Source organism: Mya arenaria, chromosome 10, assembly GCF_026914265.1.
Source record: "Mya arenaria isolate MELC-2E11 chromosome 10, ASM2691426v1".
Taxonomy (NCBI): Eukaryota; Metazoa; Mollusca; class Bivalvia; order Myida; family Myidae; genus Mya; species Mya arenaria.
The window spans coordinates 2,903,790-3,047,968 of NC_069131.1; the positions used below are offsets into that span (position 1 = coordinate 2,903,790).

General features: G+C 35.7%; 4 protein-coding genes and 3 long non-coding RNA genes across 9 annotated transcripts; 5 read left to right on the top strand and 2 right to left on the bottom strand.

Moving 5' to 3' along the window:
- The first annotated feature begins 2,191 nt into the window (after positions 1-2,191).
- On the top strand, positions 2,192-4,299 carry LOC128204207 (uncharacterized). Its single transcript, XR_008256121.1, has 3 exons — positions 2,192-2,740; positions 3,083-3,469; positions 3,714-4,299. It is a non-coding gene; the product is annotated as an uncharacterized LOC128204207 (long non-coding RNA).
- A 15,793-nt stretch (positions 4,300-20,092) lies between these two features.
- On the top strand, positions 20,093-25,010 carry LOC128204208 (uncharacterized). The gene is made up of 5 exons (XR_008256122.1): positions 20,093-20,174; positions 20,421-20,524; positions 21,574-21,651; positions 22,551-22,621; positions 23,927-25,010. It is a non-coding gene; the product is annotated as an uncharacterized LOC128204208 (long non-coding RNA).
- Positions 25,011-28,038: 3,028 nt separating this feature from the next.
- LOC128204209 (uncharacterized) lies at positions 28,039-40,542 on the bottom strand. The gene is made up of 3 exons (XR_008256123.1): positions 40,434-40,542; positions 35,437-35,557; positions 28,039-28,668 (listed from the first exon to the last, which is right to left on the bottom strand). It is a non-coding gene; the product is annotated as an uncharacterized LOC128204209 (long non-coding RNA).
- A 3,641-nt stretch (positions 40,543-44,183) lies between these two features.
- LOC128204210 (arfGAP with SH3 domain, ANK repeat and PH domain-containing protein-like) lies at positions 44,184-92,877 on the top strand. Of its 3 annotated transcripts, XM_052905594.1 has the most exons (28): positions 44,184-44,376; positions 46,549-46,621; positions 47,017-47,097; positions 48,334-48,395; positions 49,560-49,684; positions 50,063-50,192; positions 51,133-51,218; positions 54,021-54,180; positions 54,517-54,546; positions 56,575-56,754; positions 57,645-57,744; positions 58,603-58,651; positions 59,177-59,346; positions 60,504-60,637; positions 61,167-61,252; positions 61,408-61,588; positions 63,585-63,676; positions 63,933-64,119; positions 68,533-68,601; positions 75,998-76,033; positions 76,158-76,284; positions 76,752-76,799; positions 82,412-82,564; positions 82,709-82,864; positions 83,095-83,160; positions 83,307-83,371; positions 86,667-86,792; positions 87,099-92,877. In XM_052905594.1, exons 1-28 carry the CDS (start codon positions 44,251-44,253, stop codon positions 87,171-87,173), a joined length of 2,973 nt encoding a protein of 990 aa, XP_052761554.1. In that variant the 5' UTR covers positions 44,184-44,250; the 3' UTR covers positions 87,174-92,877. The 3 variants fall into 3 exon arrangements, with proteins under 3 accessions (XP_052761554.1, XP_052761556.1, XP_052761555.1); XM_052905596.1 differs by lacking the exon at positions 76,752-76,799; XM_052905595.1 differs by lacking the exon at positions 54,517-54,546.
- A 3,164-nt stretch (positions 92,878-96,041) lies between these two features.
- LOC128205355 (uncharacterized) lies at positions 96,042-114,280 on the top strand. The gene is made up of 8 exons (XM_052906929.1): positions 96,042-96,186; positions 97,295-97,355; positions 100,084-100,137; positions 103,397-103,435; positions 106,808-106,961; positions 107,176-107,378; positions 111,497-111,655; positions 113,994-114,280. Exons 1-8 carry the CDS (start codon positions 96,160-96,162, stop codon positions 114,026-114,028), a joined length of 732 nt encoding a protein of 243 aa, XP_052762889.1. The 5' UTR covers positions 96,042-96,159; the 3' UTR covers positions 114,029-114,280.
- A 3,434-nt stretch (positions 114,281-117,714) lies between these two features.
- LOC128205185 (cholecystokinin receptor type A-like) lies at positions 117,715-120,253 on the top strand. Its single transcript, XM_052906659.1, has one exon. It carries the CDS (start codon positions 118,466-118,468, stop codon positions 119,909-119,911), a length of 1,446 nt encoding a protein of 481 aa, XP_052762619.1. The 5' UTR covers positions 117,715-118,465; the 3' UTR covers positions 119,912-120,253.
- Positions 120,254-136,286: 16,033 nt separating this feature from the next.
- Positions 136,287-140,884, bottom strand: LOC128206687 (uncharacterized). Its single transcript, XM_052909300.1, has 4 exons — positions 140,757-140,884; positions 140,262-140,402; positions 138,979-139,088; positions 136,287-138,716 (listed from the first exon to the last, which is right to left on the bottom strand). The coding sequence occupies exons 1-4, from the start codon at positions 140,836-140,838 to the stop codon at positions 137,460-137,462; spliced, it is 1,590 nt and encodes a 529-aa protein (XP_052765260.1). The 5' UTR covers positions 140,839-140,884; the 3' UTR covers positions 136,287-137,459.
- Positions 140,885-144,179: the final 3,295 nt, after the last annotated feature.

Genomic DNA, 144,179 nt, shown 5'->3' on the forward strand with positions numbered 1-144,179 from the left:
ACTGGCAGATATGCACGTATTCGAATTTCCCACGAATAACGATATTGTCAATGCTTTGATAAAAGAGATTTAAAAGATAAATACAATTACTAATTTGCCCATGTTTTAATAAATATAGAGCAAGATATCGAAAGAGGTATTATAGGGTTAGACCAAGTATGTTGATATTAATGGAACTGTTGAAGACAGAAAATAATACCGTGTTAAGGAACCTTAGTCTGTATTGTTAACGTGCAATGAATATAGAAATACTATCTTAAACAATATTGTTCATTAATATTTATGCGAAAAGCTACAGTAACAAGCTCAGTAGCAAAAATTTAAACATAAACCCGGTTTAATGGCACTGGTTAAACGCCAAAGACATAGAACATAAAATCAAAAACAAGAAACATGGAAGAACAGCACAAAACTCCACAAACAGCACAGTGAAGACATACTTTATATAAAAAAAACTAGGTATGTTTATCAAGAATTGTTAGGTACCGCCTTGGAACGGTCTGTAAAATGTAAATTTACTGGGGGTTTAAACCAGTGTATGTGCACAAACCTCACAATCCAAACAATCCTTAATAAAGATAAAACGCAAAAGGTTAAATTTATCAAAGTATGCATTAACTTGAGGAAACTTAACAATAAAACAAATATAGGTTAACCCTAAGTACTTCTATGATTAGAGATCCCAACTCTATCTGTAAAAGTGCGTAAATATGTATATTCTAAATGTATAAAGTGCGTAATGGGTGTAAACTATATGTATAATGTGCCTAATTAGGTGCGATCTAAATGTATAAATTGCGTAAATTGGTGTGGAGTAAATGTATAAAGTGCGTAATTGCTGTGATCTTAATGTATAAAGTGCATAAATAGGTGTGGTCTAAATGTATAAAGTGTGTTATGGATGTGAACTAAATGTATAGAGTTCGAAATGGGGGCAGGTTAAAACGCGTGATATGGGGATTAAACCTAATGTATTACCATAACATGCAAACTAAGTTATATATATATATATATATATATATATATATATATATATATATATATATATAACTACAGATATTAAGGTGACCATATATATATTAATCTAGGCATTATGGGGACCGTTGGATTAAGGCGACAAAAATTGGTCTCCTTAATAATTTCAGTCCAGATTTGATGTATCAAATGTCAATAAAAATGTCCATTGACAGTAAGTTGATAAGCTTGAATGTTTATTTACGAGATCATTTCATTGTTTTAAATATTATTCTCTTTTAATATTAAAAAAAATATTCTTAAACTTTTGTGTTAGTATATTTGTGTATCCATAAAAATAGCTATTAAGGCGACCAGGGAAAAAATCATAATTTTGGTCAAAAATAGCTATATACTAAGCATTTTTTATTTGTTTTACTTTATTTAAAGCTTATTGTATATTATCCCGAAGTTTCATTCCATAAAAAACAGAAATGAGGAAATTCGATATTTCGTGTACCATCAGCATCCAAATTTTCAAGTATACAGAAATTTAACTTTCCGGAATATAACGGAAATTTTCGGGTATCTCCGTGGTACCATCTCCGTGCAATTATGCAGTATGGCGTTCATCTCTTACAGAAAGAGAATGGTAACTTGGTAAGTGTTTAAAATACATATTCAACGTTTTTTCGTTTATTTTTATGACTTTTGTACAGTTGTATAAATCGTCCACCCTTTGGATGAAAAGCAAATGATTTATCCGGATTTTGTTCATCCGAAACTAAATCACTAGTATCAACATCCGGTGTAATTTTTGCTTGTATTTTGGAGAAACTAGATTGATTTCTAGCAAACTTGGTTTACCACTACTGTACATCGTCGCTTATTATTATTTGGTATGTTCCAATCTAAAAAATGATTTGCTCCCATAACATCTCAGATTTTAATAAATAAAAGACGAAAGGATACAAATGCCTTACATTTTGTTTGTCAATGTCATGTCATTAGTCAGTCTCATCACCTTTGAATAGCAGAACAGAACGAACACTATCACCAATTCGTATTGTGGCTTTTTGCATGTGTCTTAAATTCTCATATTTGATAATAAATGCAACAATAAAATATTTCCCTTATTCTGCCACAGTTATGCACCAGTCAATTGTAACAATGGCGCCCAGGTCTTGTTTATACCGGGGATAGCAAGGGAAATGGGCCATGTTTTTACCTTCCAGGTGGACCGGCAGTGCTGAGTGAATGCGGTGTTATTGTTTTTGCGCTGATAACAGGGAATGGGCCTAACCTAGGATGTCCCCAGGGGCATTTGACGGGGATCTGGTCATTTCGTAACCTTACCATTTCGTAACTGCTGATCTTGGTTATTTCGTAACCATTCTGTTAGTCAATTCGTAACCGTCAAGTAATCAATTGACCTTTCGACAGCGGCTTCTAAGCCACGCCCCCTGATATCAAGGGAGCGAACTCTGTCTATGTCCGTCAAACAAACGAGGAAGTAATGGCGTCTCGCGTCGTTTCGCTTTCCGATATTCCTGACAAATTATCATAAATGTGACATTACAATGCGAAAAAAATAGAAGTCAAAGGAATTTGTAACTGGCTGCTACATCGGAAGGCTCGATATATCTTTAGAAAATGACGATATCTAACATTTACGAGGTGAAATCTATCCAAGTCAGAGAAAATCGGATAGCCGCCAGGTTGTCAACATTGACATCGATACAAAGGAAAAGCGTGTGTGTGACGCATACTGTAAATGCAAACAAGGGTAAGTTTAACTTTTAATAACACCGGTCTTTCTTACAGTATTGTTGAAACAAAGATTAAATCATCGCACAATATGAGTAAATCATAAATGGCCCGAATGGGGAACCCGGAAGTGACATTAAATAACAGTTACTTGCCAGCTATACAGTATAACCTTGTATTCTATAGTATGAGCAGAAATGGTTTATTGGGGTTATGCATAAAAAGTTTCAGTTCTAAGCGATTGAACACTCCCCCTTATGAATAATAAGGTAATAGTTGACAAGTGACAATCGTGGGTGATACCAATCTGTAACTTTTGCATTGCTCAAACATTCATATGCTTTGATTTTTGTTCTTACAGAAATTGTGGAACATGTTCACACACTCTGGCTGAAAAGTGCCCCCGGTGTGGGGCTCGAACTCACAACCACCAGAACACTAGCCCGGCGCTCTAACCAACTAAGCTGACTGGGCAGCTGGTTCTAACCCACACACACTACCCTCCCCCCATTTACCGGTTAAGGCTGGTGGAGGGTCTCCTGCTATTTACCGTTGACACCATTAAAGTATTCTGATTGATGGAGATAAGGAAGTCCCCTTATTATTGTCTTCAACAAGCCTACCGCCACAGGGGACCTAGCATAAGACCGGAAACCGCCCCCCCCCCACACACACACATGATATTTGCCAGTCCAGGCAATGTCAACCGCAAGAGAAAACCAGTGATGACAAGTTTTACAAATAAACGGTAGGACCTATTTTAAAGCTTTTTATAACATTTAGTTTTTACTTTGCTGTACAAAAGTAATGGACTATTTGTCCAGAGAAAAACAACAACCACAAAACATTAGCTAGTATCTTGTCAATATTTCATTATGATATACATGTAGAAAGCAAACATCAAAGGCAGTAGCATTTACAGCTAGTATTAAAATATTTAACAATACATGTAACTGATTTATTTTAATATTGGCATCTTTTATTTATTTCAGGAAAGTGTGGTCTTTTGAAGAGAGTTCTTGAAGTTGTTCAGCATGTTGTTTTGATGGATTCTTGGAAGGATGTACCTCTATGATGTTAGCTTCAGTATAACACCAGTTGTTGCATATTTAATATCAGATTTATTAAATACATTGTTGTTTTGCAAACATTACTTAAACTTTGATATTTCTTTGATGTTTATGTATGATATTGTAGGTGAATATCTCTTTATTGCAATGGCAAATATATTTTAAAATATATAGCATTAGCAGAAGTTATTTTTCACTGTTAAAGCTGCACTTTCACAGATTGATCACTTTGACAACTTACACAGGATTCGATTGCATTTATCATGTTTTGGCTCGGAGAAGTTTGCTTTGTGATTTATATATTAGGTCTTAATTTAAAGAATGCCAAAATAAGCCGATTCTGAGACAAAAAGTGTCAAACTAGAATTCTGTGAGAGTGCAACTTTAAGAATACTGTTAATCGAGTGTGCATGTGATCCGGACTCTGAACATTGGATGAACTATCATTAAATATTGTAGATTTACGTAAATGGCCCAAAATATAAGAATAACAATGAAAATACATGCATGTTTGACTTGTTCTTTATTCATAATAAGTCTAAGTCTTTACAACACATGTTTGGCAGAATCAAGTTCTAATGAACATAATAATTGATTTAAATGTACAGTGAAATAAATTGTTTTATACAGAAAATAAAACCTTAACGATTCAGACCGATCTGTTCTCGTTTTGTTTTGGTGGCTCAAATATTTATCTGAGTTTTGGAGGAGGCCTAGCTGGTGTGAGCTGGTCAAATACAGTAGCTGCTTGAGGGTCAGTGTTTTCTTGATTGGATTTCCCGTCGACAAAGTGCTGATATAAAAATAAGAAATCTATGAAATGTGTCGGAATGACAGCTACAAAAGCCATTGTTTACATAGGAACCATACGAGTATATGAGATTCGGAAGCATGCGATGGTTCGGACAAAAATCTAGTTGTACGATATTTCCTGATTTACTTTGAAAGCAAAGCAGTTTATAAAAACTACATAACGGTATCAACAAAAATACCTCTATCTTGAATGAAATCAATCGTGTCCATGTTGAACCTGATATTAAATGGCCATTAATGCCGATTTGACAACACAAGCCAAAGCATAAATGTACGATGTTTATAGTTTAAAAATAGTAACACTTATTTAGGTCATGCACGGACAATTTCAGTATTAAATAAATTTTGAGCGGATTGAAATAAGTAGTTTTGTTCAAAAAATACTTTTGTACAGACGTATAGATGTTTCGCCTTTGAACGATCTTTCAAAATTTCCAAGTTCAGCTGTTGATGAGGTCTTCCACAGAGTCTGATACAGCACTTGCATTTTTCTAAATAACTCACTGGTTTCGAATACAGAACGAATTGTAAGCCATCTTTAGTCGGCCTGGCTACCTTGTATCCGAATTACAAGTGCCATGACAACACCTTTTTACCATAATACTTAAAAAGGCGAGGAATTGCCAGCGCATGTATATGACGGACTCTGGTCAGTTTGACGGACAAAATGGCGGATAGCAACACGGCTTACCAGCCCTACATTCTGATTGGCTGATAGGACCTGTCAATCAAATCCTGTCGTAAGGTCAATTGCTCATATAATAACCACCATTTAACAAGGTGATAAATAGTACACTTAGCACCTCGTTAAGTGTATTGTTCGAACCTGGATGTATATTGCACAGCAACCAAGACACCAATTGGGAGACATTACTCGAATTCTCACTAGTAACAAGCCAATAATTTATGTTACTCAATAGTTATTAGATATATATATATCATGCTAAAGTAGAAATGATTTGTTATACTACCAAAATATGTTAATTATTTTCTTACATTTTGCTTACTTATAAACAATAATTAAAGACTGATCGCGATGTATTTTTGAGTAAAATTACGTTTACATAAATGATCATTCTTGACCTATTTCATTGACTATATTTGTTTGAATTGTTTAAAACGAACAAAATTTTGTTCTGTTTTTTTCTCAATTGATTCATATTCTGCATACTTTATATCCGAAACCGACAAAAAACAACCTTAAATTATTTGTTAGGCCAAATAAAAAAATAGGTCTGTTTCAGGTTACCCGACCGACCCTATTTTTCCCGCCGACCCTAACCTATTTTTCCCTGAAAAAAATGTGATTTGGGTACGAAAAGCATTTGTTACGAAATGTATGTACGTAAAGTTGACAATATTAGAGTTGGATTTTTCGAATGTATTTACCGTACTTCACCTTAGAGTTCGGACACCTTAAAATAATTAATTTTTCGCTCTACGAATTCATAGAAAATAACCATTTTTACATTTTATTTACATGTATGGTAAACCTGCCTTTTTTCTTCATGTCTGCATTTTACCACTTATTAATTTATCCGTAGTTATCAATGGTTATTACGCCTATAAGTCACTGTAGCTCCTTCATCAAGATGGTTAAAATCCCATTCAACACCATTTTATACATGCATTGAAATGAATAAACACCTTTTATCGGCTTCAGATCAAACAGTCCCATTGTGTGACGTCACATAACTCAGTTATACCCACGAGGATCTCATGGAGAGCATGGATATTGTTATGCAGGATTAATGTGTCTGGCGTTTTTTTATTGTAACTTGAGTATTGCATTTATAACTTTAATTCATCACATTTAATAGTTACCTGTATCATTGAATGTGTTGACTTTATTGTTTTCATGCCAAGAAATCTTATCCAATTTTCAATTAAGAAGGAAACCCCTGTATGCCAGCATATACCTGGATTTTAGCAGCATATGCATTATGTTCCATTCAGTGGTTTTGTGCTAAGGGTTAAAGGACTGACTTGGTTCTCCATGAAATTTTTATCAGTTATCTGCTGTTACAGCTAATTCATTTCATTTAATGGCCATTACGACCATCATGAAATTCAGGGGAGCAATAATTTTGGTCATTTTTCGGAAAAATCTTTCTATAGTGCATGGTTCTTAGATTTAACGCTTCATCTCATTTTGTTGATTACGACACTTGTCAAAAATAAAAATAAAAATTCAATAATAGTTTATTATTAAGTATTGACATGATTTTCTTAACTATAAAAAGTATAATTATTAATTAACTAAGCTAAGCATTACATCTTTGATATTGTTTATGAACAATCTCCTTGATAACAATATTTAACTATCTAAACCACACTCTTGTTATTATGTTTAATTATGTTTAAAGATTGAAAACATCAAGTACAAATGTACTAACTATATTTCTTAGTTCCCCGACAGCTAAATATTTTCCTCACGCCGGCCAAATCCTAATAGCCTCTTATAGAACAATACCGTAATCAAGTCGTTTAATTTAACAACTTGAGTACGGTATTGTTCTATAAGAGGCTCTTAGGATTTGGCCGGCGTGAGGAAGTTTTTTGAAACAAATAGAATCACAAACCCCAGTCAAACTTATCAACTTCCGGCTCAAAATTGTATGACTCATGTATATTTAATAAAATGATACCGGGGAGTTGTTTATCTGTGGATGCCGAAAATCTGCTTAAAGGGGCTATACTCCGTATGATAAAATAGCGGAAAAAAAGAGAAAATTTTCGAAAACTGACATAAACTTGGCATCGATGTGTACACTGCATTGAAACTTACTAACTGAAGAACCCGGTCTCCGAAACAGTTTTTATTTACATTTTGGTACTTTTATTTTTACAATTATGATAAAGCGTAACACAGTCCATTAGATAATTGTCCTGAGATTCGTTACAGAAGAAAACTTTTTTGGTGCGAATCTGGTGTACAGTCCCTTTAAGGGTTCATTGTACTTTGCGCTCATTATAAATAGATAAATGAAGGGTCTTCGCATTGATACAAAAAGCTTAGTTCCTTCATTCACAGCAACATATAATTGATTAACGCAAGATTAGCAGCATCAGTAGAAGTTATATTATAGTTAGTAGAAGGAATAGTAGTAGCTGTTGTTGTAGAAGTGGCAACAACAACAACAACAACAATTCAGCAGGAGCGGCAGTAGTTTAGGGGTATCATCATCATCATTATCATCATCATTATCATCATCATCATCATCATCATCGGTGGTGGTGGTGGTGGTGGTGGTGGTTGTGGTGGTGCTGACGGTGGTGTTGTGGCGGTGGTGTTGACATTGGCAATAGCAGAAGCAGTAGTGGCAGTATCAACAACAATAGCTGCAGCATTACCACCTGTATTACTAAGACTTAAGAGCACACATATTAAATGACCAACATAGTCGGTTCTGTTCGGTGGGGTTAAATACCTATTTACAGTAACGTTCTGAGTCATGTTATTATTTGGAGTGGGGGTGGGTCAATATTTTACAGAAAAGGAGTCACTCAAGGACAGCGACCATTGTTGTGAGTTTATGTCGGTCAAAACATGTTCTTTCACAGGTCACGGTATGAAGACAATGCCAGATGAACACAAAACTAAGCAATTTTTTAGATTGAAACATTGCAAAAACAAATCCCAATCAGTTATACGAAAATGCATTTTAACCGCCTCATGTGTTCATGATAATATGAACAAAATTGAAGTAAATTTAACATTCGGAGATTCAGTTTTGCCAATGTGATATATTTTTTCAAGTTTCGTTTGTATTTCCCATTTTCCATGGTGTATACGTATACTTACGAACTCAATATTTTTTACAGTGAAATAAAAACAACAAAGCTTTAAAAATGAACAATAAGAGTGTGTGTTTTTGTTAAAAAATGTGAACCCAATAAATCTGACATTTTAAAATCAATACCCATACGCTTAGTAAAGCATACCCTTAAATATAATTCGACCTACGAGACGGCCAGATTCATATATAATGTAATATAGGTTACATTTTCATTCCAAATAAAACGGTTGGTTAAGCATACCATTTTCATTAACATCTGTCATACACATGTATGTCTAAAACGATAATGTTACTCATTAAAAACATCATATTTTTGTTTAAGAATAAGTAAATAATAAGTTTTACTAAATTAAGTACTCTGTAATTTTAATTAATTGTAGTTAACACTTGATACTTCTTCACGTCTTTCTGGGCAAAATTAAATACATTCTTCCAAATCTTGACCCAAACTACAGCAACTCCCTAGATATGAAAACATGATTAAACACATGGTCAGATTCTCGGTCAATTAGGGGTTAATGTGTAGCTGAAATTGGCTCTTGTGTAGAAATGAAAAGTGGAAAAATTGGCTGGTATTTCTTGGCATGATTGATGTTTCAATGAGTATTACTGTACGATTATTGCTTCATAAAGTCTATATTAAAAGTGTGATACAAGTTTCAAAGTTAATTGGCGGATCGTTTTACAAACATGTCATGTCTGTGTTTTAATCTCTGCATTGCCCTTGTTGTTTCTTTAATCCTCCATTGAATATATCACACATCCTTTTCACCAGGCAATAAATCGTTTAGGATGGGTAGTAACCAACTAACTTATCACAGTGATGTATACGGTTAGGTAATCTAGCCAGGCATTGTAACGATAAAGATCAATAATTTTTGTCTGTGAGACTTAGTTACTGTAAAAGTTCAGTCGATGTCCTTTGGGTGTCCGAAAATTAGGTACCTAAAATAAATTATTTTTGAAAATAATAATGGATGTCGGAATTTATAGAATGTCCGAACTCTTAAGGTGAATTACGTTTGTGCTTGTGTGGCAGGTATGTTTCAATTCTTGAACTTTATTGGTATACTTAAGATCAGAGGCAGAGCAGCAACAAGGGTGAGCACGTAGTGGATATTCTATTACCCATCATTAGATTCAAGAAAAGCATAGCCCTTTCAATATTTATTTCATTTTTATTATCTTTATCTTATGTTTGGGAAATAATGGGCAAGGCTCGGACGAAATGTCGGTAAAATATCAACGGTTCTGTCACGGTATATCTATGATCAGATCCGACCAATCTATATAAATACCACAAATTGTCCATTAAATGTTATTTGAGAGTTGCCAATCGCCGAGCAACGAATATGCTGAGAAAGCGGTATACTACTCCCTCTGAATACTTAGCTGCTAGGTATGATTGCTATTTAATCGTCAGAGCCTTACCAGTGAAAAAAAACACAACACAAACCAACATCGAAATAATGGAATGTTAAAAAAAACAAAACAAATTAACACAATAGGTTTGCAGCACATCTAGTATTGAAATCATCAGCTGGACTTCGGCGTGAGGTGGAAAGCCTAATGGTTAGCGAGATGTGCAGAACGATTGGATCGTAACCTCGAGTCAATCTCCGGATTTACTGAAAATATATATAGAAAGCAAGCAGAACACATATATCGAAACCAGTATCATTCATTAAGTATATATGCCTGTATGTAGACGAAGTTTGGGGTTTTGGGAGGGTGGGAAAATAAAACAAAAAATAATAGAGCTGCAAAAGGCTGACCTTTCTCATACGATGGTCGGAGCAAAAAGGCCTGTATAACCATGTGCTTTGTAGAGGGCGCGCACTGCGGCCAATCAGATCAGTATAATATGTTACGTCATGCAATTGCTCGCAATATGGTTATAGAGCACCATTAATTAAATGCATTACAAAGATACCAATAACGAAAGTTATCCTTAAAGGAATAACTTGAATTATTGGTATACTTAAGATCAGAGGCAGAGCAGCAACAAGGATGAGCACGTAGTGGATATTCTATTAATCATCATTAGATTCAAGAAAAGCATAGCCCTTTCAATATTTATTTCATTTATATTATCTTTATCTTATGTTTGGGAAATAATGGGCAAGGCTCGGACGAAATGTCGGTAAAATATCAACGGTTCTGTCACGGTATATCTATGATCAGATCCGACCAATCTATATAAATACCACAAATTGTCCATTAAATGTTATTTGAGAGTTGCCAATCGCCAATGAGAGGCTGAGGTAGCGGAAGCCGATCTGCCCCCAAAAAAACACGCAGAAAATAATAAACCTAAATGAGATGGTCAAATATTTTGGATTTTTTTATTTATTTTTTTTTATTTTTTTTATTTATTTTTTTTAATTTTTTTTTGGCTTGGCAACACGAAATGTTACAAAAAAAGAACTTGCAGTTATCAAATGCGCCAATCAATGTGTTATGCACATAATAAAATGACTTTATGACGGCTTTTCCAAGACGAGCATAGCAATTGGCAAACATATATGAATATATGATAGCATATATGAATCTAATTTACGTTATGAAGCATTTGTAAGATTTAAGGCTGAATTTCGCATTTCTATTATGTGCCAATCGTTATCATACATTGCAATTCGTGAGCAAGGGCCGGACCAATGTAGCCTCAGGAAAGTTTTACTAAATGTTTCACCTGCCAATAATGTGGTTGGTGTTTTCATGGTAAAGCGATATATACGCAGTAATATTATTTATAACATATACAAATGTAGCGTACAATGGGTGTTGTTGCAATACATAGCATGGCAAACTTAGATAGCGTTCTGAATTTCGCATTTCTGTTTTACACCCATCTTCATCACATATTGCAAAGAGCTAAGGCCGGGCCAAAGTAGCCTTAGAATTTTTTTAGTAAATGTGTCACCTGCCAATAATTTGGTTGGCGTTTTCATGGCGACGCGATAGATTTGCAGCAATATGATTTATTACATATACAAATATAGCGAATAGTTGTTGTTGTTGCATAGCATAGCATAGCAAACATAGCATAGCGTACTGAATTTCGCATTTCTGTTTTACACCCATCTTCATCATATATTGCAAAGAGCTAAAGCCGGGCCAAAGTAGCTTTAGAATTTATTTAGTAAATGTGTCACCTGCCAATAATTTGGTTGGCGTTTTCATGGCGACGCGATAGATTTGCAGCAATATGATTTATTACATATACAAATATAGCGAATAGTGGTTGTTGTTGCATAGCATAGCACAGCAAACATAGCATAGCGTACTGAATTTCGCATTTCTGTTTTACACCCATCTTCATCATATATTGCAACGAGCTAAAGCCGGGCCAATGTAGCTTTAGAATTTATTTAGTAAATGTGTCACCTGCCAATAATTTGGTTGGCGTTTTCATGGCGACGCGATAGATTTGCAGCAATATGATTTATTACATATACAAATATAGCGAATAGTGGTTGTTGATGCATAGCATAGCATGACAAACCTAGCATAGCATATATAATGACAATTCAAGTCTTGAAGCTTTCCGGCATGCAAACATAGCATTGCATACTGAATTTAGCATTTCTGCTTTATACCCAACTTCATCATATATTGCAAAGAGCTAAGGCACTGCTAATGTAGCGTCAGAAAAGTTATAAGTTTTAATTTGGTTGGCGTTTTCATGGCGACGCGATAGATTTGCAGCAATATGATTTATTACTTATACAAATATAGCGTACATTGGTTGTTGACATAGCATAGCACGACAAACCTTGCATGGCGTATATAGTGACAATACAAGTCTTGAAGCGTTTCGGCCTTAATAATTACCATTGTATATATGTAGTTAAAACAACTAGTATTTTATTGATTTCAAATCTGTTTTTTGCATGATTATTATTGTGTTTGTTTCTTGCACAAAAATGTTTCAATACAAGGCACTTTAAAGTAAAATAATTCAATCATGGCTATAGTATAAATATATGAAGCTGGCGTCACAGTAAGTAATTTGCAACACGCAATATAATGTACTACGTAGTTGATGATATATGTCTATAAGTTGGTACATGGTAAAATGCCCAGGAAGAAATTCCGATTGATTTTAAAAATAGGTTTGTTTCTTACTAAATGGTTACAAATATACTTGAGTACTGTCCGTTCTAAAACAGCATATTAATGATCTTGATCTGTAGTTGGATGCCGTTGATTTGTCTTGATTTCGGAGTATTTCTTAGTATAAAGTGGCTTATTTCAATCTCGTTCAGCTGCTTTTTTACATCTAGATTACTGAGTTTATCGGTTATATCTGGTTCTGTTATTTTGGAATTGCTAACAGTTTCAGCAGACCATAATTCGAACGGAGGTAACCCCACTTCATTTAATTTTGTCAATTGTTAAATTATGCCAAATATTCATTAGGGGCTTATCTTTATCGGTAAATAATAAATAATTTGAGATATTTTGTCGTAATTGTCAAAGTGATTTTATTATATCTAGTTAAGACATTTCATTCAAAGTACCGACTATTACTAATCGTGAGGAAATTTCAAGGGCTCTTTATAGGCTAGTTTCAAATATGTCCTGAAATGTTATCCCACCAGAGAAGGTGTTTTTCAGTTTAGTCTAAAACTTCATTTGAAAGCTGGGTTTCAGTAAAACATGATACATGTATATTAATCTCCTTTTTGTTCATTAATGCATTAATGTATTTTAGTTTATTTCGTATACTGCGAATATTTTGAACCACTTCCTTCTTCAGATATCGGCCAAGGATCCTGTACAACTCGTTAAAACGATAAATAATATAGTAACGAACATAAACTTATGGATACATAATATCGACAAAGTACTGTCTACCCAATAAGTTCTTCAACTAAAATACGTTTCTTTGAAGTCACTCGAGATTTGTATAAAAGAAATAATTAGAAAAAACTGTTGAAACAAGACAATTTGGTCAACAATACGCACAGCTTTTTGACAACGATTTAAGATAGATAAATTAATAAAGGAATGAATAGGTAGAAAACAAGTAATAAACTAGTCATAAATAAACTAAATATCAGATATGTAGTGTTGCATTATCATAGATGTATAACGATTTAAAGACACTCGTAATTTGATGAAGACATAATTAGTCCATCTACATAATTATTTAGATACCATGACAAGTATTTTAGGAGCAGAACATTTATCATATCGACAATTTTCAAACAGCTTACATTTGTGATTAATATGAATAGTACAACAGTGCTATTCTCTAAAAAAAAAAAAGACAAATCATGTCAATACCAACTTTTAAAGTTTTAGGAACATTAACATGTGTGGGTTTGTCTAAACCTTTGAAAAATGATGAATCCTTTTTAATGAACCACCTGTTAACACCCTCAGTTTACCCCAACTGTTCTGATTTTGAAATTTAAAAAGATCGTGCAAATCGCTTTTTTGACAAAAACAATGAGAAAGTGTATCAGATGTCAAGCTGGATTAAACTGGAATGTGCATATCGATTATAACTTTAAGTTCAATACAGACACATATATACATGAATAATAATAAATAACTGTACTTTGCGTATGTACGTTGATATTGAAACGGTGCCGGGTTGTTTACATAATTGTTTACAACAAGAATGATACAAGATATTCAATATTATTTATAGTGGGTATGTTATTACTTAACCAAAGAAGAGTTTAAAGTGTTGTGCTATATTGCAAATAAACTCTTTCTTGGATAACATTAAATGACGGATATATATTAACAAACTGGACTATATATAAAAAGGTAATTTTTCATTATTATTGTAAAATACGAGTTAACACTATATGCTTTAGTACGCAGATCACTGACATAACAATATGGTTTCATCGTATCATAATTACATATTTTATTCTTGTATTAACGAGTGAATATGCTGGACTAATATAACACAGTCATTGGTGTTTCTACATAAGAGTCACTCGACACTAGCTGTTAAACTGAGTTACAAATCAAGCACGTAGTTGCAATGATATCGTGTGCACTGTCTAAAATTAAACTAATTGCATTTTTGGGCAAGGTTCTCGCTAAATTTGCTGATGACTGATTCATAATCGATTTTTGAGAAGCCCCAAGCCGAATGTCTCTGCCATTTCAAGTATATCTTGCGTTATATCTGGATGGGTAACTAAAAAGATAGCCGCGTAATTAAAGAAAGCGTCAGTCGATGACCCTTGAGGGGATATTTTAATGATTGACGGACATTATTTTGTTTTCATTAAACGCTACGTAGCATAATTGGCACATTAAAACAGAAACAAAGATAAACATTTAATACACTTAAAACAATGGAGGAATAAATAAGTTCATTTTGATTAAGTCTAGAATTTGAAGCAAAAGAGCTACTACCAGTACGCGAAAAAAATACACTTTCTGTACTAAAATTCAATTGCATGATGACTCGTAAAAAAAGTATTTATTATCGCTGACTATAAGATAAAAGTGCCACTATAAAACTAAATTATGTATTTGCCAGATTGTTAAAGATGAAATTCAAAACAAATAAAAATAAAACAAAAAATAATAGAGCTGCAAAAGGCTGACCTTTCTCATACGATGGTCGGAGCAAAAAGGCCTGTATAACCATGTGCTTTGTAGAGGGCGCGCACTGCGGCCAATCAGATCAGTATAATATGTTACGTCATGCAATTGCTCGCAATATGGTTATAGAGCACCATTAATTAAATGCATTACAAAGATACCAATAACGAAAGTTATCCTTAAAGGAATAACTTGAAATATTTTCTTGTCAGATACAAATGTGTCAGATACTGACTTTCGGTTTGATATGTCAGACTTAAGTGTGCAATTTTGGCTATAAAACCTGCATGTTACTTGTTCTTCAAACCTGAACCCCCAGGTCCTCTTGACAGCATTGAGGTTTCCTTGGCTAATGGCTTATATGGTAAATTTGCTGTCCCACTCTTCATGTAATTATGTTTCAGGGAGGTTAGTATTCTACAGAGGGTGATTGAAAGCAAACGGGTGCATAAAGAAAAGTAAAACCGTTCCTGGAAAGTCTCAAATAATAGCAGAGTGGTGTACCATAAATCCAACCACCATTGTCAAAAGTATTTAACCAGACAAATAAAGAATGTTTCCTTTGAAGCATGTAACATGTTTAAAAACTACTGATAAACCTGAAAATTGATGACTTTTATTTTTGTTACTTTCTGAGTCAACAGTTACTGAAATCAATATATCAAAAAAAAAAAAAAAAAAAAAAATATTCCGACCTACCTACCTTATTTTTTTTAGCAGTGTTACCTGAAACACACCTATTTTTTATTTGGCCTTATGGTATTAATTTCCAATAACAAGATACAAAATTAAACATATCGGCACATTTTTAATACAATAAGCATATAAAAAGCGCATAATCTCATTCGGCAAACTCACTACATTTTACAATACTTCTATGCAATTTAACAAAAAAGAAATTCTAAAGTAATATGGTCTATATATTTAAAAAATATTGGCTTAAGGTCACAATTCCTCTCAATGGTAGAACATCTATGAATTAAAAAATTATTACATTTAATATTCAGCCTGCTTATAATATTTCCTTCGCAACATAAAAAAAATAGCTAGTGTGAATGTTTCTATTTGTCATAGTTTCAGAGTTTATTGGCAAATCGCACTACACTATTAGGAATAAAGAAGGAATACAACTACTAGATTTAACTTTGTTTATGTTGTTATTTTTATGTTTTATACTTACAGTAAACTTATTTTGTAAATTCAAATGGTATTAATTTAATTCCTCATAATTATAGGAGTCAACGGTTAAGATATGACCATTCGATTTCTTAACGGTTACGAATTGACTAACACAATGGTTACGAAATGACCAACAATGAGCGGTTACGAAATGATCATAATTCATTTGACAGGGCTTTTACCAGCTGTTTGTCTGTGCAGAGCGGGAATTTTACCTGGGATTGGCTGGACCGAAAGTCAAAGTCCCCGCTATTAGCAGGACCTTGGGGGCCCATGCTGCAATTTACTGTTGCATTATTTGGATTTTTTCTTAACTTTACGACACGCCCCCCTACAGTATTTTATAGTCAAGTTTAGTAATATTTTTTTACAGAAATTGGATAACTTAACAAGTAAAGTAAACTGTACTGAGCTTTTAAAACAAACCTACATACTTATAAATCAAAATTGATATTTTAGGGTCTACACTGAATAAACCCAAAATGTTAGTTTTGATTTGCTAAATTCGAACAGTATTTAGTCAATCCACACAAAATTTACAGGATCATCAGATAACAAATTTTCTAAAAATTCTCTGTTTGCCAAATAGGGAAGACAGGTTTAAGTGGGATTAAAAGGTTGCTATCTGTGACCAAAAAAAATACTGTTCAAAATTGTGAGTATTCATTTATCTTTTGTTCAGTAAAGAGCATGCAATGGCATAGTGGTTGGATTAGATAATCTGACAGCGGTGCTGGACGTCAGGAGTTCAAATATTGTTGTGAGTTCAATGTACCAAAAGAATACCTTTGGAATACACTACCGGGTATTATCTATAAAAATGGCAGAGCAAATTGCCCATATTGTAGTAATGTCTTAGATCCAGCTTGGATAACTTGGACACAGTAAGCGGTTCACACCCAAGGAAATTCTCAGATAAAACAGCGCCTATAAACTTGAACATTACATTTTTCATTGAGACAATTAAAGAAAAAACATTATTGCTGATCTTCTGAAAACAAATCCTCTAACATTCAAATATTTAATTTGTTGGATGAACTAAGGGTTATATTGATAAGAGATTGCTTCAGTTGGATTTAAACTAATCACCAACAAAAATATATGCATTTAAATCACACAATGTAAACAACTGCGCCACATATCTTATCTGTATGTTTTGGGTTTTTAAAATTTAGCAGTTAAATATAGATTAGCATACTGGTAGGTCTGGTTGATCTGTTGCTTTAGTTGCTAAGTAAACATAATGTCAGTGATTTCATCACTATTTCTATTAAAATATCAGTTTTCTTCTTCAGGGCTTCTCACATTTGCACCATTTTTTTACCATTTGAATCATAAAAAGATAACAAACACAAGAACTTAACACTTTGTGAATATTTAAGGAATGTAAGGGGTCAGATTTCAGATTGCTCATTATTGCTGGAACACTAAATACTTTATTTGATTGTGTACACTGCACTTTCTTGTTAAGCATTCATCCAAATCATTTGGGTAAATTTTGGCAGAAAAACTGCTTTTGGATTTATACTGGTCATCAAAACCGGCACTGACAAAACATAAGACGTGTTTAATTAATGTGCGGGAAAGAGGTTTAAAGGTGTCGACCCACAATGAAAGGCTTGCGGGTTGCAGTACCCCTTTAAGTAGTTCTTGAAAAAAATGATTCTCTGAGGTAGCATTTGATTATGTGTACATTGTATTCTTGTATGTATTTTTCAAGTTAACACATGATTTATATAAGTTTTGTATAATTTTAGTTTTATTTAAGTTTTAAAATTTTGATTTTTTTTAAGATTTGCCTGCCCCTGTCTGAACACTTAAATTCTTGGTCTTTGGACTATTGTCTGCAACTTCAAAACACACTTTTTGGAACAGGACACATTTTCCTGATATTTTATCCAGTTTGACTGCAATATAAGTTGTATTTTTCAATAATTTAAGTAAAAAATGACATTTATATTTCCATAATTACCTGGTAGTTATTTGTTAATTTGTTTTAATTCATGGATAGGTTTATTGCGAGTGTCATGGAAAGCTGGAACTTTTCAGTACACAACATGCAAACTGAGAATGAACTGTGTGTGCCGGCTTTGTGAACAAAAATGCAAGGCGGCTACTGAATTTATTGTGTTAAATCTGACTTGGGAGTAAGCGTGCATCTTTAACAATTAAAGAAATGTTGTAAAGAAATATTCCGTTTATGATTATGTCATCACATATTGAATATAAATGAATTTGCATTAGCATCAAATACTACAACTACAAACTTTTAGAGAAAATGTCATTTTTGTACTATGACCTTTAAATGTCATTGACTTGACCTTGAGGTATAGGAATGCGACATATTCATTTAAGAAACATTAAAACACATGAGCAATTTACATTGCGGCCATTTCCAATAATTTTTAGCATTATGACCCGACTATATATGATATACTTAGATTAATATGAATTCATTGTACAACGATTGTGAAGAAATTAATTTACATTATTATGCCTGTTACTTTCGAATTCGTCTAGATATTTTCAACAATATATAATGTTATTCATGCAAGAACTAGTTGAACAAGATATTATTTAGATTTTAAGGTCAAATGGTTATATTTGCCAGAAAAAGTCGGGCAACCTACATGATAACAAAACATTATTTACATTTGTAAAGGTTTCGTACCATTTTATTCGACAAAAGAGTTCAATAGCATGCCCTTACTTTTAAAATGTTGATGTAGCGGTACTGTGACGGTGTTCGAAAAAAAAACCACCGTACTCGTGCTAGGGAGAAGGGATTTTTTTCAATGGACTACACGTTAAATTATTTGGCCAGTAATATCATTCAGTTCGACAAAGAATAATAATGAATATTGGATTGAAAATGGTCCAATGTTGAAAACACTTGTGTTGTATTCAAATATTTTAAATCACAAGTGTATTGTTTCTTGAAATTAATTATACGACTTTACCTAGAACATTGAGGAACACTACACAATTTCCGATATTCGTGAAAAAACACTACAAGTGCGAAGTGGTCGCATGTGTTGTGAAGTACTAATCTAAAGTGTTCTAATTCATACATGATAGAAACATATTCACATCTCATATTTTATAAATATACTATCTAATCAATCATAAAACAATATTCAAGATATCCTTGGGACCCCCCCCCCCCCCCTGGACACGCAATACAATTCGTGTTTCGCTGATCTGTTGGCTGGGATCAGATCATCCATTTAGGGATTTAGATATGTTATCCCAGCCACCAGGCTGAATGTTTAACCGTCACCAGACACTCTGCCATGAATGTGAGAGAGTTTAAAGCTATTTCTTATTTTCCTGTGTAACTATATTGATGTTTGATAAAATTTACGCCGTCGTGTTACTGAGTAACAATTTGAAATTGGGCCAAAATCATCAAGCTAGAGCTTTGCATAATCTTTTTCAAACTTCTGGGAGATTTCTGCCCTTGAAAGTATTTGCTCGCAGCCCGCCTAAAAGTTACACTTCGTTCAGTATTTAAAGCTTTCAGATACACTTTTTTGTTAATTTGAGATCTTAATGACGCTACATTGTACTTCTAAGTAAATAGATGCTCAAAGTAACTAGATGCTCTGGGTGTTCACTGGGTGACAAAGGCTACCCAGTATTGGTTGTTTCTTTTTTCTGAAAAGATGTTTCTAGTGAATTGCCAAGTTGCAGTGGTTTTGACGCCACAGAACCAGCACAGCTCCATGACAGATATATATGTTTTCGTCATTGATGTCAGTACTGCTGTATTGGTGGCCTCACAATTTCTGTGTGGAAATGTCATCTGATACACTCATAACGGCGTATTTCTAGCATAGCTTTCATAAGTGCATGGCCATTCTCTGTCATTTTCAGATACACTGTGTTGTGTGTGGATAAGAAATGCAGAGTGGTACCACCAATCACCTGAGCCACCATTCCCCTAACAGACAAAAGGCTCATGGGGACAGTTCCTGCAGTTTACAGCAAATTGTAGCCCTACAAACTTCAGGTAAGTGATAAATCTGGGCTTCAAGATATCTCTGTACTCACTTTAAGTTTATACTTCATTTGAACAAAACTTACAATTTCAGCATCAAAATCCAGGTTTAGATCCCAGACCGAACCTTGTCTCCTTTATTAAACTTCATTTCAGATAATCTATAAGCCACATACATGTTCACTACTTATGGCGTATAAGAACTTTCGCAAATTGATTATAAATGCGTTTTCCCAGATATACACCCTCCTCTTGCAGATACTGCCAAGCTTGGGTGCACTGGGCCGGTTATCCAGCCGTGTGGAATCAACATCTCCAGCTGAACTTGGGCCGGGAATTATATAAGAATCCTTAGCAGCATGGTGAGCTTTTGTGTATTTATTTCCAGGCTCGTATACCCGTCCAGACTTCTGCGTTTAAGCTTTCCTTTCGTCATTTTTTTAAATAAGGTATCTCAAGTCTTTCAATGAAATCACAACTTTGGAGGCTGGATTTAAATTAAGGAACCATTATGTGTAGAAAGCCTTTTGGGTGATTTAAAATCAAATTAGTAAACAGGATTCTCATGGTTCATGGTTTATAATTGGCCTTGTGGACCTTTCATTCTTTACTTTGGTAAGAGCCGCTTAGGTATGTAAGAAGGGGGGAGGGGGGGGGGGTACAGATGTGATAGTAAACAGTGTTTAATAAGGTATATTTGTTTTTATTTTATCACCATTTTGAAGGTAATGATTGTGTTATCAGGGATAAGTAACAAGTTTAACATAAACACTGTAACATGTTCTTTATTTCAAATAAAGCTATAAATTATCTCTGGAGAATTTAGTCTGATCTCCATTTCTCAGAAAATGTAGCTGTCTAAGTGCCTATTCCATCAATGAGTATCACTGTCTTTAAATTGCTGTTGTGGTACAGTTTAAATGGCAAAAGTTTTATGGCCCTGCTTGTTTGCAACTCCTCATTCATTTTTGTACAGCGAGAAAAGTAAGGGAATTCTAGAGGTTTACTAGAATTATGGATTGTTTTTACTAGAATTATGAATTGTTTTTCTTGAGTTACACAGTACATAAGGAGGAATTAGTGTGTACACAACTCCTCATTTTATTCCTGTTTATTATTTATATATGTAACATAGATGTGTACAAGACCTACGGTACTGTAGAAACATGACATAAAAGAGCTCACTTTGATTAATTTCCTCAAAAAAAGATATCTTTACTGTTAAAGTAAGAACTTTTACTGCATAGTAAGTAATGTCTTCTGCTCATCTTTATGACATCATTACATGGAATGATGTCAACTTCCCAAGACACATTTCCACATGGCGCAGCTCATTTATATATATTGCTGATGGATTGTTTAGAATGGGACAGTTTTAATTGGACATAATGTTTTAATCGCCATTTTACAGAGTGCCAGCCAGTCATTGCTGTTCTTTGCATTGCTGAGGAGGACAGTCCTGCCAACATAATAGTTTGTTCAATAACAGGTAAAAAAACTGGTCTCACTTTACATTTTCAACCACTGTTCGATCGTAACAATTATCAAAGAACCGGCTAGTCTCGATCATGAAGCCGCTCTAATTAGAGTCAATGAACGATATAGATCTGGATACAAGCGTCTAGATGATCGAGACTAAATTGGCAACATGAGAACATTTATTTCCTTTCCTGATTCTTGAAAATTACATGAACAAATGACAATTCTACTACCATTTAAAGCTTGATTAATTTTCGGACAAATGTGTTTGTTTTAATTTGCCTTCCGCTTAAAGTGAACGTATATATACTGGGCAAGAAGTGCTGAATTTCATCGTGAATCACAGTGATTATCCAAAGTTTGAATTTGGTTCGGACATGTTTGACGGGAATTCAAAGACATTTTTTGTCAGCCGTCTTATATCACAGGTTTCCATGCATTTTGCATACATTAGTTCATTCCAAGATAAAAATTATAACCTTTTTTCAAAACGTTCAATCTGTGAGAGTGCAGCTTTAATAGACCTGTAAAGACTTGTCGATGTGAAACTTAACTCTCAATCAAACTATGGTAAAAGATCAAATGCGGGGCTCCGTGTACGACATAGACTGCTAATTTTTATTTAATATGATGAAGAGCTAGTTAAGTTATCTTTTTTAAAAGTCTTCATTTGAAGAAAAAAAATGTTTCAATACCCTGTATGAATTTTCTTCACCGGATATTGATTCATAAAAATCATTGCTCCAGGGTGCGGAGCTACTTTTTGTTATATGTCTATATGGAAAAATATTCTCCTCAGAAGTCAACTTTGTTCCCCAATGTGCAAGGCACAATCGGTGAAAATAATTTCAGTAAAAGTCACTGATTATTATTATTGTGATTATTATTAATAAACTTTTACTATTTCAGGAGACAAACAGAAACACAGAGGTGCTATACATTCCGATGGAAAATACAACAAAAGAAGAATTTTAAGAAAGGTAATAACTGAGCAACTAAGAACATGCATGTTGCACTGGTCAGAGTGTAAGACCCATCTCGCTTCATAAGAATTGATAATCATCAATGTATTAAATCAAGAAATTGAAACGTAAGTGTCTTGTCTTTTGCAGTGTTTTTGAAATAGAATATAATTTTAAAAAAAAACTAAATTATTTTTTAATATGATTGTGAATGTGTGATGTTTTCTTCCGATCATTCTCTCTCAAAAACCAGATACAAAAAACATATTTGTAGATTTTTATACGCCCGAAGGGTCGTATTATGTTATGGCCTCCATCGTCTGTCCGTCTGTCTGTCTGTCCGTCCGTCTGTCCGTCCGTTAGCAATTCCGTGTCCGGGCCATAACTTGGTAACTAATAAAGCAATTTTCAAATAACTTTATACAAATCATCACTACATTAAAAGGGTGTGTCGCGAGCAATTTCCAGGTCCATACCTCAAAGACTAGAATCACCATGGGGGGGCGTTAGCAATTCTGTGTCCGGGCCACATCTTTGTTACTCGTCCGTTAGCAATTCCGTTTCCGGGCCATAACTTGGTAACTAATAAAGCGATTTTCAAATAACTTTATACAAAACATCACTACATTAAAAGGACCTCGAGCCGAATCTTCTTCGGGCGTATAATGCTCCGTTTCGCGGTGCTCTTGTTTTGTTTTACTTGTAAATATAGTTTTAAGTTTGTATTTTAGGCAAAGCCTTTTATTCTGCTCAATACAAACTTAAATATTGTAAGAGTTATGGCCCTTTGTAATTTTTAAACAAATACATTTTATTTCATGTTTTTGTAAGCCCATTATTTAGGGACTTTTAATATTTTCACCAGCAGCATTATAAAGTCAGACCAAAAGTGTCCAGTTAGTGTCCAAACAATAACTAAGTTAGAATCCTTTCTCAAATCAGGTGAGCGATATAGGGCCATCTCTGTGTTTGTCTGACAAAAAAACAATAATCAATCTTTGAGTTAAATTGACAAAATATTGTTGTAGAATGTTTTGTGAAGACATACTATTGGATTACTTATGTGTCAATAGGATTAAGGTTTCTGCACATAAAAATTATTTAGAATAGCATTTGGGTCAGTCGGTTCACGTTCAATATTACTGATAGTATAAGTGGAAGCAGTGACTTAAAATTAATTACCAAACAGTTTCTGCTCAATTGCTTTGAGTTAACATACGAGTTATGAAACTTGGAATACTAGTTCTTGGTGGCATAAATGAAAGACCTTGTTTTGTCACATTGACTTGTAATCAAGCACTAACTTCCTCTAAAGAAATTCAGGTGATGGTTGGGCACACACAAGAAGACATAGATCACATGTGTCCAGGCATATGAGTAGACAGGAGTTTCACACTCTGCCAAACTTACTTCATCAGAGGAGCAGAAAGCTTCTCAAGATCCCGCACTGCACACTTAGATATAGTCTTTGACTACAACAAGGGGATGGAAGTACAGAGAGGTCCAATTGAAATCAATTCTGTGCTGCGTCATTTCTTCATTCTGGAAGTCGATGGACATGATTTATCATGGCATCAGGTGTGCAGTTTGTCGACTATCAGCAGTCTTGTTCACCAGTTGTGCAACTTGAGCTGGTAGCTTTATTGCTTGAAGCCACAGCATAAGAGGGGGAAGGTGCAGGCTCATCAAAAAGTCTCAAAAGTTGAAACTAGGAAAAGAAGTTTGTCAAGAGTGTGAATATTTGCTTTGAAAACCATCGTTACGATGATTTGGTTTCCTTTGAAACTTGATACATACTATGTGTATGTTGAATGAATTGAGATGCTTAAATAAAGAACCGCTATTCAAATATCAGGAAACTGCATTTTTCATACTAAAGGGTAAATGATGTCGCCATTTCCTGTATGTATTTAAATGAGATATGTTTCCACAATTAATATTTTTAGGGAATTTTTCTCATCCTAATGAATGAGATTAAATTGTACAGCGTTATATGAGCTTAATATGTGTTTTCTGTTTCTTTAAAATTGGTGAAAAATTGTCAGAAGATAATTAGACCAGTATCCATTACTGCAATCATACAATCAAATATACAGGGACAAACCCACTGGGCATATAATATAATTAAACCCTGTTTAGGGGCACGAGGCAAACAGAGTTACTTTAAAACGTTAAAGCTGCACTCTCACATTTTGGACGTTTTGACAACTTTTCTCATTTTATGTCTTGGATTGGAACCATCCAATTTTTGCGAAAAATTAAATGGCAGATTTTTCTATTTAAGTTAAAACATTGATGTTTTATGCACTTTTCTTAAACCGTTAGTAACATTAATTTTTGAACGGAAATATGAAATCTGTGATCTGATCTTTTGTCAGCAATCTTTTATCATTGGTTTGCAGATAATTACGCAAAGTGCAGCTCTAAATGTTTAATTTCTTGATTTTACTACTGTATTAGAAATTACAGGGGTTGGGGCATATTTTTAGTGTTTTTATTGCTTTTTATTTTCATACAGTCATACTTTATTCCTCAGGGCATAACTTACAAATAGACAAAACTGGAAAATGGTCGTTTCAAAAGGCCAAAGATAATGCAAGTTGAACAATCATATTGTTCATGGCTTGTATTTTTGGTGTATTTTGTTGCATATGCTATAGAAAAGTTGAAAGTTAAAAATAAATTCATAGTTGAAATGATGGCTTTGAATGGTATTGTCAGATGAGAAACGGCACTTTTAAGAAATAGGTATAATGGTACTTTATTTATTTTGATCAATTTTAGATATTGTATGAAAATTATTATCTTATTTAGTACATGAGACCTTTTAAACAGTTATTGACAATATAACAATGTGTATATGAAGCTTTAGATCAACACTTAAAGCTGCACTCTTACAGATTGTCAGTTAAGACACAAAATTGTCTCAAAATCTGCTGATTTGGTTATCATTCCTTTAATTCAGTCATATTAGATAATTCACAATAGAACCCATCAGAAATGTAAAAGTGCCGAAAATTTCATTTACATTAAATTGTTCGTAATGCTTTTAGCCATAAAACATCATTTTTTAACATAAATATGATAAACTGCTATCTGATCTTTTTTCAGCAGTCTTATATCACTTAAAATTGGGTCTAGACATTTATGCAAAAAAATTGTCCATTTATAGACAAACAATAAAAGAGTACCGGTAGTCAAAACGATCAATCGGTGAGATTGCAGCTAAATCTTTAAAGCTTGCATACTGTTTAATTAACAACCATACTTATTGTTTAAAAGTGTCATGATATCTTTATACAATGTTTTTATATAATTCATTAAAGAAGTCAAAACAAATTTGTTTATCTTGTAAATTGTTTTCTATTATTTAAATGACCCAGACAAAAATGGGAACGTCAGTGCTAGTTCTTTTACTATTAACATCCCATGAAGTTTCTATTGGTGTAGCAGCAAGGAGGTGTTATATTAAGGATGCATCATTTAAACCAAATTATACATTTGGCACCGTGCACCCCAGTTAAGTCGTGCAGCGTCGGGAACGGGCCAGTATATACACTCCGGTATAGTAGGGGTGGTCACCGAGCCCGAGCCACACTGTCTAAGGGGCACGTGCAATTGGCCATTAATTTGGGGAATTAGCTGGCACAACTGTGAGTTACCGTTTAAGTTCAGATCACGTTTAATGGTTCACTTTGATTAACAACTCAAGTCCAATTAAGATGTTTAAAAGTTGGTTCTTTATTAATTCCACATTTGAGTTGAATAGTTAACAAAGATAAATCCAAAGACTTATTTAACAAGAAACATTCAATAGTCCATGTGATATATTAAGTTATGAAAGTAAGTGAATTAATTATATAGTCACAAAAAAAGTAGTTCAAAGATATTTCCTTAGTAAAAGAAGAAGTACAAAGTTCCTAGTCTATATGTATATCTAATGTATATATTTCTCCTTCTCCTTAAATGAAAAATGTACATACTTATATACTAACTTAAAGAGTAGAAGTTACCAATCAGAATTAAGTGATAAAAAGATAATGATCGAAGATTTTAGAAAGTGTCACTCAAAAATAATTATTGTCAAAAATAAAATTTACAATTAGATTAAGTCTGAGATAATTGAGAAGTGTCAAAGTCTCAAAGAGTAAGGTTTATGATTATGATCTGAGATAATTAACTGATAATAATTAAGAAGAGGAAGCAGGAAAATCTTATCAGAAATGTCAAAACACTCAATTGCAATTAGAATGACTGACAAAAGTCTCTTTAGGAAATTATGAAAGTAAATATCATAGAAAAATAAGATGTAACCAAAAAAAAAGAACAATAAATTTTCTAACAGAATTTGAAAGAGAAAGTCACATGGTGACACATTCATATGCACAACATACAGGCGTGTAGCCGCCTATACGTGAATACGCGGCTGAATCCACATGATTCTGACAAAAAAATCAACCAAAGTTGCAGTATGCGAACTTGACTACATGAATCTAAAACTGGTTATTTTCCAGTACTAAATAATGCACATCGGAACGCCCAGAATGCACTAGATTGCACCATGGTTTTTAAAATTTTCAAGTTTGCCCCGAACCCCCAGCACATTTATGAATCCTCATGAATAGAGGAGTAGCTACGCCCCTGACATAATTGAAACCACAGTGTGGCTAAACAACACTTGTATGTTTATCCTACGCAGTGATCTCCCATGGAAATGCAATCGTCAAAGAATCTGAAGGGGATGTTTATATGGACTACATTTGAAATGCACCAAGTGTTTAAAAAAGTTGATTTCAGTCACGAAGAGAATCAACCATACCCCACACTTGTTGGAGTAAGATGAAATGTCCACTTTCTGCGAGAATGAAAGTACATTGAAAATGTTCATTTGATTCAAGTGACTATTTTTTATAAATATGTTACAATACATAAAATACGTTATTTTTTTATAATTGTTTACCCATGTTGAATTTTATTTGGCAAATTTATAAGAGATTTATATACAAGGGCATAGCCAGAAGTTCGTGGAAAAGCTTGATAAAATGAAAACAATATGCAGCATATCTTTTAAACTTTCATACAATAATAATCAGGTAATTTGAAATTAAGAATGCGAGATTCATCGTAAAGCATGTTATAACGACAACGTAGTGATCACTATGGAAACAGGTGGTCGCGCATTCCTCCGCAGTTGCTAAAATAACCCATGACAATATCTTGTTTTGTTGACCACTCACATTGAAACCAATAAAACGGCGCGAAGGTTTGCACATTTGACGTGACGTTAATAACGTGTGATGAAGTGAAGTTTTAAGTCAGTGCGTTTGTTTGTTTATTTCAAAGGAAACATTTTAGCTTGAACGGAATAGTTAAATTTTGTTTAAAATGACGCCAGAAGACAGATTGATAAAACGGGCAGTGATACAGTTCTGTGTAAACCTAGGGAAAACTCCATCGCAAACACTTAAACTGATGAATGAAGCATCGAGTGAAACTCAAGTGAAGCGAATGCTCGTTTACAAGTGGCACAAGCGGTTCAGTGAGGGGCGGGAAAGCATTTGTGACGACGTGAGGTCTGGGCGACCGGTTTCACAAACTACAGTGTGTGACGTCGAGGCCGTGAATAACATCGTTGACGCTGATCGTCGAGTCACTCTTTATGAAATATGCAAGATGTTGGACATGAGTTATGGGTCGGTACGGAGGATAATGAAAGACAGTTTGAAAATGAGTCGAGTGAGTGCGCGTTGGGTTCCACGGCTGCTGACAGAAGATGAGATGAGCAAAAGAGTACGGGGATCACGCCGATCCTTAGCTCGGTACTAAAAGGAAGGAAACCGTTTTCTTGAGAAAATAGTCACTTGCGATGAAACCTGACTGTTTTATTTCGACCCTGAGACAATACAGCAAAGCAGTCAATGGAAGACTACCAGTTCCCCGCCTCCGAAGAAGGCACGACCATCCTGCTCGATAGGAAAGTATATGTTCATTTTCTTCTTTGATGTGCACGGTGTTATCCTACTCCATGCAGTTCCGCAGAGCCAATCTGTGACGGGTGCTTCCTACTAAAAGGTAAAGTGATATATAACAAAATTCATTTTTATCAATATTTAGGACTTGATAAAATCTGCATAAAACAATGTTTTAAAAAGTTTATGATTAAAAATATGGGATTGAATAAGTGTTAGTTTTAATTATATTTGATGAAGTACGCAAAACGCGACAAATGTTATAAGCCTCAGTTATGTTCTCCATTTAAGGTTTTGAGGCGTGACTTGTAGAGGGCGATGGCATTTAAGAGACCACTGGCGTTGCATGATGGGTGGATTCTTCACCAGGAAAATGCATCAGCGCATAGATCGGAGGAGGCACCGACTACCGCGACAATCCAGCTTGAAGCGGAGATCCTTCCCCCCCCCCCCCACCCCCTTTTTCGCCAGACCTACCACCATGCGATTTTGCCCTATTTCCGAAACTTAAATGTGAACTAAAGGTAAACGCTTCAATGACTTTCAGGCACTACAGAGTGAAGCTCAGACACGCCTGTATTTTTACAAGTCAGAGTGGTTCAGTGACATTTAGCGGCAGTGGGTAGAGAGACTTCGACGTTGTATTGCGGCGAACGGCTCTTACTTTGATAAGTTATGACGGTGACGTCAGATTCTGACGTTCGAACAACGCGGGCTATACTGATCTCATGTTAATGAAAAAGCTGTAGTTTCCTTTATATTTTATGTATCAGTTTGAAGTTTTCTATGTCATTTACAGCTGAAATAGATTTTATAGCGAACTGACGTTCGTTGAAAAATATTAAAATGTGTTGATTGTATTAAGGAATTCCACGAACTTCTGGCTATACCCTCGTATTAAGAAACTCGGAAAGTATGTGAATGGTTTGGACCGGCTTCCTCAGCCGCTAAAGAGGGTATAATTATGACATACTTTTTTTTAATCTTTCGATCATGAGTTTTTGAGTGAATATAAGCGAAGCGTTAAGGGTTTTAAAAATGCATCTTTTACTTGGATTTTATAGATTGTTATTACGAAATAAAGTATGGCGTATCAAACGAAGTGTTAAAGCTAAGCTGTTGATGGCTGAAACCCTTCAATAAATGTTGATATGTGCTAACATATAGTCTTTGAAGTCCAATATTTGGAAATGCGTTACTAACCCGATTCAACAAAAGGCTGTTGCACAATCAGTTGATTGACATAATCACGTGATAAACCAATAACTTCCATTAAGGTTAAAATATTCAACACCTTAGTATGAGTCCCTGTGGGCGAGTGGATAAGAGATCCGTTTTTTATTCTATGTGTTATCTGCACCCCTATGTGCTTGCTCCCAACTTGAACAAGATTAATTTTTAATACTTCAATCGTTTTTTAAAAATGCAATTGAAGTAAGAAAATCAACCTGGTTACTATTATTTCTGCAATTTCAGTACCAAGGAGTAAAATAAATATACATGTAAGTGTTTTCAGATGCATTACGAGAAAAAATATGTTTGGTGCCAAAACATGAGAGAGTCTCTTTAACGGAAAAGTTTTGGCAGTTACTCAGTCAGTCAGATGGTGATAAATATAATGCATAGCATCATCGCTCTGGAGTACGAGAACGTTGTATACAGAGCATTTTGTTAATGAACATGCGTCTGTTTATGTTGATGACATAAAAGGTTTAAACTGTTTAAAGGAACAATAACATTATGAAACAACAAATCTGATTACAGATATCAGTGGCAGATCCTGGAATTGACTTAAGAAGGGGTACGTGAAACTCATGGGCTTAATCTTTCCACATCCGTCCCTCCCTCAGAACAGAAATTGAATGGCTTAAAATGTTGGACCGGGGTGGGGGTTAGACTCCCCCAATTTATAGTCCGAAATAGTGCATTTTTATCTTAATATTGTATTTTTCCCGATATTGACTAAGAACATATTATAAACGGACGATCAAAGGGGGTGGGGGACGGCGCGCGCGCTGGGACCGATTCCCCCCACCCCAACCCACCCCCTGAATCTGCAATTGAGTACATGCATTAAAACCGTCTCCGTAGCCTATTGGTTAAGGCGTTCTATACCCTTCATTAAATTGACTTAATACTTCACACAATTGTTCAGGACCATAAGCCAATGAGGTTACATAACTCCATATCCTTAATACAAGTTATGGCCCCTGATTGACTTAGGTTAAACTTTTAGGCAAGTAAAATTTAAGGGGAAGTTGGAATTTAATAAAAAAAACTTCCATGGGTCACAATGAACCCAATGAACAATGTTCTTTAATCATGAGCTATATAACTGTTCAAGCGTTAACAGACACATTCGTGTGCAGACGAAACTTTTATTGTTTTTGTAAGCACAGAACTTGTATTTAGCATTTACAGTTTCTATATAATTCAACTGAAAGTTCTATTTAACCATAATATATCAAATATTAAGTCACCATTCACTAGCGGATTGAGAAGGGGTGCAGTTGGCGTGCGCTCCCTCTAAAATCGTCCAAGTTTACTTTTTGTGTCAATATATGAGAAGAAAATAATAAAATATACACATATAAATGCATCATTTCCGACTACAAATTGTTAAAAATTACTTGATTGAGTAACCCTCAATCCTCCTGCAAACGCCCCTAAGTAACGCCCCCTTCTAACGAGAATTCCTGGATCCGCCCCTGGTCATTATATATTTTGTTTATCAAACAGTACAGAGACCAAGTGACTGAATCTGACTTGCATTTAATGAATGAGATGGTCTGTAAAAGATTTCCGATGAATATCCTATGAAATTTGCAGTCCTCCCGTTTCGACTGGTCATTGTTTGTGGATTTATTATAGTACACAATTATAAAAAATACTATTACCAAGTTGTCTCTTAAGGTTACGGGAGCCTATACTGTCAAAAGTTAAATATATATAATTTGTCCCCCTAATGCCATAAAATATGGATGGTCCCCTTAATGCCTCAAAAATAATATTATATATACACTGGTCTCCATAAACCCTTCTACATATATACCTGTCCCCTTAAAACCTGCAACATACTTACAAATTATTAAAGAGACCCCAAATTACGTATATTTTTTGTTAATTAATTTAAGAAGCCTAAATTTTGTACTCATAATAAATGATCATTTCAATACTAAATTATCAACAAAAAAGCAAAATAAAGTATAAAACAAAAAATATACAAATTGTCTCCTTAATGCCGTAAAAAATATACGGTCACCTTAATGCCCTAAGTAGATATATATATATATATATATATATATATATATATATATATATATATATATATATATATATATATATATATATATATATATATATATATATCCAGTGTCACACTTTTATGTCCGCTCTCTATATCTTTTCCAAATTTGCTCACATTGTTTATTGGCATGCCATATGGGCATATTTGCGTATTGTTTCAAATATCTTCTGGAGGTGTTTACAATGATGAACAGTGATTTGAGACTTTGCTTATCGTTGTTGTAATCTGTTTTATGTGATTTGCAAAGAAGTCCTATGTGAAAATAAACAAATAACAATGTAAATATTTTTGTGTTCATTACTCACCTGAAAGCTAATCTCTGTGCCCTTAAGCATTCTTCAGTCACTGATTGGAAGTATATTTTCAACTCAAGGTCACCATGACATTGACCTCTGACCAAGTGGTCTCATAGTTAAATGTGTTCTTCTACTAGGCCAGGTCATTACAACCCTGTCTACCAAGTTTGAGGTTCTGAGGCCCTTGCATTCATAACTTATTTATCGGAAACAGATTTTTAGCTCAAGGTCACCACAACCTTGACCTTGGATTCACTGATCTCCAAAACAGTATCTGTGTTGTATGGACAAGACAAACCTACTTACCAAGTTTGAGGTCCTTGCAACTGTATTGTTCAAGTTTATGATAAGAAACCATGTGGATGGATGGACAGACGGTCTGGATACCTATTAGCCATTTAAGGGCATAAAAATTCTTACAAGATTCACCTGCCACACCGCTGAGCTTTGAGTACTCCCATGAACTTCAAAGCATACCCTTTCATGTAATCAAGGGTTTTCTACAAGTTTACTTAGCTATAAAAGTCCAGGATGTTCCATATTCAAGCACCTTAATGAAAGTATACCACAAACATTCTTGCCAAGTTCCATAAGGGTTGAAGGACAAATGCAGCATACTTGGTAATATCAGATGAAAAAACAGCCTCATTAGAGTGAACATGGTATTTTCTGATATTTGAACTAGTGACCTAGTTTTTGACCAATATATATATATATATATATATATATATATATATATATATATATATATATATATATATATATATATATATATATATATATATATATATATATATATATATAAGCGTAAAATAAAGGCTGCAAACTTCAATCGCAAGAAGATTAATAGTGATAATCTAAGGTCGGCTTATATGCTACTAACGATTTACTAAAAACAATGACCCTTTGTCTTGGATTTCAAACAATGGTTTACATAATCAACTATCAACTTCTTATACGAATGAGCGGTTATCAAAAAAGAAACGTCTATTGTCATCTCAATCAGATCAAGGTATAATATGTCAAGAATGCCAATGCTATTGTTTATATCCCTTCTATTGAAATTAATACTGTCAATCAATGGAGACCCTGTTAAACATGGCCGCTAAAGCGCGATAAACCGTCGGAACCATCCAATATGGCCGCTTACGCGGGAAATCGCCAAACATGGCCGCTAACGCGGGAAATCGCCAAACATGGCCGCGGGAGTCCCCTTTTTACCCTACTCATACAATGCAAGTCCAATTCGATACAAAAGCATTCTTGAATTATTAACATGGTAAAAGGAGTGCTCTACCCTATCAAATTTCAGTAATAATGACAGTAATGTACACCAACTATATCTATTCAAAATATTTTAAACGTAAACCTTTTAAGTATCGTATTTCAATTTATTACAGTATATGGTAAAACTTGACGTCACAATAAGTTCCTTATATCATTTAGACAAAAGACATGTTTATACTTCTACATACGTTTTTGGCAGTGTCTTTACCAGACAAAGCAAGTCGATACAAAAGCATTATTCCGTTATTTCATGGTTAAAGGATTGCCTATCCAATTAAACTTGTTTTGAATTTAAAATTCAGAAATAAAGACTGTCATGTACACGAACTTTATCCATTCAAATGATTTTAAGCGTAAATCTTGCAGGTATCGTATTTCATTTTCCTACACTTTATGAAAAAGTATATATATGTCGTCATTAATTTCCTCCAACGAAAGACAAGTTGATTCTTGAGTTTACTTGACAAAAAGTTGTTCAATATATTAAACCCTGTAATAGTGTAAAAAACCTTAATATGAGAAAATTTAAAAACAATATATACTAAAGGAAAATAACGAGCTTAGCTTAATCCCGTTATAAGGGTTCGATAATTTGTTGCAAATAAACATAAACAAATAAGACATGTATATGGGGAAAAATATAGAAAATTAGAACATATATATAGAGGATATTTGTTTATTTCAGTGTAAGATCGTATTTTATTTCACGAGTGTCATAGAAAAACATATTTTCATGAGTGGCGAAGCCACGAGTGAAAATGTAGTTTTTTTATGATCACGAGTGAAATTAAATACGATCTTACACTGAAATAAACAAATTTTCTGTTTCTTTTATGCTTATTTTCGGAGTTTTATTTGTTTTTTTATTTATTTCTGAATTACCCCCTTTTTTGAAAAGGGTGGGCTTTACGCTGCTACCCGTGGGGCGCCCCTCATGCATAATTATAGCTGTCAAATTTTCTACTTTCGGTTTGCTGAGAAATAGTTCTCTGCTATTCATTCTTATTGCTTAATATTCGCTCGTTTTTTATTGCAAAGCTTTATGAATAGTAAACATGAAGTATTATTAGTGCACTAATGTTCCAAAAAATAATGAAAACACTTTTTATTTTAACCAAATTACTACGCCGCTATTTATAGAATGAAAATTTGGAAGGTCAAATGTGTTAGCAAAACAAATGTGGATACTCATTGGATTTTAACCATTCTTCTTAGTTTAAGACTGCATATACGCGTGTTTTTAAAGTAAGTTAATATTCAGTCATCTTACTGTCAGAGACCAGTCTGTTTCGCTTTAAAATGTTTGTTTTCCGGAAGAGTAAATGCCACGCTAGTTTGTTGACACATTTTGAGATGTGGGTGGGGTAAAAAATATCGGATCTATCTGTAAATTGTTGTGTGAATTCTCCAGGAAGCTCATTTTACGTACTACAACGGTTAACAGTTCAAAATACATTTGAACGATGCTGTAAAATTTTATTTATGTTCGAACAGTTGTTTTTGCCTGTAATTTGTTTGGAATGAAAGCAAATGTTCGGACATTCAGCTTCAAAGATCAGTAAAATGTTTGATAAACGGGATAACCGGTAATAAACGGTAAGTTGTTAATTTCCAATTATATATTTATTTAAATTTATAAAATATTTCTTTATTTTTTTAAACATTTTTTGACATAATTTACTGAAGTCCAGTGTTCTGTTTTGACCAAGGCAAGTACATGTAACAACAAAGGATTTTAAAAGTAGTTCTGAAAATTGATATTTTCACTCCTTATTTTGCAGTGAAAATATCAAATTGATATTTTCACTGTTGTTATTTCACTGTTAAAACCCCATATTTCATCGTAAAGCATGAAAGAAATGGTATTGTTTTATGAGATAATACTATGAAAATATTATTAAAATTAGTTAACCACTGTATCGTTAAAATATCAACTTTAAAAGCATTTATTAAATGATGAATGGCTAAAATTACCTTTCAATCAGGAATAACCTTCCATTGAAGAAGTATGGAATAGTACACTCAGCATGTGACTACATACAACTAGTAAACTCGATATCCGCAAGTAGTACGGTGATCGAACTGTGTGACAATCCTGCAATGCACGCAGAGATGGTACTATAATTCCATGTATTGTTACAGTACTCTGACTTAATACTCAACAGTGTACAAAGTGATAATTGGTGTGTATCTATTCAACTTGACTTTATGAAAAATGCACTCGTATGCTCCCAAATAAGATTTATCACAACTAATATTATTGTTTTAATATTCCAAAAACGATGATTAAATGTCGCAAACAATGGTTATTATGAAGGAAACCGAGTTTAATTTGAATGAAATGTGCATAAAACACACATATGAGACTATAGAAGATCACAGTAAATCTTTTAGCATTCACCAATCATTTAATATATGTGTGTTTACAGCTATTAAATACACGGTTACAATCTTATCAGTATATAAAATTTTCCATAAATGCATTATTTATTCAGTAAGTAGTTAAAGGTTTATCAGTCAAAACTTATGTTCGCAATACATGTGTATGTTTTAATTTTGAATAAGAGTGTCACTTTAATATAATAAAGAGCATGTTAATTCAAATGTCAAGTTCAAACTCCCAGCAATACATTGGACCCTTTCAAATTCAAAGTTACCGTACAATTTATGTTCATAGTGAAATCCAACTTGTTTTCCACAAGACATGTTTCTGTCTTGCTTACATCTTGTCTGACAATGTTTATGAAAACTCCGGGAGACTCTATTCTCGACAAAAATAATTATTTAGATGTTGTTAGTAGTATTGAAAGTACGCGTTTTGTCGCTTCTTAACTATATTATGACTTTTTCACACTTTTTTATGAATAAATTGGCACCTCTAAAAAAACATGTGTTCGGAAAAACTTTAGTATTTTATGATTTTCATTGCATGACACAAATATTACAATGCCAAAATAATTGCAAAATTTAACACAATATTAAAAAAACGCATGAAAAAATAAAATATGAAAGAGAAATGAACACGATGTTTGCCAACATCAGTAACTGCCTATCCCAAAACGCTACATAAGGTTACCAGGCAAAAGTTTTTTTTATAAACCAAAACTTGTAAGAGTAAAATCTAATGTATGTTGCATTGTTTAAATGAAAACATAAAATAATAGAAGGTATAGAGAAAGATGTGTAAGGAGGAGAAGAAAGATCGAGAGAAGATGGGCTCCTGATACCGATTGTCAAATTAGTTGAAAGGTCTTAATAAAACCTTGAACTCTACTGATAATCGATACATTATCCTCCACTGAAAAATTGTCAAAACTGAATAGAAGCGTATTCGTACTAAGTGGATGGAATTTTCGTGTGCTACTGAAGAGATTTTTCCAAAACCGTTGGTAAGTGTCTTATATAAGCGGCCCCGTAGCACAGTCCGTAGAGCACTCGCCCTGTCAACGAGGGATAGTGACTGTATATGTACTCAATATTCGGGATTCTAAGTTTGTTACAGAGTGTAATGCTTTGTTGCACCCTTGTAATGCACCAGTCGAATGTAACCACGCCCCTACCCCCACCCCAGGTCCGGGGGTATACCGGGGATAGCCGGGGAAAAGGGCCGTGTTTTTACCTTCCAGGTGGCCCCGCAGTGCCGGGTGAATGCGGTGGTTTTGTTTTCGCACCAAATATAGCGGGGAATGGGCCTTACCTAGAGTCCCTGGGGTGTGGGGGCATTTGGCGGGGGGGTTACCAGCAGTTCGTCCCCGCGGGCGGGGATTGTGCTCGGGCTTGGCTGAACCGAAAGTCAAAGGCCCCGCTATTCCTCGGACCTGGGGCACGTGGTTATAATTGACTGGTGCATTACGTTATTTTAAATTAACTTATTTTGATTATAAAGCAAGTTATAACAACAGTATATTAATTACTCTTGTAAGCACGATGTAACGCGAGAGTGTGGTCTTGTGTTGTGGGGGAAACCGGAGTACTCGGAGGAAACCCACTTGTCCGGTTTGGTGACCAAAAACCAAACTCACGTGCGCCCAGGCCGGGAATCGAACCCGGGTCGCTTAGGTGAGAAACGAATGCGCTAACCACTGCGCTACCCGGACAACATTTTTACGTTGATGATACAAATGTTTTGAGAGCGAAAAAAGACGCCTCGACTTGCATCTAAACGAAATACTAAAATGGATTTTAAAATACCATCGTGTTACAATTTTCCGCTATGTTACAGTAACATTATCACCCCAGGGTTTGAAAAAGTTGCACCAATCTTGTGCCCTAATTGATGGCTAAATGTTAATTTTGCTCGGTGCAAAAATAATCCTTTCGTTGAATGGTTAAGAATGCAGGTCTCCAAGTCACTTCAAATTAGGTTTTTGTATTAATTGTATGTATGTTTATGCATACTGCAATGTTATTTACCGCATAATATAGTCTGTTGTTGTTTTTCTCTGTTCCTAATGTTAAATGATCTGGAAGTGAGTTCCAAAGTATTGAGGCCGAGAAGCTATTTAGTGCGGTTTTTTTGTGACCAAATGTTGTTTTTCTTATTTGAGGTATCTGTAAATATTTATGTTATTATTATATGTTTTTAAGTTCATTTGGGCAATCTATAGAAAATAGAGCGACCTTAGCTTAACTTCTTGTTCTACGCGCTTATTTGACCGACTAGCTCCACCCTGTCTCGTCACGTGATATTTTGCCGCGAGAGTAAAACCACACAGGAGTAAGTTTCATTAAATGAGTGTCGGTCGTTGGCATTCTCATTCATCAGAGATTGGATAATTATATATATATATGTTGTACGCATAAGGCGATGGGAATGGTCGATGGCAAATTGATGATTTGATGATTGATGCTTGACCCAAAAATGGAAAAGCACCGAAACACATGAACTTTTATGGTACTTTTCGTTTAAATATGAACATATTGTTGATATTTGAATTATTAGAATAATCTAGGTATGTTTGCGTATTACATAACTTGACTGGGATGGCCTCGCTAAGTTTTTTATTCATGCTGATCAACAAAAGGTTGTACATTTGGTATTGAATTCCCTTGATTTATGGTATATTTTATTATTAGAAAGAGCCTCATTAAGGAAGGAATGCAACTGCTTATTTTTTAATATTGATACATAAATATTTTAATTGTATACTGAATAGTTGTCAATGCGATTTCCTAGCTATTCAAACATTGATTTTAATTTCAGGTTCAGGTTCATACAACGAACACATTGTTGACAATTATACAGCCTGAATGGGTTGATCAATTACTCATATAGCTCAAATATATTCTGTAGTGATTATATTTAATTCAATTGTCCTGTTTATCATACATAATAACCATAAAAAGAGCATTTAATTTTGTTTATATAAAATATTCGGGCTAGTAGGGATTATGTTTTAGAAATAGCAGGTTCATAAATAAAAATATAAACATCAACAACCATATTTATAACGTTAATACACAACTACGAAGCAGAGAAGTTCATTATCATGCACTAATTCTATACGATTTGTATAAAAACTGACCTAAAAACTTTTCCTATGAATTATGTGGAGTAAAATATGACGGTGCCTCCACATAGTAGCTCTGCGTTCGCCTAAAAGGTCAAGGTCACAGAATCGTACATCGGAATGTGAAAGTGTGTCTCGCATAGCATTCGTGCTTAGGCTGTATATGTCAATGTCAGACTTATAGGTTATTTAAAAAAAAAATATGATTTCGATAAAAAACAATAGTGTTGAACAGTTCGGGGAGCATTCATGCTCAATATTACACTTAGCGGTTAATGGTGTCTGAAGAAACGTTAAGCTTACATGTTTGTCTCATCTGTAACCTTAACTTTGTTGCCTTAATCTCAAACAAACGTAGCAAGCGTGTTGCTCAAAGCATTGGAATATATCACACTTAGAACTTAATTGAGTGCAATACGTAATTTTGACAACACATTGCTCATGTCACAGGTAACATATTGGAAAAGGTCTTCTACACATCTTTCCGGGACTTAAATTCATGGCCTGCTGTACGGATCAGTGTCAGTATATATCATTGCGTTCGGGCATTGGCACGGGCACGGGCACGGGTACTGCCAACCTCAGCAAGATACTGTGTTCCGTGCATGAGTGGTTATCCTAAGGTAAAGGACGGATTTTAAGTTTTAACTGTATTTCTCTTTAAAATGTGCACATAAAGAGGTCGTCTTTTTACGTTCGTTAGTATTGTTGTAAAGACGCACTATGGTAATTACTATGATAACAAATGTCAATGTACATTTGAGCGCGGATAAGTCCATGAAAATAGGAACGGTTCAATCTTGAAAAAGGCGACTATTTAGACATGATTGAATGATCAATTCATAGATCAATCAAACATAAGTAGTCCCTGGTTTATAAAATGCAAATCGAAGTCGATACAAAATCATTCTTCCGTTAGCTCATGGTAAAAGGATTGCCGATCCTTTCAAACTTGTTTTGAATTCAAACTTCAATAATAAAGACTGTCATGTACACGAACTTTATCCATTCAAACTATGTTAAGCGCAAATCTTTCAAGTATCATATTTCATTTTACTACAGTATATGAAAAAGTAAATGTATCGTCCTTAATTTCATTCAGACGAAAGACATGTTGATTCTTGATTTTACTTGACAAAAGGTTGTTCAATATAATAATCTTAAAAATTAAACCCTGTAATAGCCTAAAAAAACTTAAAATGAGAAAATTTAAAAAGAATATTTACTAAAGAATAAAAACAAGCCTAGCTTAATCCCGTTATAAGGGTTCGATAATTTGTTGCAAATAAACATTTCGCTTTGTAAGACATGTATATGGGGAAAACTGTAGAAAATTAGAACATAAATGTATTGTTTTATGAGATAATACTATAAAAATATTACTAAAATTAGTTAACCATTATTTCGTTAAAAATATCAACTTTAAAAAGCGTTTATTAAGTTTTGAATTGCTAGGATTACCTTTCAATCAAGAATAACCTTCCATTGAAATATGGAATAGTACACTCAGCATGTGACTGCGAAAGGCTACATACAACTAGTAATCTCGATATCCGCAAGTAGTACGGTGATCGAACTGTGTGACAATCCTGCAATGCACGCAGAGATGACACCATACACCCTGCACGTAGATTAAATAATCACCAAACTTGCTTTGTTTAAAATAATACTAAATTTTGTGTGTTTTAATAGTTATTAGTTTTCATTGCATTTCTGGGTCATTTAACTTTTTCAAGAAAAAGATGTAGGCCCAGGCCTACAAGGCCTTTATGTGGCTACGCCACTGACTCGTAGGCTCCCAAATAAGATTTATCACAATTAATAATATTGTTTTATTATTCCAAAAACGATGACAAATGTCGAAAACAATGCTTATTATAAAGGATACCCAGTTTAATTTGAAAGAAATGTGCATAAAACACTGTATATGTATGTACCTTATGGCACCATAGAAGATCACAGTAAATTTTTTAGCATTCACCAATCATTTAATATATGTGTGTTTTCAGCTATTAAATACACGGTTACAGTCTTGATATCAGTATTTAAAATTTTCCATAAATGCATTATTTAAATTTATTTAGTAAGTAGTTAAAGGTTAATCAGTCAAAACTTATGTTCGCAATACATGTGTATGTTTTGATTTTGAATAAGAGTGTCACTTTAATATAATAAAGAGCATGTTAATTCAAATGTAAAATTCAAGGAAGTGTTGAAGGAAGATAAAAACTCCCAACAATGCATTGGACCTTTTTAAATTCAAATTTACCGTACAATTTATGTTCATAGTGAAATCCAACTTGTTTTCCACAAGACATGTTTCTGTCTTGCTTACATCTTGTCTGGCAAGGTTTATGAAAACTCCGGGAGACTCTATTCTCGACAAAAATAATTATTTAGATGTTGTTAGTAGTATTGAAAGTACGCGTTTTGTCGTATCTTAGCTATTAACTATACTTTGACTTGGCACCTCTAATTTAAAAAACACACATTTGTACGAAAAAACATTAGTATTTTATGATATTTCATTGCATGAAACAAATATATTTTCAATGACAATATAAGTGCAAATCTTAACACAATAATAGAAACAAACTTGATAAAATCAAGTATGAAAGGGGAATGGGCCACGATGTTTGCACAATTAGTAACTGCCCTATCCCAAAACGTTACAAAAGATTACCAAGCAAAAGTTTTTTTATAAACCAATACTTATAAGAGTAAAATCTAATATATGTCGCGTTGTTTATGTGAAAACATAAAATATTAATGGAAGTTGTAGAGAAAGATGTGTAAGGAGAAGAAGAAAGATCGAGAGAAGAGTGGCTCCTGATACCGATTGTCAAATTAGTTGATAGGTCTTAATAAAACCTTGAGCTTTACTTATGATTGCAATACTATCCCCCACTGAAAGTTTATCAAAACCGAATAGCAGCGTATTCGTACTAAGCGGATGGAATGTTCGTTTGTTACTGAAGAAATTACTCCGTTGGTCGACGAAAAGTGTACACCCAAATAAGAATTGTTCAGCATCTTTGTCTGCATTATGCATAACGTGGAATCTCGAAGGTGGTTTATAAACAAGTCCGAATTGAGATCTATGCAACAGTTTCGTAGCAGCGCATGATGTAACGAGAAGCGACGTTCTCCACAAATAATAAACATATTGGACGAAGGTTTGTTTAAATTGATCGTTAAGTTTATGCTTGAAAATAAAAAAGGTTGGTAAGTGATTTGTTTTTATAACTAGTGAATTTTACTTTTTTACATGGTATATATTCTTTTTTAAATTTTCTCATTTTAAGTTGTTTTTTAGGCTATCACAGGGTTTAATTTTTAAGATTATTATATTGAACAAGGACGACGGTTACGTTGGACGAGTGTATATTTACAAGTGTTTATTCATTGATGTAAAATTGTCGTTGCTTTTCAGATTTCAGGATTAGAATCATTGACTGTTTGTGGAAAGTGTGCTGATAAGTTCGAAGGCAGACACTGTTAGTATGTTTACTTAAAATAAACGTTTGCCTTTTTCATTTATCTGACCGTGAACTCCAGCCAATTTCTTTAAATAATCTAGCAATTTAAACTGGACGTGTGAGTCTGGTAACAATTATGTCTGCTTCGTATTTCAGTTCTTCAAAGGTTTCTTTCGCAAATTATTCAAATATCCATATTTGATAAAGAGTTTTTCTCTGAATCAGTCGTTATTTAAACTTATTTATTTTACAACGATTATGAAGCAAGTATTAACAACAGTATATTAATCACTCTGGTTGGCACGATGCAACGCGAGAGTGTGGTCTTGTGTTGTGTGTTGTGTTTTGGTGACCACATACCAAACTCACGTGCGCCCAGGCCGGGAATCGAACCCTGGTCGCTTAAGTAAGAAGCCATTGTGCTACCCGTATAGCCTTTTCACGTTGATGATACAAATGTTTTGAGAGCGAAAAACAGACGCCTCGACTTACATCAAAACGAAATGCTAAAAAGGATTTAAAAATATCATCGTGTTACAATTTTCCGCTATGTTACAGGAACATTATCACCCCAGGGTTTGAAAAAGTTGCACCAATCTCGTGCACTAATTGATGGCTTAGTGTTAATTTTGCTCGGTGCAAAAATAATCCTTTCGTTGAATGGTTAAGAATGCAGGTATCCAAGTCACTTCAAATTAGGTTTTTTTTTGTATTAATTGTATGTATGTTTATGCATACTGCAATGTTATTTACCGCATAATATAGTCTGTTGTTGTTTTTTCTCTGTTCCTAATGTTAAATGATCTGGAAGCGAGTTCCATAGTATTGAGGCCGAGAAGCTATTTAGTGCGTTTTTTGTGACCAAATGTTTTTTTTTCTTATTTGAGGTATCTGTAAATATAAAATTTAAGTTATGATTATTATTATTATGTTTTTAAGTTCATTTTGGGCAATCTACAGAAAATAGAGCGACCTTAGCTTAACTTGTTTGTTGTTCGCGCTTATTTGACATATTAGCTCCATCCTGTCTCGTCACGTGGTATTTTGCCGTGAGAGTAAAACCACACAGGAGTTAGTTTCGTTAAATGAGTGTCAGTTATTGGCATTCTCATTCATCAGAGATTCGATAATGATATATCTGTTGTCATCCTCGGCACCCAGTGTATTATAACCTATACAATATTATATAGGTTATAATACACTGGGTGCCGAGGATGATCTGTTGTATGCACATGGCGATCGCTCTGGTGTACGGGAATGGTCGATGGTAAATTGATGCGGCATGATGGTTTGATGATTAATGCTTGACCCAAAAATGGAAAAGCACCGAAGCACATGAACGTTTGTGGTATTTTTCGTTTAAATATGAACATATTGTTGATATTTGAATCATTAGAATAGTCTAGGTATGTTTGCATATTACATAACTTGACTGGGATGGCCTCGATAAGTTTTTTATTCATGATGATCAACAAAAGGTTGTACATTTGGTATCGAATTCCCTTGAGTTGTTGTATATTTTATTATTAGAAAGAGCCTCATTATGGAAGAAATGTAAATGCTTATTTTTTAATATTGTCACATAAATATTTTAATTGTGTACTGGCGCTGACTGTAAAGAGAAGTAACCGCTGCGTGACAATAAGAATTATTATAGTAATATGTAGCCTGTGGTTCGTTTCTTGCAGTTAATTTACTTGGTGTTCAAATTAATTACAATATATTTCCGGTATTTACGGAAAACAATTTTTGCAATGAATTTTTCGAAGAATTTTCATATATGCAATTAATCTGCAAACATGCCTGAGTCTATTTCTGTGGCAGATTTTATAGACCAAACATGGGAGGATTACAACTCGCCCACAACCTCCACATTCGACAAGAAAATGACAACTTGTCGAAACACTGTATCACAAATTGAGGAAGTGAGTTATGTTTAAGTTTTTCTGAGTACTAACGGGCTCGGCGAATATCATGATCTGATTATTACTATTGATTGAAAGCTTGTGTTTTATATGCAAGATTTGATAAATGACTGTACATTAGACAATTTAAGGGTCTATTGTCTTTAAGACGGTTTACAGGCCTATTGTCATTTTTTTACTGTTATAACCTGACATACAAGTTAGAGTTAACCAACAACTGCCAGAACCCTTGCACAGTGCTTTATCTCACCCCCACTCACTTCATTCCCCCAATTATTGAATAAACCTTTCAGGTCAATCCAGGCACTCTTGCCTTTTACTTCTGACACCAGTAAAGCTAGGTTTCCGCGGTTCCAAATAATTGTACAAATACAGATTTTTTACGTTTTTTGATATGGCAGATCCTTCACATACAAATTGTTTAGTATCAAAAGTGGGTAGTTATTTCGATTGGGATTCCGGGGTAAAGCATTTAACATCTAAAACATGTCATAAAAACAAGAAATATTACCAGATTATGTTATTTTATATCAGTTTGCATACATAATAATGTCATATCCTACGAATAATTATGAGTTTGACATGTTTTTTTCATTTCTTGCTGTCAAAACATAGCGATATATACATGAAGGGCACCTGCATGCAAGGCTTCAGGGCATAATTTTTAAACAATCGGAACATTTCGGCCATGGTCGAGTGGTAACGATTGTATTTACGAGGTCTATCTCGAAGCTTGTCCGAGGTGGCCGAGTTATTACAATCAGGTCGAGTTGTTCCGCTTGGCATAATTGTTGTCTGTGTCAGTCAACTTTCGTTTTATTGGAAAGGTAAATAATGTGTTTTAATGCATTAAATGCTTGTTTTGTGCAAAATAACTTTTCACTTACATGGTAAAATATGAATATAAACCTTTATGATCAATTTAAACCATAAAATACCTCACTTAATATAATTTCAATATTTTTCAAAACATCCCCGGTTTTTGCACAAATCCGTTTAGACGTTAGGGATTGGAAGAATCCTGTATAACACGTCTATAATTTTAGACTAGGTTTCCTCTAGAAATTTCAGAACACATATCTGGAGCAGAGGGTTTGGAGAGATTTTTTTTTTATTTTAGGTATCAATATGGTTCAATTTCCTGTATTTTAAACACGTTGACAATTCTGCTGCGTTTGTTTCTCTTCATTTATTTTTGATATTTGTCAAGTATTCCAACCATATATTATTGACTCATAGGTAATTGTTTATATTCAAACCATTGACATCATACCAAACTGTGTAAAACAGTGTGTCTTCATGCCTGAATACAAAAGAGCACATGAATTATGAGATCTAGGTGATTGCCAGTAACAGGTTAGGTAAAAATATCAAGATTAAAGCAACGATACTATGACCTTTACCGTTTCAAAGGCAGCCAGGTCAGCTAAATAATAAGAGAATGCAAATGTGTCTTTTCAGATTGATTTATTTTATTCAAAATAAATAGAAGGATAATATGTGTCATCTTTTTTTCTCCCATGCTTCTTTTCAATGAATAATTGGTAATCAAAAGGATAATTGCGAAATAAAGGCCTGGCGGAACCCTGAGTAAAGTCAACCTCGGTGGAAAAGTGCGCCCAGTGTGGGGCTTGAACCCACAACTTCCAGAACACTAGCACTGCACTCTGACCAACTGGGTTCTGACCAACTGGCTGGGTGTTTGACAACATACAAAACACTACTCCCCCCACTAAACTGTCAGGCTCATCCAGGCACTTTTGCATCTGTCATACTTAAAACAATGGGCTGATTTCAACCCACACACTACAAACTTTTCTGAAACATATTAATTTCATTTTGGTTAACAGTTAATACATAAAGTGAGTTTAATAGAATAATGGTAAAAAGTAAATGCACTTTTCTGTATGAAAATCCTTCAGCATCCGAAAAGCAATACTGGGTTTATGCTAAAAATAGTCAACTTTTCTTTTTAAGCCATTCAGTTGTTGAAATGAGAAAAAGCTCTGCACTGGTAAAATGCTTTCTTGGCTTGTATATCTAAAGCAAAGTCTTTTTTAATGCCAAGTACTAAATATAAGAATTGGAACTTATTCATCAATCTTTCCTGGCATTTTTTTTCAAATTCTATTTTATTCCTTAAACTAAGTTAGAACATTCTTATTCTTTCAGGAGCTTGATACAGACAGAAGCGAGTTGACAAAGTTGAAAAAATCTGTGCGAGCATTGTACAATTCTACTAGCAGTAAGTGTAAAAAGATACTTTTTGTTAATAAATTACTAACATTTAATGTATGATTTAAACACAGCTACATGTCGACCTTAATTACTGTTAACTAACCCTTTGCAGCGCCTCATTAAGCGTTGCCTGGACACAGGGATGCCCAGGTCAAATAGTAGTAATGAACATGTCCTGCGATGTGCTTAAATTGTGGGGTATCATGAAAAATTTATTAAAAAGATAACATCTGCTGTAAAAAAATATCATAGTAAAATCTGCAAAAAAAAGACATGGTTGGTAGTGTAAAGGTATAATTACTTTAATGAAAGCATTGTCATATATGGTGACAATTTTATATTCATTAATTTAACTAGTTTCTGAATATGAATACTTAACATTTGCATTTCTTTTATATTTAGAATATGCACAAAATGAGATGGATATTGCTGACAATTTGGACAGAATCGGAAAAAGTGCCAGTAATAGCCACCGTGAAATAAGTATGTTTTTTTTATTATATGATTTTAAGGAAAAGATAAGATTAATACTAATGCCATGTAGGGTCTATGTTGTTATGCCAGCTTGGGGTCTAGGTTGTTATGTCAGAGTTTGGTCTAGGTTACCGTGAAATAGGTTGTCAAGACAGGGTGGGGTCTAGGTTACCGTGAAGTAGGTTGTCAAGCTAGGGTGGGGTCTAGGTTACCGTGAAGTAGGTTGTCATGTCCGGGTGGGGTCTGGGTTGTCATGCCAATGTTGGGTTTAGGTTGGCATGTTAGGGTGGAGTCTAGGTTGTCATGCCAATGTGGGGTTTAGGTTGTCATGTTAGGGTGCAATCTAGGTTGTCATGCCAATGTGGGGTTTAGGTTGTCATGTTAGGGTGCAATCTAGGTTGTCATGTTAGGGTGGAGTCTAGGTTGTCATGCCAATGTTGGGTTTAGGTTGGCATGTTAGGGTGGAGTCTAGGTTGTCATGCCAATGTGGGGTTTAGGTTGTCATGTTAGGGTGGAGTCTAGGTTGTCATGCCAATGTGGGGTTTAGGTTGTCATGTTAGGGTGCAATCTAGGTTGTCATGCTAGGTTGGGGTCTAGGTTGTCATGTTCAAGGCATCAAATAAACAGAAGTGCAATCTGGGATAAAAAACATGAAAACCAGGCAATATATTCAAGATGTTTATGAAACTTGTTTGCTTTTGGTGTCACCAGTTAAGTATAGCAGACACACAAGAATGGGAATATCATTTTTATATTAAACCTATACTGGCTTTGTTTTCGCTGTTATCACACTTTAAATACCAATTGATAATATCTTGATGAAGTTTAGATTATCCTATTGATTTTGCGGTCATAAGGTCAAAAATCAATGCTGGCATTTGCTCTCCTTACAGGCAACACATTGTCACCTTCGTGCAGGAACGCAATATCTGCTTCTATTTATATATGCACTTATTGAGTTCCTGCTGTTTTGCCGAATTCTGGTTAATGTTTGGCTCTATAGTAACGTAGTGTGGTTAGGAATATAAAATAGAGTAATATTTACATTTTTGTCATGTAAGGGTTGAAAAATGATGCACATTGTGTTATATCCCATGGTTTGGTGTTTCTTTTGATTATTTAATAGAACTTTTTTGCGAAGTCAAACTTATGGTGATATGTCATGTGAAAATTACCTTTATCTTTTAACAAACTAAAAAACCATAACCAATATGAAACACATTCAAACATTTTACTTTTTTTCAGATGATGCCTTCCATGAGTTCGCCAAGATAACAAAAACGCTTAGTCTGCTTATTGAAGACATGGTAAATAAAAATAAACGGCTTTTGTTTAATTTTGAATGAAAAACTTTGTTATTTCTAGATTTCTGTCCAAAAGTACACATTTATATGAAAGATACCATATTAAATAAAAATCTGGGGCTTTTGTTCAATTTTGAATGGAAAACTGGATTTCCTGACTTCTGTCAAAAATATTGTTTGGGTGGAACGTTTGTTGTTAACAAATGAAAATATTCTGTATATTTTAAACACATTTATATGTAAGATGTCATGATTAGAGGAGGAAGAAGATTTATGAAATTAAAACAAGATCAAATTTTTTTTTATCAAACTTGAAAACCAGTCTCTAGCAAGATTGAAACTTTGTAACACAGTGGTTTAAGTCAGTTATTTTATCAACTAGGGGGAAATTATTATTCTCAATTGGGTTTCATATAACATATAAACCAATGATCTCCATTGCAGCTGAATTTGTCAATATTTTTTTAGTAGTTTTTGTTATCAGCAAGTAGGGAAATAATAAGTGTTTTAGAGGCTTATTAATTCAAACTGTTATTATTATTATTTCATTCCTTAATATAAACAAATGAACCTGCTAAAGCAGGTAATGCCCCAGTAAGGTCATAAATGAAGTGGGTTCCCCAAGAACAGATAAATATTTTTCAACCAGAATGCTCAAGGGATGTAACTGTCCTGTGTTCCCAATGTGGAATGACATTTAACCAACTATTAGTCATACATTTATCTACAGTTAAAATCAATTAACAGTGTTCAAACAGCCATAATTATGAGTCCTTTTGAAGATCAAGCTCAAATTCTTACTCAAGTACTTACTATGAGGATTTTTCAAAGATTACTTACCTATTCCTTTCTGTTTTTAATTTGAAAATTAAAAAAAAAGAGTTAAGAGATGTCTTACAATGTTTTAAAAAGCACTGGACCAGCTGTATCCAGAATCAATTATGCTAGGATAAATTATACGTTAGAAAAAGGTAGAGATTCAATCTGGAGTAATCTATAAATTTTAATACTTAATTTAAATGGCATATTTAAATGGCATGTTTAAATCATAGAAAAACAAAAAAGAAGTTTTGAGGTAGTTCAATTTTGTCTTTTGTTTATACTAGTAACTGAAATATTTACAATTGTAAAAATGGTCAAATGTTTCTACTTTTTGCATGTTTTCAGTCTAAAGGTCTCCACAACAGCCTACAGTATCCCCTCGAGTCCTTCCTGAAGGGGGACATCAAATTAGTAAAGGGAGACCTCAAACGGCCCTTTGATAAGTCGTGGAAGGACTATGAGTCAAAGTTGTAAGTACATGAGTTGAAGCTGGTTTCTTGATATATAATGGCCTTTATACCGTCTCACTTATGAACTTTTGAGCTCTAATAGGGACACAGTCAGGTGTCAGCCTATGGAGCCATTGGTTGTGGACTTGATCCCATTTACAGTGGGAAAGAGACAGGACATGCCTCTGATAGTGTTGTGTCTCATGTCATTTCTCTTTTCTAGTGTCATGTCATGTGTTTTGTCTTTTTTCCAGTCACACATTGGAGCATGAGCTCTAATAGGGACACCATCAAGTGTCTGCCTATGGAGCCATTGGTTGTGGATTTTGTCCCAGTAACATCCCTGGCTTACTAACGCTACATAAAACTTGTATGAGTTAAACCATATCTTATTTTCAGTGCCAAGCTTGAAAAAGAGGCTAAGAAGAAGGCTAATGATATTGGCCTGTACCGTACAGAGTTGGCGGGGAGTGAGGTAGCCGAGGAGATGGAAAAGGAGAGGAAGTTCTTCCAGCTACAGATGTGCATGGTAAGGCTTTGATATACTGTCAGAAGAGTGTTTCAAATTAGGGATGATTTTACATATGCATCCTTGCTGATATACAACCACCAATTTAAAGGCCTGACATGTGTTTGGTTTCTAGTGGCTGAAAAATATTTGGGTTGATCCATCTGCAATTGTTTTATGCTGGGATCTCGCCTTTTTCAAACTATAAATGGTTAATGCTTTAACATCAATACAGAAATTTAAAGTCTCATATTTTAGAATTTTTAAACAAGAATCCAATTATTTTATGGTATCAGTATACAGTAAAATGTACAAACAGAAACATTACTTTAATGTGTTGTCTAATTTCATTTTATCATCCAATGAATAACGAGACATGTACTATTAAACAGGTAGCATACTTTGTTTCACAAATAATGACTACTATATTATAGAAAATAGATATAACAGTCAGAAAGAACGGTGGTACCATTATATAATTATTGTTGTAAACATTATTTTATGCAGTATTCAGGGCTGTAGGCTTTTATTTACAATAAAGTTGAGTTAAAAATGCCTTATGCCTGGACTTACCGAAATACACTAAATTACCGAAATAAGACGATAATTACTGAAATACACAAGACAGTTATCGAAATATGCCTTATATACAATTTTTTTTATTGTTTTTAATTTAATATGTTATAATCACTTTACCAACCTAAATTTTTCGGCTCTGATTTTGACATTTTTCCGCTGCATCCTATCTTAATATTAAGGGTTTTTACCGTTTTTTTTCACCAAATTTTTTGCCTGCGTTCTATCTATGCTAGCGTCCTATACATAGTATAATACAGTATCTATGAGTTGACTTATATATAAACTGAAAAATAAAACAAGTGGTATAATTGACATTCTTTAGTAATATCAATGTTTTTTTAAGCTGGTCAGTTATTTTTACACATGAATGTTTCTACTGCAGTACCTCATCAAAGTGAATGAGATCAAGACGAAGAAGGGTGTGGATTTGCTCAACTACTTCATGGAATACAACAAAGCTGTCAAACAGTATGTGCTTTGTTCAGTTCATGATATAAATCCATATTTAAGGATTTCCTTTATTATTCAACACCCATTTGTTCAGTTTAATTCAATGCCCATTTGCTCAGTTTAATTCAATGCCCATTTCTTCAGTTTAACTTAACACCCAAAAGTTCACTTTAATTCAACACCCATTGGTTCAGTTTAATTTAATGCCCAATTGTTCATTTTAATTCAATTCCCATTTGTTTAGTTTAATTCAATGCCCAATTGTTCAGTTTAATTCAACACCCATTTGTTCATTTTAATTCGACGCACATTTGTTCAGTTTAATTCAACGCCCATTTGTTCAGTTTAATTCAACACCCATTTGTTCAGTTTAATTCAAGGCCCTTTTGGCCAGTTTAATTTAAGGCCCCTTTGTTTAGTTTAATTCAACACCCATTTGTTCAGTTTAATTCAACGCCCATTTGTTCATTTTAATTCGACGCACATTTGTTCAGTTTAATTCAACGCCCATTTGTTCATTTTAATTCGACGCACATTTGTTCAGTTTAATTTGACGCACATTTGTTCAGTTTAATTCAACACCCATTTGTTCATTTTAATTCGACGCACATTTGTTCAGTTTAATTCAACACCCATTTGTTCAGTTTAATTTGACGCACATTTGTTCAGTTTAATTCAACGCCCAATTGTTCAGTTTAATTCAACACCCATTTGTTCATTTTAATTTGACGCACATTTGTTCAGTTTAATTTAATGCCCATTTGTTCAGTTTATTTCAACACCCATTTGTTCAGTTTATTTCAACGCCCATTTGTTCAGTTTAATTCAACACCCATTTGTTCAGTTTAATTCAAGGCCCTTTTGGCCAGTTTAATTTAAGGCCCCTTTAGCCAGTTTACGCTAAACAGTTCCTGGTAGATACATGGGTGGATATTTGTTAAGTCAGATCATTAGTGTCCTTGGCAACAGTCCTTTTGTTCTCACTTACTTTCATACATTAGCAGTATTTATTAGCAGAGTAAGGTAAATGTACTGGCAAACACAAAAACAACTTTTTTCAAAACTTAGCAAAAAGGTTGCTGTAAGTTATAATATGATTTTGAAGACGGTAACAGTGTATAACAACACGCTCCTTTTGTATTACATGCGCACTAATGATTCAATCAAAGGAAATAACAGCAAGTTATTATCATATATATGTATACCAATTTTTACCCTCATTGCCATTATGCACAGTTTCTTTTTTCCATTAGTATATACAACTGTTCATAATTTACAGATACTCAATATGTGATATTTACCTGTTATATATATATATAATTTACAGATACTCAATATGTGATATTTACCTGTTATATATATATATATAATTAACAGATACTCAATATGTGATATTTACCTGTGATATATATATATAATTTACAGATACTCAATATGTGATATTTACCTGTTATATATATATATAATTTACAGATACCCAATATGTGATATTTACCTGTTATATATATATATAATTTACAGATACTCAATATGTGATATTTACCTGTGATATATATATATATAATTTACAGATACTCAATATGTGATATTTACCTGTTATATATATATATATAATTTACAGATATTCAATATATGATATTTACCTGTGATATATATATATAATTTACAGATACTCAATATGTGATATTTACCTGTTATATATATATATAATTTACAGATACTCAATATGTGATATTTACCTGTTATATATATATATATAATTTACAGATACTCAATATGTGATATTTACCTGTGATATATATATATAATTTACAGATACTCAATATGTGATATTTACCTGTGATATATATATTTAATTTACAGATACTCAATATGTGATATTTACCTGTATATATATTTAATTCACAGATACTCAATATGTGATATTTACCTGTTATATATATATATAATTTACAGATACTCAATATATGATATTTACCTGTTATATATATATATATATATATAATTTACAGATACTCAATATGTGATATTTACCTGTGATATATATATATAATTTACAGATACTCAATATGTGATATTTACCTGTGATATATATATATAATTTACAGATACTCAATATGTGATATTTACCTGTTATATATATATATAATTTACAGATACTCAATATGTGATATTTACCTGTGATATATATATAATTTACAGATACTCAATATGTGATATTTACCTGTTATATATATATATAATTTACAAATACTCAATATATGATATTTACCTGTTTTATATATATATAATTTACAGATACTCAATATGTGATAATTACCTGTGATATATATATATATAATTTACAGATACTCAATATGTGATATTTACCTGTGATATATATATAATTTACAGATACTCAATATGTGATATTTACCTGTGATATATATATTTAATTTAGTGATACTCAATATGTGATATTTACCTGTTATATATATATATAATTTACAGATACTCAATATGTGATATTTACCTGTGATATATATATATAATTTACAGATACTCAATATGTGATATTTACCTGTGATATATATATATAATTTACAGATACTCAATATGTGATATTTACCTGTGATATATATATAATTTACAGATACTCAATATGTGATATTTACCTGTTATATATATATAATTTAGTGATACTCAATATGTGATATTTACCTGTGATATATATATATATAATTTACAGATACTCAATATGTGATATTTACCTGTGATATATATATAATTTACAGATACTCAATATGTGATATTTACCTGTGATATATATGTTTACTACAGGTTTTTCAACAAGGGCCAGGCTGAGATAGAGAAGCATGAATCGTTTATAGACAACCTTGGCCAGCAGCTCAAGGACATCAAGCACACACAGAGCCAGGAGAGAACCAAACTGCTCGACCTTCAAACCAAACTCAAGAACTCCATGCAGGGATATAAGGAGGTGGGCATTGTCTTCAATTATATCATGCTCAACTAAAGGGCAATGTGAATGAACTTTGTAATGATCATATTATGCAATTATATATTTGACATTCATTTTGTACTCAAGAACAGTACGGTCGGATATGAACAGGTGTTTTAGTCTCAGAATTGTTTTTTGATGAGCCTGAAAACTACATGTATGATTATATTATAAGCAATGAGCTGGAATATAAGTTTAATCATTTATACAACAAAGGCCAGATATTCTTACAAATCCCACTCTTGTTTTCTGGCCCGCTGGCTTGCTAGTTATGATTATGGGTTGGAGGTTTTCTCATTTTCATAAACACTTCAGGACCCTGGAACAGAATTTCATGGAGTCAAGGTACCTAGTTTTTCATTAGCCTTCAGGGGCCAATATACCATAGAGGCAAGCTGACTGTATGTTTAACTGGCGCATGATTCATGCAAGACTGCTTAAATAATGGTTGAATTATATAAACTAGTCTCCAATACTTGCAGGCTTATTGCTACTGCAGGTTGTGGAAACTTGTGTATTTAGTTGTTTGTTTATGGATCTGTAAATTTTGAGATGCATAAAATATTTCTATCAGCAAGCACACTTCCGCTGGTCTGGAGGATTGTGGGTAATGTCATTGTTTTCTACTTGTAGATGTGTTGTCAAAAAATAACGAATTACCATTAATGTTGTAACCTATTGTTGTATGATGGTAAGAATTATTGTATTTTCAGACTGCACTTCTATTATAAAGCTCTGTGATATTAAAAGTAAAGAAGTTATTGATGCTACTACAGTAAAACTGCTGTAACTCAAACAGGCTGTAACTCTAGAGCTGCTGATTGGTCAAGATCATTGCTAAGTCCAGACGTGTATGCCTTCTATTATCATATAATTTATTACTGATGGTAACTCAAGCCTAAATAAACTGAGTACTGGAGCACCATTGCCAGGCCTGAGTACACAAGTCATACACAAAAGCTTAAGAATAACTTGAGGTCATAATTTAACACTTTTTCCTGTAAGCATGTTCCAAAATGTACAATTAACAGGTGTTAAAAAATGTGCATGATGTAAAAATTGCAATGACAAATAAAAGGAAAATTAATGAGGTGTGAAAAGCGATAATCACTGTTTAGGAATGGTCTGTAATTCATTGATAGACTTTTGAGAAGATAATAGTGAGCTGATAATGATTGAAATATGACTACCATAATGCCATGTCATTTTCAATTATTGCTTGTTTAGAAAATGTGCTATTCATTAACTTTTTTTTTAATTTTTACTTTATCACATTAAATATATGACAGCCTTTGAACGTAAGAACAATTTACACACGCATGAAATAAAAAGTGCCAGTGTGAAGTAAACAACGGGTATGACAAAGCATGCATGTACCTTGTGTTGGCTGAACAAGAAAAATAAAAATGCAAAATAATAGTAAGTATTTGATGTAATTTTAATTTTTAATAATGAAATAAAAGTTAAAGATTTAAAGACAAATATAACTATGGTATAATACTACTAGACATGGTTTGACTTCCAAATAAAACATTTCATAAAGGTCTGAAATGGGTTGTTCAAAACAATGTATTACTCGAGGTTTTTTGTTGGTCCCAGGTGTCCTCGAGTTATTGAAGTTTTACTGTAGTATATATTGTGATATGATTCATGATAACACCAATATCAAGACTCATGTTTTTTAAACATTAGAACAGTCCTTTTTTACAAACCAAAATATTTTGATGAGTCTAATTCCTTACCATGTTTAACTCTGGTTTATTTTCTTTTATGTATGCTCCTTATTCATAAACATTTAACTTTTATATAAATGTTTATACATAAACTAATGTTTTTAACAGTTAATCTATATAACAGAAATATGACATATACTTACTTTGAGGTTTTGGAAATCTGCAAATAAAAACCTAAAACTGAACATACATCGGTGTTTAGAGTCTTTGTATCATTTCTGTATCATCTGGATTCTGCAGAGGGACTTTTTACTATTTGGGAAAGAAATATCTTCTTTCACTGTCAGAAGTCAAGATAATCATACAAATATTGGTGAACGACCGACTCAACCTTTTAATAAAAACATATGCCATTTTTTAACTCATCATACAGTAGTAACTGTATAATTGAATTAATTTAAATAATGATATCAGAATCAGCTGTATTTATAGCCCTCATTTAACCTATCATTTGTTATATTTATATTAAAGCAATTCTATTTATAACTCATCTGTTCTATTTAAAGCTCAGCAGTTCTTTTGATTGGTCAACTGTTTAGTTTCCATTTATAACCTTCCTTTGCTATATTTTGATCATCAGTTCATATACTTAGCATCAACTTTGCACACACATGTATATAACTTGGAGTTCTATTTATAGCCAAGCTCCTCATCATCTGCAGCGACCGGTTACCGGCTACACCAGCTGCAGGGCAACAAAAACCACGGGTCCACAAAGGAGGGTTTCCTCCTAAAGAAGAGTGAGGGCATGTTGAAAAAGATGTGGCAGAAGCGCAAGTGCGCCATTAAGGACGGGATCATGAGGATGCATCATGCTGATGTGAGATGCCTCATGACTCATTTAAGGGAATAAAATCATGTCCCTTGAAATAGGATCAAGCCAAAGCTCCATTTTGTTTAAGTAAAGTTTGTGCACTGTCATTTATTGGACCAATTCTTCCCTTATTTTGAATCATGATAAACTATGTTAAAAAAATGGGATAAAATCAAGTTTAAGTAAGTAATTGACCACACACCATTTGTCAATCAAAATCAATCTCTAAGTTGACCATTGGTAGGATAATATTTTGTAAATTAATTTAATCACATGGTTGTATTATCCAATGAATTAACTGGTAAACCTCTGCCAAGAGATCCAGACAAGTTAAGCAAATTGCTTTTGCGCCTAGTCAATTAGGCTACCGGTAAATTATATAGGTTCTTAAGCTTGTTTAATGCTTCAGATTCTTTTGAGAAATTGGGGCCTGAGCTTAATCAGAATTGGGAGTTTGAGTGACGACACTGTGCCTTAATTAGTGATGACACTGTGCCTTAATATTTGATATGGAAACTACATGTATGATTGAATTCATAATGTTAATGAATGATTGTATGCTGGCTTCAAATAAATAAAATCATGTGTCCATGAAATGATTAGAAATTTTACATTGACCAGAACAAGCCGACTGATGGTTTTCAGTTTATCTGACTTTTGTATTCTATTGTTATAGGATTTGTACTTAAGAATTTTACCGTAGTCTACCTATTCCAGGACTATGCCGGAAAGATTTGTCATAATTAAAAGTTGCATACAAAAACAATATTGCTGGTCAGTTATAAGATGAGCAAGGTCCTTTTGCCTAGAATTTGAATTGAATTCAATATTGATTGTGTTTGAAACTTTTAAACAGGATAAAACTTATTGTGACATTAATATGTACGTAATTTCAGGAGTCAAAGGAGCCGGTATGTCTCAATCTGCTCACATGCCAGGTGAAGCTGGTCTCTGATGACCCAGGGAAGAAATGTTTTGACCTTGTCTCTAGTCATGGTGAGTCATACGACAGAAGATTAACCATTCTCATGCTTGGCATGGGTCATTTCCCATGTTCTTTAGCCTGTGAAATGACTTCTTCAATACACTATCCAGCTCACATTTATTGATAAGATAAGAATACAAAATGATTTTTAATCAAAAGTCTAGGAATTATTGAGCTGACTAGTTTAAGAAATGTCCATGTTTCAAAAGATAACGTATTCAACCAAATATACAGCACATATTCTTTCAGCGTTAATTTGTCTTAGAAGAACAGTTCAAGCAAATTCAGATGTGGCTTGCTCATGGTTAAAATGTCATTTTATAAGATAACCAAACATCACCCCCCAGGCATTTAATTGGGAAATATGATCATTAGGATGTGATGTTTTCAACATGAGGGATTGAAACATTACACAAAATAATACTTAGAAATATGCTGCTTTGAGCAATGAAAATGAAGATTATATCTGGATAATTATTTTACTGCATTTTATATGTTAAGATTTTTTCTAAGAAAACTGCTGTAATATATGTCATGTGGTTATTGTTATAGAGTTTATACCGCTCTGGCACATAAGCTGTTGTTGTTGTTTCCTGTCATTTTAAAGTGTATTTAAATACCAAAGAGTCACATGAGCTATAAGTGACTGCAGTTTTCAATCACATCAAGACTAATTTATGATACATTTGAAATTTAAGTAATAATCCGCTGGTGTTTATTCAACTGATAATTTGTTGTCTTATCAGTAAACTCACTACAGTATATATAATTTCATATTTGCTGACCATGCTTAAGATGTTTTAAAAGTGGTTAATCATTTTCTGAAGAACAAAAGGATGTATCCACGCTGCTTATAATTCCTGTTTCAGGCAACAGAACATACCATTTCCAAGCCGACGATGAAAAAGAGATGGAACAGTATGTACAACAAGTTGCTATTTCTTGTATGACAGACCCATTGTAGTTTATATTAACTTACTTGAGTTTGACTGTGAAGACAGTTGAAAGCTGATATATATGAATCATTGTCAAGTCAGTTTTGGACTCTTCCTGGGTAGAAACCAGGACTGTTGTCCTTATGGAGAAATTATGATCAAGTACCCCATGGTAGGGATCAAACCCACATTCTCCTGGTTGAATGTCTGACACCTCTACCACTAGACCTAGATTGAACTGAACAGATATGTCTCATGTCAGTGAATGTATCAAATCTAAATAAATATAATCAAATTATCATGCTATTGAAGTGAATAAACATATCTGGCCTCAGCAAATGTATCACCTCTAAATGAATATATCATGCCTCAGTAGATATAACACGTTGGAATAATTTCGATGCCTCTTTATTCGCGTTATATGTTCATTGCAATGCACATTTTGTCATGTATTGTATGATATGCATTTACAAAGTAAACTTGACTTGAATGAACATGTCTTATTCAGATGGATATCCGTGTTAAGCAATGCTAAGGAGGAGGTTCTACTGAAAGCCTTCCAGGACTCAGGCTCCAATGTCACAATGAACGAACATGTGCGTGAACTCACACGGAACATCATCGAAAGGATAGAGAAACTCCCCGGCAACAAGACTTGCTGTGACTGTGGGGCGGCTGGTAGGTGCAAGTATTCAGACTTCATAGAAAAACATTGTGCTCTTATCTATTGTGCAAGAACACTTTGAAATGTGTATCTGTGGATAGAGTTGCTGACAAGAGGTCAACCAATGGATATTATATTGAAGTAATCAGACCTACAAACATGTGATGCCGGGTGACTTCTAATTTGGGTAGCAAATTGGCATATTTGAAATATAGAAAAATTAATTGTAATTTGCGACATTTACTTTCACTTTGTGTCTTCGGGCTTGCAGTAAATATAGTCCAAGTTTTTCATTGGTTGAGATTTTCAAAAAAATGAAAGAAAATAGATAATAGATTTTATGTGCAAAAAAGATTGTACAATAAATATTACTATCATCAAATGACAAACAAACTTTTGGGAGCTTGAAAGATTGCAAAATAGGTCATGTTAATTCTGATTACAGTTGGGTAAAGGGGAAATATGCCAAATGTAACAATTTTATGTAAAACATATTTTGGGTAATTTTTTTCACATATTAGTAATCAGCAACTGATACCCTTTCAAATGATAACAAAATTGCATTGGGTAACCAAGATTCAAAAATAATATCACGGTTAATGCAGCTATCAGAAAACTAGCTTATTTTTTGGGTCAAATACCTTATAAAACATGTTTTAATGCAGATCTTATAGTATTTGATATATCGGACATACTTTGGACTATTTATGATTGAAAACCTAACTTTAGGGCAAATGTTAACAACATGTATTTGTAATCAAAGTGTTTATTGAGGGTGTCAATGCAAGAGAAAGCTTATACAGAGAAATAGATGAAATAATGTCTGTCTTGCATAGAAATGGCAATATTTATGAGGTTCTTTTCTTTGAAGGCTGAGCCCATTTACTCCATAAAAAGGATATAGGACTAGCCCCTGTTTTTTTGCAGAGCCCCCAATATGAACCTGGTTCTTTACTGAGCCCATTTCACAGGGTCAAAGCAAAAATAATTTATCTTCTTCTTTATTTGATACTCTTAGAACCTTTATGTTCACCCTATGATTAAAAAAATCATGAATGTCAGAGTCATATGAGCTCTGAAGATCACTTGCATGTATTACTGCATTTCTCTTGGGAGGTGGCATGGAAATGAAGGCTCATAGACGAAGGTTATTTCTTACCCTCTGTTTTAGATCCGAAATGGCTATCTACAAACCTTGGAGTGTTGATCTGCCTGGAGTGTTGTGGGATCCACCGAAACCTGGGCGTGCACATCTCACGAACACAGAGTCTCGAGATAGACCAACTTGGGACTTCGCAGCTACTGGTAAATAAGTAGGGGTTCAGGAGGGAGGGGGGAAAGGACAAAAATGGGAAGGTAGTATTATCTGTTTGTCCTGGATGATCATGTCGCACAATTATAGTCTTTTGATAGATGACAAATTACCTCATAGCTACTGGTAAAAACAGAGGGGTTCAGGGCTTTGGAAAAGGGACAGGGCAAAAGAGGGTATCTCTAGTAGCTTTTTTACCCGGGTGTGACTGTTACACTGAGTTTTGCAGTTGACCAACTTGGAACCTTAAAGCTACTGGGGAAAACAGGGGAGATGGGGAAGGGGAGGGGTATACTATCTTCTGTCTATTTTGGGCATTAAAATTATACACTACACATGGCATTTTTTATACTTGTGAGATCATTACATTTAAGTTAAACAAATTTAATAATGTTTATTTATATAATATACATTTTGTTGTTCACAAATGTGAAGTCATAAAATATATCATGATTTTGTACACATGAAGCCATTGCTTCTCCCTACAAAGGTATTTACCTCTTATGCTTGGCCCACTTCCAGCTTGCCAGAGTGATAGGGAACGACTACTTCAATGAAGTACTGGAGGCGAGACTCACAGGAACAAAACCAAAGGCAGACAGTCCCATGTGAGTGTTGTGCTTATTGGAATGCCAACTTTTCTTTTTCATTAATGTGAATACAGTTATGTAAGTGAATTTGAGTGGCATTACATTCAACAGTGCAAATGATTTTTTGAAAATGTTATGCCATTCTTGCATCATTACTGTCTCTTTCTTCCCAGGAATGAGAGGGAGGAGTTCATTAAGGCCAAATATGTGGACCATGAATACACGATCATCACATGCAACGACATACGTGAGTTACAGCACGACTTCCAACAGGCGATACAGCAGCGTGACCTCCAGTCCATTATCCAGGTGTATGCCGAGGGGCTCGACCTCATGACTGTGTTACCAGACTCAGTGAGTATTAATGATATGATCCATCTATGTGTGATACACCAGCGCGACCTCCAGTCCATTATCCAGGTGTATGCCGAGGGGCTCGACCTCATGACAGTGTTACCAGACTCAGTGAGTTTTAATTATGATCCATCTATGTGTGATACACCAGCGCGACCTCCAGTCCATTATCCAGGTGTATGCCGAGGGACTCGACCTCATGACTGTGTTACCAGACTCAGTGAGTATTAATGATATGATCCATCTATGTGTGATACACCAGCGCGACCTCCAGTCAATTATCCAGGTGTATGCCGAGGGCCTCGACCTCATGACAGTGTTACCAGACTCAGTGAGTATTAATTATGATCCATCTATGAGCGATACACCAGCGTGACCTCCAGTCCATTACCCAGGTGTATGCAGAAGAGCTTTACCTTATCACTGTGTTACCAGAGTTTTTATGATCTATACATACGCAATTTACCAGTGTGATTTCCAGTCTAGGAGTACACGGAGGGGCTCGACGTTATGACTGGTTGTGGTAGTCTGTGAATCTTAAGAGGTACAAAGCATACAGTTATTGTATATATGGTGGGAATGACATTAAGAAGCTAGTACTACAGTCCATTTTTTCTCAATGTAAGATTGACCTTCAGTCAAAGGTGTATAGATGTACATGTAAGTGTTAAACCTTATCCCTGTTCTACATGTTGTGACTTATTTGTTTGTACATGTATGGCACTGGAGATCAATTTAATTTTAACAGTTCCACTCCTATTACTTCAGACATAAGAGGAAACTGCTCTTGTATGGAGCATATATTGAAGTAAGTTGTGAAAAGCTTTGAATTCATAAGATACATAGTTGGTTGTACCCTCCCAGAGATTTTTTTTGGCTAATTTTAGGGCTGAATATCAGCCCTTTCCCCTCGCCAAAAAGCCTCCAATTTTCCCCAAAACAGAAATCATTTTTCCCCTTTGTCCTGAGTTTCTCTTTACTTTCAATTTAAACCTGCAAAGTTAATTTTGCATTTCATTGAAGTTACTTCTATTTCATACATTTTTTGATAGTAAACTTTCAGATATTATCCATCCTCGTATTCGGTTAAATCCGGTCCGGGTAACCGCAAAATAGCCAATATTTGTTTACAGTCTTTTTTACCGTGAATATTTTGCAGGACGCACCGTTATTTTTCTGCTTCTGATTTTAATTTTCTGTTTTCTTTCAGTTTTTTGTAATGCAAAGTACTCTTTATCCTGACAATTGTTGCCATAGTCGATGAAGTATGGTATTCAGTAAACAACAGCAGTTTCACAGCGTTGAAGGAAATTTATTTATGTGTGTTTTAAGTATCTCAATGTTTTGTACTCAACTGTTTAGTTCTAGATAATGACTAAATTAGATTTTGAGTGCAAAACATACACAGACTTCAAGTACATGGACACACAATTGACAACCAGTTTAAACATGTTGTCGTGAGTATTGTTCACAGTGATTTGGTGGTATTGTTTTGAATTCAAAAATGCATTTCTCAGTATTCATATTAATCATCAATGTTTAATACAAGAAGATAAAAAAGTCAGACAAGCTTGTTAATGGCTGTCTTGCATCACCGTGTTATAGAAAAAGTCTGTAAGGACACATATAACATAAATTATAATAATTTCAGTAAAAGCAGAAAATGAAATCTTTTATAAGTCAAATGACCATGTTATAATTTTCCCAATTTTTGGACTTTTCACGCTAATTTTCCTAATTGAAAAGGCACAGGCAGTAAAATTATTTTGAAAAAAAATCACTGCCTCCAGTTTCAGAAGGGTTAAGAATGGTGCAATAGTAGTAATGTGTCTGGAACCTACAAAAACAAACCAGGTGGTTCAACACATTCACTGATAATGGTTGGGCTAACCACCTAGGAACAGTCCGTAAAACAAGAGGTTTAGATTGATTGAGGAATAAACCTCACACATGTCCCATCATTTATCAACAATAGTGAAACCAAAATTATTTTCAGCCTTTGGAAGAGACCGCCCTCCATCTTGCCGTTGCTCAGGAGGACGGGACCTCACTACCCATCGTCGACTTCATCATCCAGAATTCCAACATGTATGTATCTGCTGAATAGGTAATAAGTTTCTACGAGAATGAAATCGCTGTCACTATATCCCATCCATGTGCATGCTCACATTTGATTTGGAAGAGATAACAGACTGAAATTTCTGAACAGAGATAAATCAAATTGATAGAAAAATAATTAAATGATGAAATATAATTATAACTACTAATAAAATTCTAAAAACCACCGTAATGCATATGATGAACCCTGTGTCCCTTTAGCTCCCTTCGACGCCTATATTTACAGTAACAGCCTAGGCCGTCAGACCCGGGATGGTAACACGTCTCTACACCTGTGTGCCATACTTAACAAGACAGAATGTATGAAGTGTCTACTGCGGACCAAGCCAGACATCGCGCACATTAAGAACAAGGGCGGACATACTGCTCTTGACATCGCCCTGGAGAATAACTTCCAGCTCTGTGCTGAATTGGTAAGAGTTGAAATTTCACTATAAAAGATAATATATAGAATTGAAATTAATTATACCCCCACAAACGAAGTTTGAGGGGGTATATAGGAGTGAGCTTGTCGGTCGGTCTGTCGGTTTTCATGGTTTCCGGACGATAACTCATGAAAGGCTAGACAGATTTGAACAATTTTTGGTACACAGGTGTAACATCAGAAGATACAGGTCAAGTTCGATATTGGGTCTGATGGGGCCAAGGTCAAGGTCACTGTTACTAAAAAAAGAAAAACGGTTTCCGGACGATAACTCATGAAAGGCTTGACAGAATTGAACAATTTTTGGTAAACAGGTGTAACATCAGAAGATACAGGCCAAGTTCGATATTGGGGCTGGTGGGGCCAAGGTCAAGGTCACTGTTACTAAAAATAGAAAAACGGTTTCCGGACGATAACTCATGAAAGGCTAGACAGATTTGAACAATTTTTGGTACACAGGTGTAACATCAGAATATACAGGTCAAGTTCGATATTGGGGCTGGTGGGGCCAAGGTCAAGGTCATTGTTACTAAAATTAGAAAAATGGTTTCCGGACGATAACTCATGAAAGGCTTGACAGATTTGAACAAGTTTTGGTACACTGGTGTAACATCAGAAGATACAGGTCAAGTTCGATATTGGGGCTGGTGGGGCCAAGGTCAAGGTCACTGTTACTAAAAATAGAAAAACAGTTTCCGGACGATAACTCATGAAAGGCTAGACAGATTCGAACAATTTTTGGTACACAGGTGTAACATCAGAAGATACAGGTCAAGTTCATTATTGGGGCTGGTGGGCCAAGGTCAAGGTCACTGTTACTAAAAATTGGAAAACGGTTTCCGGACGATAACTCATGAAAGGCTTGACAGATTTGAACAATTTTTGGTACACAGGTGTAACATCAGAAGATACAGGTCAAGTTCGATATTGGGGCTGGTGGGGCCACGGTCAAGGTCACTGTTACTAAAAATAGAAAAACGGTTTCTGGACGATAACTCATGAAAGGCTCGACAGATTTGAACAATTTTTGATACACTGGTGTAACATCAGAAGATACAGGTCAAGGTCGATATTGGGGCTGGTGGGGCCAAGGTCAAGGTCACTGTTACTAAAAATAGAAAAACGGTTTCCGGACGATACCTCATGAAAGGTTAGACAGATTTGAACGATTTTTGGTACACAGGTGTAACATCAGAAGATACAGTTTGGTGCACAGGTGTAACATCAGAAGATATAGGTCAAGTTTGATTTTGGGGCTGGTGGGGCCAAGGTCAAGGTCACTGTTACTAAAAATAGAAAAACAGTTTCCGGACGATAACTCATGAAAGGCTTGACAGATTTGAACAATTTTTGGTACACAGGTGTAACATCAGAAGATACAGGTCAAGTTCGATATTGGGGCTGGTGGGGCCAAGGTCAAGGTCACTGTTACTAAAAATAGAAAAACGGTTTCCGGATGATAACTCATGAAAGGCTAGTTTTTCTTGTCAGCAGTGTAACTTCTAAATTACTCAACAGATTTAAATAAAACAATACATGCATGATAAAAGAAGATGCAGTGTGCAGTAACCTTGGAGTTATGGCCTCTTTTCAAAGGAATGGTTTGCCATTCCTGTGTCCAGGCGGCATTTGGGGGTATTCGTCACTCCTGTGACAGCTCTAGTTATTAGTTGTACTAGACTAGTTCACTTATGACATTTTGGGAGCTAAGTTGTCATTTCTTCGTTCTGTTTCCAGCCAAATCTGTAATGTTATTTTGGTCATGGCACCATATCAGGGATTAAGCTTGAAGAATTTTAACACTAGACTATTGAGAAATATCCAAATTCGAACGATCTTGAAAGTCCCACAGTCCAGAAAAAGGGAATTTCAAGACTTGTTGAAATCTTATTAGAAATAAATATTATTATTACTGTGAAATCATTGATATTCATGTGCTTGAAATTTCGTGGTTTTTCGAAAAAAGACAATTTTGTTGGTACTTATATGTGTGGATTTTATTTATTTTTATTATGCCCCCGAAGGTGGGCATATTAAAATCGCACCGTCTGTCCGTCCGTCCGTCCGTCCGGCTCTGTAACTTTCCCTTGTATGGACAGATTTTAAAATAACTTGCCACATGTGTTCCACATACCAAGACGACGTGTGACGTGCAAGACTCGTGTCCCTACCTCAAAGGTCAAGGTCACACTTAGTGTTTATTCACAATGGAGTGCTGCATATAAGGACATAGAGTATAGGTTGTCGTGTCCGGGCTGTAACTTTCTCTTGTATGGACAGATTTTAAAATAACTTGCCACATGTGTACCACATACCAAGACGACGTGTCGCGTGCAAGACCCGTGTCCCTACCTCAAAGGTCAAGGTCACACTTAGTGTTTATTCACAATGGAGTGCTGCATATAAGGACATAGAGTATAGGTTGTCGTGTCAGGGCTGTTACTTTCCCTTGTATGGACAGATTTTAAAATCACTTGCTACATGTGTTCCACATACGAAGACAACGTGTCGTGTGCAAGACCCATGTCCCTACCTCTAAGGTGAAAGACTAAGTGTTTATTCACAAGGGAATTCTGAATATAAGGACATAACAGTGTAGGTTGTCAAGTATGGGTGGTATTTTTTTATGTTCAGAGGCAATTTAAAATAACTTGCCATATGTATTTGACACGTAAAGGCAAGATCAACTTTTCATGTACTGACCTTGTTCGTAGGTCAATGTCACATTCGGGGGCATTCGTCACATACTGTGACAGCTCTTGTTGTTTTTTTTAAATTCAAGCTGCTACCCAAAATTGTCTGCAAATTCACCATGCGTCGATCTCATGCTATGTATCATCTACGTCACGCAGTTTATGGCACTGCAATGGGACAATATGTCAATTAGTCCAGATACCCATGTCAATTATTGTTTGATCAGTAATTAAGGGTCATGAATAGCGATGCAACCACATCAAGGATATAAAAATAAATAATGAAGCCATTGAATGTCATTTAAGTATTTTTGCAAACTATGAACACACAGGAAGGGTTTTTTATTAAATAATTGATTAAATATTTTATCAAAGAAACAAATTTATGTGACGACCCTTAAACACACAAGGTTAATAATCGGTATGTTTTGAGGTTGATAATGAGCTTGTTTTAATGTTTCGACAAGGCCAAACAAAAATACTGAATGCAAGTACTTATAATTGACTTCAATTTATTATCTTTGAGGCAAAGTAATATATAATGTAAAAAATATGTATGTTAATAGTAAAACAATGATTTATTGACTTACATGTTGTATACCATGAACATGTATATTAATGCTAATACATGTATACTAGTGATGAAACGATTATCGAGTACAATCGATTAATCATCGCTGACAATGCGATGTCGGCGACAATTAATAGTACTTGTCCAAAATCGATGTCGCTAATGTTACTTCCGGTAACTACTTATATTTTTGTGTGGCAAATGTCGAGTAAATGTCATTTTTTTCGGTAAATTCTTGTTAAGTTCATTTTAAAAAGGGGGTCACTCTCTTACACAAATGCTACGAATGTAAACACTTTCGCTTTAACCTTATAAACTTTCCCAAATTTCAAATGGTCTTTTATTGTTTATATATTCCACAAAATCTTCTTCAATAACCTGTCTCTATGGTGTAGTGGGTCCGGTCTTACCTGCAAATACCGGGGATCCCTGCTCGATGCATTCTGTTTTCGAAACCTTTTTTTGGTATCGTTTGTAATTAACTAAAAATGTTCAATATATTAGGTTATTGAATGTTAAGCTGGTTCACAAATATATGATATGCTTTTACATGGATAAAATGCTAAGATAACTTACTTGATGCGGATTGCATCATTTTGCAATTGATGTGCAGTTATTAAGTACCGGTATGTTTTGTGTTGTTATGTTTTTTTCGTTCAGTTATTAAAGACAGAAAAAAATTATGGAAATTTACTTACTGTTGCTAAAAGCTAGACTATAGCATCACACGTACTGATTCCAGGTTTAACCATTTAAATGATTATGATGATACAATGTATAAAGAATGTATTCCTTCGTGATATTATGAATTTCGATTATTGTCCAATAGTAAATGGAAATGCTTGGTCCGATTCGATTCGATTATCGATAGCAAATAGAGTCTGATTTTCAAACACTAATATATATCCTCTACATAAACAGTAAGATTTTAGAATTAGGTCAAGTTTTTGTTGGGATCTTGATTTCGTGGATTAGCCAACCCACGAAATCCACGAAAAATTAATGTCCCAGGAATATTTATGATTTCACTGTTCAATTAATACATACTTTATAATTATTAATCTTCTGTATTGGTGAGGGGCTGAAATTGTTATTATTATTACTATTATTTTTATTAATTAATATTCCCTTTTTCCAGTTGAAGGCAGCTATGGCAGGAAAGAAGGACGTGTTTGAACACATCAGTATTGAGTGGGACCTCATAACGGTAAGTTTGAACACATCAGTATGGAGTGGGAACTCATATAACGGTAAGTTTGAACACATCAGTATTGAGTGGGAACTCATGACGGTAAGTTTGAACACATCAGTATTGAGTGGGAACTCATAACGGTAAGTTTGAACACATCAGTATGGAGTGGGAACTCATATAACGGTAAGTTTGAACACATCAGTATTGAGTGGGAACCTATAACGGTAAGTTTGAACACATCAGTATTGAGTGGGAACTCATATAACGGTAAGTTTGAACACATCAGTATGGAGTGGGAACTCATATAACGGTAAGTTTGAACACATCAGTATTGAGTGGGAACTCATATAACGGTAAGTTTGAACACATCAGTATGGAGTGGGAACTCATATAACGGTAAGTTTGAACACATCAGTATTGAGTGGGAACTCATAACGGTAAGTTTGAACACATCAGTATGGAGTGGGAACTCATATAACGGTAAGTTTGAACACATCAGTATGGAGTGGGAACTCATGACGGTAAGTTTGAACACATCAGTATTGAGTGGGAACTCATAACGGTAAGTTTGAACACATCAGTATTGAGTGGGAACTCATATAACGGTAAGTTTGAACACATCAGTATGGAGTGGGAACTCATAACGGTAAGTTTGAACACATCAGTATGGAGTGGGAACTCATAACGGTAAGTTTGAACACATCAGTATGGAGTGGGAACTCATAACGGTAAGTTTGAACACATCAGTATTGAGTGGGAACTCATGACGGTAAGTTTGAACACATCAGTATGGAGTGGGAACTCATATAACGGTAAGTTTGAACACATCAGTATGGAGTGGGAACTCATATAACGGTAAGTTTGAACACATCAGTATGGAGTGGGAACTCATGACGGTAAGTTTGAACACATCAGTATTGAGTGGGAACTCATAACGGTAAGTTTGAACACATCAGTATTGAGTGGGAACTCATATAACGGTAAGTTTGAACACATCAGTATGGAGTGGGAACTCATAACGGTAAGTTTGAACACATCAGTATGGAGTGGGAACTCATAACGGTAAGTTTGAACACATCAGTATTGAGTGGGAACTCATGACGGTAAGTTTGAACACATCAGTATGGAGTGGGAACTCATATAACGGTAAGTTTGAACACATCAGTATGGAGTGGGAACTCATATAACGGTAAGTTTGAACACATCAGTATTGAGTGGGAACTCATAACGGTAAGTTTGAACACATCAGTATGGAGTGGGAACTCATATAACGGTAAGTTTGAACACATCAGTATGGTGTGGGAACTCATATAACGGTAAGTTTGAACACATCAGTATGGAGTGGGAACTCATATAACGGTAAGTTTGAACACATCAGTATTGAGTGGGAACTCATGACGGTAAGTTTGAACACATCAGTATGGAGTGGGAACTCATAACGGTAAGTTTGAACACATCAGTATGGAGTGGGAACTCATAACGGTAAGTTTGAACACATCAGTATGGAGTGGGAACTCATATAACGGTAAGTTTGAACACATCAGTATTGAGTGGGAACTGATATAACGGTAAGTTTGAACACATCAGTATGGAGTGGGAACTCATAACGGTAAGTTTGAACACATCAGTATGGAGTGGGAACTCATAACGGTAAGTTTGAACACATCAGTATGGAGTGGGAACTCATAACGGTAAGTTTGAACACATCAGTATTGAGTGGGAACTCATAACGGTAAGTTTGAACACATCAGTATTGAGTGGGAACTCATAACGGTAAGTTTGAACACATCAGTATGGAGTGGGAACTCATATAACGGTAAGTTTGAACACATCAGTATGGAGTGGGAACTCATGACGGTAAGTTTGAACACATCAGTATGGAGTGGGAACTCATGACGGTAAGTTTGAACACATCAGTATGGAGTGGGAACTCATAACGGTAAGTTTGAACACATCAGTATGGAGTGGGAACTCATATAACGGTAAGTTTGAACACATCAGTATTGAGTGGGAACTCATATAACGGTAAGTTTGAACACATCAGTATTGAGTGGGAACTCATATAACGGTAAGTTTGAACACATCAGTATTAAGTGGGAACTCATATAACGGTAAGTTTGAACACATCAGTATTGAGTGGGAACTCATATAACGGTAAGTTTGAACACATCAAGTATGGAGTGGGAACTCATATAACGGTAAGTTTGAACACATCAGTATTGAGTGGGAACCTATAACGGTAAGTTTGAACACATCAGTATTGAGTGGGAACTCATATAACGGTAAGTTTGAACACATCAGTATGGAGTGGGAACTCATATAACGGTAAGTTTGAACACATCAGTATTGAGTGGGAACTCATATAACGGTAAGTTTGAACACATCAGTATGGAGTGGGAACTCATATAACGGTAAGTTTGAACACATCAGTATTGAGTGGGAACTCATAACGGTAAGTTTGAACACATCAGTATGGAGTGGGAACTCATATAACGGTAAGTTTGAACACATCAGTATGGAGTGGGAACTCATGACGGTAAGTTTGAACACATCAGTATTGAGTGGGAACTCATAACGGTAAGTTTGAACACATCAGTATTGAGTGGGAACTCATATAACGGTAAGTTTGAACACATCAGTATGGAGTGGGAACTCATAACGGTAAGTTTGAACACATCAGTATGGAGTGGGAACTCATAACGGTAAGTTTGAACACATCAGTATGGAGTGGGAACTCATGACGGTAAGTTTGAACACATCAGTATGGAGTGGGAACTCATATACGGTAAGTTTGAACACATCAGTATGGAGTGGGAACTCATATAACGGTAAGTTTGAACACATCAGTATTGAGTGGGAACTCATAACGGTAAGTTTGAACACATCAGTATGGAGTGGGAACTCATATAACGGTAAGTTTGAACACATCAGTATGGAGTGGGAACTCATATAACGGTAAGTTTGAACACATCAGTATGGAGTGGGAACTCATATAACGGTAAGTTTGAACACATCAGTATGGAGTGGGAACTCATGACGGTAAGTTTGAACACATCAGTATGGAGTGGGAACTCATATAACGGTAAGTTTGAACACATCAGTATGGAGTGGGAACTCATAACGGTAAGTTTGAACACATCAGTATGGAGTGGGAACTCATATAACGGTAAGTTTGAACACATCAGTATTGAGTGGGAACTGATATAACGGTAAGTTTGAACACATCAGTATGGAGTGGGAACTCATAACGGTAAGTTTGAACACATCAGTATGGAGTGGGAACTCATAACGGTAAGTTTGAACACATCAGTATGGAGTGGGAACTCATAACGGTAAGTTTGAACACATCAGTATTGAGTGGGAACTCATAACGGTAAGTTTGAACACATCAGTATTGAGTGGGAACTCATAACGGTAAGTTTGAACACATCAGTATGGAGTGGGAACTCATATAACGGTAAGTTTGAACACATCAGTATGGAGTGGGAACTCATGACGGTAAGTTTGAACACATCAGTATGGAGTGGGAACTCATGACGGTAAGTTTGAACACATCAGTATGGAGTGGGAACTCATAACGGTAAGTTTGAACACATCAGTATGGAGTGGGAACTCATATAACGGTAAGTTTGAACACATCAGTATTGAGTGGGAACTCATATAACGGTAAGTTTGAACACATCAGTATTGAGTGGGAACTCATATAACGGTAAGTTTGAACACATCAGTATTAAGTGGGAACTCATATAACGGTAAGTTTGAACACATCAGTATTGAGTGGGAACTCATATAACGGTAAGTTTGAACACATCAAGTATGGAGTGGGAACTCATGACGGTAAGTTTGAACACATCAGTATGGAGTGGGAACTCATATAACGGTAAGTTTGAACACATCAGTATGGAGTGGGAACTCATATAACGGTAAGTTTGAACACATCAGTATGGAGTGGGAACTCATATAACGGTAAGTTTGAACACATCAGTATGGAGTGGGAACTCATATAACGGTAAGTTTGAACACATCAGTATGGAGTGGGAACTCATATAACGGTAAGTTTGAACACATCAGTATGGAGTGGGAACTCATGACGGTAAGTTTGAACACATCAGTATGGAGTGGGAACTCATAACGGTAAGTTTGAACACATCAGTATGGAGTGGGAACTCATATAACGGTAAGTTTGAACACATCAGTATTGAGTGGGAACTCATGACGGTAAGTTTGAACACATCAGTATTGAGTGGGAACTCATGACGGTAAGTTTGAACACATCAGTATGGAGTGGGAACTCATATAACGGTAAGTTTGAACACATCAGTATGGAGTGGGAACTCATATAACGGTAAGTTTGAACACATCAGTATGGAGTGGGAACTCATATAACGGTAAGTTTGAACACATCAGTATGGAGTGGGAACTCATATAACGGTAAGTTTGAACACATCAGTATTGAGTGGGAACTCATAACGGTAAGTTTGAACACATCAGTATGGAGTGGGAACTCATATAACGGTAAGTTTGAACACATCAGTATTGAGTGGGAACTCATAACGGTAAGTTTGAACACATCAGTATGGAGTGGGAACTCATATAACGGTAAGTTTGAACACATCAGTATTAAGTGGGAACTCATAACGGTAACTTTGAACACATCAGTATTGAGTGGGAACTCATAACGGTAAGTTTGAACACATCAGTATTAAGTGGGAACTCATAACGGTAACTTTGAACACATCAGTATGGAGTGGGAACTCATATAACGGTAAGTTTGAACACATCAGTATTGAGTGGGAACTCATATAACGGTAAGTTTGAACACATCAGTATGGAGTGGGAACTCATAACGGTAAGTTTGAACACATCAGTATGGAGTGGGAACTCATATAACGGTAAGTTTGAACACATCAGTATTGAGTGGGAACTCATATAACGGTAAGTTTGAACACATCAGTATGGAGTGGGAACTCATGACGGTAAGTTTGAACACATCAGTATTGAGTGGGAACTCATAACGGTAAGTTTGAACACATCAGTATGGAGTGGGAACTCATATAACGGTAAGTTTGAACACATCAGTATTGAGTGGGAACTCATGACGGTAAGTTTGAACACATCAGTATTGAGTGGGAACTCATAACGGTAAGTTTGAACACATCAGTATGGAGTGGGAACTCATATAACGGTAAGTTTGAACACATCAGTATTGAGTGGGAACTCATGACGGTAAGTTTGAACACATCAGTATTGAGTGGGAACTCATGACGGTAAGTTTGAACACATCAGTATTGAGTGGGAACTCATGACGGTAAGTTTGAACACATCAGTATGGAGTGGGAACTCATAACGGTAAGTTTGAACACATCAGTATGGAGTGGGAACTCATATAACGGTAAGTTTGAACACATCAGTATGGAGTGGGAACTCATGACGGTAAGTTTGAACACATCAGTATGGAGTGGGAACTCATAACGGTAAGTTTGAACACATCAGTATGGAGTGGGAACTCATGACGGTAAGTTTGAACACATCAGTATGGAGTGGGAACTCATAACGGTAAGTTTGAACACATCAGTATTGAGTGGGAACTCATGACGGTAAGTTTGAACACATCAGTATGGAGTGGGAACTCATGACGGTAAGTTTGAACACATCAGTATTGAGTGGGAACTCATAACGGTAAGTTTGAACACATCAGTATTGAGTGGGAACTCATGACGGTAAGTTTGAACACATCAGTATGGAGTGGGAACTCATATAACGGTAAGTTTGAACACATCAGTATTGAGTGGGAACTCATGACGGTAAGTTTGAACACATCAGTATGGAGTGGGAACTCATATAACGGTAAGTTTGAACACATCAGTATGGAGTGGGAACTCATATACGGTAAGTTTGAACACATCAGTATGGAGTGGGAACTCATGACGGTAAGTTTGAACACATCAGTATTGAGTGGGAACTCATAACGGTAAGTTTGAACACATCAGTATTGAGTGGGAACTCATATAACGGTAAGTTTGAACACATCAGTATGGAGTGGGAACTCATGACGGTAAGTTTGAACACATCAGTATGGAGTGGGAACTCATGACGGTAAGTTTGAACACATCAGTATGGAGTGGGAACTCATAACGGTAAGTTTGAACACATCAGTATGGAGTGGGAACTCATGACGGTAAGTTTGAACACATCAGTATGGAGTGGGAACTCATGACGGTAAGTTTGAACACATCAGTATTGAGTGGGAACTCATACGGTAAGTTTGAACACATCAGTATGGAGTGGGAACTCATATAACGGTAAGTTTGAACACATTAGTATGGAGTGGAACTCATGACGGTAAGTTTGAACACATCAGTATTGAGTTGGAACTCATAACGGTAAGTTTGAACACATCAGTATTGAGTGGGAACTCATGACGGTAAGTTTGAACACATCAGTATGGAGTGGGAACTCATGAACGGTAAGTTTGAACACATCAGTATGGAGTGGGAACTCATAACGGTAAGTTTGAACACATCAGTATGGAGTGGGAACTCATAACGGTAAGTTTGAACACATCAGTATGGAGTGGGAACTCATATACGGTAAGTTTGAACACATCAGTATGGAGTGGGAACTCATGACGGTAAGTTTGAAACACATCAGTATGGAGTGGGAACTCATATAATGGTAAGTTTGAACACATCAGTATGGAGTGGGAACTCATGACGGTAAGTTTGAACACATCAGTATGGAGTGGGACCTCATAAAAGTAATTATTTACTTTTCTATTTTAACTTGATGTGACAATAGAAAGCATCTATGAATCACTCTCAAGTCTTTTTCCTGGGAAAAATCTAGTGCCAGTGTAGAATTTATTCCTGATGGGGATCGAAGGACCTATTGGCTGAGAGGTGGACACCTTCACCGTTAGGCAATTCACATATCGGTGGGGTTAAAACACAGAACCTCTTGGGTGAAAGGTGGATACCAATAATAGACCACTCACTACCTGGTGGGGTTCAAACCTGCAGCCTCTTGGGTGAAAGGCAGACACCCATACCAGTACATGAATCTAACTCTGTTGGAAATTATGAATGCTTAAAAAAGTAACAATCTTTAGCATTTCGTATGGAAAAAAACTGAGTATATTGCTTGTTATTTTTATATTTGCACTTATAACATCATCGTTTTCAAAGAGGGAATGTTCTTGAGCAGAACTGGGGATAAAAGCAAATACAAACTCTTCCAACAGAAAGTAGATTGCTAGAATAGGATAAGAATGTCAGCAGAATGAGCTGTGTAGCTGTGTTTTGCTTTTTAATTGAAATTGACAAAGCATTTTCAACCTGTACAATGAATGTCTTATCAGGAGTTGGGTTGTGCATTATACAATCTACCCTAAACTTAATCTTCTCTGTTCCAGGATGAGGGTCCAGACTACAGTGATGATGATCTAGATGTAAGTTTGATATTAAACTTGTTCATGTATGGGTGCATTAACACGGAATTAACTATGAACCTTAGCAATTTCATATATATGTACAACCAAATATACATATACACTGATGTTTTCCTTCCTCCAGATGCCAGATCGGCGTCCTCGGTCACGCCCATCCAGTCTAGTTGGTGTAGAGCTGCAGGCTCGTGAAGGCTCCCCACGGGACAGGACAGAGTCGGACGTCGCCCGACATGTACCCTCCAAACCAAGGAGTAAGTGTATAGCTATAGTTCTGTGTTCGCTTTATGCTTAATAGTAATGCAACTATCATGACCATCAATAAATGATTTCAAATAAAATAAAGTTGCGGTGATTTATACTTTGGATGTATTAGTTGCTATCATAGAATCTTTCTTTCAGAATGTGTTTAAGGTATTCAAATAACCTAGACATATGATAGCCCACTTACAGTTGTTATTTATAATTGATGCCAAGTGACCCTACAAATGTTCTGAGTGTCTCTGTAGACAAAGTAGGAAGTACTAATATCCTATTGAAATGATAATGTTACAAGCCCATGTCCATCTCTCTACATTGCTATTGGTCCTGTTCTAAATGTTGATTTATGTGGAGGAGAACAGAGTTAATGAAACCTTCATGATCATATAGTTGGTATGAAGGTATTCCTAAATGAATCAAACTGTTGAGTGCTGCTTCTGTATTTTCCCGCTATTTTTAGAACACCATCTTACACACCCGACAAGGTTCAGAAATAGCCTGAGGAATAGTAAGTGTGGAATGCGTACCCCATCATGTACATCTACGTGCGATAAAACACCTCTTATTAATTAACTCACTCTGAATAAAGTATGGAGAAAGTGTGCAAACATCTTGACTCTTCTCAATAAGTTATGAAAATAAAGCTTTTGAATGAACAAGCCACAATTCCTTATTCATAATTTGGCTTTAGAAATTGTAAAAAGTCCATCTTTATCAGTTTAGATTTTCAGCAAGCCCAGTCGCAGGGCTTGTGCTAATTTCGACCACTGCAGTCTTGAAGTTAAGGATCACAATCAGGTAGCTGAATGATATGAAAGTTTTTAACTTCAATAATTCTTATCTCCACATAATAGCCTGTTAAAAGATAATTACAATTGGTACACTGATCAATATGTTTGCATTATTTTTCTAAATTCAGAGGTACAATATGTCCTGACAACAATACTTATGGTGTATACGACATGTATCATAAACATCTCACAAAGTTTTGATACCAGTCTGCATACACACCTGCATCTCGGCTCCTGAAGTCTGGATACCAGTCTGCATGCACGCCTGCATCTCAATCAGCTAGTTCCAATACAATCCTTAAATTCTACTTGGAAATTCTGTTCACTGAAAACTTTTGAAACATTAATTTTCTCAAATGATACTTTTCTTGAAATATTTGTTTATGATAATGCTAGCAAGTCACATGTTCAGGAAGTAACAGATCACTTATGTGTATGGGAGATCAGACCCCGATTTCTCGAAACTTCTTTAGTGTTTTATAACAGGATGAAGCTTAGCTCGCTACTTTTGGTTTTCTATAACTTGCATTAATATTTATTCTTAAAATGTGATCTTAGAATTTAGATAGGAATTATCTCTAGGTCATAATAAACCTTTTTTCATTTATAAAAACCAATTAAGTTATGTATTTGAGCTAATTATGATCAGCTTCTTAACCCTGTTAAGCTGATGAAGTTTCGAGAAATTTGGGCCAGGGCTCAGTTCTAGAAACTTCTAGCCAGAATATCTGATTCAAGATCTTCCATTTTTTACAAAGGTTTTCTAATCTTGCTTGCATAGAAAGTTTAAGATGATTTCAAAATTATGACTTGTATTTTTTAAAAATAATACATATTTATTAATAAAAAAGATCATTCCGCAAATTGGAGTCAAAAATAAACAATGAAATAAATCGAAATACTGCTGTCAAAATTGAACAATGAAGTTTGTACCCCCAGGGTATAATACTAAAGAGCTTGAACAACCTGCGAAAAACAAATGGAGGTGGCAATGGCTGTCAAAAGTCGATTTGAAGGGTGTGAAATTGTCCGATTGGTAACTTGATAAAATACAAAATTCTATTCTTTAATTGTATTCTGTTTTTCATTTTTTAACTTTTATTGAATGAGTTACAGAGTTAAATGAATTCTTGATTAATGAGCAAGAATTGAAGTATTGAGGGATGTTTCTGTCAGGGGCCTTATGTACATGTATGTTGACAAAAGCTGCCAGAAATATTAAAATGTACAACATAGATTTGATTGATTAAAAGACAGGAAAGGCTTTGAAATGTGTTTAAAATGCTTAATTCCTTGGAGCTCCCTGGACCCCTGGCTAGGGCTATGCCCTGGACCCACCAGAGGCCCTGAGGCCCCCCATTAAAAACAAATAAGTAATCTAGCAAAGAAGTTTTTGTGATCTGTAGATTTGAGATTTCATAAGGGATGATATCTCTGATTCCCGACTCTAGATGCATGGTAGAAAAAGGTACTACTTTAATACTGCACGAGAAACTTCGAAACTTAATGTCTGGTCATAGCCAAGTTGGAACTTGAACCTTTAATATGAAATGTTTTTGAATTGTGAAGGTTTTAAAGCCTTTTTGCAATCGCGTAAGTAATGTAGGTCAATACCCTGATTGTAGTTTGTAGATTGATTTTGCTTAAATTCATGCACACAACATATTCGCACTGGTCAGTTAACAATTTGGATTTAAACAGCTCTACTGTTCTTTTGAATAATAATATTCCATAAAGTTTAATTTTGTTTCAATATGTTGTGTGTACATTTTTGCTGGTACGGTATTCCTGAGTTTAAAGTAAAGCAACATTACCGTAGTTTTGGTATCTGGCGTACATGTCATTGTTATGGGTTGAATTATTTTAGTCACTACCATAATTTAATAATACTTGTATATGAACCCTCTGCATCATACGGTTACCAACATATTATACACATTAAAGGGATTGTTTATCGTGTTTTAACTTGGGTCTACTTATTCTGGTTAAAGAATTAATGGAGGTCAGTTGTTTATACATGTAATTAAATCATAAATATTAGAAATATTGCATACCACAAATGAATCCATGAAATATCCGGAGCAGTAATTTAGATTTGAACGTTAAGATTGATGGCCATTTTTTAACTTGAACAAAGTTTGTATTTGAACAATTGGCCTGATTATCAATAGTATCAATATGGCATAATGTAGTTTGCATGTTTCTTTGATTATAAATGGATATGGAACATTGACCTCATGATAAAACACCGTGACATATCTCTGTGCACTCTGTTACTGTAGATTGCTTCAACTTTGTGAGGATTTTTCTTTCCTCCGTAGTTTCTGTGTTTTGACTGTGTTTGGGGCATTCAGTATTTGTGATGCCCTAGCAATAGGAATCATGTCTGCATACAATAACACAGGAGATTTCCATATATATTTTCATCAGCCAGTTTTTAATTCCCAATGTGATGGAATCCATAATGATATGTATTTAAAATAAAATCCTGGCAGAATTGAAGCAATCTACATGTAGTATACTTCCACATGCATTATGATTGAGTTATTTATCCCTTATTGCATCATGTTCCCTAGAGTTTGGCGAGTATCTGAATGGTAAGGCTCCCCGTTGTGTGCAGATATTGTTATCTACTGACATGTACATGTGTTGTGATTCATAATAGTGGATTGGAAACAGAATGAATAAGCAACTTGGAAAAGAAAATGACGTTTTGAAAAACAAATCTTTCTATTGCCATTTCATAGAACTGATTGAAAATGTATACTTTGAAAGCAGCATTAAACTTACTTGAAGTCATATCCAATATATATATATATATACTTAAATAATTAACACATTTAAAAGCAAAAACAAAAAAATATTTATTATTTTTAGCTTCTCTGTTTTGAAAGAAAATAGTCAAGGCTTTATTGTGAAGATGTTGTGAGCTTAGGTACTGCTGTTCTTTTTACACAATATCCTCATGTACGGCAAGTCCCATAACTCTAGCTGAAATACTTTTTTTGTCCCTTGAGTGACTGCTAATCCAGTAGACCATTTAGTCCACTATTATGTTGCCATATTGTAACAAAGATGCTTATTATTTTGTTTAATTTTTGTTTTTTCCTTTCTAATGATTTTGTATATTAACATGGCAAATGTGTTATAATGTTGTTTTGGTGTTTTCAATTTTCTGTTTTATTTTGTGGTAGATTAACTATGTTATTGAAAAAGATTAACAGTTTGAAAACCATTGTACTATTTTTTTATACAGTTTTAATATAAGATGTATTACCTGTACCCAGTGTTCCTAATAAGAACCGGCTGCCGGCGAAAAAATAAACGGTTCAAATGGCAAAAGGGCGGCAATAGGGCCAGTTAAAATTTGGAAAACTAAATGAATTTTCAGTAGAATAAGTAGAAGCTGGTCGTTTACTTTACTATTTGAGACGGTTTAACCAAAACTTATTGAGAACCCTGTGTACCTTTGAGGGGGAGATGCATGCCTATTTCCTTTTGAGACAGTTAGTTTTAATTATTTAATACAATAAAAGATGACAAAATAATAAATTGTTAAATGAATTCTTAATTAGTTCCATTTCAAAAGCTTATTGCCATTTTGTGAAGAACCCTTTTAGAGACTTTTGCATGCATAAAATAAAAGTATTGGGTGTAACATGATTGTTTAGATGTACAGTGTGAGTAAGCCAACATTTTCTTGTAGCCATGTAAGTTAGTTGACAATGCTGCACTGGCACAGATTTACTGTTTTAACATTTTTTTTTTTTGTCTTAGAATCAGTCATTTTTTCTGTAAATGTCTGGAAACCAGTGATATAAGATACTTGACAAAAGACTAGATCGCAGGTTTTCATATTTGCTTTTTTTTTTTTTTTGGCCATTTTTAGCTCGACTATTCGAAGAATATGGAGAGCTATACTACTCAACCAAGCGTCAGTGTCGACGTTGGTGTCACACCTTGGTTAAGGTTTTGCATGCAAGCACACATAGGTCAATATCTCAGCAACTATTTGAGGTATTACATTGAGACTTTATACAATGGTACTCAACCATCCAACCTACTTAATTAACCAAGTAAGTTAACTCTAGTTTGCTTTTAATGCAAATAATTGGCCTTTATTATTCGACTTAAAAATTCTGGTTAAGGTTTTGCGTGCAAGCACATAAAGGTTAATATCTCAGCAACTACTTGAGGTATTGCATTGAGACTTTATACAATGGTACTCAACCATCCAACCTACTTAATAAACCAAGTTAGAAAACTATAGTTTGCATTTGATGCAAATTATAGGACTTTATTATTCGGCTTAAAAATTCTGGTTAAGGTTTTGCGTGCAAGCACACATAGATAAATATCTCAGCAACTACTTTAGGTATTGCATTGAGACTTGATACAATGGTACTCAACCATCCAACCTACTTAATTAACCAAGTTAAATTAATTTCATTAAATTCAAATAATGGCCGCTTTTTTGACATAGAAATTCTGGTTAGGGTTTTGCATGTAACCACTTTTAAGTCAATACCTCAGGGAATACATCATGTATTGTATTGAAACTTTACACACAGGCTCCCAACCATTTAACCTTCTTCTTTAATCAAGTAAAATAACACCATCTTTCATATTATATAATTTTTGCCCCTTTATTAAGAAAATAAGAAATTCTGGTTAAGGTCTTGCATGTTAGCACACATAGGATAATATCTCAGCAACTACTTGATGTATTGCATTGAGACTTTATACAATGGTATTCAACCACCCAACGTAATTGAATACCCAAGTTAGATAACTGTATTTGGCAAATAAATGCCCTTTATCATGAGACTTAAAAAGTCTGGTTGAAATGTTCCATGTAACCACATTTATAGTAATATCTCAGCACATCATGTTTTGCATTGAAATCTAATCTAACAGTGATGAATGCATGTTGCGCCGAAACTTTTCAATCCTTACATTGAAAAGTGGCGGAATAGTCGAGCCGGCTGTCTCTGTGACAGGTATTGTTCTTAAAGCGTTAGTAACACTTTTAGCCTATAGAACATTAAATTATTAATGTAAATAAGCAAATTGCGATCTGATCTTTTGTCAGCAGTCTTATATCAATGGTTTTCAGACATTTTTGCAAAAAGTGGCTCAACCGAAAGTCAACCGAAAGTGAAAAAATAAAAACTTGTCAAAACGGTCTATCTGTGAGTGCAGATTTAAGTGAATATTTAAATAAGCAAATATTTTTATATGATGAATAATCAAAATAAATAAAGCTGCCATAGAAAATCAACATTTAATAAAAAATTCTCTACCATCAAATCCACCCTGCCTGTTGCAGTCCCTGGCCTGATGAACCACTCAGCCAGTCAGTCTGTACCCAACTCACCTCCAGTCACAAGCCAGGGTCAGCGGTCCCCAGAGCCCCCACTGCCTCCCCGTGGCATCAAGAAACCCCCAGCTGCACTCTCCCTTCCCAATTCAAGCGGATCAGGTGGGTGACATTGTATCTATGTTGGTTCCCAGTAAGAATGGTCCCTAGAATACATTTAGCGCAGTGCCAGTATGACTTGTTTTACGGTTATTGTAAAATAAATAAGTTTCAACTATGGTTTTATCAAATTTCAACCGATTTTAGGTTCATTACCATTCAAAGCCTTTAATCACGCGCGTCACACGTCCGACCCGCACCAGGAAATCCCGTACATGCTCCACCGCCGCACACCGTCCGAACCCCCACCAAGACCACAGACTCTAGATACGGCCAGATACACTGTCAACATACCTTATTCTGGTGAATAGTAATTTTGCAAACACTTGTGTGAACAATGTCTTCAATAATGTAATGGTTTCACCAGACGGTACTAAAAGCTTCTCTCAAAGGCATACTGTTCACATCTTTGTCTTATATAAGGATTTTTTTATGCCATTCTTTCATTTATTGTTAATTATGCATGCATTTATAATTTCAAACATGTGTTTCTATAAGAAGTAAGAGTTTGACCTTGACTTTGACTGTTACAGGTGTGGAGACTGCTACAGATAAGCCCGCTATACCTCCAAGACCTCGGGCACTTTCAGGAGGGGATGGTAAGATTTAAACTGAAGTGTAAATCTGATAGTGACATAAAATTTTATTGCCTTGCTTAATATATGTAAATATATGCATCTTCTATTTCTGGTCGCAACCTATATATGTAGCAAGTATCCTTACAACATTGTTCGCTTCCCCCTAGATTGCCGGAAGCAATCAGCCTCAGATGTCCCGGAAACTCCCCCACCCGTTCCTGCACCCAGGAAGGTAATTATTAAACATGTCTCAATGTATATAAATAACATTTGAAAAAAAACATCATTTGATTAACACTGGAAGTGGTTTGTGTCAGTTTTTTAGCTCACTTTAGCCGTAGGCTGAGGGTGAGCTAATAGGATTGATGAATGTCCGTCGTCTGTCGTCCATCCACACTTAGTTTGTTAACACTCTAGTGGTCACATTTTTGACACAATTGTCACGAAACTTGGTCAGGATGTTTGTCCCAGTAATTACTGGGACGTGTTCGATTATGGGTCATCTGGGATGAAAAACAAGGCCACATGACCCAAAAATAGAAAAATCTTGTTCACACTCTAGAGGCTACTTTTTCAGTCCAAATATCCTGGAAATGTCAGAAAGGTTGTTTCTTTGATTTCTAGCTCAAGTTCAAATATGGGTCATCTGGGGTCAGAAACTAGGTCACAGAGCCCTGATATGGAAAAACCTTGTTAACACTCTAGAGGTAACATTTTCAGTCCAAATATCCTAGACGTTTGTCAGAAAGGTTGTTTCAATGATTTCTAACTCATGTTCGAATACGAGTCATCTAGGGTCAAAAACTAGGTCACAGAGCCCAAATATGGAAAAACCTTGTTAACACTCTAGTTTATAAAGTTTACTATTGAAGCAAGGGCAGCAAATCTTGCTCTATGGTCTCCCTTTCTGTTGAAGAGTGCATTGTCTATTTTTAGTAACAAGGGATTATATGTTATATTTCATTAATTCTTCAAGTTAGTCACTGCTTAGTTAAAGATTGTTCTTTTTATAGGTTTATTGGTTAGGAAATATTATATCTATTTATTTTCTAGAAGAATTTCATTTTTATCCAATGATGAATTTAATAATCAGATATTTCCATTGAACTACATGTAGACCATTGTATTTTACAATCATATCTTTTATGTGTTAGTGAATACACCTTATATTTAAACAAGACATTAACACTTATGAGTAGTTGGATATCCATTTGTGTTGGATGGAAATAGAGACATGTTACTTAAGGCTGTTCATAGTGTAGTTTTATCAAATCCTCAAGCTTGATAGCAGTTATATATTTCATTGGATGGTGCGCTGTCTATCGTTCGTGTGTCTTACACTATTGCTTGTGAAAATCAAATTTTGCCTCTGGGGTCAAAACCCGCTTTGCCATGAGGTTTTTCTGTAGACTTATCGGAAATCTTCTCGTCTGACACCGCTAGGCCCAGACCTTTAAAAATTTGTTACAAGCATTATACAGTGGTCCACTACCAAGAAATTTAGGTCCCTTGGGTCAAATTCGGTCCCAGCCTTTTTGACCTACTGTCTTATTTTTGAAACTTCAAGTAATTTTGACCATGTTCACAATTCTGTAAACAAATAAAAATGTTGTGGTTGGATGACCTTAACTGTGACCTGTAAGCCTATTTTCTTATTTTTGAAGCTACAGCAATGAAATTTGGACCATGTGTAGAGTTTTGAAAACAAATATAAATATTGTCCACGGATGACCTTGACTGTGACTTTTTGTCCTACTTTCTCTTTATTTTTTTAGGTGCAGAAATAATTTAACATTTTGACCATGTGTACAGTTTTGAAAACAAATATCAATGTTGTGCTTGGATTACCTTTATTGTACATGTTTAACCTTTCTTATTTTTGAAGTTTCTGTTAAGAAATTTCGAGCATGTGAATAGCTTGAAAACAATCAATCAATATTGACATTGCCAGGTGACCTTTTGACCTACTTTCTTATTTTTGAAGCTACAGTTTTAAGATTTGGATCATATGTACATATTTGAGAACAAATATCAAGCTATATTGATTACAAAGGTTAAACACTTTTACTTTGAGAGATTTAGGGTCATCATGGCTCTCTTCTTAAGTATTGTTTTTAAGATATTCTCTATGTTTTTGAAGAACAGTTGCTCACATCCAGTAGGTCTATGTTTGGCATATCTGTGTTTGACATAGCTGTGAGCCATATTCCCTAGATCTGTGTTTGACATAGCTGTGAGCCATATTCCCTAGGTCAGTGTTTGACATAGCTGTGTACCACATTAAGTATGTTTGTGTTTGACCTATCTGTGTTCTACATTCAGTAGGACTTTGACACAGTTGGTTCCCATTAAGTAGGTCTGTGTTTGACATAGCTTTATACAACATTCAGTAGGTCTGTGTTTTGACATATCAGTGTATCACACTTAATAGGTCTGTGTTTGACATAGCTGTATACAACATTCAGTAGGTCTATGTTTGGACATATCAGTGTAGCACACTCAATAGGTCTGTGTTTGACATAGCTGTGTATCACACTTGATAGGTCTGTGTTTGACATAGATGTGTATCACACTTGATAGGTCTGTGTTTGACATAGATGTGTATCACACTTGATAGGTCTGTGTTTGACATAGCTGTGTATCACACTCAATAGGTCTGTGTTTGACATAGCTGTGTATCACACTCAATAGGTCTGTGTTTGACATAGATGTGTATCACACTCAATAGGTCTGTGTTTGACATAGATGTGTATCACACTCAATAGGTCTGTGTTTGACATAGATGTGTATCACACTCAATAGGTCTGTGTTTGACATAGATGTGTATCACACTCAATAGGTCTGTGTTTGACATAGCTGTGTATCACACTTGATAGGTCTGTGTTTGACATAGATGTGTATCACACTTGATAGGTCTGTGTTTGACAAAGCTGTGTATCACACTCAATAGGTCTGTGTTTGACATAGCTGTGTTTCACACTTGATAGGTCTGTGTTTGACATAGCTGGGTACCAGACTCAATAGGTCGGTGTTTGACATAGCTGGGTACCACACTTGATAGGTCTGTGTTTGACATAGCTGGGTACCACACTTGATAGGTCTATGTTTGACATAGTTTTGTACCAATAAACATGAGGTATTGTCAAAGTCTTGGTGTCACTGTTGTTGTTGTTACTCTTAGTCTAACTCAAGTATGTGTCACTGTATGTACTTTTATTAGCAGAAAATCTAGTAGAGTGTGAGCAATTGCTTGTGATACTCTTGTTTACAAAGTTTAATAAATGAACGAGGATTTTATTAGTAATCATGATGATGCCACTTATCTCAACATTCTGCCGTTCAGTTTTATCAACATTTAATGAAGTGGAGTGGCAATGACAAAACAAGTCCACACTTAAGCAACAACGTTTCAACAAGAGTTATTAATATTTTATTGTACCTGTCTCTATTGTATCTTGTTTTACAATTATAAAATAAATAAGTTTAAAGTTAAGCCATCAACAAATAATGTTCAAATGTCATTGCAGCCTAAAAAGCCAGGATACCGGCGTTGCGAGGCACTATTTGACTGTGATGCTGACAACGAAGATGAACTGTCCTTCCGGGAAGGGGAGATAGTTGTTTTACTGAGGGAAGAAGAGGAGGAGTGGTGGGTGAGTGACCTCCCTTTGGTTCTTGTAAACATTTGCTCATGGTAGGTGACCTCCCTTTGTTTCGTGCACACATTTGCTTCTGGTAGGGAAGATATTTGCTTTGTTGAGAGGGGGAGATTTGTGTGTAACACTGTAAATTTCTGTGTTTCCTTAAAATGAATCTCCTTAATATCTTCTAAAAAAACCTATAAAAAGAAGATTTTAATTCTTCATATTTATGTATTTATGTGGAATAACAAATGATGAGACAACAACATTATTACAATGATAAAAAGGTTTACCATTTTTTCTATTTGTATCTCACAGGAAGGGGAGATAGAGAACCAGCCTCACAGACGCGGCCTGCTCCCTCTCAGCTTTGTAAAGGGCTTACCAGACTGACCCCAACTCCAATGAGGCCAAACCTAGAGGTCGGAAGTCGGGTCAAATATAGCTGGCCAATAAAACAGGGCTTTTTAAACGGACTGGGAAATGGCGTATTTACAGAGCTCATAATTAATATGGCATTTTGTTTTAAGAAAAAATGTATCGGATTAAGATAAATTAGTGAATATTATATTGAGCTATAATTTTTGTTATTGTTGATGATGATATTTTTATTTTTTATTTATTTTGAAAAAGTTTCCATTAAGGAATGAATTTGTTACATTTTCTACAGCATGTAAAATATCCAGCCAATATTGATTGTTAAACAGCCATGAACAATGTATAAAAATGCCTTACCAAAATAATGTAATATTTGCGATGCTTACATTGAGAATGGAATATTTTTCCTGATTGATGAATAATTCCTACTGGTTAGGGACCACTTGTTTGCCAGTATCGATTATTCACCCACCCTGTTGGCTGTTGTTTAGCAATTCCATTATTATTGTTTTCATACAAATGAAAGTTTGTGTTCTATTAGCTTCATAGTAGGGAAATTAAAATTGCACGAGTACGCGTTATATTTCTTCAGTGATGAATTATTGATTTTTTACCACTTAACAAAATTGAAATCATTTCACCCTGAAATACCTGTTAAACCATACCGGTAGCAACATGTTTAATTTAATACAAACAAAAATATATTGTCTGTCTGGAACAAATATTTTTAGATTTTTTTCTATAATTACAATTTCCTCAAATACCGGTAGGCAGATTATTACTTTGTCATTTATTTATGTCACAGTATATTTGGCAAGAGAATTCATTCATAAAAAACATGCATTAAAAGTCTTTTCATACCTATATTTAGAGCATTGACTTTATCCCAGTGAAATTTCAATCGTGAATATTCAGTATTTATGGAGTTATTCAAGAAAAGCCTCTGTTTCCGGGTGAAGGGTACTTAACCAGTTCTCAGGCAATTTTTTGTTAATTAAATACATGGAGTCGTTTACTATGGTATCTCATATGTTGCAACGAATAAGAACTTGTTTAATTATCTACAATTATTGTAATAGTAACATTTGTAGATTGTGTAGGGACCATGTGTATTTGTGTCGTGTGTACGGAGTACTTTATACCATTGAAAACCATTTTTATATTTGGTTGAATACTAGTTGGTAGTTAACAGATATCAGGGGTTCTTATGATAAGGTTTGAGAACTTTTTTCAACTTCAGACGATTGGCTTTACTCGGACATTTGCAACAAAAACAGTTAGAAGTACTTTAAAAAAAATAAATGTAAATGACTTTGGATTCAATTTCAATAAGGATCTTCCAATGCTGGTACAAATAAAAAGTTATAGTAAGAATATTGAAATTCATGTAACTGATCAATTACTGAACTGAAGTAACTTATGGCTATTAAAATGGTACAAATATGATCTGCAGGGAAACCAGAATAATTCCAGGCATCAATTATTACAAGCTTATATTTTTTGTGAGCAAATTGTGATGATTATCACAGATTTGTTGAAAAGTTCTGATGGGGATCATTGCGAATCTTTATTTATACAGTCACCACATGTCACCATGTGCTGAATATAACATTCAATGATGGCATATGCATTTGCTGTCACCCACTTATATTCCAATTAATGAACTTTAAGCTGAACAAAGTGATTGCCAGTCCTCTAATTAGTTTTTACTATTAAAATCTAGTTTTATTATTTTGTATTAGATAAGTATTGATTAAATCAGTACTGGAATCTCGACCAACTTACATGCCTACCAGCATACGCCACTGTAGAAAAAGAAAAGTAGTCCAGTCCAATTCAAAGTGCAATATGTGTTCAGGGAGAATATAGCAGCATTCTAGGTAGAATAGTGTAAGCAGCTTTAGCTCAATGTTGTAGTTTACAAGTCATAGATCTGGGTAAGAGGACTTTGCCAGTTTGTAGAACCAGAGTAATCTTGTTAAATCTATGTAGTTTACATGTATGTTTGAAAAAGTTATAAGATATGTTACACTACTTGTACATATGCACTTCCTATTGTGCACTACATCATCCAGGTATGCTGCATAATGTGTTGATTGTGCACGTTTAGGATGACGTGTATGGTAGAATGCATTGATTGTGCACGTTTAGGATGGCATGTACGGTAACACGAGGAAAGTCATTAATGCGATATCAGCAAGCCGTAAGTTCAAGTTTAAATTCAATGGTAACATTTACAGGAACGTTAGCTCATGTACAAGTCATGTAGTTTCATGTATTAGTGGAGTAGCTTCATGTTCAAGTCCTGAAGGTAGAAGTCATGTTTTGCAACCTTTGTTTTGTTTTTTAAGGGAAAGCTTTGGAATACATAACATGCAAAAGGAATTATGTTACAAATAGATCAAACTTGCTGTAAGATTTGTTAAGCCTAGTTCGTTGTAGTCTGTCATTATATTAATACAAATGTAGAGTGTTTCCATAGCTAACAATGACAACAACAATGATATGTACCACTTAACACTGCCTATATATTGTAATGTGTGGCTTAGTCTGGCTAAAATCTCTTAAAGCTTATGCTGAACTGTTCTCTTACCTTAATTTTTGTTGTTAAAGATGGTATTGACTCCAATGTTTTATTATGTTATGGTTGACTGTTGAAGAGATGTTTTGGTTGATGATACTAGTATGGCGTAATGTTTTTGTTACAAATCATTAAGGAATGACTCACAGTGATTTGATTGTTATCCATACAAAAATATGTGATCCAAAGTAAAACCATTTAAATTTTAAACTCCAATCAAATTTCATTCACTTTCTTACAGAATACTTCACTGATTAAATTCAACCCTGTGAGGTATATTTTTTTTTAAATATCCGTAGGATATTTGTCCCTGAGGCCTTGGGACTGGTCAAAATGCTTGTGTTGTATTTATTTTCTAAAACATGAGATTGTGTTGTATTTATTTTCTAAAACATAAGATTGTGTTGTATTTATTTTCTAAAATGTCTTCCAATGCTGGCACAAGAACATGTATCTTTTGAATTTGATCTGTCACAGAAAAATGATCAAACTTGACTTGTTATTTATGTGTGGTCATGTGGCAGTCTGCAGATAAGTGTATAAAACTGGTAACCTCTTTGGTTTTGTCAACGTAAGCCAAATTCTTTATGGATTGGCCAATATTTATCCATTAATTACTACCAACCAATCAAATCATAGAAATGCACAAACTGGCTAAAGATAACCAATGGACAGTTTATCCAGGTTTTAGACAATCAGAGGCAGCAGTAGTCTTCAGTCTAGTTTTTATATTTAAATGATATGATTGGTTAGTATTAATTGTTGAATAATTATTGACCAATCATATCATACAATTTGGCTAACTTTAACCAAACCAAGTTTTACCCAGATTTATACAGTTGGCTGCTGTAATTAATTATTAAATTATATCCTTAGTTTCTGATATCTTTATGTTGAATAAAATAGTGTCTGACTATACTGACATCATTTCACTTCTTTTTTTTCTGTTTGATTATTCAGTTAAGCTTTGCAACTGCATTTTTAAGGCTTCAATTTTTCTCCACCAAGATAAGGATCTTGAATGTGATACATTTATTTGACATTTGACTTTAGGTAATCAGATGGTAGTACAAAAAGTGATGCTTATTGTTTATAATTCGAAGCCTTACATACTCTTTGTTCTAAAGTACTCTTTGTTTTCAACAGTTAACATAACACGCTATGATTAATATGAATCCTAACAATCACACTAGTCACTTTACTAGTTGAATTAATCAGCTCAATTGGAACACCTCGGCCATCTCCACCATACGATGAGCCTCGGGTGTATCCCGGTGCATTACTAAAAGTAGTTCTTAAAATTAAAATAGCGGCGATGCCTACAAAGGTGGTGTCTGTCTGTACTTTATGTTAAGTATCAGACAGGCAAATATTTTGCCTAAAAAATAACAAAGCAGCACAGCTTCAGATGTATACTGTAACTGAATTACAACGCCATCTACTGGTACTTTGAGCATAGTTAAATGTAAAGAATTCTGACATTGTATTATTATATATTATTATACCAGATTTGTTGAGCTCCCTTTTCATAAAAAAATATGTTCAAGGGCGCTTGTAAACCGTCCACATCCAAAGTTGTTCTGAATGAAAATGGCCAAGGTGCTCCGATTGAATGCAGTTTAACAGTTATGAGAGGCATATTACTCATCAGCGAAGATCACACGGCCAAATCTTCAGTCCATTTTTTTCTGTGTAAACCATGTTGGGTAATTGTTTTGCTATGGCCTATCACAAAATGTGCAATATATACATAACTCATGTTTAACTTGTTTATGCTTGTGATATAAACTTGCATCTCAATTCATCATTGTTATTACTTTATTATGTTTATTGAATTGTATTTTATTATTTTAACTTGCGAGTTTCAGATTTTAAATGTATCCAATCAGGCCCAAGCTTGCAAGTGTGTTGCTGCCATGTGTATGTACATGTATGTGTTGCTGCCATGTGTATGTACATGTATGTGTTGCTGCCATGTGTATGAACATGTATGTGTTGCTGCCATGTGTATGTACATGTACGTGTTGCTGCCATGTGTATGTACATGTATGTGTTGCTGTCATGTGTATGTACATGTTGCTGCCATGTGTATGTACATGTATGTGTTGCTGCCATGTGTATGCACATGTATGTGTTGCTGTCTTGTGTACGTACATGTATGTGTTGCTGCCATGTGTATGAACATGTATGTGTTGCTGTCATGTGTATGTACATGTATGTGTTGCTGCCATGTGTATGTACATGTATGTGTTGCTGTCATGTGTATGTACATGTATGTGTTGCTGCCATGTGTATGTACATGTATGTGTTGCTGTCATGTGTATGTACATGTATGTGTTGCTGTCATGTGTATGTACATGTATGTGTTGCTGTCATGTGTATGTACATGTATGTGTTGCTGTCATGTGTATGTACATGTATGTGTTGCTGCCATGTGTATGTACATGTATGTGTTGCTGTCATGTGTACGTACATGTCTGTGTTGCTGTCATGTGTATGTATGTGTTGCTGCCATGTGTATGTACATGTATGTGTTGCTGCCATGTGTATGTACATGTATGTGATGCTGTCATGTGTATGTACATGTATGTGTTGCTGCCATGTGTATGAACATGTATGTGTTGCTGCCATGTGTATGTACATGTACGTGTTGCTGCCATGTGTATGTACATGTATGTGTTGCTGTCATGTGTATGTACATGTACATGTTGCTGCCATGTGTATGTACATGTATGTGTTGCTGCCATGTGTATGCACATGTATGTGTTGCTGTCATGTGTATGTACATGTATGTGTTGCTGACATGTGTATGTACATGTATGTGATGCTGACATTTGTACATATATATTCTATTGTAACATGCAGCTGTGTAATTAGTTTTCCAGATATTGAATGTTGGTCAATACCATGTCAATGTATGATTTGATTATATATATATTCCCGTATACACACGACTAGTATTATATTGACCATTATGGACATAATTATTGACTTTCCATTTACATGCGTTTGTATATTCCAATTACGAAGCCAATTCTTGTACATGTATTATTGCTCTAGATTACAATTATTATTGTTTTCATTTTAATATGCATGTTCATTTGTCTTAATAAAAGTATAATATATTTCTGAAATGCGTGTGTGTTCTTATTCATAGCTCCTGTCAATGTAAATTGTGGCTTAATCCAATCCAGAGATATCCCGATTGAGAGCAGTTCGTGACGCGGCCGACAGTGTTTGCGCTGATGACTCTTGTTCAGTGCCTGTGGAAGTCAGTGCGCAACACCTGAAGCGGGAATATATCGAGCTGCTCCCTGTAGGTCAGGTTGATGGTAGGGAACTCGACCACGTCTGTTGCTCATGGCTGTTGTTAACGCCTGCAGATTAAGCGATTGGTATTCAAACACATACTGTAGCTCCAGACGAAAGGCAAAACATGGTTTTCAATTAAAAGCATCTAGAAATAGTAGAACCTTCTTTGACATCGAGAAGGCCAATTCAAATCACTAGCAACGAATGTGTACGGTATTTTGATACTTTTTCATTAACAATTGGTCAAAAGTGTGTACGTTGACATGCCGTGTTTAGAAAATATTGTTTTTCTCACAAAGTAAAATATTCTGAAAGACACATTTTCGGGAAGCTTATGAATTGGTGCAGTTGTTAGGATAGGTCTCGAAATTTAGGAGTGAGTTTATAACGTAGATATATGTGCAAATAACTTATCTGATTTGTGTTATTTTGCCCTACTTCCTGTGTATACGTTTCCATTTGTGTGTCACGTGACAAAATGGTCTCCCCCAAACTGTTTTGGTGCATCCTTTTTTCGACGATTAATGAACATAGGGTTACTCATGTTTCCATAGCAACCACGGGTTTCAGTCCGAGGTAGTTTGACTTCGTTAATTTTGCTCGTCATTTGAATAATGTAATTTCGTAATGACGTCAAATAAATTACGTCAAAATAAGTATTCAAAATACGCAATGCAAGGTCTGACTTGTAAACGCGTATATTACGCAATAGAAGTGACTGAAATTTTCAGAATTACTTCCTGAAATGTCATTTGATTTAAATATCCCAAAATATAATAAAAGCAAATATATGTCCGAAGAGCCAATCTCGGCGATTTGGCTAATATGCAGGACGTGAATATTTTTATTTATATAGCAAAACAATGTATTTATACTATTCTGTACGACACAGAAAACAGATTTTTAGTTAATTTCATATGTTTCGGTAAATTTGTAAGTTTGAAACGTCTACTTATTTCCAAACAAGTAGCACGTGAAGCCGCGACGAAACCGGTAAAGTACAAAGGGTTAAAACCAAACATTTCCTGTCTCATGTATACCAAAACCATATAAACCGAAGTATTACACAAACATTAAACAATAAACGTTGACCAGGAATGACGTTAGAACAACGTCGCATAACCTTAGAAATGATTACCGCCGGTATGAGTGATAGAGATGTGGCAAGACCCTTTCGTGTATGCGAATATACCTTCAGTCGTCTGAGAGTTCGGTATCAGTTGTCCGGAAACGTCTAGGACAGACAACGTTCCGGCAGTCCAAGTAAAGCAACGCCGAGAGAAGACCGGTATATCGATATGGCGTCAAGACGTAACCGGTAAGTGTTAAGCAGAAGGTTAGCTGGTCACCTCAGAAAGGCAACTGGTACGAGGGTTTACCATAGAACCATCCGTCATAGGCTGCGCGTGGCTTACCGATTCATGATAGTCGTCCTTACGTTGTTATGCTTTAACGTAAAGTCATCAGTAGGCTTACAAGTGTCGTATTGGCAAGAATTCATCAACGTGATCCTTACGGAGGTGGTGGAATTATGATCTGGGTGTCATTGCTGGAAATGTCAATGCAGTGCAATATTGTAATGAAATCGTTGAGCCCATGGTGATGCCAGTTCTGCGTCCAGGTCACGAGGCGCTGTTTCAGCAAGATAATGCCCGTCCACATACTGCTAGATACACACAGGATGTCCTTCACACGAACAACGTCGCTATTCTTGAACGGCCTGCCAAATCTCCAGACCTTTCCCCCATTTAACACACCATGGGACTTACTCGGGCGCATCACTGTACACGCTGATAACAAAGGTCAGATCCGATACTGACTATGCTGTGTTTTTTTATCTGTACTCTTTATATATATTGGACTTGGCGTCATAAATAACGTTGATTAACTGCTGTTTTTGTTTCATAATAAAGTGATAATAAATGGATCTAGTGGTTTGTACCTGAGTTTATTTGTTATTCAATTAAGCATAGAAATGACGTACATGGTGGTAAATACAAACTTAATTTGCTAAACCTTTTTTTCTTTTAGTATACAGTGTGTGTATACCACGTGGTAAATTGCGTATCATGATGTAAATGCTACGTCGGAAGGCAATATCTTGCTTCGAATGAAGGCTTTAAACAAAGATAACTTTACTATGTCTTGACCATTTTACGCCCCCCACCTTCGGACTTTTACCAGAGTTTGAGAGTTTAGTTTCTTAAAACACTTCGCGGCGAAAAACCTTTTCATAATACGTCTGACGGAGCACTGTGAAAACATTATTTTGGAAACAGGTTTATCGAAGTGTTTGATGAAACTTATCACCTTATCAAACTTCGGCAGTAAAACGAAGGCGGGGCTCTTTAAGCGGCAATGACTGCTCGAGATCTAAATTTGTTTTATTCAGTAAAATGGTGCCGTAAAAGAAAAGTTATCCTTGATTTAAGTCTTCCGACGTAGCATATATGACGTAATTTATCACTAGGTATACACACACTGGTATAGTATGATAAATGATACCTAGATCTATTTACGATTTTGCAATTATTGGCTATTCCTAAATACTGTACATAACGTGCTACGTCAAAGACGCAACAGATCCCTTCCGAGACAAGCATGCTCGACCTTGAAGGGGTCCACTGGTCTTTATATACAGTAAATTCTCAATCCACACGCATATTACCAACTAAGTAAACATACGTACTATGAACGTACTTCCGTCTATAACGGAATGTATTAATATGAACGCACATCCGCCGCCTACAGAGGTCCGTTTCTAAATACAAACATGTGTTGTCAATACGAACGGAAAGGTTCCAAAATTAGTCTCGATCATTTTGAACCTGTTCCGTCATTAACTTGGGATAGTGCGGCTGAATGATTGAGACTAGTATCAAATCGCCCCACAACGTGCGCATTTTTCCTCCGAGGTTCACTTTGAGTAACTCTTTTGAAAAACTGTTGGCTGCTTCTCATTCAATATACAGCGTGTTGTCTGTTGCAAATTTAGAAGAACAACAACAAAGTCATATTTCGTAATCGAATTATTGCTATTCTCCTGTCAGCTGAAACAAAAGACAATTTAAAAAATTCAATGATTATTGGACGAATTATAACATAACTATGGATGCTTCATCTGCAATGAATTTGGTAATTTTCTTACAAAATGATCTGGTATTATTTGACAAGTTTTGTATGTTCGGACACGCATCTGGATTCGGATTGTAGTTGTAGTTGAAGTAGTTATGTAAATGAACAATAACAGGTTATCTAGGTTCGGTCAGGCCTGGATATATTTCTTTACATATTTATCCAAATGTCTAAATACCCCCCTTAATGTCTAAAGTCCTTTTCGACGAAATGCCGCTTCCATATATATTAAATATTGCTGGTACCCTGGTTTGATCAAAATACCTGCTCTAATTTCGGAAATGCCCTGGTGTGGTCAATTGTTCCTAGAGGTTCAGGACATTACAGGCCATGGACATTACTACAAAGCAGACATAACCAACCATATTTTGGGACATTACCTGTGCTCCAGCTAGCCTGTTTTTTTGAGGGCTGTCCGCCCATGCCCTTTTTCTTTTGGTCGTGCCCTCTTTTTGGGTAGTACCTTTTTTCACAAATGCTCTATTAGCGCCATTTATCCCAGTAGTGCCCTTTTTACTATTGAAATCACCACGAAAGATCGGCAGCCCTTAATCCGCTGTCATAATTGAGACAAATTACGTAACACTTATGATAATAGTGTTCCCGGTAGGACTGTAACCATGCTACGCCATTGACTGCTTAAAATATGCCATACTGCCCTTTCATCTTCCTATGTGCCTTGCAATATTATGTTACATCAATAAACTGCAACCAAATTTAAGTAAGTTAGCATGACTTGTAATTAAAAATAAAAATAAATAATTGTCAAAAGCGTGATTATTAGAGGAACTATTTGGCGTCAACAGTGATCTAAATTTACTGCACATCATGATGTCAGTAAACAACATCCAATGCACTTTTTGGTGAAATGTAGAAAGATGCGTTCTTTTCACCAATGTTTCAACATATTGTTAATTCAAGGTATGCAAGAAAAAATATCAATCATGTGTTTCCAGTTCATATTGAAAAATCTGTTGCTCGGGCATAGCCTTGTTACCGGCTTATGCGTCAACTTAATTTGAATATTGAATCCATTGATGATTGATTAAAACTTTAGTAAGAATGAAATAAGGACAATGTTGTGATATTTGTTTGTTGCTATTTTCAGCTCACCCCAGAGGAGAAGCAGATAATGCAGGAAGTTGGAAGAAAATATTTATTTTTTGTTAGTAAGTACAGTCTATATTGTCGGTCCTTACTCATTACTAGATAGAAACTGCAGATACCAATCAATCATGGAAATCTGGCTTTTGGGTGAACAAGCCGCAATCCTTATTAGGTCGACTATTCGAAGAATAGGTGGGCTATACTACTCGCCCCAGCGTCGGCGTCGGCGTCTGGTTCAAGTTTTAGGGCAAGTTGGGATTTTCACTTATAAGTCCAATACCCTACATTCAATTGACTTAATACTTCATGCAGTTGTTCAGGGCCATCACATGATGAGGTTAGATACCTCCATATTATTCTTTACACAGATTATGGCCCCTGATTGACTATGGAACTTAGGTTAAAGTTTTAGGGCAAGTTGGAATATTTATTAATAACTTCTATATTCTTTGTTCAATTGACTTAATACTTCACACAGTTGTTCAGGACCATCACACAATGAGGTTACATAACTCCATATTATCCTAAATACAAGTTATGGCCCCAGATTGACCTAGGTTAAAGTTTTAGGGCAGGTTAAAGTTTAAGGGCAAGTTGGGATTTTCACTTGAAACTCCAATACCATTCATTCAATTGACTTAATACTTCACACAGATTTTCAGAGCCATCACATAATGAGGTTAGATAACTCCATATTATCTTTTATACAAATTATGGCCCCTGATTGACTATGGGACTTAGGTTAAAGTTTTAGGGCAGTTTGGGGATATTGTTTAATAACTTTTGTACCCTTCATTCAATTGACTTAATACTTTACACAATTGTTCAGGACCATCACCCAATGAGGTTACATAAATCCATATCCTTAATACAAGTTATGGCCCCTGATTGACTTAGGTTAAAGTTTTAGGCAAGTAAAAGTTAAGGGTAAGTTGGGATTTTAATAAAAAAAACTTTTATTCCGTTCATTAAATGCACTTAATAAAATTCAAAATTATTATGACCATCTTACAACAAGAAACGTAACTCCGTTTTAAGCCTAAATACAAATTATGGCCCTTTATTTTATTTTATTATGCCCCCTTTTGAAAAAAGTGGGGTATATTGTTTTGCACATGTCGGTCGGTCGGTCGGTCGGTCGGTCTGTCTGTCTGTCGGTCGGTCGGTCGGAATACCAAATGGTTTCCGATCAATAACTTGAGAACGCTTTGACCGAGGGACCTCATACTTGGTATGTGTATTGGTCATCACCAGCAGATGAACCCTATTGATTTTGAGGTCAGTGGGTCAAAGGTCAAGGTCAGTGTGACCTTTACATGAAAAACGGTTTCCGATCAATAACTTGAGAACGCTTTGACCCAGGAACCTCATACTTGGTAGGTGTATTGGTCATGACCAGCAGATGAACCCTATTGATTTTGAGGTCAGTGGGTCAAAGGTCAAGGTCAGTGTGACCTTAACATGAAAAACGGTTTCCGATCAATAACTTGAGAACGCTTTGACCCAGGGACCTCATACTAGGTAGGCTTATTGGTCATGACCAGCAGATGAACCCTATTGATTTTGAGGTCAGTGGGTCAAAGGTCAAGGTCAGTGTGACCTTTACATGAAAAACGGTTTCCGATCAATAACTTGAGAACGCTTTGACCCAGGAACCTCATACTTGGTAGGTGTATTGGTCATGACCAGCAGATGAACCCTATTGATTTTGAGGTCAAAGGTCAAGGTCAGTGTGACCTTAACATGAAAAACGGTTTCCGATCAATAACTTGAGAACGCTTTGACCCAGGGACCTCATACTAGGTAGGCTTATTGGTCATGACCAGCAGATGAACCCTATTGATTTTGAGGTCAGTGGGTCAAAGGTCAAGGTCAGTGTGACTGTAAGCTGAAAAAAGGTTTTCTGATTGTCCATATTTTATTTTCTTATATAGTAGACAGTAGAAATTTATATGTCACTAAATGCATGAGTTGAAGTATCAGTTTTCAGTGAACATCTAGTTTAATTATGCCCCCCTTCGAAGCAGAGGGGTTATATAATTGCTTTGCACATGTCGGTCGGTCTGTTGGAAGACCAAAGCTTGTCCGAGTGATAACTCAACAATTCCCGGACCTATGGTCATCAAACTTGTTTTTATTTCCTTTGAAAGGCATATTTGTATATTCTTAACCACATTTTCATAATGGGAAATCAAGCTATTTGAATGACTTGCGTCATTGTTTGGGTGGGCTGGTGGGAGGGCAGCATCAAAGTCACCTTATGTATCGAATAATTTTAGTTAGGTTTGACATAAGGAGACCAAACTTGATATTATATCGTTATTGTATTCTAAGTCAAAGCGGCGTAGTCGAGCGCGGTGTTTTACGAGGGCTCTTGTTTGTGTTTGCCATCAAACATTTTCAACAAGCCCTGCTATATAAAATCCAGGATTTTAGCAAGCCTGGAAAGCAACTTATCTGAACTGGGTTCATGGGCTTAAATATTCAAGTTTGATATGTAGGTAGTGACTGATTTTTACTGTATGTAATGCGCAGTTATTCTCCCCAGAATGTTATTAATAATATTGCATGCATTCTATAGAACGTATCAATGGACTCGGAATAAATTTTTCAGTTTATTTCTTTACTCTGTGTAATAAACACAGAATATAAAATGAAGAGTTTTTACCCAATTGTTATCACTCATTCGCTTGGGTGCTATATTTCCAAGCTTATCTACAGTAACATTTAGTATGTGTTTTACATAATGTACATATAACCTGTCCTATTGATTGTTATTGCCTTTCTCAGGTGCTCCAATGTCCTTGGGAGCAACACTTGCTGTCAGGCGTTTGATACAGATGGGTAAGCACAGAGAATGAAAGAATAAACAAAGAGTTAGCATAGAGTAAATAGAGTTAGCACATAATAAGCATAGAGTAAACAAATAGTTAGCATAAAGTAAATAAAGAGTTTGCACGGAGTTAGCATAGAGTAAATAAAGAGTTAGCATATAGTAAATGAAGAGCTAGCACAGAGTTAGCATAGAGTAAATAAAGAGCTAGCACAGAGTGTGCATAGAGTAAATAAAGAGTTAGCTCAGAGTAAATAAAGAGCTAGAACAGAGTAAATAAAGAGTTAGCATAGAGTAAATAAAGAGTTTGCACAGAGTAAATAAAGAGCTAGCACAGAGTAAATAAAGAGCTTGCACAGAGTAAGCATAGAGTAAATAAAGAGTAAGCACAAAGTGAGCATAGGGTAAACAAAGAGTTAGCACAGAGCTAAACCAGTGTAAGCACTGAGTAATCAAAGTGTAAGCACAGCATTGGCACAGAGTAAGCATGGAGTAAACAAAGAGTTAGCACAGAGTAAGTATAGAGTAAATAAAGAGTTAGCATAGGGTAAATAATGATTACAGGTAGCACAGAGTAAGCATTGAGTGAGATCAGAGTAAACAAGGAGTTAGCACAGAGTGAGCATAGAGTAAACAAAGAGTTAGCTTAGAGTAAGTATTTCATTAGAACAGTGTAAACAGAGTTAGCACAGAGTGAGCATAGAGTAAACAAAGAGTTAGCACAAATTAGTTTTGAGTTAGAACAGAGTAAACAAAGAGTTAGCACAGAGTAAGTATTGAGTTAGAACAGAGTAAACAAAGAGTTAGCGCAGCATAAGCACTAGGGGGGTGACAGCAAAACCCTTCCCTAAATTTGACACCAACTGCCACCAAATGCAATGCAATTGGGTGGCATTTGATTTAAAATATGTTGCACTTGGTGGAAAATCAGGAATTTCACCAACTGCCCTGAAATTTCCACCCCTTTTCACCAACTGAACATGGCATTTGGGTGTAGTTTGATATCAGTGTTTTTTATGAGCATTTGGTGAAAAAAGTTAGACCTAGTTAATTTTGGATATGACAGTATGTGAATTTATTTGGTGGCATTTGGTGAACATGACTTTAGAGAGTTCTGCAAACTGGAACACAGCAGAATGGTGGAAGTTGGTGGCAAATTTAGGGAAGGGTTCTAAGTGAGATTAAACAAGACGCACTAAGAAGATTAGCTGTACGCTGTTCAGTTTTGTGAATTTTGATTGCTTGTGCCTGCAATGTTTACAAACACTCAATTTTAAACTAATACGTGGGTCTCAATTTTTTTGTTACCTTGCTTTGAGCCTTGGTGGTGAACTTTGCTGAAATATATTACTGTTTGGAAGTTTCACCATTATTTGTGTATATTTTGGTAAAATACTTGGAAATGAGATGATATTGTGTTTCTTGATAAACTGCTTTTCTGTATGTTTTCATAGGTCCTGGTGACAACATGGTACTTTGGTATTATTTGATAAGGGTTTTATGGGAAGTAAAAGAATGAAATTACCAGAACAAGACTTAGTGGTGTCACAGGAACATAACAAATGCCCCAGAAAGGCCTCATTGGACAGAAAGCTATTAGTTTTTGGGCCTATATGGACAGATAGCCTTTAGTATCTTAACATATTTTCATAACGACCTTCAAATGCAGTCTGTTAATATTGTCTATTGTAATTATAAATGTTCCATACACTAGGTATATAACTTCGTGTATGTCCAAGAAAAATGTCCATAAATACTACAGGAAGAAGTTAACAAATAGTGATATGTTAAGCAGTGTATGAAATACTCATAACAGGACCTCAATTGAAGATTGTAGCATAACGTTCTGTTGAGGTGATCTATGTCGATGTGATCTGTTATGAATGTAGCATAATGTTCTGTTGAGGTCATTGTGATCTGTTATCATTGTAGCATAATGTTCTGTTGAGGTCATTATGATATGTTGTCAATGTATCATAATGTTCTGTCAATGTCGATTTGATCTGTTATCAATAATGTTCTGTTGTGGTCATTGTGATCTGTTATCATTGTAGCATAATGTTCTGTTGAGGTAAATTTGATCTGTTATCAATCTTGCATAATGTTCTGTTCAGGTAAATGTGATCTGTAATCATTGTAGCATAATGTTTTGTTGGGGTCATTGTGATCTGTTATCAATATAGCATAATGTTCTGTTGAGGTAAATGTGATCTGTTATCAATAATGTTCTGTCAAGGTCAATGTTATCTGTTATCAATGTAGCATAATGTTCTGTAGAGGTAAATGTGATTTGTTATCAATGTAGCATAATGTTCTGTAGAGGTAAATGTGATTTGTTATCAATGTAGCATAATGTTCTGTAGAGGTAAATGTGATTTGTTATCAATGTAGCACAATGTTCTGTAGAGGTAAATGTGATTTGTTATCAATGTAGCATAATGTTCTGTAGAGGTAAATGTGATTTGTTATCAATGTAGCATAATGTTCTGTAGAGGTAAATGTGATTTGTTATCAATGTAGCATAATGTTCTGTAGAGGTAAATGTGATTTGTAATCAATGTAGCATAATGTTCCATTGAGGTCAATGTGATATGTTATCAATGTGGCATAATGTTCTGTCAAGGTCGTGGTGATATGTTATCAATGTAGCATAATGTTCTGTAGAGGTAAATGTGATTTGTTATCAATGTAGCATAATGTTCTGTAGAGGTAAATGTGATTTGTTATCAATGTAGCAAAATGTTCCATTGAGGTCAATGTGATATGTTATCAATGTAGCATAATGTTCTGTCAAGGTCGTGGTGATATGTTATCAATGTAGCATAATGTTCTGTCAAGTTCGAGGTGATATGTTATCAATGTAGCATAATGTTCTGTCAAAGTCGAGGTGATCTGTTATCAATGTAGCATAATGTTCTGTCAAGGTCGAGGTGATCTGTTATCAATGTAGCATAATGTTCTGTTGAGGTGATCTGTTATCAATGTCAAGGTATCTTGAGGTGATCTGTGATCTGTAATCTTTGTAGCATAATGTTCTGTTGAGGTGATCTGCTATCTGTTATCAATGTAGCATAATGTCAAGATAGTTGGATCAGTGATCAATATTATATGTAATGGGGTTAGTAGGTGACCTGGTATGGGGTATACGTGGCAAAGGAAACCATTTTAGGTGAGAGCGATGCGCTGCGCCATTCATGTTGGAGGCGTCAAATAGTATAATGTTCTGTCAAGGTAATCTTTGATTAATGATCATTATGTTTGTATTTTCAGGACATACCTCCACTCGATTTAAACCTTTGAAACTTTTTGGTAAGTTAGCTGGTAGACATTTTAGAATATCAGAACTTAACTGTGTACTGTATATGTTATCAAAAGCTTAAGGGTTCATCAAGGGGAATTCTTTTGATTTTTTTTAGTTACTATGTAGTAGGAATGGCAACGAGTACCCGAGTACTTGAGTACTCGATCGAACCTCCGAGAACTCGAGTACCAAATCACTACTCGAGTACTCGAAAAAAAATCTATAAAAATCACAAAAACACAATTTACAGACGAAGTAACGGATCTGATTAGTTGCCAAGAGGACAATTTACAGTCCCTCTAATCCCCGCGGTGTACACAATTGACCCTAATAAATTAGTTGAGAGATGCAAACGGTCAGCAAAGGGCCCCTATTTCCAATTATCACTGATGTCAATTAGCGAAGTTTTGATTGCGGAACTTTCACCTACACAATTCTATTGTTTACCAATTAGAGTCCTTTCACCAAACAATGGACGCTAATGAGCGAACGAGTAGCGACCATTACGAGGATTGATTTCTTAATGGGCGTATTTTAACTATTTTTGCAATGATTATCACAATTGATTGGTTGAAATCTTAAATCAAGAATTATGAATATTAATGAGGTAAACAACAATAATACAGTACGAAGTAATTCGTTCTTTATTTTTATGCAAGCTTTTAATTTTCATTTATTGTTATTATGATTGATGTTCATTATAAATCTCGACTCTCTAGACGCTGAAATAAATTCCGGGTTTAACTTTCCAGCTTTATTGTAGATAATTTGCAGTGCATACATATGTAAAATCATTAATATAAAATAAAAAAAGACAAAATAAAAAGCAAGAAACAGCATTTGTTTTCCTTTTATTTAATTTCCTGTTAAAGTAAATAATGAAAGTCTAATTTAAAGATGAAAATGACCAATAATACGACCAACGCGCATTATATACGCCATGAACGATACATGTACACACGATCTTGTCTTTCCCAAAAACCATCTTTTCCGAGAATATTAGAAAGATTGTCCGAGTACTCGAGTACCAATTTTACTACTCGTTGCATTCCCTATTATTTAGTAAAACTGACATAATGTAAAAACTTTCAAATGCAAAACATGTTTTTTTATTGAAAATTGTGTTTTTTAATTCCTTAGTGATAGTAGAGTCCCTACACATATTTGTGTACATTTTTGTGCAGAGCGTTTTTTGGTATATTATTAATGGTGAGGGAAGATCTTAAGTTTAATTTTGGCAAGGGTAGACAATTGCCATCATGCAGGTTACTATGGTAACCAGGACAACATGATTTCAACAAAATTAACATCTACATGAAGAATCCATGCCAAATTATGCTGGTCAGCTGAAGGGTTCAAGACAATAAAAGCTGCCAGACAATTGCACAATTTGTCAGGAGTATTGGCACATTTCGGCATGACTAATGTCACAAGCTGAGAAGACTAATGGCCAGTCTGGGGACGTAACATGGGATGCCCCGCATGTAAGTCAGATGCTGTTTCAACTGAGCTTACAGTTCGGGTTACAGGTCAAATAACTCGCATACTTCATGACCCGTGTGAGTCAGTTTATGATATCTCACATACTCCATGGCCTGTGTGAGTCAGTTGAGGATATCTCACATTCTCCATGGCCTGTGTGAGTCAGTTGAGGATATCTCACATTCTCCATGGCCTGTATGAGTCAGTTGAGGATATCTCACATTCTCCATGACCTGTGTGAGTCAGTTGAGGATATCTCACATTCTCCATGACCTGTGTGAGTCAGTTGAGGATATCTCACATACTCCATGGCCTGTGTGAGTCAGTTGAGGATATCTCACATTCTCCATGACCTGTGTGAGTCAGTTGAGGATATCTCACATACTCCATGGCCTGTATGAGTCAGTTGAGGATATCTCACATACTCCATGGCCTGTATGAGTCAGTTGAGGATATCTCACATACTCCATGGCCTGTATGAGTCAGTTGAGGATATCTCACATTCTCCATGACCTGTGTGAGTCAGTTGAGGATATCTCACATACTCCATGGCCTGTGTGAGTCAGTTGAGGATATCTCACATTCTCCATGGCCTGTATGAGTCAGTTGAGGATATCTCACATTCTCCAATGGCCTGTGTGAGTCAGTTCTCCATGGCCTGTGTGAGTCAGTTGAATATATCTCGCATTCTCCATTGCCTGTGTGAGACAGGTGAGGATATCTCACATTCTCCAATGGCCTGTGTGAGTCAATTGAGGATATCTCACATTCTCCATGGCCTGTGTGAGTCAGTTGAGGATATCTCACATACTCCATGACCCGTGTGAGTCAGTTAAGGATATCTCACATACTCCATGACCCGTGTGAGTCAGGTGAGGATATCTCACATACTCCATGACCCGTGTGAGTCAGTTGAGGATATCTCACATTCTCCATGACCCATGTGAGTCAGTTGAGGATATCTCACATACTCCATGACCGGTGTGAGGCAGTCCTGGATATCTCACATACTCCATGGCCTGTGTGAGTCAGTTGAGGATATCTCACATACTCCATGACCCGTGTGAGTCAGGTGAGGATATCTCACATACTCCATGACCCGTGTGAGTCAGGTGAGGATATCTCACATACTCCATGACCCGTGTGAGTCAGTTGAGGATATCTCACATTCTCCATGACCCGTGTGAATCAGTTGAGGATATCTCACATTCTCCATGACCCGTGTGAGTCAGTTGAGGATATCTCACATACTCCATGACCCGTGTGAGTCAGTTGAGGATGTCTCACATACTCCATGACCCGTGTGAGTCAGTTGAGGATATCTCACAAACTCGGCATGACTAATGTCACAAGCTCAAAAGACTAATGGCCAGTCTGGGGACGTAACATGGGATGCCCCGCATGTAAGTCAGATGCTGTTTCAACTGAGCTTACAGTTCGGGTTACAGGTCAAATAACTCACATACTTCATGACCCGTGTGAGTCAGTTTATGATATCTCACATTCTCCATGGCCTGTGTGAGTCAGTTGAGGATATCTCACATTCTCCATGGCCTGTGTGAGTCAGTTGAGGATATCTCACATTCTCCATGGCCTGTATGAGTCAGTTGAGGATATCTCACATTCTCCATGGCCTGTGTGAGTCAGTTGAGGATTTCTACATACTCCATGACCCGTGTGATTCAGTTGAGGATAACTCACATACTCCATGACCCATGTGAGTCAGGTCTGGCTAACTGACATACTCCATGACCCGTGTGAGTCAGTTGAGGATGTCTCGGGTACTCCATGACCTGTGTGAGTCAGTTGAGGATTACTTTCATACTCCATGGCCCATGTGAGTCAGTTCTGTAACACTTATATAGAATGATTAACTCAATTTTCAAATTTTCTTACAGTCGGTGGTATGCTCGGCTTTTACCCAGGTTTGTTTATGGGACAACGGGAGGCATTTCGCCAAACAATTGCCAAGGTGCCAAATGGATTCAATGCCACGCTGTTCAGAGAGCTAAAAACTCTGACTGATGAGGAAAAGATCCAATACTTTAAAATGTAGGTAAAAATAATATTTTAATAATTCATAGACATAAACATGATACTCTAATGTTTTTCCATCTGAAAGAAAGGATATTTTGTCTTTGCTTGAACCAAATCAGTACTTTTATGCTCCAAAACATCTTACGGTACTCTATGCAATATAAAAACATGACAGGCTGCTTAGGTTGGCTGCCACTGGTGTTCACTTTCAGTTTGCTTGTATCTGCAGATCACGGGAGAACCAACACAAGAAACAGTTCCTGTTCCCCCATCAGGTTTTCCCAGAGAAGTTTATTGATTCCCCTGACGTAGTTCCAGATGGTCCGCCCTCCTTCCAGGGTGGTGGTGGTGGAAGGTCCTATCTCCCTCCATCGCCCTCTACCTATTCACAGCCTGGCATGCCGACAGAAAGTTCCGAGCAAAGCTCACAAGGTAGATAGCGTGGGTGTAGAAAGTTAAGAGTCCCCAAAATGGCTCGCATGCTGAAAAGCGTGGGTGTAGAGAGTATATAGTCTCCAGAATTACTCATAATGTAAATAGCGTGGGTGTAGAGAGTATATAGTCTCCAGAATTACTCATGATGTCAATAGCGTAGGTGAAGAGAGTACATAGTCTCCAGAATTACTCATGATGTCAATAGCATGGGTGAAGAGAGTATATAGTCTCCAGAATTACTCATAATGTCAATAGCGTAGGTGAAGTGAGTATATAGTCTCCAGAATTACTCATAATGTCAGTAGATAGTCTTCAGAATTGCTCACAAGGTCATAAGTGAATGTGTAGAGAGTATATAGTCTCCAGGATTGCTCACATGGTAAATACCATAGGTGTAGCGAGTATAGAGTCTGCAAATTGCTCACAAGGTCAACAGTGTATAGTATAGAGTCTCCATTATAGCTAACATTGTAAATAGCGTACGTGTAAAGAGTATAGAGTCTCAAGAATGGCTCACAAGGTCAATAGCGTAAGTGTAGAGAATATATAGTCTTCGGAATTACTCACAAGGTCAATAGTTTAGGTGTAGAGTGAGGCTCTAGCATGGCTCCAAAGGACAATAGTGTAGGTGTAGAGTAAGTCTATAGCATGGCTCCAAAGGACAATAGTGTAGAGAAAGTCTTTAGCATGGCTCCAAAGGACAATAGTGTTGGTGTAGAGTGAGTCTCTAGCATGGCTTAAAAGGTCAATATTGTGGGTAAAGAGTGAGTCTCTAGCATGGCTCCAAAAGTCAATAGTGTAGGTGTAGAGTGAGTCTCTAGCATGGCTCCAAAGGTCAATAGTATAGGTGTAGAGTGAGTCTCTAGCATGGCTCCAAAGGTCAAAAGTGTAGGTGTAGAGTGAGTCTCCAGCATGGCTCCAAAGGTAAATAGTGTAGGTGTAGAGTGAGTCTCTAGCATGGCTCCAAAAGTCAATAGTGTAGGTGTAGAGTGAGTCTTTAGCATGGCTCCGAAGGTCGAAAGTATAAGTGTAGAGTGAGTCTATAGCATGGCTCCGAAGGTCGATAGTGTAGGTGTAGAGTGAGTCTCTAGCATGGCTCCAAAGGTCAAAAGTGTAGGTGTAGAGTGAGTCTCCAGCATGGCTCCAAAGGTAAATAGTGTAGGTGTAGAGTGAGTCTCTAGCATGGCTCCAAAAGTCAATAGTGTAGAGTAAGTCTTTAGCATGGCTCCAAAGGACAATAGTGTGGGTGTAGAGTGAGTCTCGAGCATGGCTCCAAAGGTCAATATTGTAGGTATAGAGTGAGTCTCTAGCATGGCTCCAAAGGTCAATAGTGTAGGTATAGACTGAGTCTCTAGCATGGCTCCAAAGGTCAATAGTATAGGTGTAGAGTGAGTCTCTAGCATGGCTCCAAAGGTCAAAAGTGTAGGTGTAGAGTGAGTCTCCAGCATGGCTCCAAAGGTAAATAGTGTAGGTGTAGAGTGAGTCTCTAGCATGGCTCCAAAAGTCAATAGTGTAGGTGTAGAGTGAGTCTTTAGCATGGCTCCGAAGGTCGATAGTATAAGTGTAGAGTGAGTCTCTAGCATGGCTCCGAAGGTCGATAGTGTAGGTGTAGAGTGAGTTTTAGCATGGCTCCAAAGATCAATAGTGTAGGTGTAGAGTGAGTCTCTAGCATGACTCCAAAGGTCGATAGTAAAGGTGTAGAGTGAATCTCTAGCATGGCTCCAAAGTTCGATAGTATAGGTGTAGAGTGAGTTTTAGCATGGCTCCAAAGGTCAAAAGTGTAGGTGTAGAGTGAGTCTCTAGCATGGCTCCAAAGGTCAATAGTGTAGGTGTAGAGTGAGTCTCTAGCATGACTTTAAAGGTCAATAGTGTAGGTGTAGAGTGAGTCTCTATCATGGCTCCAAAGGTCAAAAGTGTAGGTGTAGAGTGAGTCTCTATCATGGCTCCAAAGGTCAAAAGTGTAGGTGTAGAGTGAGTCTCCAGCATGGCTCCAAAGGTCAATAGTGTAGGTGTAGAGTGAGTTTTACCATGGCTCCAAAGGTCGATAGTATAGGTGTAGAGTGAGTTTTAGCATGGCTCCGAAGGTCGATAGTGTAGGTGTAGAGTGAGTTTTAGCATGGCACCAAAGGTCGATAGTGTAGGTGTAGAGTGAGTTTTAGCATGGCACCAAAGGTCGATAGTATAGGTGTAGAGTGAGTCTCTAGCATGGCTCCGAAGGTCATTAGTGTAGGTGTAGAGTGAGTTTTAGCATGGCTCCAAAGGTCAATAGTGTAGGTGTAGAGTGAGTCTCTAGCATGGCACCAAAGGTCGATAGTATAGGTGTAGAGTGAGTCTCTAGCATGGCTCCAAAGGTCAAAAGTGTAGGTGTAGAGTGAGTCTCCAGCATGGCTCCAAAGGTCAATATTGTGGGTATAGAGTTAGTCTCTAGCATGGTTCCAAAGTTCGATAGTATAGGTGTAGAGTGAGTTTTAGCATGACTCCAAAGGTCGATAGTAAAGGTGTAGAGTGAGTCTCCAGCATGGCTCCAAAGGTCAATAGTGTAGGTGTAGAGTGAGTCTCTAGCATGGCCCCAAAGGTCAAAAGTGTAGGTGTAGAGTGAGTTTTACCATGGCTCCAAAGGTCGATAGTATAGGTGTAGAGTGAGTTTTAGCATGGCTCCAAAGGTTGATAGTATAGGTGTAGAGTGAGTCTCTAGCATGGCCCCAATGGTCAAAAGTGTAGGTGTAGAGTGAGTCTCCAGCATGGCTCCAAAGGTCAATAGTGTAGGTGTAGAGTGAGTCTCTAGCATGGCTCCAAAGGTCGATAGTATAGGTGTAGAGTGAGTCTCTAGCATGGCTCCGAAGGTCATTAGTGTAGGTGTAGAGTGAGTTTTAGCATGGCTCCAAAGGTCAATAGTGTAGGTGTAGAGTGAGTCTCTAGCATGGCACCAAAGGTCGATAGTAAAGGTGTAGAGTGAGTCTCTAGCATGGCTCCGAAGGTCATTAGTGTAGGTGTAGAGTGAGTTTTAGCATGGCTCCAAAGGTCAATGGTGTAGGTGTATAGTGAGTCTCTAGCATGGCACCAAAGGTCGATAGTATAGGTGTAGAGTGAGTCTCTAGCATGGCTCCAAAGGTCAATAGTGTAGGTGTAGAGTGAGTCTCTAGCATGGCTCCAAAGGTCAATAGTGTAGGTGTAGAGTGAGTTTTATCATGACTCCAAAGGTCAATAGTGTAGGTGTAGAGTGAGTTTTAGCATGGCTCCAAAGGTCAATAGTGTAGGTGTAGAGTGAGTTTTAGCATGACTCCAAAGGTCGATAGTGTAGGTGTAGAGTGAGTTTTAGCATGGCTCCAAAGGTCAATAGTGTAGGTGTAGAGTGAGTTTTAGCATGGCTCCAAAGGTCAATAGTGTAGGTGTAGAGTGAGTTTTAGCATGACTCCAAAGGTCAATAGTGTAGGTGTAGAGTGAGTTTTAGCATGGCTCCAAAGGTCAATAGTGTAGGTTTAGAGTTAGTCTCTAGCATGGCTCCAAAGGTCAATAGTGTAGGTGTAGAGAGTTAAGAATATTTCTGTAATAATTTTAAATTTATTGCCCTTCATTTATTTTTTATGCTTATACCCTCTGGGCAATCTTTCTGAGAGAATATATTGAAAAGTTTTTTAGGTATTGACTTCAAACTTCATATACAGATAGATTTTATTGAGACGAAGTGCAGTGTACAGGAACCATTACCCTGACTGCAGTATCAAGTGATTGCGCTTTGTGAACATTCTTTCATTTTTGTTAAAAGGATAGCCTGAAAAAACATTGAGGTATTGACTTCAAACTTCATATAACTTCAAACTTAGTATACAGATAGATCTCATTGAGGAAAAGTGCAATGAACAGGCACAGTTGCACACAAACCATAAGTATAGGTTAGGTATTTTTATGCCCCTTAAGGGTAGGCATATTAAAATCGTACCTTCTGTCCGTCCTCTCAGCTCAATTTCTCATGTCTGTAGTATTGACTGTAACTTTGTCTTGTATGTAAATAATCCCTTAAACTGGTTTCTTTAGAAAGGTGCTGACAATTGTGATATCAGATACTTTAAAAAGGTAAAAGAACTTCCACTTATAAAATCATGTTGCCATTGCAGACACAGGTGCATCAGATCAGCAAAGGTTTTCCTACAAAGCCCAGCGTGAGAAGTGGCACCAAGGAGAGAGCACCTCCGAGACGCCTGCGACACCACAGTATGGGGAATTTACGAGGGGCGATTCTTATACTGAGCCATCACCACCAAGTAGTGGAAGAGGTAATCGTGAATCAAGGGTGGTTGTTCATACTTGTCATATAGGGACCATCTCATCATCTGAGATATTAACAATAATAGTAAGATGAAGAATTTTAGTCATAAACTGCGTTAAAGTCACTAATTGAGTTAATAAAAGGTTTAGTTGCAAATTCTAATATCTGTCTGATGTGACCGATCAAGCCATAAGTTTTGAAATAAGTATTATTGCAACTTGGAATTACCGATTTGAAAAAAATGGTTGCACAAGAGTCTCCAAATATGTAAAATTAATGGTAGGTTTAAATTCAGCATCTTAAATTTAGCAATATATAGATTTTGATTTTAATGCATATATGGGTAAAATAGTGGAACATATTGATGAATGATGTAGGAAAATTTGTTAATTTCATTGCAAGTTTTTATTTTATTGCACTCATCATCGTAAAAAAAATAGATTCATGTGTATAGATGATAAAATCTGATCATTTTCTCTCTGGCTTTAGAAGAAAATTTATTTAGCCAGATTTTTCATCGAAAAATTCAGGGATATTCTTTGAAAAAATGGGTGGGCAAAGATTTTGGCGGGCTTCGGGTCGTGTTGCGTTAACAATATTTATTAAAGCTTTCATCTGATCTACATAAAACTTGGTCAGAATATAAGTCAACATGACATTTAAGACCAGCGTGAATAAGGGTCTTCGTGGGTCAGAAACTAGGTCACATATTAAGAAAAAGTTGTGTATTTTACACTCTAACGTTTTTCATGAGTTCATCTGGGTCAAACGAATTTTCAAGAAACTCAAACAGAATGTTTCTCAGCATTTTATGAAGGACCAGTGCAAATATGTGTCATCTTGGATCAAAAGTAGGTCGATAAATCAAAATGGGGACAACATTTTGTCATAATTTTTTTGTTTTATTGCTTACATTAATTCAAAATTCTTAAAGGATTTAAATCCTGTTTAATAAGGTTACTGCATGTCCCCCTTGTTCAGACATAATATCAGTTTTTCTCTGGGTATTTACTGCTTTTAACATGCATCCATGACAGGTACCATTACACCACACTGTTTACAAAATTGAGCCTTGAGCACCTAGTATAGCCAATAAGCTTGTCACATGTTCAAATCATCCATTCATTGGGTGGCTTATTATTTGACAAGGGAAGTTACATTTAGTAGAATTACAATAAAAAAATAGATACAACCTAATGCACCAGTCAATTGTTACCACGGCCCCCAGGTCCGGGTGTATACCAGGGATAGCCAGGCAAATGGCCGTGTTTTACCTTCCTGTTGGCCCCGCAGTGCAGGGTGAATGAGGTAGTTTTGTCTACGCGCCAAATATAGCGGGGAATGGGCCTTACCTAGGGTCCCTGGGGTGCGGGGCATTTGGCAGGTTTTTTAGCAGCAGTTGGGATTTTACCCAGGCTTGGCTGGACCGAAAGTCAAAGTCCCCGATGTTCCCCGGACCTGGGGGCAAGGTTACAATTGACTGGTGCATATCTCATCCACCTTATTCACTGTTAATCAAGACAAGGGTCTAATTATTATGCCATCTTTGATTCCATAAAAATATATTTTTTTTAAAAGAGTGACATAAAAATAGTTTCAAACAACCTGCGACTAGTATTTATTAGATGAACTTACTGCGCAAGAATTTTGGGGCAAACCGCACACAGTAATTTCTTTCCTTTTCCATACAGTTATAGCTGTGCGAGTGAAAGGGAAATCACTGCGTAGGATATTGACTCCACACAGTGGTTACTTCCCTTAGATGGGATCTTTCGTTACAAGGGTGTCTTGAACGGGGATAATAATTTAGAAAGTACTAAATGTACATGAAAAAAATATGAAATCAGTGCAAGATTTTATTATATAAGTGAGGTTAGAATGTTGTTTTTTTTCTTGATCGTGCCATCCTTCTTACACAGGAGATGATGATAGCAACAATATACACTGCAAGGATGTACAGTATACATGTATTTATAGCGTGCTTTTGCAGCTTATAAACTGGTTGGGAGGCATGACTGTGTACACTATGTTTTATTCGTATTTATTTTACATCGACTGTGAAGAGAGTTATATTTACTTATGTTTAGTCACTCATGTTGGCTCGATATTGTGATATTGTGTTGTCGTGGGAGGTACATGGGGACCTGTAGAAAACACCCGTGTCAGACATGGCGACCACTGACCAACCTCACATGCGCCCAGGCGAGGAGTCAAATCAGGGTCGCCTTTGTGAGAAGAAATTGCTCTAACCACTGCCTTTACCTGACAACACAAGACATCGAATTCTCATATGGGTTTTTAATATGTAATATCGAAAATATATTGTTTTTTTATTTCCTTTTCAGGGCCTAAAAATAAATATGGAGATGAAATGGAATAACCCAGGGAAAGACAATTTAGAATATCGATAAAAAACAGTGTATTGAATAACTTTATGTTTGTGTAATGGGATTGACAAGTTGGGGGTTTGCTTTTTACTTAGAAGACACAAAGGATTGTGTGACAGGTACTGGTCCGACATCGTGCATGAACTATACAAGGTGTGTTTTTGAAATACATTATAAGATTGTATTAAAAACAACTTAATTGTTAATTAAGTGTGTTATAGTATGGAATAAATTGTTAAAATAAATGATGTGCATTTTTGTTTCTAGTCGGATTTTTTCCTCCCGAATGTGTTTGATACAGCAAGACAATATGTCACGTTTAAGACCAGTGTCCCTACCTCTAAGATCAACGTCACATTTAGTTTTTGTTTACTATGGATTTCTGCATATAATGACAAAAGAGTATAGGGGGTCGTGTCAAGGCTGTAACTTTCTCTTTTATGGTCAGATTTTAATAAAACTTGCCACATGCGTTTGACATACCAAGACAACGGTTGCGTGCAAGACCGGTTTTCTTACCTCTAAGGTGAAGGTTACACTTAGTGTTTGTTGACTATGGAGTGCAGCATATACGGACATTAGAGTATAGGTGGTCGTGTGAGGGCTGTAACTTTCTCTTGTATGTATTTTTTAATAAAACTTGCCTCATGTAATCAATGTACCAAGATGGCATGTGGCATACACAACCTGTGTCCCTAAGTGTAAGGTCAATGTCACACTTAGTGTTTGATTACTATTGAATGCTGCATGTAAGGGGCACATACATGTATATATTTAAAACTAACTTGTCACATGTACTCCACATAAAATGGCGACGTGTTGTGAAAATGTTGAAGTGAATTTGGGTGTATTCGTCATTTATAGTCAAATTCCGGGCTAGCAATCGTTACAGTGTCGTAAACAATTTTGTGTTGAAGGTTTTTTCAGTGTCATAATGATGACAGTTTGTATCTGATGTTCATGAAACTTGACAGCATGCTATTTACAACCAGTAAGATTGAGTCATCTCTGGTCAAAAACTAGGTCACTAGAACAAATACTAAGACAACATTTCTTATTCCTTACCGAAATTGGTCAGTGTTCATTCAATCTTCAAGGATATCAGTCAGAACATTTTCCAGCATGATATTTAGGACAAGTGTGAACATGGGTTATCTCCACTCAAAACCTAGGTCATTAGGTCAAATCAGGAAAACATTGCGATCATAAATCAAAAGGTGTTTATCCAGTCTTCATGAAACATGGGAGTAGGATTTTGTTATTGGTCGCAGATGAAACTTGGCGGGAATATTTATCTTCATGATAATCAAAGGGACTCGCTCATTAGTTTATTATGAGCCAATTTTGCGTAAATATCAGCAAACCAGTGATATAAGACTGCAGACAAAATATCAGATCGCAGATTTTCATATTTCCGTTCGAAAATTAATGTTTTATGGCTTAAAGCGTTACTAACGGTTTAAAAGATTGCAAAAAAAACATCATTTTTTAAGCTTAAATATGATAATATGCGATCTGAATATTTGTCAGCAGTCCTATATGACTGGTTTCCATGCATTTCGCATACATTGGCTCGTTCCAAGACTACAAATATAACAAATGTGAAAACGTTCAATTCGTGAGAGTGCAGCTTTAAATCACATATAACAACAGTTATATTTTAATCTGTGTCAAGGGTTTATGCCGAGTTTTTTGATAACATGCAAGAATTTTCGTCGCTTGTTTTTAAACAACTTTGGAATGGTTAAGTGGCCTTCCAAGTATCCTCTTTGTGTTGTTAAACATGTCTGTACTTTTGAAACTTATAATAATACTTTATGATGATATCATTATTTTTCGAAGAATTCACATTATGATATTTTTACAGTTTACATTAAAACATGATATGTTCATGTGACCATCTGGAAAAAAACTCAATACAGTTTAGAAATAGATTAATAACTATTCACACATATATACAAACATCTTTTAAATAAGACATATTCACAATGATTCTGACATACTATTTTAAAAAAATAATGTACATGTTACCATTCTGAAAAAGAATGCATACAATTTTGGGTGTGAATTTACCTTCCTATACCTTCCTCTCCTCATTTATCTGTTTGTGTAGCCTTTTTTATAAAGTAATTGCTGAACATTGTGGTTAACAAAGCAACTTCTCCTCCTTAAACCACTGGGGCAAATCCAACCAAACTTCACAGGAATGTTCCTTGGGTGGTCCTTGACCCGATTTCTTTTTAAAAAAAAGAGTTGTTGTATGCAGCATTCCGGTTGCCATGGTAGCCTTAATAAAAAAACTTTGAAAATCTTCCCAGAAACCGCTGGCCCTGTTTCAACATTATTTCACGGAAATGCTCCTTAGGTCACCCTGTATCAAATTCCTTCACCCCGTGAATCGTAAAACAAAAAAACATGGTCACCCGAGGGGACGAGGCTACTTTTCACTATATTTGTCTATATTGTAAATCTTCTCCTCAGAATCCGCTGGCCCGATTTTAAAATAATTTCACAAAAATGTTCCTTATGTGACCCTCTATCAAATTTCTTCAACCCAATTTGGTTCGTAAAATTCACATGGTCGCCAGAGGTCAGCGGCTACTTTTCACTACATATGTCTATATGGTAAATCTTCTCCTCAGTAACTATTGGTCCGATTTCAAGATAATTTCACAGAAATGTTCTTAAAGTGACCTACAGTTAAATTCCTTCAGCCGATACTGATTCATAAAAATCACGGTTATATGTCTATATCGAACATTTTGAAAACCATTTAGAAACAATTCACCCCATTTTTCAAAATAATTTCACAGAAAGGTTTCTTAGGTGACCATAATATATCAAATTCCTTAACCTCATTCATATAACTTCGTGAACTTACTCACGGTAAAAATGTGCTCTTTTGTGACAAGTTATATAACTCCCAACTTACTAAAATATTGTAAGAGTTATGACCCTTTATAACATTTTAAACAAATTCATGTTTTGATGTTTCTTTTTATAACCCCGTTTAAAAAACGGGACGTATTATAGTTTCGCCTGCGGCGTACGAGCGGGAGACGTTCAGTATGTTGTCCGATCAATACTTTTAGAACCTTTGTCCAATTAGGTGAGTGATATAGGGCCATCTTGACCCTCTTGTTTTCACTCCTTGCCGTTTGTGACTTCTATTTAGATTTAAGATATTGAAGTAACGGCTTAGCCCCTTCAATGAGACATGCCCCAAGAGCGCAAAGCCAAAGCGAAAATAGCAATCATTTTCCGTATTATGTACAACTAAACAACCACGGGCCTTACTCCAATCACCTACGTTCGAGGCCATGGGTTCTATCGATATATTTGTGTACAGATTACCAGGACTCTCTCCCGTAGAGTATAGATTTGAGCTGCAATGTAATATATGCATACATGCATGTAGCTACCTGACGAAAACCACTGCACGGACGTTATTGTTGCATTGACAGAATACACCCTGCAGATAGTTTCAAGAAGTAGTGCGGGTCTGGAAAAAAGAAAACGTGTATACATGTAGAACTTTGTGTGTATTAATAGTTATTATAAAGCTGGTGAAATTCAAGTGGCTCTGACTGCATGAATCGGCATGATCAGATTTTGTACGGAAACTGTCACTCTTAAATTAATAATGATAACATCATATGAACTTATTTATGATGTATATGGCTGTCTAGAGGCAATCTTTATTTTAATCTTAATACAGGATGCTGCGCATTATATTCATATCACAACCTTAATGTGGAAAGATAAATAAAGGATAATACCATGAACAATAATGTAGGTTTTAAAAAGACAGAAGGTGCAGAAAAAGGATACAACTTTCCGCAAACATATATATTAAGTTCGTAAATATTTTGGATCATAAAACATGTAATAAACTACTTGATTAACTACAGCATTTAGTTCTAAGGAGGCGGAAGGGTGCCCATGCTTTTCTTCCATGTTACCAGAGGGATGCTACCATAACAGGGGAAGGCTGCAGCGCCCTCCCCAGATTCTTAAGCGTAAAAACTTATAATCACAACAAGAACAACAGAGAGATCGCAATATTCGCTCCGAATAACGTTGATATACTTATTGTCGAGCTTAATTCACAAGATTGACAAGTGCGAGCTTCCGGACGTTTGAAATGTTTGATGTTAGATGTAAAACAGTCGCTCCGCCTAGTTTAATAAACTTGACAAAACCTGTGCCAGATAAATATAAGTTTGGAAACGTTTAATATATAAAACGGCAGTGTTTATTTCAATATTTGCTGATCGCAAAGATCTACTGGAGTGTTATCTCGGCTTCAAATATAACGTCAGTTAACAAACTTGACGTAACTGACAATCGAAGATTAGTTAAAGAGTTGACTGGAGATCTTATGTAGGTTTCACGTTTATTTTCATTCACGCCATAACCTGGTAGTAGAAATGTACCAAAAGGTCGGTCGCTTCTTGGAAAGTGACGAGAACGAGGCAAATTTGACCCTCGAAGAGCTGAATGATGAATTGTTTCAATACCATATACCGGCCATCGTATTTGTGATCATCAGTATGGTAGTCGGAGTTTTCGGGAACACGCTTGTCATTCTGATCTACAAGACCAAGTTTCGCCGGTCCAACCACAGGTACTTCATCCTGTTTCTCGCCGTGACGGACTTCGTGGCTTGCGTTACTGGTATGCCCTTCCTGGTGGCGAGTCTCCGCCTGCCGTACCTCATGACATCGTCAGTCACGTGCAAGACACTGCGATACTTCCATTACTTCGTCAACAACTGCTCAGGGCTGCTCCTCGTGGTCATTGCCATCGAGCGCTTCAGGAAAATTGTTCGCCCGTTCAAAAGGCAGCTTACCACGCGCCAGACACTATATCTCTGCTATGGCACGATGTTTATAAGCGCAATTATGGCCGTTCCAGCACCGATTTACTTCGATGCCACAGATATAGATACAGGTGTTCAAAACATAACCGGAAAACAGTGTTACGTAAGCCCTAGTTCGAAAAAAGGATTCGAAATGTTTAATTTTATCCTGATGCTTGAAGCATTTGCCAGTATGGTAATATTTGCTGTACTGTACTCTCTGATAGTGCGAAAACTTTGCACAAGCGACCAGTTTGTGCAGGCTATGAAGAGTATGCGATCAGTATCCTCTATGGACTCTGGACGTAAAGGGATAAACTCCTTGGAGGACCATTCAGTGGACATAATGGACACGGAGACACCGACCCATTCTGAAATATCACAGGAGCCGTCGGTCAAAGGGGCAGTGTCACTTAAATCATCCACACAGACCGAATACACGAGTAACGACAATGGGACGACACAGTCTACAGTGTCGTTAAATACAGATGTAGAATCTCGAAACAATGGTCACGTGACAGGAAGGAATGCGAGGGCGTTGTGGCGAAAATCAGTTGACCTAATTGGAAGGAACAGCCATAATGAGAAGCAGAATGTTGTCACTCGTGCCCAATCTGATGTGAGGCTAAACAGAATAAGACAACCGAAGACTTCAAACACAAGGTCCCATGTCGAGCCATTGGAAGTGTTAATAAGGAAGAAAAGATCTCAGGTCAAACGTGCATCAAAGCATAAAAGCTCGAAGACAACAATTCACGTGACCGTCATGTTGTTTACCGTTTCGATATTTTTCGCAATAGCCTTCATTCCACATCTGGCTTTGATGATTGTAACTGTTCACGACAAAAAGTTCCTGAACATTTTAGACAAAAAGGAAACTATGGCGTACCATTTGTTTCTCAGAAGTTTTATAATCAACAACATTGTTAACCCGTTTATCTATCTGTTATGTGATTCACAATTCAAGAAAGAAGCAAAACTGCTGCTATGTAGGAGTTGCTTATCGTCGCGATGAGTAACGGAAGTTGGGCATCGTTTCTTTTGATTTAGTCTTTACTCGTATATACCATTACTGGATCCAGGGGTAGTAAGGGGAGGGGGGGGGCATACACGGCGTGTCCCCCTCCTCATCCAAAAGAACATTTTATATTGATATAGAAAGAAAAGATGCATACATTACACCAAAATGCACATTTTAGACTAAAATTACCAAAAACAAAAATATATGTTCCGAGCCTATTTTGGGATGCTGCCCCAAGTGCTAAAGTGCTACCCCTCTAACTGCAAAGCCTGGATCCGCCCCTGTATATCATTTTGTTTTGTAAGGTTTGTACTTTTTAAAATAAAGACAAAGATATATATCGTTAAGAGTTTATTAGTTAAAAATCGTTGATTTAACTACATATGAGGGTATATATGTATGCTTCCCGGTGCTTGGGGTACGCCCCTGGTGTGTAAAAGGTGGCACAACGACGACACTCATGGCGCCATCATCGACACCCAGTCTATGACAATTCCCCTGTGGGTTTTCTTCGAAAATAATACTTACAAGCTTAAAAGAACATCTTCTGAAGCATATGACGAGAATTTGCAACTGTTTTATAAGTATATATTGACTCCATCTTTTAACTTAGTCAATCACTTATATAAAGGATTTAGTGTTTCAGCCATTTTTGCAACCAATCGTTATGCTCATATAACTTCATACAAAAAAACAACGGCAAACACTAAGTAAGAAATCACTGGGCGTTTAAACCGGATAAACCCTCACGGCATCAACTTGACTTAGGAGTCCAAAAACCGGTTTACATCCACAAAACCCCGTGATTTCCTACTAAGTCCTTACTGAACGTGCCAAATATTTCATATATGACGATCTTATAAGGTGTTTCTCTTGTTTGTTGTTTTGTTTGGCATTGGTCGTTGTGTCTATAAATAAGATCTTGGTTGAAGTTAAGACCATTGAGTTTGTTGCTGTGCTTTGTTGAATTGTCTTAGTGAATGAAACAAAAATTCAATACCAACTGATAAGTCGACAACCAGATGAATCAACATCGTGTCAGCACAACAGTACATTCACTAGAAGGTCCAAATCGACGACCAGATGCATCGACGACCAGATACATCACCATCGTGTCAGCGCAACAGTTCATTCACTAGAAGGTCCAAATCGACGACCAGATGCATCGACGACCAGATGCATCGCCATCGTGTCAGCGCAACAGTTCATTCACTAGAAGGTCCAAATCGACGACCAGATGCATCGCCATCGTATCAGAGCAACAGTTCATTCACTAGAAGGTCCAAATCGACGACCAGATGCACCGCCATCGTGTCAGCGCAACAGTACATTCACTAGAAGGTCCAAATCGACGACCAGATGCATCAACATCGTGTCAGCGCAACAGTACATTCACTAGAAGGTCCAAATCGACGACCAGATGCATCACCATCGTGTCAGCGCAACAGTACAGTCACTAGAAGGTCCAAAATCGACGACCAGATGCATCACCATCGTGTCAGCGCAACAGTACAGTCACTACAAGGTCCAAATCGACGACCAGAGGCATCACCATCGTGTCAGCACAACAGTACCGTCGATTGAAGGTCAACATCGACGACCAGGTACATCACCATCGTGTCAGCGCAACAGTACATTCACTAGAAGGTCAACATCGACGACCAGATGCATCATCATCGTGTCAGCGCAACAGTACAGTCGATTGAAGGTCAACATCGACAACCAGATACATCACCATCGTGCATCGCAACAGTACATTCACTAGAAGGTCAACATCGACGACCAGATCCTTCACCATCGTGTCAGCGCAACAGTACATTCACTAGAAGGTCCAAATCGACGACCAGAGGCATCACCATCGTGTCAGCGCAACAGTACAGTCACTAGAAGGTCCAAATTGACGACCAGATGCATCCCCATCGTGTCAGCGCAACAGTACATTCACTAGAAGGTCCATTCAATAATCAATGAAAGAGCGGCATCGTCAAGATTGTTTTGTACATTTCATATACCAAGTAACTAGGTAGGCAGTAGCACTCCAATGGACCAAATGCTATGCCAAGTTCGACATAATACCTCAATAGCCTCGCCCAGGTTTCCTGTAGTCGTCAAGTGTTACCATTAAAGTCGAACCCCGTTGGCTCGAATTCCTCGTTGGCTCGAACTAGATGTAGAGGACCGATTTCTTTATGCTGAAGGTAAACAATCCCGTTTGGCTAGAACTTTACTAGGCTCGAGGTATTTTCTCCGGTCCCTGGGAGTTTGATCCAACGGGGTTTGACTGTTTATAGCGTCGTTATTTCTTTGATATATTTTGTCAAAAATAATCAGTACCTTCATACAATTATTACATGCTAATTTTGAAAATAAGTATTTATTCACAATCGTGTTAATTTCATTTGTACATATCATGACGTTGTCATATGACAGAAGTACATATCAAACATTGAATAAAAAGTTAATTTAACAGTGCTATGTCGGAAAAGGAAGTTTGAGAACGAAACCGGTTTTAATTCTTCTTCTTTATAAAAGGTAGCAAAAGCGCCATTTTGCTTAAGTTAGACGGAAATAACTGTTTAAATGAATGTTTGGCTGTAAAAGTGAACCACATAAAATTGTCTAGTGATTCAGTGTCCCTTCAATTATTATCAATGCATTGTAGACTAGTTTTAAAATATATAACAGCCATTGACTTTATCGTTCTACGTATACAACGAGTTCAAGTACCATCTTTAAGATGATACCGGATGAAAGAAACCAACGTGGGAAGCGGACATTGTTACAGTCATTTGATTGGAATGACCTGTTGCTTTAATGTCATATGACCTGAAATACACTTAGCGACATTAACTTAAAATCATTTACTTTTTTTCTTAAGATTTATCAAAGGGGTCAATCCGATGAACGATCTAGCACAAAATAACTATGCATTACTGCAGTTTAAAAATGTCAGAAAATCTCGAAATGCCTAAATAAACTAAAGTCAAACATCTTCGATTTTATCGAAAAATTTCGAGTACGAAAAGCATGCCAAGAAAAGTACCTAAAAGAAAACATGCAACCTACATGCAGATGACGCTCCAAGCTTTCAATAACAACCAGATTCTCACATGTACATGCGGCACATTAACGAAACAAGTTTCCGAATGTATCCAAAAAATCTCAACACAGTTCTCCGATCCACTGAGATTATTTTGGGTTCGAAAAGCAAAAATATAGTGGAATCAACACCAAACGGTCATTGATTTGAGAACTATTTAAACAACAAGCGGTCAGGAAAACGCGTAGTATTGACCTATTGATTTGAAAAACAAACTTAAGTTGTGATTATAACTAATATAATGCCTATTGGACAACCAGTATAATGCTTGGTTTTGTTTCATATGTTTTACATTCCTTTGACGGAAGCGAGCATTGCTGCAGTCAACTCAAAGTGCCAACTGCAGTAACTCGTGGACACGAGCTTAAGCCTGCTAGCGGCCAAATCGGAGTTCCGGGTCTATGATTACGAACAGTCTCAAGTCCGAGTTCAAACTCAAGCGGCAAAACTGCAAAACTTCATTTCATTGTTACTTTCTTTCTAGTTGATGATGAAATTTACTGATTTTAATTACTATTCGAAATTGTATATTTATTTACATTTAATTTGTAAACAGAATTGAGTAACGACTAGTTTTTGCATTTAAACATAAATGTTGAGTGTTAGACAAGACTTGGACTTGAGACTGTTCGTAATTATGGCGCCAGAGCTTCTGTGTACAGGCCAATAATGGGCTGAGGTGAATCGTAGCTGTGCAACATAAACTCCGTATTAGCAATACAATGATAGCTCGAATTTAGCTTCACTCATTTAGTTTAAACATATTAATTCAGTTGAAGGAAACAAGAAAATAGATGCACACTGTACAAATAAGATTATATTTATAAACTGTTTATGAATGGTTCGGAAGACAAGCAATCTAAATGCTTATATAAGTTCCCGTTGCAGTTCACTTGTTCTGGATTGCAAAATTGTTCGGTAATATAGCCAATAAGGATACGATCTAGCTTAAGTGGAGAAATTACTTGCTAAGATCATGTCCTTAGTTAAAACATATTTATATGACAACGATTGTGAAACAAGTTTTTACAGCATTATATTAATCACTGTCGTTGCCACGATTTGACGCGAGAGTGTTGTCTTGTGTTGTGAAGGAAACCGGAGTACCCGGAGGTAACCCGTAAAAAATATGTTTCTGTACAACAATACAAATTAAACCATTTAGTTGCAGCAATAACGTTCTGAAGTCCCTAATGCCTGTAAACGTATACCCGACGCCACCCCCCCCCCCCCTCCCCCAAATCGCTAAAGTTTACTTCTCATTTCAATATATAAACACTCAAAATGCAACATTTCGGAATAGAAATTGTTCGCCCCTTTAACAAATCCTGGCCGACATGCTCACTTACGTGACTCAATGCGTGCTCTGTATAATCATCGTGACGTCATTCATATCATTTGAGAAATAACGATTCGTTGTGGCTTGACAAAACACATTACCGTTTATGATTTAATTTTACATTTCCTAAATATTAATTGAGTTTTACTGAACTGTGAAAGAAATTTAATTGTGTAAGAATATAACATTTTGTATGACAGGGTGGTGCTTAAGTAAAGTTTACCTCTGCACGGTAAAGGTACGTCATAACTAAATGGATAACATTAAACATCAAAGCGAGTGGACAGTCATAGGAGAAACATGACATACCTTTTTTATTGCTTAAATCAATTGAATTTGTACTGAAATTTGAGGAAATGTATGGTCGTCACAAACGTGAAACGCTACAACTGGCATTTTTTCCAGTCTAAAGTTCACACACACACACACACACACACACACACACACACACACACACACACACACACATGGTCTCTGAAAGGTTTTGGCGCAAGATAGGGTGCTTCGGTTTCCGGGTAACTAATTTTTCATTTCAAGTCGTACTATGATATTTCAGGTCGTTTTTACAGTAACAAACTATCAGCTTAAATCGGGCTAAAATGCAATTACTACAGTTTGTCTTGAGTTGACACAACAGTTTTCCAAAGAAAATGAAAATAAATAAAGCATGTAACAATATGTAGTCTCTCCGAACTGGTGTAATTTGCCCTTTTACATTGAAATGTATACCGAAATAGTTAGTAGTGTGTACCCTAACCGTGTGAAACGCTAATTTTATATCTTCAGATTATAACGTGACTCGACAGAGTAGCACATAATAAATTCTAGCCGAGAATTCGTAAAATGACTAAACATTGTCACTATGTTGTTGCATAACTGTCGCCGCTAATTTACTACATAGTCGTAATCTTTGGATAACTATGTTTTACTACCAAATTGCACTTCTGCACATGGTCTAATCAAAACCATTTTACAAAAGTTTGAATATTCCGACTATATTAAAAATATCGTCTTCAAGTAACTGTTCTGACATTTTCGTTACTGTCGCCAAACAAATATACTTAACCATTTTGTCAGCAAGTTGGAACACAAACAATTGTTACACGTGCGTTTAACCACAATGAATCTTTATCTGCTTACAACTAGATAGTTTTGTCAAAAAGTTACACGAAAAGTTAGATGACATGTTCGTTACCGTAACCAGAACAAAACCATTCATTAGAATGGATAACATAGTAATTTCACATCATTTTTATATAGCCGATAATATAAAATAAAATATGGTCAAATAAATTATATGGTATTAATGCAATTTATAATAGGAAAAAAAATCATGGATAAACGACTCAAAACAGCATGTTTGCTACCCGCATCATCTACATAGTGCACACATTTATAGGTTTTATAAGGTTCTCAATACAAAAACATCTACCTAAGCAATAAAAAACACAAACAGTTTTATTACAGTATTAAAGTGTGTGAAGCATCAACAAAAAGCAGCTGAATTGTACTGACATGTACGTTACCGAGTATTCGAAACGCACACTCCCGTGTCCTAACTCTAGCAAAATAAAGATGATATGAGGTAATGAGATGGCGGTTTAACAAGGACGACATTGTTGTGGATGAAATTTCAACGTTTATAGAATCAGAGGACAGGTAAATGACTAACATTATCCCTTTTTTGTTTTTGAAATTTTGTTTAGAACTTATCCGCTGATCCAATTTATATCCATAAGTCATATAAAATTGATGTCCTTGATACTCTTTAATTTGATGTACATGGTGGTCGAAAGTGGTCTCAAATAACACATGAATTATAGTAATGTACATTTAAAAATGTATTACCTGCATGATTTGTTTTATTCGATACAATATGTATGGACACATTATTAATGTTGTTTTTATTTGCAGAGCCCTGCTATTTATAAAACAAGTAAAATGATTGGGTACACATGTTAGGTAAAACATTTTTCTTGAGCTATCGAATGTCCCTTAAATATTATACTTTTATCTAGACGCATTAAACTTAAATCTTGAAAATATTCATGCACAGAATTTATTCATTTGATAAATGTTGTGCCTAAAGAGTGGTAACGGATATTTCCTCTCAGACTCACGCATTTTTCTTTGCCGAAATGATTTAGCCCAGGGCTGAAATAGAAAAGGCATACAGGCAGAGGTTAAAGGAAGTGTAATGCACAATACCTAACCAAACAAATAGAAAGTCGGCAACGAACATATGTACCAAAAATAACAACTGTCAAAGAGCTAAAGAGGCAAACGTAACCAGAAACATTTTAAACCGGCAGTATAAGAAAGAAGCAGCAGCACTATTACGCAATGCCCTTAATCCAGCTGAAAATCAAATAGAGCATGCAAGCTCTAGTCACTACGAGAGTGTCCCTTCAAAAAACCATGACGGAATAGTGGTCAGAATGAACACCCTACACCCTACAGCATATTGTTAAAGATTACAAGTCAACAAGCTCTGATAAACTACTCCATACGTGTATATTTGTTGAATAGGATGAATGGGTCATAACGCTGGGACCGTATTAAAATTTATTGATAAATTAATCCCGGAAGTAAAACTGCTTAACCCGGCAACGACATGCATCCACTACTGGACGGACAGCCCTACATCTCAGTACATGAACAATGTGATATTCCGATCCATAGCCAGCCACACCGTTATCTATGACATGAAAGCAATCTAGAATTATAGGGAAGCCGGCAACAGCAAAGGCCCCTGAGATGGGCTAGGGGACAGTCGTTGATGCCGTTAAAACGGGAAAGGTTGCCATACAAGACACATTGAACTTCTATGCATGCACACAATCTCGAGTACTGCACCATGAAAAAGTACAGTTCATATTTTGTGTCCTCTGAATGCTGTCAGGAGAAAGCCATTGAAATAGCAAAACTTCATTTAAAGCGTTGGAACAACGAAACTACACGCTGTTAAGGGAAAGGGCAGTTTTGTCGTGGCCGTACATTACAAAAGCTGTTATTGCGAAGTATGCATCGTGTCGGCTACCTCCACATCCAATATATTGAGAGATAAGAACATGGAACTTAAAACTAAAATAGTGACTGAACGCTCAACCTCAGCCAACCTTCCAGAGGACAAGAATGAATCTTCAATTCCCGAATAAAGCGCACAACAATCAGATAAGCGACCAATTCCTGGGTCCAATATAGTTGGAAAACAGACATTCTTGACATTCTTGAAGGAGAATGACTACATAGCTGCTAAATATCTCAATAATTGGTATATCGGTAAGGTGACCTATATAGATTCTGACGACAAAACTATAGAAGTGTCATTTCTGGATTAGAAGAAGAAGTCTTACCAGTGACCATGTAGACCCGACGTCTTATGGGTGAAAAACAGCAATATACTCTGCAAAGTTTCAGCGTCTACACCCTTTGGCAAAACGAAGCGCATGCTGGTAATGGATCTAAATGATATCAAGCAAGTCAAAGCATTGTTTGACAAACTTTGAATGGCAAGGTTACATTGAAATGTTCGTTATGATTGCATTTGAAAACTGTTCAATTCATCAGTTTCTATGTGAAATATTCAGAATAATATCTGTACATCCACATTTATCGGCACACTGGTACAAAGTACTTAATTATTTTTCCAACTGTACAACAAATAACACTATAATCAATACTTATGAATTGGTAACGTACATTTCAAATAAAAAAACTCCACTCGGAGCACCGATAAAATTAATATGTAACAGTTACAAATTATGATCATAGTTTGATTATGTAAAGATCTAAAGCTGTATTGCGTATTGCCTGTGTCGTTCTGTTCACACATGTAACATATATATATATATATATATATCAGGGGAATAAAAATTGTGTATAAACATTCTTTTGTATTTGTTATAAAAAAAATATGGTGGTTATAAACACTTGAATATATATATATATACCGACATTACTCATATACCCCACAGAAAACAGTGTTTAATAAGATAACTTGTGTGAATATATAAATATGTATATTTCTTATGTGTGCCTTTAATTTGAAATGTTCGTTACCATTTACACTGTGTCATAACAATGATTACTTGTTGTAAAAATTCATTTATCCAGAACTACATCATTCTTAAAAGGATTGAGTGTTAAATGTTGTAGTAATACATTAGATTTTGTGTAATTTTGGAAAATTATTGCGCTCAGGAAAAACAAAGACAACTGTAAAATATAAATTTAATTTGGCCGAAATAATGGGCTGCTAGATTGTAAATGAAATTAACATAGATATAAAGTTTTGTCAAAAGCAGCCAAAAATCCTCAAAGCAAGGATACACTACATCAGAAAGCATAATAAAGTGAAAAAAAACATAATATAATATTCAATATCCTTAAATAAAAGAGGGAAGAAAATGGGTAACTATGTAAGCAAAGATAAAATTGAGAACTTGTTCGACAAAAAGAAAGAAAAGAATCGGGCGGGAGGGAGGAAGAAAACACACGTCCGAACCGGATTAAAACTAGAGAACAAGTGAGAAAGGCGCCAAAATAAAGAAGGGCGGACAATTAAACATTCGGCGCTAAGAAAGAGTTCCCTCCCTTGATAATTATTAAATTTTCTCAAAATTAGTTAAATTATTGCGCTCAGGAAAAACAAAGACAACTGTAAAATATAAATTTAATTTGGCCGAAATAATGGGCTGCTAGATTGTAAATGAAATTAACATAGATATAAAGTTTTGTCAAAAGCAGCCAAAAATCCTCCCAAAAAACGGCCAAAACCTGAACTTAAATACCAGAATCTAAGTTAGGAAGCCAAAGCGACAAGCCGTGCCGCGTCAGTCATGCTAGAAAATGAAAATCTAAGGTAGCGTAGGTAACAGTCGGATTTCCAGTTACCAAACAATTGAATAAGTTCCGCCGGCACACCGCATTTAAAATAGAAGGAAGCTCCTCCGCGTCTGAATGAGTGCATGGTGTATTCGTGAGCGTGAGCAATCGGAAGTTGCGTCATAATACGTCGAAACATACGATCAACGCAGCTCGCGTCAAGCGGGATCACCTCCCCAACGGAAACTGTACCAAACAACGGTTCTGAGGGTGCCAAGGGAACTAACCTACACATGTTTTGAAACGCTTTTACTGGACATAAAGAAGAAGAGTCATTTTTACACAACGGAATAACTACGTTGTTGTCGCCGAATTGATTAGTTTTAGCATACTTAAGTAAAACAACAATGCCAAAATCTGTCACTGACACATCGTTTCTACACAGGTATTTAGACTTATCAAACTTAACACTAGAATCAGGAACTATGCTTGATTTCCTGCACATCATGTAAAATGCAAACAAAAATAAGCACCATATCGTAGCATGAAAAGGAATAGCCAAATCTAGAACATCATAAATTTGCTTCAAAATATCTGGCGTAATGGGCGGAGCCTGCTTTGGGGAATGAAATAGTAACTTTCCTAGCCCTCTGTAAGTGAGTTGCAAAGAAATGTTGGAAATATCAGGGAAAACTTCTCCTCGTAAGACATGATAAATACGAGCCCCGTTAATATAGTTTTTAATACTTTGGAGAGATTTCATGCTACGGCTTAAAAATTGGGCATATAAACAAAGTGTTTCAATATTTACAGGACAGTCTTGCAAAGAATAAAATACACAAAATAACAGAAATGAGCTAATTTGAGTCTTTAAGTTCTTGTAGGTCCCGTGCGAATAAGCAGACCGTTGGGTATGAACTAACTGTTGGCGAAGAAGATTAAGCCCCATACTATTGTTCGATCCTTCATCTGTTAAAAGAAGAAACGCATCTTAAAAGCACGGCATATTTATACAAATTTTAACAAACTAAGAGGTACCAATGACAATTAAACCATTATAAGTCCGAGGAGGTATTAAGAAATAAAAAAAAAGATAAATGTCGAAATGATCAAAATTCATGAAATAAACACTATTGCGAACACTTAGGCACATTAAATGTAGAATTACCAATACATGCATTCAAATGGTCAAATGGGTTACACACAGGTTACAAAATTTACTCAAAAACAAAACCCATGTAGAAATATATGTTAATAATAGTGTATCGACCAATCAATGAATATCACGAAAGTATAACAATATGTTCACCAATCGTTTTCTAAGATAAACACTGAATCATCCACATTTATCTCCGTATATCCATTCAGAAGCGCCTCGTGCGCAAATAGTTCTGCGTAAGAACGATCTAAATGCCAGCGACTGAGTAAGTCTGCAAGTCTGTTGCTGGCCGAGGACAGATGCACTGCTCGAAGCTCGAACTCGCGAGAGCATGCCAAGTATGCTACCTCGCGAAGGCACTTCTGTAAGATTGGATCCTTGGTTCTCCCAGAATTCAAAACAGAGCAAACTGCTTGATTGTCACAAAATATGGATATTTTCATCCCCTGCCATTTCACAGACCACAACTTTAAAGCGACTACAACACTGATACACTCAAACTGAGCTATATTTGAGCACGCTTCAAGCACACATTTGGGAAACGTTTTATGAAAGAATTCACCACACTGATTAATAGCTCCACATCCAGAAAGACAAGCATCTGATGAGAACACTTGATCAACAGTAGACCATTGACTGGTTTTAATCATGGACACACCATTATAGATATGAACAAAACTTATCCACCACTTGATATCTTTCCTAAATTCATTACCCAACTTCACTTTTTGATCATTATTTTTCAAACCACGTAGCAGCACTAATACACGCGATATGAACACACAGCTTGGTTTCACACATTTGCCAATAAACTGAAGTTTTCCAAGAAGTGACTGCAAATCCCTTTTTGAGGCCGATCTCTTCTTCATCCATCTTGGAAGTAGAGAACGAATTTCCTCCAAGCGCTCCGGAGTAATCCGTAACTCCAAACGATCTGAATCCAGATGTACACCGAGAAAAACCATGATGGGCGAGGGTTCACAGGCCTTCTTAACGTTCTCCTGCACACCAACACGGTGCAACGTATCCGACAAAGCACGGAAAGAGTGATGCGCACGAGAGGGTACGTCAGCACCACCGAAATCATCTAAATAATTTACACACAGTACATTTTGCAAAGATACAATATAACAGATCATGGATGTTACTCGCTGACATATAAAAGCTGCAGAACGTAATCCAAACGGAAGTGCACAGTCTATGTAAATCTTACCGCGCCAACTTATAGATAGAAAATGAATATCACCGGGGTCAACGCGAATCTGGCGAAATGCACGTGATAAGTCTGTTTTAAACATCAAAGCACCAGGGCCCTGACACAAAATGATATCCACTAAGGAATCAACGGTTGGAAATGTAAGTTTTATGTCCTCTCCTAAGTACATGTTTTTTAATATTCCACTGTTTACTGAAGTAAATTCTGGCCAGCTCAAATCAACAATCACTCTGCGGCTCGATTCATCTTTCTCAACAGTATTCAACGGCGAAAAAGCCAAGTCACAGCAAAGAGGATTCTTTTGAAATGGACCAACCATAGCAAAATGGCCTAATTCAGTGTCAATGAATTTATCAACATCCAGCGGGAAATTGGTAGCTCCTTTGTGATTTATACTGTCCGATACTGGTGAAATGTCCTTACAATATCCAATAGGAAACCCATATTCAAGAAAATCACATATTTCATAATCATGATAATCTATTAGAACTGACCGCAAAAAGGAAATATTCCAGTTTGTCTTCAACGGTATCCTAACACCTTTGTAATTCGGTACACCTGAATTAAACACAATATCATGAAGCTTTAAAATATCTTGAAATTTATGGTTCACTGAACAATTGATATCGCCACGAGCATTAAGATCACAAGCAACATTTACGTGAGAGTGCATAGACGAACATGATCTCTCAGGGACGAACGACGAAGACGTCGGAGACATACAATCGCTAGACGCAATGCGATTTGACTGTTCAACACACATATAATCCGGATATGACGAAAACGTATCTGACGAAGCTGAGGACGGTTCACAACCCTGAACACGAAAAGGATTATGACATAGCTCAATACATTCAGTTCTTGATGTTTGATGATACGGTAGTCAGGCTTGTTTATGGGGACATGACGCAGAGCTCTCTGGATGGTCTCGTAGTTCCCGATCCTTCAAAAAGCACGTGGCGCAAACGTGCTTCACTGTACGTATCTCCGAACCTATCCGCGCAGAGTGTGGGGATGTCTTGGAGCACTCGCCCTTTTGGAACTTAGAGCAAAACCATGTTCGTTTACCTGGCGTTACGTTCGAGGTTGATGATGATCCAGCCGTTGTTCGAAGACTAGCACTGGTACTACTTCGATCTAACAGGAGATTTAAGCTCTCTATGTCCGAAAAACTGTCATTCCAAGATCTATTGCCACGTTCTATATCAATAAGCACCTCTTGGTGAATGTTCAAAATACATGTCCACTGATACACATGAGCAAAACACATTAGAGATTTCAAATGTACCACTCTACGCTTGATTTCCGCGAGCGAATCCCTCGTGCCCGTGGTGAATAAATGTGAGATTATCGCACAATAGCCGGCTACAAACTGGGTCATAGAGAGATCATTATATTCAATTTCTGATTGTTGGCAAAGTTGACTCGGAACAAAGGAATGAGGCCAGAGTTGAGTTTTTTTAACTTGAATGTCTGCACATTTATTGACTTTACCAGACTTAATTTTCTGAGAACTTTGCGAATGATGGATACCTTCTAAGGAATCGCTGATCTCTGTAGGCATTTTTATATCCGCCTTCCGGTTAAGCACATCAGAAGCTCGCAGATCATGAATTGTGTCGGGGCCTCTCGGGCCAAACTCTGGGAAGGCTGACTTGCTGCTATCTGCTATGTCGACGTCATCAAGTTGGCGTCGTAGCTCTTCGATCTCTTTACGCAGTCTTCGAGTCTCAGCCGACTGACGACGGTCTTCAACCAGCTGTTGAAGCCGCGCACGCTCACGCAAAAGTTCATCACGTAAATTAACATCAGGAGAGGGTTTCTTTGGCGTCAGCTTTTGTAAGTCTGATTTCAAACGCACCTCTTCATTTTCAAGACCAACCAGCTGATCTTTAATGCTTGCAGTATGCTTTGATACTTTTTCTTTGGGACGAGCCCCAGTATCCGCCATTTCTGGCAACGAACAAAGAAAACACACGTCCGAACCGGATTAAAACTAGAGAACAAGTTAGAAAGGCGCCAAAATAAAGAAGGGCGGACAATTAAACATTCGGCGCTAAGAAAGAGTTCCCTCCCTTGATAATTATTAAATTTTCTCAAAATTAGTTATATGAGTTAAGTACGTGAGAAGGAAAAAACTTAAAAACATCAATTCCAATTTCGCAATATTTTGAAAATCTTTAATGGGCATTTTTGCATCACAAATCTTTAAAACAAAATCCTATTTTGTTTGTTTTCTTACATAAGCTGATTACCTAAACATCGTCTTAAAGGGGCTGTACTCCGTATGATAAAATAGCGGGGGAAAAAGGAAACTTGTCGAAAACTGACATTAACTTGGCATCGATGTGTACAATGCATTGAAACTTACTAACTAGAGTACCACATAGTTTACAATTTATTTAAGTTAAGCAGTTATTTGGTATTTTTCCATTAAAAAAGATGACTGGGTATGTCTACCAGGTAGAATTAATTCCTTATGCGTGATTGTCTAGTCGGTGTTATCACGTGATATTACCGAGGTAGGTGGAAAGCTTAAATATGTCACCCAATTAGAATAAGCCGCCGTGGCAAAGTGGATACGACGCTGGACTGCAATTTTGGCGACACGGGTTCGAACCCGGTCTCCGACACAATTTTATTTTTACATTTTGGTACTTTTTTACAATTATGATATCAAAGCGAAACGCATTATATTAGATAATTGTCCTGAGATTCGTTACAGAAAAAACTTTTTTTGGTGCCAATCTGGTGTACAGTCCCTTTAATGTGATAAAATAAGACATGTGTATATGAAGAGACCAAAGTGTGCAGTATCTTATGCATACTGAAGTGTTATGTCGATATAACGGACATTTCATGTCTGATTAAACCGTTTGGGAATGCATGTTTCTTTCGAATATATAAAAGTCAAAAACGAAATCAATGATGTTCGAACGGCTTTGGATTTGTGAATTTGAAAGCAATATAAAAACATTAATGTTTGTGTTATGCACATACATGAAGTGCATCTACATATTTTAATTAAATGAATTTCACTCATATATTTTGAAAAAAGAAACTCATTCATTTTAGAAAACATAAATAACAGGATGAGAAAATAAAGTTTCCTAGATAATCAAATGGAGTTCAACTATAATCATTAACGTTTATACATACAGACCAATCTTGACACCATTGTGTACCTTTAGTGCACTACTAGTGTACTAGGCACTGTGGTCTCAAGTTTATATCTATCATTAAATAAGCCAGTATTTATTTAATATCGCCGATAAGACCATTTTCTCTCCCAGTTCATTGTGATCAAATATTTTACCATCTATGAATGTCTTAATGATGTAATGCCATATTACAAGGCTATGAACTAAACGCAAAGAGATTCTTCCAGATATTTATGGTCATGTTCGTCTAATTCTTATTTTAGCTTAGACGAAGAAGAATAAAAACAATATTACATTTGTTTATAATTATTATAATTTTATTTGTAGGCCAACCTTTAAAAAGGTACGTCTAAATGATGTAATTAGTTTGTAAGTCGATATTAGTATTTTACTTATGCTTTAGTCGTTAGGCAATACACTGTTATGACATTAAGTGCAGTTTTAAAAAACAACAACATTATTTATAAAGTATAAGCAATGGAACAAAACACTGTAAGCTTTATATATACATAACATAATTATGAATGTAATAGAGGAAACTGTTTACGGGCCATATTACTGAATTTAATTACCTTAATAAATTATCTTTAATGATGCAATTATATAATCCAAGCATGCAACAAACCAGAAATGAAAAAAAGCAAAATATTGACGTTACAGTCCTGAAAAGTAGCGGGCCAATACATTACATGAGAGTTTGCCTTCAAGTATTAAAAAATGATACTTTAAAAACACGTTAACATTTAAAGTGTCTCTAAACTCCATTAGTTTAGTCTATTAGAAAAATGACATTGTAAATATTTCAATTGGCATGAGGTATAGATTTCTTTACCATACTACCAACTTCAATAGGAAATTTGCGATTACTTGTACAAAAATGTATAAGAGGGACGCGAAGACAGATGGGCAATATATTTAGGTACTTAAACTTTTATATCAGATTAAAATAACGAATACATTTTAGTCTTAGATTAGCTATTAAACAGTTTGAAGAAAGTTTGCTGAAATTGGTCTTCAAGAGTGGATTTTACAAGTGTACTTACGTTCCGCGTAGGGATTCTAGTTTGGTGAAGCCAAAAATTTGGAAATCCCGTTTAACCAAAAACATCATGCAAGTTTTTACTGTTATACTAAGAGGGTACCTACCCGATTCTGGGAGGCGCATATAACGTGGAAAACTTTTCCTAGATCCGGCGCAAAAAGTTACAATGCATTTGTTATAAGCTTTAAGTTTTCAGAGCCCCAAACTTCGCATCTGTATGTTAGAATAAGTACGTTAGTAGCATCGAAGAGTTTAATTTTGAGATGAAGAGGCAAGTAAAGGTTATTTGTTTTAAGAAATAGGGCATGCATGGCTTTGTATGATCGGCTGATTATATATTTGCGACAACAGCAAGATAGCTTCCAGTGGACGAAAAGTAAAATCCTAAATATAATAATATTCAATGAAAATCTCTAGTACTCGATCATCAATACTAAAGTTAAATTCATTTTCCTTCTAACACTAATCTCAGTTTTTGAATAATTACTATTTATTTTTATTGCCAACATTAATGCTGAAATCAATTCAAATTTTGTTGGAACTCACGCTCGTTGTCAGCAAAAAGCACGATGTCGTCAGCGTATAAAATCACCATCTATATCTATGGAAACACTTTTGCATTTTCCTTTAAGAAAACATCGAACAATTGAAAATAAAATAAGAGAAAGGTTTTCTCCTTGTTGAACACCGCTTAACGTTGAAATCATTAGAGACTGTTGACCGTTGAAAAAAACGCATGATTCTTTTATCTTTATACATATTTTATTACTGTTGCCCTGTAAACCAGACTGCATTAAATTGTGCCACAACTCAGCTAACCAAACATCTCAAAAGCAGCAAAAATCAATAAACGTTCATCGCACGTCGAGTAATTCGCGCGGAAACCGACTTGGTTCTCGCTTAATAAATTGTATATATTTTCATTAATTATACATAGGGTGGTTGGAACTATAGAGATACGCCAAGCTTGGGAAATGAATATTATTTCGTCATATAAAATAACCTTTGCACCTACATGTAGAAAATAGCGATCTTCTAAAATGACAATATTAGATGGAACAACAGACAGTTTATCATTAAGGCACGGTTTTCTGACATGTAGGAAATGAAAAGACAGTTTGCACACAACGGAATGTCCAAAATGTAAATACGTTAATACGCGGATTGGAATTTGGACCCTTCTGTCCTTCCATATAATACATCATCTTGGAAATATTTGCTATTGTCATTCGCGCATTTGTATCTTGATTGTACATGTTATGAACAATGGCGATAACACCAATGTAGCTATTTAATGCAAAAGCCACCAGTGTCAGCTTGTTTTGAAATTTGAATAGGCTTCACAGTTCTTTGACCCTTCTGATTGTGTTTCGCTGTAGTAGCCTCCCTTGACTTCAATACACAAAAGAACGTAACACATCATACACGCAAGCCATTCCATATTTTGACTTTGACAGCTGGCGGTCAATTTAAATCAATATTGAATAGACAGGTATATAATAAATGGAATATTACGATAAAACGCTATTCTGGTGAACTGCATCACGTCTCGTTCGGTGAGTTAACATCTTTACACACGGAATTCGACGTATTATAGGTCACCAGAAAAGCGTCCTATCATAATATCCCCTATATACCATAACATTTAAATATTTTCACCCCCAGTCCGTGTGAATATGCATAGATCATTGGTCACAGTCATTCATCCCCCAAACAATTTTCGAAATAATCAAAACTTGTTACCTCCCCTTCTAAATATTCAGGAGAGTCATTGTAGTCGAACATTTCTAAGTCTACTCTCAAGGATTCCTTCAGTTTTTCCAAAAGCTGCTTGGGGAGGCTTTTAAATGCCTTCAATATGGATTCTTGTCTGTTCTTTCTTTTCTCTGCCTTTGTTCCAATTTTACTTAACCGCAACAAATCGTTTCTAAAAATATCTTCAGTGATAATGTTAATGTCCGTGTTGTTGTCATAGGGAAATGGCACTGATTTACTAATAACTCCGCGGCTTTGGAGTCGTTTAAACGTTCTGAACAAAGCACATCTAAAGGTGACACCGCACTCTTCAATCTTTTTTTCCTGCAGGAACACCCACTCGGTCAGTCCTGTTATAGCATCCAAATTCGCGTCTTTTTCAAAGTCCGGAATCTTTACTTTTTCTGTTAAATTTAGTTCGTTTAAAAGAAAGACTGTCTCTTCTTTGAATGTTTCATATTTTCCAATATACTCGTACTCGAAGGTACACGGCATGCAATGCTTGTAATTTGGCGAGAAATGTTCATCTAAACACGTGCTATTTTGCCTGAACCCAACAACGTATGATATAAACTCCTCAAAGGAAACATCATATCCACATTTAACTGGCGGCTTTTGCGTCGTAGTGTTGGCATCTTCAGTTTCTTCATCATTGCTAAGAGATCTTTTAATAAGTTGAACTGCACCGTTCGTTTCATCTTCACTTGAATCTTCGGATTTCTCCTCTGTTGTATTGTTGGCGTAAAACCTCTGTCTAGTTACAATATTTGTACCACCATATTTCCAATAAAACGGGTTTGGTGAATAAAACTTGTCTAACCAAGCTGAGAAAAGCCTAGTAAAAGGATCCCTTACAAACATCACTGTTTTAGAAAACTCGAAAAGGTCTCTGATCTCAGTAAAGTTCTTATCTTCCATTGTTGAGAAACCACCAACTTTGTCAGCATCCTCCGATCTGATCTCTATCGGGTTTGTCGTATTTCCCCACCCACCTATCACGTGCATAACTCTCTTCCAAAATGTACTTCCGGTCTTGGGAATCGCACAATATATAAGGCCGCCATCTTCTACATACTTTAAGTCAAACTTTGTCTTTTTTAGTTCGCATGGTAAATATTTGTAAACAATTGACTCATATTTAAAGCAGGTTTCATTCAGCACCCGTCTTCTCGTTTTAAAGCGATCACGTATCAGCTTCATCTGAATTAAAAATTAAGTGGGACATATAGAGAAAAAAAATTGTAGCGTCAAGGAATAAAAAAAACACAACTTATTTTGTAGTATACAAGATTCAGGAGATACCATTTTCTGAATTTAATTGGGAGAAGATGTTGACCGAGATATCAAAACTATGAATCCATAATGATCATAGTACAGGAAAAAACTTAATGTATCTTTCTTACTTTGAGTTAGTTTTTGCGTTAGCAGAAACATTGATTTAACGGAAATAATAGTTGTTTACCTTATCAATAGAGTATGTCATTGGATTACTCGTCTGTTTATGTTTGACACTGCTTTTGACGAATTTTCCGGTGCTGTTGTCCTCCTGATGGAGATTGTGTTTAACTTCGTCTACAAATGTAAGCAAATGTTTGTGTGACGCGTGTGAGGTTGAGGACTTTCAAATTACCCTCCCCCCAAATACACACAACCAAGTGAACTATTTGTTTGCTGACCGTTCTAAGGCGGTATTCTAAACATATATCTTTTTCTTTTTTGAAATGCCAGTGTAACCGGCTTGAAAATTCATTATTTTTATATACTTCCAATTTAGGTAGTTGTACACCTATGATTTTGTAATAGTTACCAATTGTCTCCCTTTGACCATTAGCTTTTTGATTTGTTTTTATATTAGTCAGGTGTGAAATCATTTCCCGCATTTTCGTGGTTTTAATCATATAACTGGGAATGTGACATTGTGTAGATTTACTTAACTTTTGGAGGAACGGGACATCATTCTTTGTCCCTTCATGAAACCAAAGTATTATGTTTAACCTGTCAGGTACTTGTGGATTTTGAGTACAGTAACAGTAGCAGCATGTGCAGAGACGAGTGATAGCGGTGTGTGCATTATTGCAGGAGTTCGATTCACAATCGGGCTTACATGTTATAGAGGCCGGAAATAAACATGTAGAGTTCCCTCATTTATTGTAAGGACACCTTGTTACACCAGTTCCTGACAACCCGAGGAACACTATCATTTAACAAATAAGTTAAAGAGTAAATATTTCAAAAAGTTCCCTTAACATTATATTGCAATATCATTAACAAAATCGTTCAAAAAAAAGTTTAGAAATGATGTTATTTTCAAGTGAGTTTGAAGAACCTTTAAATCATTTTATAATTAGTGCATTATATTTATCGGTTTAGATCTCCTTTCTCAAATGAAGTAGGTCTTATAATCGCAATACGCAATCTGACTTAAAACAATGTTTACCAATATTATATAATACTCTTTTTGATCAATCTTATATTCTTAATTTCTTTCTGTATTCCACATCTTTTAAAACTCTCATGTATAGAATTCCAAAAAGTCAGAAAAAACGCATGCAAAACATTAACACGAATGGTTTTTCCTTTTTACTACGAATAATAACTGTTTATACATAACCAAGAACTATTTGGTATAGTTTGCATATTTATGTCATAATGTATTATAATCGAACAACCAATATCAATATTTTATGGTATTTAATATTATCATAAAAGAGTGAATGATGACAAGAGGCATTTGAGACTACTTACCATCAATTTTCTCAACAAACATTTCCACTTTGATTTCCCCTGCAAGCTGTTCGAAGCCAACAGCTTTCACGTCTTGTGCGTTATCGTTATATACTTCTCGAAGGCCATGGTCCTCAATCAGTGTGAACTGTTGTGGTACATCTGGAGGTGAGTTTCATAGATTTGATGGTGTGTATGCAAGGGAACTTGAATTAATTTTCATTTTATATACAATTCTCATGAACTGTCCATGTATTTTTGATTGTATTATTAATATCAAACCTAAAAGATACATACAATGTATTTGTTTTTACCAGAACTGTGTATTATTTTTCAAAGTTATATTGATCATAATAACGAAAATATGAATACAACTTATATAACATATTGTAAACATGTTTGATAATAATATAGCGACATTTATCAATAAAACGCCTTGATCATATTTGAAATTTAAATAATGCTTTATATATATGTTTGAGTTTGCTAGAAGTTCTATTTAACAATAGTTCATACCTGTATAAACTAGAAACATCATGGCAATAAATCCACATAAAACCATACACGATAAAACCGCACTCAACTGCAGTCGAACCATTTTAGTTGATAAAGCTCATAAAATGATGTTGTATACCGAGTTAAAGTTGAACGGAATTGTTAAAATACCACACTTAGGTCCTTCCGGAGCTATTCTATCTATTGACACTTTCGGGGCTATTCCTTTTATTGGCACATCTCATTGATAAAGGTTAATCTGTGAATGGTTAAATTTCAAACAAAATAATACGAAGCTATCCATAATATCTATACTATAACTGCCTATCGAAGCATGTCTACATGCTTTTCACTAAAGTGTATGCCATTGAGACTTCAATTGTGTTGATAAGGCGAAAACGTCATTAAACTGATGGATAAGACAAGTTTTATGTACGTTTGAATAAGATTGTGCTATCTATTTAGCTTTAAAGTCGGCTTCTTATAGGGGCTAGAAACCACATGATACAATTGCAAGATTTTTTTTGGTCAAAAACCTACGTATAATTGACATCGTTATGTTCAACGAACTGAATCCTACTGATGTATCACCTCGCTAACGACACATGTATCTTTCGCAGTATTTGCGCATTTTTCCAATTCGAAATTTACTAGGGATGTCTACCACGTAAAGTCAGAGTTAGTTTAAAAATAGCGTCGGTATATTTGTCTGTAATTATACATATGATTTTAACTGGGAAACTTGGAAACCATACTGTGCTGTTTGTGGAGTTTTGTGTGTTCTTCTATGTTTCTTGTATGTGATTTTTTTTTGTTCTATTTCTTTGGCGTTTACCCAGTGCCATTAAACCAGGGTGATGTTTAAACTTTTTGCTACTGAGCTTATTTCTTTTTTTCACATAAGTATTCTTAATAGCTCGTATTGACAATTATATTCCTGGTTATATTCCTGGTTTGAGGAAAAACTGTATTTGCCGATATTTAGACAATCTGGTGTCTACTCCCTGTAATATTACAAAGATAACATATTTGGTTTAACCAGTATGTTTTGCAAAGTAAATAAGCATTTGAGCTACAGAAATGCATAACATACATAGAAAATAAGGAGTGATGAAACGCATAAACAGTGAGTAAATCACAGAATCGAGAACTAAGCATAATTGGTTTTACTAAGTCTCTCTTCTGTTTTCATTGTCAGAGATATGGTGAGTACAAATAATTGAAAAACATATTTCAGGAATTGTTTGATTCACTACTGCTGGTAAGAAACGATGGAACGGAACAAAAATAACTGGTACAATATGAGCATTACGCCATTTTATGGTAGGATGGTTTAATAATATAAATTATAATTACTTACAAAAGTGGATTGAGAAATATACGATTAGGGGATGGGAGGGGGGATAATAGTAATAGTAATGATAGGAAAGAGGAAAGGGGGGGAGAAGGAAGGAGTGTGTGTAGTCATTCACAGTACTCAGAGATTGTGGGAATGTTCATAGTCGATATGTGTTAGCGCTTAAAGCGTTTTATACTAGATATGTACGTGTGTACCTGTTCCAAAATTGTCTTCTTTACATTCGATGGGCAATTTTATCGCCAAATAGCAAAAGTTGCAAAGTTGCAAAGTGAGGTAATTTTGTGGTCTAACGCTAGTAAGCAATGCGATTCCCTGCTCGGCAAATAGAGGACAAGTAAAAAAAATAGTGATGTGAATCTTCGATTTCTCCACAAATATATAAAAGAATGTCAATGATATTCTTTGAAAACAGATGTTCGTGTAAAGAACTGCAGTGCATACGAAGTCGTGCGTGTTGAATGGATATGTCTCTTGTTCCAACAGCAACATATTTGGTAAAGTGATTTTTCGGTAGATCTGTAATGCATTAAATGCAAAAAAAATCTGTAAAATATAGTATTGGCACGGACAGAGTTCGCCTAGTTGAAAAACCGATGTATAGTGGCTATAGTAAATATAGAATATAAAGTAAGGATACCAATAGTATCAAAGATGGAAGCATCATATACATGGGGATAACAGTATTGTCTAGTAGTGTGTAGTTGGTAAGAAAAAAGTGTGTTTTACTATAGCCTGCTAGAAAATGTATTTTCAATATTGCTAAGTGGTGGTCAATAAAATGATGATTTACAATTTCACTGAGTAAATAAGTAAATTTGTGTTTTGTTTTTTTCCAGAAATGGCTTATCTGGGTGGACAAATCCTGATGTATGAGGTACAACTTAAACAACTTGAAGCTTTGAACCAGATACGGAAAATCCAGCCACCTAATTTTGGCCCAAATACAAGATACAAACATATTTAATAGAAAGCGTATTATAACGATCGGTAGTAGAACCATGAAATATAGAAAAACTTTTATTTAAGAATAAGTTTGCGATGCATCAGTTACATATGATGTTAATATGTACATCCTATTAATATATCTGGTTCAACAATTTTAAAGAAGCTTTTTGTTGTTTCCAGTGTAATGTCATAATATGCTTCACCGAGTGAGCAAGAAAAGCTATAATTTACGAGTGGCGTAGCCACGTGTGAAATATTTACTTTTTGTTTTACGAGGTGAAATATATTGCGAGTATGCACTGAATCAAACATTTCACCCAGAAGGCATAAGTTAGATGACAATTTAAGTTTATTGAAGCTTCTCAGGAAATGCACCAAAGTGTATGCGAGCGACACGTCATTTCGGAAACGACGTCGTTAAAATTGTGTCCCAGCCCTTTGCGCGCTATGTTTAAGCTGGACGTGAAAGCGGGCTAAAATTTCAAAACGGTGACATATATAAACTTGTTATATTACCGTTTAAAACAGTGGAATATATGTGTCATTACACTGATAAATCTCCGTATACATTAACAGATAGCATACAATAAAAACATTATAGGTACACTAGTGCATGTTTGTATAGCTATTGTTTAAACATGGTAACGACCTACTTCAGACCACCAACTAAACTCACATTTTCATATTACCCTAGACGTTGTTGCACATCACCGCTCAGCATAATAATTATAATAATAACTGTATCAAATGCTAACTGTATCAAATGGTTCTATTTTAAATACTCTGTGTGTTTGTAAAAAAATACTCTCTAAAGCTATAAATGTCGTGCCTTATTGTGTATAGTGGCATGGTCTTTTGTTTATACACGATAACGACCAACTTCAGAGTATCGCAACGTAGTGAATTCAGTGATAAGAACCACAGAAACAATTATTAACTTATCTCTGTAAACAAATATTTACTGCCGCTGCTATTGGACTGCTTGTCCAATCATTTACATTTATGGAACTCGAACAGTTTTATTATTCATATACTTTAATGCTCTAAATGCGTGCTTTAAGACTGGCAGTCATGGATCCTGTTTTAATAAAGATCATAAAGGCTTTAAAGCTGCACTCTCACAGATTGACCGTTTTGAC

Bases quoted from the DNA above. Each gene is read 5' to 3' on its own strand.
- LOC128204210 (XM_052905594.1), top strand. From the start codon at position 44,251: ATGCCTGAGTCTATTTCTGTGGCAGATTTTATAGACCAAACATGGGAG. The intron at 56,755-57,644 runs GTGAGATGCCTC...ACGTAATTTCAG, and splicing joins TGAGGATGCATCATGCTGAT to GAGTCAAAGGAGCCGGTATG. The intron at 83,372-86,666 runs GTAATTATTAAA...ATGTCATTGCAG, and splicing joins CCGTTCCTGCACCCAGGAAG to CCTAAAAAGCCAGGATACCG.
- LOC128205355 (XM_052906929.1), top strand. From the start codon at position 96,160: ATGGATGCTTCATCTGCAATGAATTTG. The intron at 96,187-97,294 runs GTAATTTTCTTA...TGCTATTTTCAG, and splicing joins CTTCATCTGCAATGAATTTG to CTCACCCCAGAGGAGAAGCA. The intron at 97,356-100,083 runs GTAAGTACAGTC...TGCCTTTCTCAG, and splicing joins AAAATATTTATTTTTTGTTA to GTGCTCCAATGTCCTTGGGA.
- LOC128205185 (XM_052906659.1), top strand. From the start codon at position 118,466: ATGTACCAAAAGGTCGGTCGCTTCTTGGAAAGTGACGAGAACGAGGCA.
- LOC128206687 (XM_052909300.1), bottom strand. From the start codon at position 140,838: ATGGTTCGACTGCAGTTGAGTGCGGTTTTATCGTGTATGGTTTTATGT. The intron at 140,403-140,756 runs GTATGAACTATT...ACTCACCTCCAG, and splicing joins GATGTTTCTAGTTTATACAG to ATGTACCACAACAGTTCACA. The intron at 139,089-140,261 runs GTAAGTAGTCTC...TTACATTTGTAG, and splicing joins GTTTGTTGAGAAAATTGATG to ACGAAGTTAAACACAATCTC.